Source organism: Eschrichtius robustus, chromosome 6 (assembly GCF_028021215.1).
Source record: "Eschrichtius robustus isolate mEscRob2 chromosome 6, mEscRob2.pri, whole genome shotgun sequence".
In the NCBI taxonomy this organism is placed as follows: Eukaryota; Metazoa; Chordata; class Mammalia; order Artiodactyla; family Eschrichtiidae; genus Eschrichtius; species Eschrichtius robustus.
In genome coordinates this window covers 80,439,136-80,583,314 of record NC_090829.1, presented here as the reverse complement: position 1 = coordinate 80,583,314, position 144,179 = coordinate 80,439,136, and the positions used below count along the sequence as shown (strand labels likewise).

General features: G+C 41.2%; 1 protein-coding gene and 1 non-coding gene across 6 annotated transcripts; both read right to left on the bottom strand.

The window, feature by feature from the left end:
- Nucleotides 1-40,800: 40,800 nt before the first annotated feature.
- GPR156 (G protein-coupled receptor 156) lies at nucleotides 40,801-129,725 on the bottom strand. 5 transcript variants are annotated; one of them, XM_068546669.1, is made up of 11 exons: nucleotides 129,533-129,725; nucleotides 100,837-101,319; nucleotides 100,484-100,620; nucleotides 81,870-81,971; nucleotides 65,225-65,360; nucleotides 64,895-65,005; nucleotides 59,928-60,053; nucleotides 58,830-58,925; nucleotides 55,242-55,478; nucleotides 48,188-48,346; nucleotides 40,801-43,911 (listed from the first exon to the last, which is right to left on the bottom strand). In XM_068546669.1, the coding sequence occupies exons 2-11, from the start codon at nucleotides 100,930-100,932 to the stop codon at nucleotides 42,562-42,564; spliced, it is 2,550 nt and encodes an 849-aa protein (XP_068402770.1). In that variant the 5' UTR covers nucleotides 100,933-101,319; nucleotides 129,533-129,725; the 3' UTR covers nucleotides 40,801-42,561. The 5 variants fall into 5 exon arrangements, with proteins under 5 accessions (XP_068402770.1, XP_068402771.1, XP_068402772.1 ...); XM_068546670.1 differs by having other exon boundaries at nucleotides 59,940-60,053; XM_068546671.1 differs by lacking the exon at nucleotides 81,870-81,971.
- Nucleotides 78,086-78,158, bottom strand: TRNAG-CCC (transfer RNA glycine (anticodon CCC)). Its single transcript has one exon. It is a non-coding gene; the product is annotated as a tRNA-Gly (tRNA).
- Nucleotides 129,726-144,179: the final 14,454 nt, after the last annotated feature.

The following is a 144,179-nucleotide window of genomic DNA, read 5'->3' as shown; positions in this document are numbered from 1 at the left end:
CAGAGGTGAAGTCAAGATGGCAGTGTGGGAAGACGTGGAGTTAGTGTCTCCCCACAACTAGTGTGCCTGCTGGGTGCTGGTGGGGGACTCTAATGCCCAAGGAGACAGGAGGAACCCCAAAGTGAACCGGTAGGATGTTAGGGAACTGAGGGGGGAGGTGAAGTGGAGGCCAGACAGGATCGGTGCCCCTGAGTTGGGGGAGATCAGGAGAGGCATGCGGGAAGGCCTCTCTGGGAATAGGGGGAAGGGAGCGGAGGGTGATTGCCCTGCCCACTCAGGCCCGGGGAGGCTACTGAGCTCCCAGGTTGATCCCCTGCCCTCCAAAGCCCCCTCCAGGTCTTGTGGGTCTTTGGGGGCATAGGAAGGAGGCCAGGGAGATCAGAAGAGGCAGGCGGGAGGGGCCCTCCCAGACCAGAAGTGCAGTAGAGGAGAGGAGGGTGTTTCCCCTGCCCATTTGAGCCCAGGAAGCCTGCTGGGCGCCCAGGTGAGGTCCCCTGCCCTCTGAGACCAGGAGTGGGGGGCACACCTTGGCCCCTTCTGTTCCTTGAGCCTAAGCCCCACCCCCCACAGCCCCCAGGGCCTTTTCCAGCCCTGTGGGTCCTGAGCATTGGCCCTGCCCACCGCCCAAACCTCGCCCTTCCTTAGGCCCCGCCCTCCACAGCCAAGCCCCCCCCCTTTTTTCCCTCCTCTTTTTTACTATTGTGGTACTGTTGTACCTTCCAGTTGTTGATTCATCTATATTTTTATTTTTATATTCTTCCTAATATATCTGTTAGTTTCCTAGTCTAATTTTATCTTTTACTTTGTTATTTTTTTATTTTTTTTGCCACCCCAGGCAGCTTGTGGGATCTTGGTTCATGAGCCCGGGGTCCGGCCAAAGCTCCTATGGTGGGAGCTTCAAGTCTGAACAACTGGACTAACAGAGAACCTCAGACCCCAGGGAATATTCATGAGAGTGAGATCTCACAGAGTTCCTCATTTCAGCACCAAGACCCAGCTCTACTCAATAGCCTACAAACCCCAGTGTTGGAAGCCTCAGGCCAAACAACCAGTAAGACAGGAGCACAATCCCACTTATTAAAAAAAAAAAAAAAAAAAAAAAAAGAGACAGCAAAAATCTATATCAAACATGAAGGAGCAAGGTAAAAACCTACAAGACCAAATAAATGAAGAGGAAATAGGCAATCTACCTGAAAAGAATTCAGAGTAATGATAGTAAAGATGATCCAGAATCTCAGAAATAGAATGGAGGCACAGATTGAGAAAATACAAGATATGTTGAACAAAGATCTAGAAGAACTAAAGAACAAACAAACAGAGTTGAACAACACAATAACTGAAATGAAAAATACACTGGAAGGAATCAATAACAGAATAACTGAGGCAGAAGAACGAATAAGTGAGCTGGAAGACAAATTGGTGGAAATAGCTACCGAGGAGCAGACTAAAGAAATAAGAATGAAAAGAATTGAACACAATCTCAGAGACCTCTGGGACAACACTAAATGCACAAACATTCAAATTATAAGGGTCCCAGAAGAAGAAGAGAAAAAGAAAGCGTCAGAAAATATTTGAAGACATTATACTTGAACACTCCCCTAACATGGGAAAGGAAATAGTCACCCAAGTCCAGGAAGCACAGAGAGTCCCGTACAGGATAAACCCTAGGAAAAACACACCAAGACACATATTAATCAAACTAACAACAATTAAATTCAAAGAAAAAATATTAAAAGCAGCAAGGGAAAAACAAAAAATAACATACAAAGAAATCCCCATAATGTTAACAGTTGATTTTTCAGCAGAAACTCTGCAGGCCAGAAGGGACTGGCAGGATATATTTAAAGTGAGGAAAAAGAAAAACCTACAACCAAGATTACTCTACCCAGCAAGGATCTCACTGAGATTCAGTGGAGAAGTCAAAAGCTTTTCAGACAAGCAAAAGCTAAGAGAATTCAGCACCACCTAACCAGCTCTACAACAAATGCTAAAGAAACTTCTCTAAGCAGGAAACACAAGAGAAGAAAAAGACTCACAAAAGAAAACCCAAAACAATTAAGAAAATGGGAGTAGGAACATACATATCAATAATAACCTTGAATGTAAATGCCCCAACCAAAAGACACAGACTGGCTGAATGGATACAAAAACAAGACCCATATATATGCTGTCTACAAGAGACCCACTTCACACCTAGGGACACATACAGACTGAAAGTGAAGGGATGGAAAAAGACATTCCATGCAAATGGAAATCAAAGAAAGCTGGAGTAGCAATACTCGTTTCAGATAAAATAGACTTTAAAATAAAGACTGTTACAAGAGATAAGGAGGGACACTACATAATGATCAAAGGATCAAGCCAAGAAGAAGATATAACAATTATGAATGTTTATGCACCCAACATAGGAGCACCTCAATACATAAGGCAAATGCTAACAACCATGAAAGGAGAAATCAACAGTAACACAATAATAGTAGGGGACTTTAATACCCCACTTACACCCATGAACAGATCATCCAAACAGAAAATAAATAAGGAAACACAAGCTTTAAATGACACAATAGACCAGATAGATCTAATTGATATATATAGAACATTCCACCCAAAAGTGGCAGAATACACTTTCTTCTCAACTGCACATGGAACATTCTCCAGGATAGATCCCATCTTGAGTCACAAATCAAGCCTCAGAAAATTTAAGAAAATTGAAATCGTATCAAGCATCTTTTCTGACCACAGCGCTATGAGAATGGAAATCAACTGCAGGATAAAAACTGTAAAAAACACAAATACATGGAACTTAAACAGCGCACTACTAAATAACCAAGAGATCAGTGACAAAGTCAAAGAAGAAATAAAAAAATACATAGAAGCAAATGATAGTGAAAACACGATGACCCAAAACCTACAGGACACGGCAAAAGCAGTTCTAAGAGGGAAGTTTATAGCAATACAATCTCACCTCAAGGAACAAGAAATATTTCAAATAAACAATCTAACCCTACACTTAAAACAACTAGAGAAAGAAGAACAAAGAAAACCCAAAGTCAGTAGAAGGAAAGAAATCATAAAGATCAGAGCAGAAATAAATGAAATAGAAACGAAGAAAACAATAGCAAAGATCAATAAAACTAAAAGCTGGTTCTTTAAGAAGATAAACAAAATTGATAAACCCTTAGCCAGACTCATCAAGAAAAAAAGGGAAAGGACGCAAATCAATAAAATTAGAAATGAAAAAGGAGAAATCACACTGACACTGCAGAAATATAAAGGATTATAAGAGACTACTACAAACAACTATATGCCAATAAAATGGACAACCATGAAGAAATGGATGAATTCTTGGAAAGGAACAATTTTCCAAGACTGAACCAGGGAGAATTAGAAAATATAAACAGACCTATCACAAGTAATGAAATTGAAACTGTTATTAAAAATCTTCCAACAAACAAAAGTTCAGGACCAGATGACCTCACAGGCGAATTCTATCAAACATTTAGAGAAGAGCTAACGCCTATCCTTCTCAAACTCTTCCAAAAAATTGCAGAGCGAGGAACACTCCCAAATTCATTCTACGAAGCCACCATCACCCTGATACCAAAACCAGAAAAATATATCACACAAAAAGAAAATTATAGACCAATATCACTGATGAACATAGATGCAAAAATCCTGAACAAAATACTAGCAAACAGAATCCAACAGCACATTAAAAGGATCATACACCATGATCAAGTGGGATTTATCCCAGGGATGCAAGGATTCTTCAATATACACAAATCAATCAATGTGATACACCACATTAACAAATTAAGGAATAAAAACCATATGATCATCTCAATAGATGCAGAGAAAGCTTTTGACAAAATTCAACACCAATTTATGATAAAAACTCTCCAGAAAATGGGCATAGAGGGAACCTACCTCAACATAATAAAGGTCATATATGACAAACCCACAGCAAGCATCATACTCAATGATGAAAAACTGAAAGCATTTCCACTAAGATCAGGAGCAAGACAAGGATGTCCACTCTCTCCACTCTTGTTCAACGTAGTTTTGGAAGTCCTAGCCACGGCAATCAGAGAAGAAAAAGACATAAAAGCAATAGAAATTGGAAAAGAAGAAGTAAAACTGTCACTCTTTGCTGATGAAATATACTATACATAGAAAATCCTAAAGATGCCACCAGAAAACCAGTAGAGCTAATCAGTGAATTTGGTAAGGTTGCAGGATACAAAATTAATGCACAGAAATCTCTGGCATTCCTATACACCAACAACGAAAAATCAGAAAGAGAAATTAAGGATACACTCCCATTTACCATTGCAACAAAAAGGATAAAATACCTAGGAATAAACCTGCCTAAGGAGGTGAAAGACTTGTACTCAGAAAACTATAAAACACTGATGAAAGAAATCAAAGATGACATAAGCAGATGGAGAAATATACCATGTTCTTGGATTGGAAGAATCAATATTGTGAAAATGACTGTACTACCCAAAGCAATCTACAGATTCAATGCAATCCCTATCAAACTACCAATGGCATTCTTCACAGAATTAGAAGAAAAAATTTTATAATTCGTATGGAAACACAAAAGATCCCAAATAGTCAAACAATCTTGAGAAAGAAAACCGGAGTTGGAGGAATCAGGCTCCCTGACTTCAAACTATACCACACAGCTACAGTAATCAAGAGAGTATGGTACTGGCACAAAAACAGAAATATAGATCAATGGTACAAGATAGAATGCCCATAGATAAACCCACGCACATATGGGTACCTAATTTATGACAAGGGAGGCAAAAACATACAATGGAGAAAAGACAGCCTCTTAATAAGTGTTGTTGGGAAAACTGGACAGCTACATGTAAAAGAATGAAATTAGAACACTCCCTAACACCACACACAAAAATAAACTCCAAATGGATTAAAGACTTAAATGTAAGACCAGACACTATAAAACTCTTAGAGGAAAACACAGGAAAAACACTCTTTGACATAAACCACAGCAAGATCTTTTTTGACCCACCTCCTAGAGTAATGGATATTAAAACAAAAATAAACAAATGGGACTTAATTAAACTTAAAAGCTTTTGCACATCAAAGGAAACCATAAACGAGACAAAAAGACAACTCTCAGAATGGGAGAAAATATTTGCAAATGAAACAACAGACAAAGGATTAATCTACAAAATATACAAACAGCTCATGGAGCTCAATATCTAAAAAACAAACAATTCAGTTAAAAAATGGGCAGAAGACCTAAACAGACATTTCACCAAGGAAGACATACAGATGGCCAAGAGGCACATGAAAAGATGCTCAACATCACTAATTATTAGAGAAATGCAAATCAAAACTACAATGAGGTATCACCTCATGCCAGTCAGAATGGCCATTATCAAAAAATCTAGAAACAATAAATGCTGGAAAGGGTTTGGTGAAAAGGGAACCCTCCTGCACTGTTACTGGGAATGTAAACTGATACAACCACTATGGAAAACAGTATGGAGGTTCCTTAAAAAACTAAACATAGAACTACCATGTGACCCAGTGACCCAGCAATCTCACTAGTGGGCATATATCCTGAGAAAACCAAAATTCAAAAAGAGACATGGGGGCTTCCCTGGTGGTGCAGTGGTTAAGAATCTGCCTGCCAATGCAGAGGACACGGGTTCAAGCCCTGGTCCGGGAAGATCCCATATGCCGCGGAGCAACTAAGCCCGTGTTCCAAAGCTACTGAGCCTGCGCTCTAGAGCCTGCGAGCCACTACTACTGAGCCCATGTGCCACAACTACTGAAGCCCACGTGCCTAGGGCCTGTGCTTTGCAACAAAAGAAGCCACTGCAATGAGAAGCCTGCGCACCACAATGAAGAGTGGCCCCCACTTGCTGCAACTAGAGAAAGCTGGTGCACAGCAACAAAGACCCAATGCAGCCAAAAATAAATAAATAAATTTATTTTTTTAAAAAAAGAGAGAGATGTACGACAATGTTCATTGCAGCACTATTTACAATAGCCAGGACATGGAACCATCCTAAATGTCCAACAACAGATGAATGGATAAAGATGTGGCACATATGTACAATGGAATATTACTCAGCCACAAAAGAAAAGAAATTGAGTTATTTATAGTGAGGTGGATGGACCTAGAGTCTGTCATACAGAGTGAAGTAAATCAGAAAGAGAAAAACAAATACCGTATGCTAACACATATATATGGAATGTAAAAAAAAAAAACAACAAAACTGGTACTGATGAACCTAGTTGCAGGGCAGGAATAAAGAGATAGACATAGAAAATGGACTTGAGGACATGGGGTGGGAGGGCGAAGCTGGGGCAAAGTGAGAGTAGCATCGACATACATACACTACTGTATGTAAAATAGCTGGCTGGTGGGAAGCAGCAGCATAGCACAGGGAGATTGGCTCGGTGCTTTGCGATACCTAGAGGGGTGGGATAGGGAGGAGGGGAGGGAGGCTCAAGAGGGAGGGAATATGGGGACACGTGTATGCATATGGCTGATTTGCTTTGTTGTGCAACAGAAACTAACACGGTATTGTGAAGCAATTATACTCCAATACGGATCTATTAAATAAATAAATAAATAAACATATAAAATGGAAAAAAAAAAAGAAAGGTTAAATCTATTGAAAATTGTTCTTTAAAGTATACTAATTCCAGGCGACCATACAGAAGGATGAAAAAAGTCATCAATTTGTCAACTTCCTACTACAAGCAAGTAAATACTTCAAGAAAATCCCAGGAAATCATTTAAAGAATCAATAAAATGAACCGGCAGTTTTCACTAATGGATAAACAGTTGATGCCATTCATCAACAGAAAAGAGAAGAGAATCTGGAATCTCATTCCACCCACTACTCTTTATTGATTTTTTTTAAAAAATTTTATTTATTTATTTATTTATTTTTGGCTGTGTTGGGTCTTCGTTGCTGCGCGCGGGCTTTCTCTAGCTGCGGCGAGCGGGGGCTACTTTTCATTGTGGTGCGCGGGCTTCTCATTGCAGTGGCTTCTCTCATTGTGGAGCACAGGCTCTAGGCGCGTGGGCTTCAGTAGTTGTGGCACGCAGGCTCAGTAGTTGTGGCTCACGGGCTCTAGAGCACAGGCTCAGTAGTTGTGGCACACGAGATTAGTTGCTCCGCGGCATGTGCGATCTTCCCAGACCAGGGCTCGAACCCGTGTCCCCTGCATTGGCAGGCGGATTCTCAACCACTGCGCCACCGGGGAAGCCCTCTTTATTGATTTTTAAAAAAGGCACTTGATTCCATCAACCATAAGTCAGTTCTTTCAGCATTACTCAAAAAAAGAACTGCTAATAGTAATGTATGACTTAGAAACTCAACATGTAAACCACAAAAGAACCCTAAATTACAGAATATTCTAGTATCCCAGAGAATGAGCTGATGAACAGTAATAATTAAGAAATATTTCCCATTGTATGCAGAAATTACATAGGGGTGTGTGTGTGTGTGTGTGTGTGTGTAGTGTGTTTTCACATCATTATTATTCTCAATGTCTGGAATCCAATAAAAATTACCAGGCATGAAAAAAAGCAGGCTATTTTCACCTATTGTGAAAAAATGTATCAATCAATCAAAACCAACCCAGGATTGACATATATTTTAGAATTATTGGATAAAGATATTAAAATGGTATTCAGTAGGTTCAAGACTTAAATTGAGACATGAAAGTTATTTTAAAAAGATTAAGTCAAACTTTTAAATATCAGAAGTACAATGTCTGAGATGAAAACTACCATGGATGTGACTAACAACTGATTAGACATTGCAAAAGAAAAGATAAGTAAACTTGAAGACAGCAATTGATGCTACCCAAAATAAAAAGCGAGAAGTGAATTGAAAAATAAATATGATGGAGCATCAGTGAGCTGTAAGACAACTTAAGCAGTAATTGGACTTCCTGAAGGAGAGAAGGAGGGTGGACAGAAAAGTATTTGAAAAAACTATGGCCAATATTTTGATGAAAACCATAAACCACTGCTCCAAAAAGTGTGGCAAACCCTAAGCACAAGACACATGAAGAAAATGACATGAAGACACATAATAAGTTGTTCAAAACTAGTGGTAAGGATAAAAGCTTAAAAGAAGTCAGACATGTTTTAAAGAGAGAAACAAAGATAAGAATGACAGGAAATTTCTGTTGGAAACAATATAAGTGAAAGGACAGTATAACAATATCTTTAAGATACTGAAAGGGAATAAATAACTGTCAACCTAGAATTCTATATCAGGGAAAACATCTTTCAAAAAACAAAGATGGAATAAAGAATTTTTCAAACATATAAAAGCTGAGAGTTGAAAGAATTCATCATCAGCACACATTCATTATAAGAAATAAGGAAATTTTTATTTCTACCTTTCCAATCCAAATGCTTTTATTTCTTTTTCTTGTCTTATTGCACTGGCTAGAAGTGCTAATATAATGTTGAATACAGAATGGACATCCTTGTCTCATTCCTGATCCTAAAGGGAAAAAGCATCTTTGTAAATGGTCCTTTAATCAAACTCTCTTTAGTTATCGATTTTGAACATACCATCTATTTCCTATCAAGATCATATCAATTTTTTTTTTCTCTAGGTAGAAGGTAAGTAAGAATCACAGGGTAGAAATTACAGAAGACAGAAAGTGACTTGATGTTAAAAAAACAAAGCAAAACAAAAAACAAAACCCACTTTCTAATAGTGAGAACAATTAAGAAATGGAAATGGTTGCCTTGGGAGAGAAAGTATCTGTCTAGAAGTTCCAGAGGACCCCATGCTATGAATAGTGTGGCAGTGATTTTAATCCTTCACTGAAGAAGAAACTAGTTGACCTCTTCAGTTTTCTTATGGCTGTGATGATTCTGTGATAATCTGAGGCTGTGAGATGTTTCTTCAAAAAAGGGAAATTATAAGCGAACTACATATTTAAATGCTTATGGATAGTGTTACATACAGGCAATCCAATATATCACTATTTTTCCAAGCTTTTTTATAGTTTATTAAACCCAAAATTTTCTGTAGTTTTGTTTCTTAACTTGTTAACTAGATTCTGTCTTTTTTTTTTTTAAGAGTAGTTTTAGGTTCACAGCAAAATTGAGAGGAAGGTACAGAGATTTCCCATGTACTCCCTACTCCCCACAGGCATTGCCTCCACATTATCAACATCCCCTACAAGAGTAGTACACTTGTTACAATTGATGAACCTACACTGACACAGCATAATAACCAAGGTCCATAGGTTACATTAGGGTTTACTCTTGACGTTTGCTGTACCTTCCATGAGCTTGGATATACCATTTTTCACAGATATGTGTTATGTTCAAATTATGTTTTAAATGCCCTCTTGAAATCTTTTGCAGGGAATCTTTTGAAGTCAGTTCATTGTAAACCCCCAACACTTCATGGCTCAATAAAGAAGTTCCATTGTTCCATTGCACAGAAGTATTTGTACCTGGTAGGATTCACGAAGCTTGCTAGAAGAAATTCTGGTTGTCAAAAGAAATTCCTGATTGGATGAGACCATAAGAAAAGATGGTGCTGAGTGTTCTGATGGTACTGGACTCTGGGGTGTGTTTGTTTGTTTGCTTTGATGGGTGTCTCTCTGACCTCATTAGGTCAGTGGAAAGAGAACAAAGGCCTCTTATCTTGCTGATTACACCACCAGGAAGCCCCAGGTAGTTGAAATGAGAATGCTTCAAAATACAGGAATAGATATAGTCCCAGAGAGAAAATAGGACAAACAACTAATTAAGAGCTGAACACGGGAAGAAAGACCAACAGAACAGCCCTAGAAACCAAAGCGGTGACGTGAAAGAGGCCTGCAAAAGATCTGTAGTTGAGTGCCAAACTTAGATCTGGGTTGACATCCTAGAAAATTTGGCAACAATTAACAATACATGAAGTTTAGGTAGATTGGGACTCCATTTGAACCTAATTAGTCCTATTTTATTATTTAAGAATTAATAAATGCAAGAGTGTATAAAGCAAAGTCAATCTACTCTTTTACCTAATCACTGTAACCTCAATCAACCGAGTCTGGTACCCAGAGGCAACTTCTGTTACCAGTTCGTGGTGTCTCCTTCCACAGATAATCTATGAACATACAAACTGGGGAAGTGGGGGAGGCATAACCCTAACACAATGGACACACTGTTCTGTATCTCACATTTATCTTTTAACAATATATCTTTGAAACATTTTCTATATGTACATAGAGTTCTGCTTCATATTTTTTAAACAGCAGCATAGTTTTCCATTGTGTGAAAGTACAATTATTTATTTGACCAGTCTGAAAATGATGAATATTTAGATTGCTTCTAGGCTTTTGCTAGCATTTTCTGCTGCTTTTTAAAAAGTATGCACCTTAATGGTGTCTTTTAATGAATATGCTCAGTAAACACATCAGCTAGGAAATAACACTTCATACTTAACAAATTAGCTAAAATAAAAGATTTTATTTTAGGGGTTATGGAAAACAGGCACACTGATTATATATATATATATATATATATATCAAGTATCATTGCAATTATTCTCAAACATAGCTGTTTATCAGAATTTCGTTAGAGTTTTTTCTCAAAATACAGATGAGGCTTGGGTCACTTTCGTGGCGATTCTGATTTAGAAAGACTGAATTAAGTTTTCTACACCTAGGAGCAGGGTTGAAAGAGCCTCTCTACAATCCTAACCCCAAGCTTGGATGCGTAAATACATATTGGCAGGTACCAACACTCTAGAATTGGTTCTTAGGGGAAATGACCTTTATAGACCTTGCTTCATGAATTCAGCCCTTATTAAGGGATGATACACATCACTGTCCCTGTTACTACACATTTTAAAAAATTTTATGGAAATAAAGCACAAAGATTTTATTGTGCTAACAGAGCTATTTATATAAATCTCTTGGTTCTTATTTGTCATCGCAAAAGTATAATATATAGTTTTAATGTCTGTGTACATATTAGTTTGGTTCTTTTTCCACTTAGGTTTATTTCATATGCACATTTAGATACACACATATAGATCACCAAGTTATCATTTTAATAGTTATATGCTTACATTATTTTACTTTATATTTTGCAAAACCAGTCGTCAAATCAGGGTATTTGCGTTGTGCCATTTTTTCCTGTTGTTAATGGTGCAGATATAAATAGCATTATTCAAACAACTTTTTGTTTTAAATTATTTCCTCAAGCATTACTAAAAGAAGTTGTACATCAAAAGACAAACAGTTTTAATACTTTTACCTGTATAGGCTGCTCTACAGAAAGATTCTAAGTCACTGTGTTCTGAGGAATGGACAGTGTGTCTGTTTCCCCGTTGCCTCTCCAGCAAGGGGTTTTATTGCTTTTATTTTAATCTGATAAATATTATTTTATCTCATTCTTGATGAATTCCGTAAACATATTTATTAAAAGGCATTATAATGGTTTAAGTTGACTCTGGCAACAGACTGCCAGGGTTCAAATTCTTGCTCTGATATAGGACTTTCATTAAGTTACGTACTTTCTTTCTGCCTCGGTACCCTATGTTTAAAATGGCAACAATAATGGTACTTACCTCAAAAGTATATTGTGAGGATAAAATGAGTTAAGCCCTTAGAACTCTTCTTGGCATTTGGTAAACACCATGTAACAGAGGCCATTATGAGTGCCCATGAGTGCCAGGAACAGTGCTAGACTCCAGAGATAAAACTGTAAATACAACAAACACAGAAACAGTTTCTGCACTCACAAAGCTCACAGACTGGTTGAAGATACAGGCAATTCCAATCTGTATGGCAGGCATATGGCAACGGAACATGTTGGGAAGAATGTCTCATTCGAATATTTGATTTTTGTATTAGAGAAGCTACAGAAATGTTCTAAATGTTGGTTTGAGGTTCTATTTCTTCTCACATGAGTTCGTCATAGCCATTGTCTACTTGCCCATGGAGTCTAAGTATTTATTACATATGTGTATATCAGTATTTTTTGATATATGAAAGCAATGCTTATTCTGTTACAGCCACACTGGCCTTTGCTGTTCCTTTAACAACCCATTCTCCTTCCTCAGAGCAATTGATTCGCTGTTCCCTCTGCCTGGAAAGCTCTTCTCCCAGTATTCACATGGCCTATTCCCTCTCCTCTTTCAGTCTCTCTCCTATTTAAAATTGCAAACTTCATCGCCCAAGACTCTCTACTCTCCTTCCCTGATTTATTTTTCTCCATTGTACATTTCACTTCTATACTAGGAAACATTTATTTTGCTTCAGTTTCTACCATTAGAACTTAAGACCCATAGAATCAGGAGTTTTGTCAGTTTCATTCTTCACTAGATCGCCAACAGTTAAAATAGTGTTCAGCACTTAGTAGCCGCTCAATAAATATTTGTTGAATAAATAGTCACTCATACAAAATTGATATAACGTACATATTCTGGAACTTACTTTTTCATTGAAGGATACATCTTAGATATATTTTCATACTGGTACATATAGATCTCCCTCATTCTTTTTAACTATTATATAATTCTCCAAAGAGGTATGAACCCTAGTTTATTTAGTTTTTTGTTAACAGACATTTGAATCATTTCCAATTTGTTGCTGTCAGCAACAATAACATGTGACAGCATATCTATCTTCATGTAATTGTGGTTTTCTTATAGGACTTAAAATTTATTTTGAGTATTGAGATTTGTCCATTATATTTATTGCAAATATTTATTGCTTATACTTTCACTTTCTGAATGTGTTAAAACTTCAAACTGAAAATGAAAATACATCTCTCTCTCCATCTCCCACTGCCCCTTTACTTACATATCTCAGAGACAGTGCATATAAAGGTTATGTAACGGAAGCAAAAGTTTCATAAAACATACCCTTTACTACATTCCATATACTTTGATACCTTCTGTTCTATTCTATTCTACGCATTTCATTTCATTAAAAAATGCTTGTAGAGACCCTCTAAATTGATATCAAATCACTAGTTCATTGAAACCCACAGTATGAAAAGCTCTGCCCTCTTCTCCACCACCGTGGGATGAACTAATCTATAGAAGCAGGCAAGCATTTGAGTTTCCCTGTCTGGCATGCTGGTAGCCTGTTAAAACTGGAGACCTACCATGTACCTCAGCCCAATTAAGTAAGGTCTAGCTCTTATCCATCTTTTTCCAAGAGTTGAGACCCAGCTGCTATACCTGCCAAGAATGAACAGATGGTATCAAACTAAACCACTGCTACAGATGGCAACCACCTGACTTGGAATGTCATTGTTTGCTGCCATACCTTACCTACCAGATTGGTATTAGCCCCACTCACACCCCATCTGCCTAGATAAACAGGGATATAATTTTAAGACTGTTTGCTCACTTCCATGTTGATACTTAAGGGAGGTCACTCTGTCAGATGGGAATTCTTTCCAGGCAATGCTAGCACTTAAAGTCAGGAAGGGACAGGATCATAACTTTCCAAGTTCAATTTATTCAAATCCCTGCCCAGCCTGAGTCTGGGAGTACAGGGGTGGGTATGGGAATGTGCTGCTGGGATCCAGGTAAAGAGTTGGGACTCTAGCCAAAGGGACCAGAATCCAGGGCAGAACTCTGGGCAAACAGGAGGAGGTCAAGTACAGACGACTAAGCATGGCATGTTGGGGTAGGCAGTAGCATAGTGACACTTGGGTTGCTAAGGCCCGCTTGAAACTTACAACAAATGACAAGATTGTGTCTAGGTCCCACCAGCTGATGGAGCTAGGCTCCTGCCTTGATCAAGATCAGCTGAGGAACAGGGTGACCCTCAGCATGTATATTAGGGCCATCCAGGCCTTGAACTGAGAGTGACAGGGCAGGCAGGGACTCATAGGAAATAATAAGAAAGATTCCTTGACTTCTACATTAAAGCTGGGAAAATAACTCCTCTCTTGGGCATTTGACTCAGGACCTGTGAGGTGATCATACTGGGTAAACAATTTAAATGCAAATTGATATGATCAGGATTGGAAGAGCAGATCAGATCAGCAGATTTTTCTCAATTAGGAAAAGAAGGAAAGAAACATGTTCTGTTCTTGGAAAGAATTTTCTGACGGGTAAGTTTACTCATTCACTCACTCACCCACCCATTCATTCATTTATAATGTAGGACACACTTTGCTTTCATTCACTTTTGCACTGTCAGATGTGCACACTTACATATTTTCTCAGTCTCTCTGGACTTTACGGGCAGATGGGCAGGTATAAGGTACTTGCCCAACTTAGATATGCAGATTTCTCAGGCAGCATTATTTGACTTTAGTGTCAGTGGGCCCCTGATGACAATTGAAAAGTGCTCAAGTCAGTTCTACATGAGAAGTAAATTTGTTTAATTGTGTTTTTCTCTGTTGGGTAGGTAAGTCCTTTTACGGCAGCAAAATACAGATAGCGATAAATGACAAGCTCCTGAAAGTAGATTGTAGGAGATGAAAATATTCAACACCTAAACCCAGATGTCAGCAGAGACGACTATGTCCTTCAATATTTAAGAAAGGGCCGGTCCCTTACTCCACTTCCTGCCTGCATTCTGAGGGGGCCGCACTGCACTCTGCCTTCCTCAGGTAGCAGGGGCAGGAAGCTCATATTGTCATGCTCATGGCTTCAGTTCTCGTTTTCAATGTGTTGTTTTCATCTCCCCTTTGGCAGCTCTTTCTTCCCTGTGTTGTTCTGTCCGACCCAATATGGAGCTCACTTCTCTTTCTCTCTCTCTCTCTCCTTCTCTTCCCCACCTCCCAAATCTCACATGGGACATTTGAGTATGCAGTAGAGTCCACTGCAGACTTATCCTACATCCCTTCTTCCTCTACCTTTTGGCTCCCCAACTAAAACTCATGGACCTTCAGTCTGTGGGTGGGGGACATGTTGGTGTTTGCTTGGTCTCATTAAAGCTCCCTGAAAGCTAAAAGAGAGGGGCCCTTTCTGCAATTAACAGCACCCAATAACTGCTTCTTTCTTTCTATTCTTATATCAATTAGAACAATTCATGCCACCCCATAAAAGGGGAAAAAATGGTCAGTTGGGTTTAAAATATACTTTAAAAATCATTATGCTAATAATATGGACAAACCCTATTTAGCTGTCAATGGATTAGATGTGGTCATAGTTATAATACTGTTTAAAAATACATAAAATTTTAGTATAGACAACTGCAAAGAGGAAAACAAAAATTGGCGCATAAATTTCCCAGATTGCCTCTGTTGATATAATACCCAGATTTTGATGATTTTTCTGCTACTTTCCTGTTCCAAGCTTGCTGGAATTATAGGGTACTCATTGGTACAAGGGGAAATGAGACTTTGACCAAGAACCCTGACCAGGATCTGTCAATGGGACCCAAAACACCAAATCACAAGTCAGGAGCTGGCTGAGGTAAGGCAACAGAATAATTGAAGGTAGAAAGTCTATGAGGAAAGAGTGAAATTAAAGATGGTCCAGGGCCAGAATTCAAGACAACCATAGAAGATGCCAGGCCCAAGAAAGGACATGCATGGGAATCAAGATCCACTTGAAACTCTTAGATCTGAGCAGGAAGAGTTGCAAAGAGACTAGGGAGGAGAACCAGAGTGCGTGTTATAGATCCAGATGATGAGGCAGGAAGCGGTTGTCACGGCAGAGCTCTACTAGAGGCCCTCAGGTTTCCCCTATGGGTGGGCCTCTGCTGGTCCACAAAGCCTGGGCCTTGGTAGGCAGCTTGCTGGTGCTATATTCAGCCAGGAGGCAGTCACTGTGGTTAGTGGAGTCCAGGATCTCCTGGCTCTATGAAATGATATTGGTAGATTTATAATAGGATCAGGCCAGCCTGGATCATTAAGGGTGGCTAGGAGGTCAGTCTGTATTCTTCAGTCTGTGAGGCCTAGGTGAGGTTGAAGGTCAGGAAGCCAAAAATAGCAGCTGTTACAGGCAATTTGAGTTGAAGTTTCTGTTACTTGCATCTAAAAGCACCTTAAATAATCGTGTGTGTGTGCGCACACGTGCATATGTGTATTTTAATGTATATAGATGTATGAAACAGATTCTGAATGGCTTTAGAAATAAAATGTTAAAGGATGTTATCATAAAGGAGATTATGAGTGATTTTATTTTTTGCCTTTTCTCTCTCTCTTTTCCTTTTCTTTTTACTCTTTTTAAACAATGAACTTATATATATCAGCCAGGGTTCCTACAAACAATAGAGGCTGACTGAGTCTGATGTAAGTGGAAAAGGAACTTATTTAAAGGATATTGAGAACTCACAGAACCACCTGGCAGTCTGTAAAACCAAGTTTAGGAGGAAGGCAATAACCAGGGACCCCAAACCGCACCTGGAACCATTCTGGTAAGGACACTGCTGTTGCTGCCACTAACTCCTGGCCACCAAAGCTCACAGTGCTGCCCAGCTTTAAGTGCTGGATACCACTGCTGCTGACTAGAAGCTCTTCCGCCTTCACCTGTCACCAAAATGGACACATGCCTCTTTGTGACAATAACCCCTGCTTCAAAGTCCAGGAGTTCACATTTGTTTGACTGATCTTAGGGCACTCTCCCATGCTCAAGGACAAAGAAGCTGGAAAGTGAGAATATGCACTTCCACTTTCTATAGTGGAAGGCAAGATTTGCTCCCATCAAGACTCATAGGTAGGGAAAATATAGAAAGGCAAAAAGTAATAAAGCAAAACAAAGCAAAAAACCCAACCCATACCAAACCAAATCAAACCAAACCAAAATAAAAGTCCAACATCAATGTAAGCACTTTAAGAAATACCACTATTTTTGTAAATAGGAAAAATAAATGCACAACATATTTTACACATTTGAGGAAAAAAATTTATGAAGTCATCTGAATTTATGTACCTTTCATATATGAAACACATTTGTCTCACATTTTCTGGTTTGCTAACCAAAAGTTCAATTCAGAATACCTGCCATTTTTACAATCTCTCTGATGAATTTATTGTTACTAGAAGCTATTTATTCTAATGTACCAATAGGTACATTATATATAGTCTGATGTTTTAAGCAGCTGAGCTTCCTATAAGCATGGTTAAGGGAATCACAAAGAGTGCTTCTCTACTCAGTATTTTTATTTTTAACATCTTTATTGGAGTATAATTGCTTTACAATGGTGTGTTAGTTTCTGCCTTATAACAAAGTGAATCAGCTATGCATATACATATATCCCCATATCTCCTCCCTCTTGCGTCTCCCTCCCACCCTCCCTATCCCACCCCTCTAGGTGGTCACAAAGCACTGAGCTGATCTCCCTGTGCTATGTGGATGCTTCCCACTAGCTATCTATTTTACATTTGGTAGTGTATATATGTCCATGCCACTCTCTCACTTCGTCCAGGCTTACCCTACCCCCTCCGCTTGTCCTCAAGTCCCTTCTCTACGTCTGCGCCTTTATTCCTGTCCTGCCCCTAGGCTCTTCAGAATTTTTTTTTTTTTTAGATTCCATATATATGTGTTAGCATATGGTATTTGTTTTTCTCTTTCTGACTTACTTCACTCTGTATGACAGAATCTAGGTCCATCACTCAGTATTTTTTTTTTGCCATCAAAAATAGAAATTTTTAAATTGTCAAGAAAATATGTACTTGGTACATTCACTAGAATTAGCAATAACTATATTTAAACAAGCAGTTTAAAACAAGATTCAAATAAATCAAGTTGGATTTATTCCAGGGATGCAAGGGTGGTTCAACATTCACAAATCAAGCAATGTGCAACACCACATTAACAAAAGGAAGGATAAAATTAACACGATCAATTCAATAGATGCAGAAAAAGCATTTGACAAAATTCAACATCCATTCATGATAAAAACTCTCATCAAAGTGTGTATAGAGGGAACATATCTCAACGTAATAAGGCCATTTATAACAAACCCACAGCCAACATCACACTCAATGGTGAAAAGCTGAAAGCCTTTCCTCTAAATTCAGGAACAAGACAAGGATGCCCACTCTTACCACTTCTATTTAACATAGTATTAGAAGTCCTAGCCACAGCAAGCAGACAAGAAAAAGAAATAAAAAGTGTACAAATTGGAAGCAAAGAACTAATTGTCACTATTTGCAGATGACCTGATACTTTATATAGAAAACCCTAAAGTCTCCACCCCAAAACTATTAGAACTAATAAACAAATTCAGTAAAGTTTCAGAATACAAGATTAATATAGAGAAATCTCTCACATTTCTATACACTAATAATGAACTATCAGAAAGAGAAAGTTAAGGGGAATTCCCTGGTGGTCCAGTGGTTAGGGCTCGGTGCTTTCACTGTCAGGGCCTGGGTTTAATCTCTGGTTGGGGAACTAAGATCCTGCAAGTTGCGTGGTGCAACCAAAAAAAAAGAAAAAGAAAAAGTTAAAAAAAACCGAAAAATTGAATTACCATATGATCCAGCAATTCCAATTCTGAGTAGATATCTAGAAAAAAATGAAAACACTATTTCAAAAAGATACATGCACCCCAATCTTCATAGCAGCACTATTTATAGTAGCCAAGATATGGAAGCAACCTAAATGCCCATTAACAGACTGAATGGATAAAGAAGATGTGTGTATACACAGGCACATACACACACTGGAATGTTAGCCATAAAAAAGAATGAAATTCTGCCATTTGCAGCAACATGGATGGACCTAGAGAATATTATGCTTAGTGAAATAAGACAAAGAAAGACAAATATCATACAATGTCACTTATATGTGGAATCTAGAACATAAAATAAACAAGCATAAATAACAAAACAGAAACAGCCTCACAGATATAGAAAACAAACCAGTGGTTACCAAAGGGGAGAGAGAAGGGGGAGGGGCAAATTAGGGGTATGGGATCAAGAGATACAGACTACTCTGTGTAAAATAGATAAGTAACCAGGATATATTGTATAGCACAGGGAACTATAGCCATTATCTTACAATAACTTTTAATGGCATATAATCTGTAAAAATACTGAATCACTATGCTGTACACTTGAAACTAATATAATATTGTAAATCAGCTATACTTTAATAAATAGCATTTTAAAATTTATCAAGAACATTATAGGGGACTTCGCTGGTGGTCCTATGGTTAAGACTTAGCCTTCCAATGCAGGGGGTACAGGTTCAATCCCTGGTCGGGGAGCTAAGATCCCACACACCTCACCGCCAAAAAACCAAAACGTAAAACAGAAGCAATATTGTAGCAAATAAAATAAAGATTTAAAAAATGGTCCACATCAAAAAAAATCTTAAAAAAAAATGTATTCAATATTCACTAAAATTAGCAATAACTATATTTAAACAAGCAATTTAAATCAAGATTCAAAGAAATCCAGACCTAGGTACAGTAAGTATATTTGTCTTTATCTCCTTCAGATTTTCTCTCCTATATTTTCTGAATACAAACACCAGAACAATTTTCTTTAAAATGCCAATTTCATCATGTCATTCATGTGCACAAAATCTTTCAATATCTCTCTGTGCCTTTAGGAAAAATCCAGACTCCTGAGTTGGCATTAAGACTTCTATTCAATGTGGCAGTCCCAATCTATCTTTCCAGCTGCATCTCCCACTCCCATAGTTAAAGCCAAACGAGACAATGAACAAGCCTTGGGCTTTCCTGCCTCCGGGCTCCGTTCATAGGGTCTTCTCCACACAATAAGCTTTCACCAGCTCTTCCTACCCATATCAATTTTACTTATCTCTAAAAACTGGGCTCATACCTCATGTTCTGTGCAGAGACTTCTCTGACTCTCAGCTTAGTAGAATCAATACTTTGAATTCCTATAGCAAAAACCATCCAACTTTCCAGTTTTTTAAAATAATCAATTAATTAATTTATGGCTGCATTGGGTCTTCGTTGCTGCACGCAGTCTTTCTCTAGTTGCAGCGAGTGGGGGCTACTCGTTGTTGAGGTGCACAGGCTTCTCATTGCAGTGGCTTCTCCTGTTGCGGAGCACAGGCTCTAGGTGTGCGGGCTTCAGTAGTTGTGGCTCATGGGCTCTAGAGCACAGGCTCAGTAGTTGTGGTGCACGGGCTTAGTTGCGCCGCGGCATGTGGGATCTTCCCAGACCAGGGCTCAAACCTGTGTCCCGTGCATTGGCAGGCAGATTCTTAACCACTGCGCCACCAGGGAAGTCCCAGCTTTCCAGTTCTTAATGGTGATGTCAGTTTGTGAGGTGTATTGCCATTTGTTACCACTAAGCATCAAAGCAGGAGATTGTAAATTTTAAAATAATTAATTAACTGAAGCAATTTTAAGATTATCTCCCACATTAACACCATCCTCCATCACTTGAGTCATGATAGGCTTTCTAGATGGGGAGCTACCTCTGCAGCACTGGTGATTACACATAACCATCTGCCCAGGAGTGTGTCTCACTGTATGATTCCAAGTGTGGCATCCCATCATTCACTCAGCCTGCCTTTTCACCTAGTACTCAGGGATCATGTTGGAGGCCCAGAGGCTTGTAAGACATTGAGAGCCCCATGCAGAGATAAAGGGATGGTGGGGGGGGCCTTTGAGATGACTCTAAATCTATAATGGGCATAGTTACCTATGGGGTGGAGATATTGGGGAAAGAGTTACAGTTTGGATGTAGAGACATGCAGGAGGTAACACCAAAACTTTCAGAACAGAGAGGGGTAGAAGGATGGATGGGAAAGATCACTCTGTAACAGGAAAAAACCTTGTTTGGGAAAACACAAGAGACCACCTCCACCCCCATCCTAGCTTAGGGACTCCCAGAAATACGTGGGTGGACTTTTGAGAGTGGTCAGATTTCTCAAAATTGAAGGTGACAGGGCTTCCCTGGTGGCGCAGTGGTTAAGAATCGGCCTGCCAATGCAGGGGACACGTGTTCGAGCCCTGGTCTGGGAAGACCCCACATGCCGCGGAGCAACTAGGCCCGTGAGCCACAACTACTGAGCCTGCGCGTCTGGAGCCTGTGCTCCGCAACAAGAGAGGCCGCGATAGTGAGAGGCCCGTGCACTGCGATGAAGAGTGGCCCCCACTTGCCGCAGCTAGAGAAAGCCCTCGCACAGAAAGGAAGACCCAACACAGCCAAAAAAAAAAAAAAAAAAAAAAAAAAAACTGAAGGTGACAGCAAAGCCTGAGAAATGCCACTTTTACCATTACTGTGACTCTATTTTATTTCAGACAGGTGTGGCCTGGGACAACATGGGTTATATTCAGATATGTTTATTTGTCATTTTAAGGCACACAGGAATGATAGAGAGATAAAAATACCTGTATTTAGGTGAAGGGGTTATGGGTAATTTTTGTGGTTTTACAACAAAGTTTAAATAAAGAATAAAAAGTTTAATAACAACTATATATAGTTATTATTAAGCTGTTACCACAAAATAAATATTAAAAATTAAAATGTTATTAAACTGTTACCATAAAATTTTACATATAAACATATATATATTCATATATATGTTTGTATGTAAAATGTATACACATTGTTCACATTGGTCTGGGAACAGTTTCTGACAGGACACTTCATGGGTCAGTGACGGCTTCCACACGAGGGGCTGTTGGCAGATTCTGTCAGGAAAGCCAATGGGGTTGGAGACAGAGGAAGAAAGGGTTCTATTAGGATCTGAGTGGGAGAAAAGGGGCAAGGAGTCACTTCCTGCATACCAAGAGAAAGATAAAAAGGAGAAAGGAAACAATACAAGCTCTCTACACTCAAGGTCAGCTCAGGGTAAAATTGGGTTGAAAACAGAATAGGTCTTCAGTTCCAATCCCATTCTATTTTTATCTCCTTGGATCTCATTTTCTTCCACTTCTACTTTGTATCTTTATTAAAACTTATGAAAGTATGCTTCCTTTCTTTGCCTCACTTAGTTCTGTTTCTTGGAACTTGCTTAGCACAACAGCTCATTCTCTGCCTGTCTCCTGAGGCCAGTTCTGGCTTTATTGTCAAGTCTGCACAATGCCTTGCAGGCCCTCAGGAGAGTCCTCACATTAAGCTGGCCATGAACACACTGGCTGCCTAACCCCCAGGCTGCCACCTTCTGTCTTGCCCTATAGATGTTCCTTTACCAGGGATGCACCCTGGCAATCTGTATACTTTCATGAATGGCATGGCCTCCTTTCCCAGGTGGACTCAATTCCTATCATCCCTGAGAACATGTTCTGCTCTGACCCCTTACTCATCTGACCTCCGGAAGGCCTGGGAACAGTGTGTTGCCCCAATTACAGAAAGCAGAGTGTGGCTGAGGTCAGCCCCAGGCCAACCTTGCTGGGACTACTGCCCTGTGGAGGATTCCTGGGGTTGATCACAGTTTAGTTAGGGGCCTCTTCAGACTTCGTGAATATCACTCAAGTAAGCCCAGGCTGTAACTCTCCACAGGTCCCATGACTCCCTCACTCCCACCCCCAAGTGGCCTGCTAATTCTCAGACTTGTCTGATGCAGTTACTAAGAAAACCTCACCTGGTCTGCAGTGGTTCTTCAATGCCTGTGAGAAAACCTTCATTTTGTCTTTACCTGGTCTATACGCTATGCCAGGTGATCACAGGTATCATGGCCTGGTTAATGTTGAAGAATATTCTGAAAGCCTGACAGAGACCATGGTCTGGGGTACAGGTTGCCACCAATTGGGGCTTTATAGTTAACTCCTAATAAACTAAAGAAGTGTCCCGGCTGTTTAATGTCCGAATATTGCCAAATAATGGGCTTTCTGTTAAACACCTACAGTGTGCAGAATTTGACTAATCCCACTGTGACCCTGACTTTTTGCAATGAGACAGAGCACCCCAGAGTTTACAGAGACACCACGCCCACTATGAAATACTGTGGCCTCAAGGTATGCTGTAGATCAGTCTTCTTACACTTTATTGTGCATGTAAATCACCTGGGGATTTTTGTAGAAATGTAGATTCTGATCCAGCAGAACTGGGTGGGGCCTGAGATTCTGCCTTTCTAGCAAGTTTCCAGGTGATATTAATACTGCTGCTCTGAGGACCATACTTTGAGTAACAAGACTCTGAAGGAAGCAGAGCAGGTGGAAAATATTCTAGGACATAATTCCAAATTGTGTCCTTCTATGGACAATTTTCTTGCAGCTAGAAAGGAAGTCAGCTTTGAGACAGACGGAAATGGCCTTCATCCACTTGGCCACTTCTCCCAGACAGATGACATTTCCTTGTGAGCAAGCAGAGATAAGGGAACTGATTAGCGTCCAAAAGGAACCCAGCCATATGTCAGCATTTCCACACCACAGCGCATATACCTCCTCAAATCCTCACCTAAACGCACCCCATTCCTCACCCACCCACCTAGTGATTCAGCTCTTTAGGCCCTAGGACAGGGCAGGAGAGATGATGTGAAATTGCCCAGTGACTGGATAATGCTTAGTTCTGACAGCTGGGATTTTCAGAGAAGGTAACAGGGCTCTCTTCTCTTCAGTCTCCACTTGCTGTCCAGGTGGTGATTGGCAGCTCGCTGGGCTGGGCACTATGAAAATCAGAAATGAATAAAACCTTGTCCCTGCTCTCTAGACACTTGCCATCGAGTAAGGAAGACACGTGGGCAAATAACGATGGAATGATGAGTGAACGCTTTATAAGTCTTATGACAAATAACTGTTTTGAACATATCTGGTGAAAGGGTGGGGCTAAGGTTTGGGAAAGGATGTAGAAAAGGCTTCACAGAAGAGGGGCATGGGAGCTAGGACTTTTCCAGGTGGAGAAGGAGGCACGGGAGGGTAGCCTAACCGGAGTACCCTGACAGGGCTCCTTGAGAGGAAGGCTGGGAAGAGAGGGCAGCTCCAAAGAGGAGTCCCTGGGACCAAGGTTTTCCAAAGCACACAACGTAAGGAAGGCTCTTGCTTACTTATCTCCTACTGAGGTATAAGGGTTTTCTCTTTTCATTTCTAATGTTTCTCTGATTTTAGAAGTATTTCTAGTAAAGTTAAAGATAGATAAGAAAGAGTTGATTGCTGTAATGAAAGGGTGTTTATGAGCTTCTCAAAGATCTTTGTCCCAGAAAGACACACAAGTCAGACTGCAGTGCTCCAGGGACAGACAGGCCTGTTGTCCAGGGCTAGCTGCAACAGTGGAGAGGGGTGTAATTGCCATCTAGTGGCCCAAACCCACAAGTGTGAGCTCCATTCGAGGCATCTGTAGTCTCTTCAGGTGTGGAATCATTATGGCCTCTACAAGTCATTTAGCATAACTTCCCCTATCCTCTTCCAGGGCCTAGCCCCTTAGTTTGGTTACTGGAGAATATTGATTCAACTGTGAAAATAGCAAATGGGCAGTATACGCAAGAAATTAATTCATACTAAAGTGTCAAGAATTACTGAAAAGATGTCAAGTGGCAGATGCTGCACCCATGCCTAATTTGATGGAGGAGAGGAATTGATGGCCAAACCGTGGAGGGTAGGAAAAGCAGGGGGGGTGGGGTGGGGGACGGGTCCTCCCTGAGAGAAGAAACAAATACAGGAAGAGGCTGCTGGAGCAGCAGCTGCCTTTGATTTTACTTGTTTACCTTCTCCTGGGAAGGGGCAAACAGAAGCTACTCGGTATTATTTTTAGAGCTATTTTCAAACAGTGTGGCTAGAAAGGGCTGCTGTGCTGTTTGGCTATGAAGAATGTTTAGCATGCCTAATTTTCTTCCAGAAGGAAGAAAATTTGTCCCCAGGTGCTTTGTCCCCAGGTGCACCAGCAATGTTAAACACTCTGAAGAAAGAATCCATACCAGTGCCCCCGAATGATGTGGGGTGTCTCCTCTGGCACCACGAGGGGCCCTGGCATGGCCTTTTTCTGGTGCCAGCAGGGGGTGGTCTGATTTACTGTTTCCCCCAGACTCCACTTCTCCAGGGTCCCTTACTATTTGCCGAATCCTTACATTACTCAGAGAGAGCCCAAGGGCTCCTTTTAGCCTCTGAAGAAGGTCATTTCGGATGAGGAGGCTATAGCGAGGTAGAGCCGTTACAGAGCAGGTGAAAGAGAGGCCAGGAAGGCTACGACAAGGAAGCAGAAGGGGCAGGGACCAGGGATTTGCCAGCCAGACATCCTGGCTTCTTAGGACCGGTGCGACCATTTAGGCAAGTTAGCTCATCTCTCCGTCCGGCCTTAGTTTCCTCTTCCACAAAATGGAGGTTAAAAACAACTAGTGTTATTGTGAAGATTTAAAGGAGAAGAAGACAGTAAAGCACAGAGTCTGGCACCTAGTAGGTGCTCCATCATTTCCTTTCAATGCCTACCTTCAAATCTCCCTTCTAATCCCCGCATTTCCTCCGCCGCTTCTCTCTACTTCTTGTTGGAAGGGTACCTCAGTCTCCAGTGTTGAGCCAAGACCCCAGCCTTCTAGGAGTTCTCATTTGGTGCGAAACGAAAGGATGCGCTACAGCTGAGACTTTGGCGCGCCGCCAGGGGGCGGGGCCTTCTCCTTTCAGAATGTCCGGCTCCGCTTTGGAATCACTTCCTCCCTCCCAGGCTCCGGGGCTGTCAGGGGTCCCTTACCAAAAGGGGTGGGTGGCTCAGTCTGAGCGAGAGATGCTCTTGCCTGGGGCACTGATTCTTTGGTGCCTTTTCCAAAGGGGCTCTTTTCACCTTCTGAGCGTTAAAACCTCGGAGGTCTAGGTTAAGCATCTAGGCTTGAGGGGAAGATCCCAGAGAGATACTCAGCTGCTTTTAGTTTGGGCTGGGATTTCTCATATTTAAGTAAGGTAGAGGCCTCTCTCTCTTTTTAATTTGGTAAAATAGAAATAACATAAAATCTACCATTTTAACCATTTTAAGTGTTAAATTCAGTGGCAGTAAGTGCATTCATATTGTTGGGTAACCATCATCACATCTCTCTCCAGAAATCTTTCATCATCTCAAACTGAAATTCCACACCCATTAAATAATAACTCCCCATTCCCCTTTCCCCACAACCCCTAGTAACACTATTCTACTTTCTGTCTCTATAAATTTGACTATTCTAGGTACCTCACATAAGTAGAATTATAAAATATTTGTCCTTTTGTATATGTACAGGCCTCTTTTAAAAGAAAAATTATACATTACAGATATACTCGGTCGCCTATTCTGATGTTGCACACACACACACACACACACACACACACACACACATATGTATGTGTAAAAGTAGGTATAGAAGCCTATGTGTACAGCTCTGTTTACAGGTTAGGCAATTAGAAAACCAAATCATCAAACTGAACCTAAAAATCCACAAAATTCTATATAATTAAATTTAATGTGAGAGATGATATTTTGTTTTAGCAAAACAAAAGTTTTAGACCCGAAGTTGTTTAAAAATAGAAAAAGTTTGGTCTGGGTCCATGTTTAATTTCTGTCTGCATTTTGACTTTATTTTAATGCAGAGAATAACTGTTTGCATAAGTATGTTATAGGGAATGTCATTAGTATCATCAAAGCTTGGTTTGATAGTTCAGAATAATCAGACTACACACTTAACCATAATGCCAGCAAGCAAGTCTTGAAGACCAATTTTAATGAAGTTTTACTGGATAATAATGTAAAATTATCTTTTCTTACAGATAAGATTAGCATTGTGATGTTATTGAAATCTGAATTAAAGGAGGCATCTAATCTAACTCTTATTATAGAGTTGGGAACGAAAAAAATCCTTTATTGTAATTACTTACTATACTTGCTGCTAATGAACTGCTGCAAGTTGGTACATACAAAGATAAACTCTGAGCAGTAGAATCTGAATATGAAATCATCTGCTATGGTAAGGTCTTCTTGAATCCAGCATGCTTATAAAACTGTTTGAATCATCCATTGCTATGAAATAAGCCATCCCAAAATTAGTGGCTTAAGACAGCAACATTTATTTTGCTCAGAAATCTTTGATTTGGGTTGAGGCTTGGTGGCGATCGCTTGTGTCTGCACCCTAGGACTTACCTGGGATGGCTTGAAGACCGGGGGCTGAAATCATCTAATGCAGAGGTTGGTAAACTTTTTCTGTAAAAGATGAGATAGTAAATTATTTTTGCCTTTGCAGACCATATAGTTTCTGTTGTAACTACTAAACTCTGCATTATAGCACAAAAGAAGCCATAGACAAATAAATGGGTGTGGTTGTACTCCAATAAAACTTATAAAAACAAGCAATAAGTCAGATTTGGCCTACAGGTAAAAATCTGCTAACCCCTGATCTAAAGGCTTGTTCACTCCCATGCCTGGCAGTTGACGCTGGCTTCTGACCCTTATCTGGGTCTTCCAGCCAGAATACCCACGTGTGGCCTCTCCATGGGGCCTGAGCTGTGTTCCAAGGGCAAGTGTTCAGAGAGAAAGAGCCAGGAGGAAGTTCTATCTTCTTCATGACCTAGCCTGAGAAGCTATGCAGCATCACTTCGACCACGTTCTATTTGTTGAAGCAGTCACAAAGGCCCACTGAGGTTAAAGGGGAGGAAATATAGACTCTACCTCTTAAGGGGATAGTGACAAGGTCCTGGAAGAGCGTTTAGACCAGGAATATCGCTGAGCCCATTTTTGGACAATACAATCGTCCACATTTACCATCTGCCATGTGATGATTCAATTCTCCCACTAGTTTTTTTACATTCAAACCATTTCAAAATCCTCGCTTATACAGCAAGCCCTGACGTCATTTGAGCTTCATTTATTATGAAAACGTTCACAAGCACAACCTTTGGTACTGAAGTTTCATGGAACATTCTAAAAGTCATCCAGACGATTCAGAGAAAGCTAAAATTTGCTTTTATATTATCACTAAAATAAAAAGCCAAATTTCAAAAAAATCTCAAAGAGAGCTTGAAAATATCTTCTCCATTTGAGAAACACTAATTCAAGCCTTAGGCCACAGGGGAAAACAAATTCCTTCCGGCCTTTACAGGATCCAGTCCAACTTCCCAGAGTGAAGGTCGAAAGTCCTGTAATTATAAGCTGTGTGCATTTGCTGCCAGAGTCCTCTCCCCAGAGCTCTCGGGGGAAGCTGTAGGCCAAGGATTTGGTCTCATTCACTCAGAGACACTACTAACAGCCCCTCATTGTTTTTAACCATTTGCACTTGCACTGTGGCTCTTCAGCAGCCTCTTCACAGCAGTGGAAATGTTCTCTCCTTTATTATTGGCTGGAATTTGGACTGATATGCCTTAGCTTTCTGGATCATCTTCCAAAAGTTTCTCTTAGGGTTTTGCTTGGTGTCCAACCTGGAGGACTGAACACCTGCTATAGGTGGAAGAGAAAGCATGGGAACTCTTTCCTGCATAACCATCTGACTTCTCTTTTTTGATTATCTGAACAAATAGATCTTAAGAATGCCGCCCCACTCCGACAAAGCCTTGCTAAGATCTTCATTCAACATTTTTAGTGGTGAAAGAAGACACGGGAAGCATGTCTTCAGGTCTGGAATACCCCCATTCAGAGAATCTGAGATGCCGTATCTGAAGTCTGTAGGAAACAATGTAAGCGCATAATAGACCTCAGTGAGCGTCAGGCAGGATGGAGGTAAGGGCTCACACCTCTCACACCCATGTGTCTTGTTTCTGGGTTATTGGATGTTGAGCTTTTCACAGTTGGTCCAGGGACTGAGGGCGGGGGGCTCAGTTGGTGTGGAGCTTTGGAGACCTTTACTGAGCAGCTGGAAGGGAAGTAGCAGCTTATCCTGAAGGTGGGAAGACACTTGGTTAAAGCTAATTGCTGTTTCTATTGCCTTTGGTAACTGAGAGGCTGAGCTGTGGGCCCTCCTTTTCTCCTGTACATCTTGGTAAGGGGTCTCTATCTTAAGATACTCTCCCTCTTTCCTGCTGTTCATTCCCCTACTGGGAGCCAGACCTTCTCTCTGTGACTCATGTAGTTGCTGTAGCGATAATTCTGATGTCAGAAGCAGAGGCCATTGATGTGAGAGGAAGAAAGTAACGACTATTCAGAAACAAGTCTCCTCTCATCATGCAAATACCCCTAATTAAGAAATCCAGACAGATTCTGTGTCATGGAAACATAATTTCCATTGACTCAGAGAATTCCAGGAATTGCTGTAGGCTATCAACCTTTCTTGATTTCCTGAGTTAAATGGCTTTGCCTTCACTCTGGGTTTTCTTGAATAAAAGTAAATTCAATCTGACATTTGTGAAATATCTTGCATGTGCCAGGAATGGTCCTAGTGACCTGAGAGATAGGTATGAACAACAGAGTTCCTGCCCTCAAGGAGCTTACAACTGAACAAAATAATCTTTAAGTGGTAAACTCTGTGGATCCTGATAGAAAGGTGAAAATTTTGTTTGGACACTGTAATGGGTTGAATTGTGTTCCTCCAAAATTTATATGTTGAAGTCCTAACCCCCATACCTCAAATGTGACCTTATCTGGAGATAGGGTCTTTACAGAGGGAATTAAGTTACAGGGAGGTCATTAGGGTACACACTAGGGAGAGAGGCCTGGAACAGAACCCTCACAGCTCTCAGAAGGAATCAATCTTGCTGACATCTTGATTTAGACTTCTAGTCTCTAGAACTGAGACAATAAATTTCTGTTGTTTAAGTCACCCAGTATGTGGTACTTTGTTACCACAGCCCTAGCAAAATAAACACTCAGCAACATAGACACTCAGTGGCCCCCTTCTGCTTTTGTACAAGCTGGTGAGGAAAACCCTGGGTGGAAGTAAATTAAATGTTTGTGGAGTTTGCATTTACTAGACATTTGATAAATTCACTCATTGATTTATTTATTCATCCATTTCCTATCTCTTTACCCTGGTTTAATTATTTTTTATTACACTTACCACTATCTGGGAAATTTTATCTTTTGTTTACTTGTTCACTGTTTCTCCACCTGCTTTATGATAGAGGTGCAATAAATATTTGTTGAATAAGAATTTATCCTCTCTCATTCCCTTCCCTCCCTCTCTCTATTAATATTTAATCACCTCTTATGTCTATTGTGTACACAGCGTTCCATGCTCATCCCTGTCAGAACATAAAGACATTCAAAGAATGGCTCTTGGACTTCCCTGGTGGCGCAGTGGTTAAGAATCTGCCTGCCAGTGCAGGGGACACAGTTTCGATCCCTGGTCCAGGAAGACCCACATGCCACGAAGCAACTAAGCCCGGTGCCACAGCTACTGAGCCTGAGTGCCACAACTACTGAAGCCCTCGCGCCCAAAGCCCATGCTCTGCAACAAGAGAAGCCACTGCAATGAGAAGCCCGTGCACTGCAATGAAGAGTAGCCCCCGCTCACCGCAACTAGAGAAAGCCCTCACACAGCAACGAAGACCCAACACAGCCAAAAATAAATAAATAAATTTAAAAAAAAATTGCCATCTCTCAAACCACTGAAAAAAAAAAAAGAATGGCTCTTGTCTCCGAGGAGTTTGTGATTTCGGGAGAGAGATGAATATCCATGCGAGGGGCTGCATGCCTCACATGGGTGAGTGTGTGCTGGGCAGCTGTTGGATCATGGCTGTTGCAGAGGGAGGGCGAAGTGGGCTGAGGTGTGCGGGAAAGGGTCACAGAGGAGGAGGGACCTACACTTGAGATGAAGGGAGAGAAGTGGAGAGAGTAAGGGGAGAATAGAATGTTTATAATCCATCTACCTTCCTAACCCCTGCAGTCTATGCTTAGGAAGGAGTAGGATTGCTCCAGGCCAGGAGTTGGGCAAAGCGTAGGGATGGAGATGGTGGCAGGACCCAGAAGCTTCATTCTGGTGTCCCAGGAGATCAGAGGAGCCAAATCCCAGGGGCTTTCAACTCTGGCTGCACATGAAAATCACTTTGGGAACTTAAAATACTAATGTCAAGACCCTACCTTGATCTGGGATGTCCTGGAAATTATAGGCAGGACTTCAGATGGAAGAAATTCTTTTAGCATGTGGCTTGAGAGCAGTGGCTTCTGTATGCAAGCCCCAGGCCACTCTGGGCCAGTCGTGAGACTCCTGTAGTTCCAGAGTGACAGGGATAACTGTTGGAAATAAGACATCTGGCTGCATTCCACTGGTACGGCCCGGCCCCCTTTTCCTGAGTGTAAAAGTGCCTGCTTGTGACGTCAGAAGAATGTGTTGACAGATCTGTATCCTGTTTCCGACTCTCCATTATATTTTATGGTGGGAGCAGTAGCAACAACAGCAGAAACAACCTGGTGTCCCTTTTTTTAAGGATCCTTCAGCTTTCTGTAGGTGTTCATAGATAGGAACAATCCAGAGGAGTGGCTTTCACCACTGCTGATTTTTATTTGTTTGTTTTGAGGATGTTGGGGAAATTGGGTCCAGAGTTTTAGGGATCTTACTACTTGAGTCCTGTTAGCCTGATTTCTTCCGGCATTATCTGCAAGGCTCTATCATAATGCTTGGCATGTAATGGACTCTCAACTAAGGAGACAGCAGAGATCCTCTGAAATGCTATACTTCAAGTACAGTCTGAGAGAAAAACACTGCAAACTCCTGTTTGTTTGCTCAAGACCCACTCGGTACAAACAGAAAGGTGGGAACAAAGAGAGAGTTGGTCAGTCTTCAAAATAAACCTAGAAATGTTGATTGAGATCTATGAGGCATCAGGCACTGTGCAAGATATTTTGGATGTGCAATGATAAATTGGACGTGGCTTTTGACCTCCAGTCCCTAATAATCTAGTAGGAGAGGCAAGAAATGAACATGTGAAAAGTTAACAATGAAGGACTTATATAACAGCTCAAGATAATAAATTCCGAGACCAGTTGGAACTAGTCAGAGGAACGCAAGGTCACTTTAGGCTGGGGTGGTTAGAAGGAGGGAGGGGCTGGTGTGAACAAAAGTGAGAGCCTGAGGTGGGTGCTGGCATGCTCTGCTTAACGTACTGTAAACCCATTTGGCAGGAGCCAGGAGGGGAGTTTTAGGCAAGTTGAGAACGGGGGAGGGTTGAGCTCCATAAGGGAGGGCCTCGAATCCCAAAACAAGGTGACAGCTCATCTTGCAGGAAGTGGGAACAATGAAAGTTTTTCAGCAGTGTAGAGACTTGGGTGGAAGAGATTCCATGGCCCTTCCCCAGTCTCTGCAGAAGCCCTGTGGTCTGCACCACTTCTAGTCATCATGGAGTCTTCTGGGACCCTTGCCCAGCATCATCTTTTTCTCCCACTTAAAGGGCATGACACTTGAGAAAACACTTTCAGCTTGGAGGACTGGGTTTGGTCTTTTTAAACAAGGGACTTGCTTGTTTTCAATATCCCGTGTGTTTGGCATTGAACTTCCTGAAGGGGGCGGGAGTGACTGGGTAGCTTTAGAAAGCTCCCTTCCAGTGAGTGGCAGGATGTATTTAAAGTGATGAAAGGGAAAAACCTACAACCAAGATTAATCTACCCAGCAAGGATCTCATTCAGATTTGACAGAGAAATTAAAACCTTTACAGACAAGCAAAAGCTAAGAGAATTCAGCACCACCAAACCAGCTTTACAACAAATGCTAAAGGAACTTCTCTAGGCAGGAAACACAAGAAAAGGAAAAGAACTACAGTAACAAACCCAAAACAATTAAGAAATGGTAATAGGAACATACATATCGATAACTAACTTAAATGTAAATGGATTAAATGCGCCAACCAAAAGACATAGACTGGCTGAATGGATACAAAAACAGACACATATATATGCTGTCTACAAGAGACCCAAATCAGACCTAGGGACACATACAGACTGAAAGTGAAGGGATGGAAAAAGACATTCCATGCAAATGGAAATCAAAAGAAAGCTGGAGTAGCAATACTCGTTTCAGATAAAATAGACTTTAAAATAAAGACTGTTACAAGAGATAAGGAGGGACACTACATAATGGTCAAAGGATCAAGCCAAGAAGAAGATATAACAATTATGAATGTTTATACACCCAACATAGGAGCACCTCAATACGTAAGGCAAATGCTAACAACCATGAAAGGAGAAATCGACAGCAACACAATAATAGTAGGGGACTTTAACACCCCACTTACACCCATGGACAGATCATCCAAACAGAAAATAAATAAGGAAACACAAGCTTTAAGTGACACAATAGATCAGATAGGTCTAATTGATATTTATAGAACATTCCACCCAAAAGTGGCAGAATACACTTTCTTCTCAACTGCGCATGGAACATTCTCCAGGATACATCACATCTTGGGTCAAAAATCAAGCCCTGGTAAGTTTAAGAAAATTGAAATCACATCAAGTATCTTTTCCGACCACAACGCTATGAGACTAGATATCAATTACAGGAAAAAAAATCTGTAAAAAATACAAATACATGGAGGCTAAATAATACAGTACTAAATAACCAAGAGACCACTGAAGAAATCAAAGAGGAAATCAAAATTACCTAGAAACAAATGACAGTGAGAACACGACCACCCAAAACCTAGGGGATGCAGCAAAAGCAGTTCTAAGAGGGAAGTTTATAGCAATACAATCCTACCTCAAGAAACAAGAAACATCTCAAATAAACAACCTAACCTTACACCTAAAGCAATGAGAGAAAGAAGAACAAAAAACCCGCAAAGTTAGCAGAAGGAAAGAAATCATAAAGATTAGATCAGAAATAAATGAAAAAGAAATGAAGGAAACAATAGCAAAAATCAATAAAACTAAAAGCTACTTCTTTGAGAAGATAAACAAATTGATAAACCACTAGCCAGACTCATCAAGAAAAAAAGGGAGAAGACTCAGATCAATAGAATTAGAAATGAAAAAGGAGAAGTAACAACTGACACTGCAGAAATACAAAGGATCATGAGAGATTACTACAAGCAACTCTATGCCAATAAAATGGACAACCTGGAAGAAATGGACAACTTCTTAAAAAAGCACAACCTTCCAAGACTGAACCAGGAAGAAATAGAAAATAGAAACAGACCAATCACAAGCACTGAAATTGAGACTGTGATTAAAACTAAATCTTCCAACAAACAAAAGCCCAGGACCAGATGGCTTCACAGGAGAATTCTATCAAAATTTAGAGAAGAGCTAACACCTATCCTTCTCAAACTCTTCCGAAACAGAGCAGAGGGAGGAACACTCCCCAACTCATTCTACGAGGCCACCATCACCCCGATACCAAAACCAGACGAAGATGTCACAAAGAAAGAAAACTGCAGGCCAGTATCACTGATGAACATAGATACAAAAATCATCAACAAAATACTAGCAAACAGAATCCAACAGCACATTAAAAGGATCATACACCATGATCAAGTGGGATTTATCCCAGGGATGCAAGGATTCTTCAATATACACAAATCAATCAATGTGATACACCACATTAACAAATTAAGGAATAAAAACCATATGATCATCTCAATAGATGCAGAAAAAGCTTTCAACAAAATTCAACACCCATTTATGATTAAAACTCTCCAGAAAGTAGGCATAGAGGGAACTTACCTCAACATAGTAAAGGCCATATATGACAAACCCACAGCCAGTATCGTTCTCAATGGTAAAAAACTGAAACCATTTCCTCTAAGATCAGGAACAAGACAAGGTTGTCCACTCTCACTACTATTATTCAACATAGTTTTAGCCACAGCAATCAGAGAAGAAAAGGAAATAAAAGGAATCCAAATTGAAAAAGAAGAAGTAAAGCTGTCACTGTTGGCAGATGACATGATACCATACATAGAGAATCCTAAAGATGCTACCAGAAAACTACTAGAGCTAATCAATGAATTTGGTAAAGTAGCAGGATACAAAATTAATGCACAGAAATCTCTGGCATTCTTATACACTGATGATGAAAAATCTGAAAGAGAAATTAAGGAAACACTCCCATTTACCACTGCAACAAAAAGAATAAAATACCTAGGAATAAACCTACCTAAGGAGACAAAAGACCTATATGCAGAAAACTATAAGACACTGATGAAAGAAATTAAAGATGATACAAATAGATGGAGATATATATCATGTTCTTGGATTGGAAGAATCAACATTGTGAAAATAACTATACTACCCAAAGCAATCTACAGATTCAGTGCAATCCCTATCAAACTACTGATGGCATTTTTCACAGAATTAGAACAAAAAATTTCACAATTTGTATGGAAACACAAAAGACACCGAATAGCCAAGCAATCTTGAGAAAGAAAAACGGAGCTGGAGGAATCAGGCTCCCGGACTTCAGATTATACTACAAAGCTACAATAATCAAGACAGTATGTTACTGGCACAAAAACAGAAATATAGATCAGTGGAACAGGATAGAAAGCCCAGAGATAAACCCACGCACCTATGGTCACTTCATTTTTGATAAAGGAGGCAAGAATATACAATGGAGAAAAGACAGTCTCTTCAATAAGTGGTGCTGGGAAAACTGGACAGCTACATGTAAAAGAATGAAATTAGAACACTCCCTAACACCATACACAAAAATAAACTCAAAATGGATTAAAGACCTAAATGTAAGGCCAGACACTATAAAACTCTTAGAGGAAAACATAAGCAGAACACTCTATGACATAAATCACAGCAAGATCCTTTTTGACCCACCTCCTAGAGAAATGGAAATAAAAACAAAAATAAACAAATGGGACCTAATGAAACTTAAAAGCTTCTGCACAGCAAAGGGAACCATAAACAAGACAAAAAGACAACCCTCAGAATGGGAGAAAATATTTGCAAATGAATCATTGGACAAAGGATTAATCTCCAAAATATACAAGCAGCTCATGCAGCTCAATATCAAAGAAACAAACAACCCAATCCAAAAATGGGCAGAAGACCTAAATAGACATTTCTCCAAAGAAGATATACAGATTGCCAACAAACACATGAAAGGATGCTCAACATCACTAATCATTAGAGAAATGCAAATCAAAACTACAATGAGGTATCACCTCACACCAGTCAGAATGGCCATCATCAAAAAACCTACAGACAAATGCTGGAGAGGGTGTAGAGAAAAGAGAGCTCTCTTGCACTGTTGGTGGGAATGTAAATTGATAGAGCCACTATGGAGAACAGTATGGAGGTTCCTTAAAAAACTAAAAATAGAACTACCATACGAGCCAGCAATCCCACTACTGGGCATATACCCTGAGAAAACCATAATTCAAAAAGAGTCATGTACCACAACGGTCATTGCAGCACTATTTACAATAGCCAGGACATAGAAGCAACCTAAGCGTCCATCGACAGATGAATGGATAAAGAAGATGTGGCACATATATACAATGGAATATTACTCAGCCATAAAAAGAAACGAAATTGAGTTATTTGTAGTGAGGTGGATGGACCTAGAGTCTGTCATACACAGTGAAGTAAATCAGAAAGAGAAAAACAAATACCGTATGCTAACACATATATATGGAATCTAAAAAAAAAAAAGGTCATGAAGAACCTAGGGGCAGGACGGGAATAAAGACGCAGACCTACTAGAGAATGGACTTGAGGACATGGGGAGGGAGAAGGGTAAGCTGGGATGAAGTGAGAGAGTGGCATGGACATATATACACTACCAAATGTAAAACAGATAGCTAGTGGAAAGCAGCCGCATAGCACAGGGAGATCAGCTCGGTGTTTTGTGACCACCTAGAGGGGTGGGATAGGGAAGGTGGGAGGGAGATGCAAGAGGAAGGAGATATGGGGATATATGTATACGTATAGCTGATTCGCTTTGTTATAAAGCAGAAACTAACACACCATTGTAAAGCAATTATACTCCAATAAAGATGTTAAAAAAAAAAAAAAAAGAAAGCTCCCTTCCAGCCGTGAATATGCTGTTCAATGACTCAGCAATGAAGGGTTTTGCAATAGGCTTACAGAACCAGACCAGCTTGCTTTTCCTAAGGAAACCTTGGTGTCCTGAGAAAACCTCAGTCTGGGTCCCTGCCCTGCCAGGTTGAAATTCCTTCTGTCTTCTGGTAGCACGCCTGTAGCACATGCTCTGGAACCAGCACTGGGGTGTCCTAAAAGGGCTTTGGAGTCAAGTCAGATTTCATTTAAACTTTGGCTCTGCCTCTAATGAGTTGTGTGACTTTGGGCAAGTTACCCAACCTCTCCCAGTTACAGTTTCCTCATCTGTAAAACAGAAATAACTACTTTGTGGGGTTGTTTTAAGTGTATTAAGTGGCACATAGTAGGTACCCTATATATCTTTGTCTATTATAAAGTGCATAATATTTCTGTAAAGGAAAATAGTCATCTTTGGCTCCACCCTAAAAAATCTGATTTCCTGACTTTCAACTGTACTTTTCCCTAGGCCTGCCCTAATATTTGAGTCCTGTAGGTGGATGTTCACCCCACAGTAAGTGAACCTGACCTAGAAGGGGTTCAGGGAGAAATTTCTGCTGTCCTAGAAGTGGGCTGAAGCAAAGGGCCATCCTCACGTTACCAGATCTGTTTAGAAGACCCTTCCATCAGGAACAAATTGAACACAGGAATGGGAATTTTGATATAAAGCAAGAAAACATAAAGAGGCTTTTAAAATATAAAGCTGTGTTTCCCAAACAACTTTCTAAGACAAACACTTAATATAATGTTTACTACGTGCCAGGCATAGTTCAAATCAATAATTAATATTAACTTATTTAGCCCTCATATCTGTATGAGGTAGGTGTTATTATCCCAGTTTACAGTTGGGGAAACTGAGCCACAAAGAGGTTATGCAACTTGCTGAAAGTCACACAGTCACATGGGTGACTCTAAGCCCTGGCAGTTCATGGGGAAAATTACTGTACAAAAATCAGTGGAGAAGAGAGCCCATCTAAAATGCCTTCTTTTTTTTTTTTTTTTAAATTAATTAATTTATTTATTTTTCGCTGTGTTGGGTCTTCGTTTCTGTGCAAGGGCTTCCTCTAGTTGCGGCAAGCGGGGGCCACTCTTCATCGCGGTGCGCGGGCCTCTCACTATCGCGGCCTCTCTTGTTGGGAGCCCAGGCTCCAGACGCGCAGGCTCAGTAGTTGTGGCTCACGGGCCCAGTTGCTCCGCGGCACGTGGGATCTTCCCAGACCAGGGCTCGAACCCACGTCCCCTGCATTGGCAGGCAGATTCTCAACCACTGCGCCACCAGGGAAGCCCTAAAATGCCTTCTTTTGAGTAAGGGTCCGGGCACTATCACAAAGCATTTAAACTTTAGTGAATCAACAGCACTGTAGTTCAGTCTGCGATGAGACATCTAAGCCCTGCTTCCCAGGTGACCTCAGCTCTTATGAGTGGCCTCCCTGGGGTCCCCCTTGAGACAGTTCCGGTGAGGCCACTCTTTTCTTGATTTCTTTTGATAAACATCTGCTGAGCATCAACCCAGTCACCAGGCACAGTGCTGGGTGCTGGGGACACCCAGATAATTATAACAAGTTGCAGGCTCAAGAAGCTCACAGTCTAGCGGCAAAGCAGAGAAATGAACCAGTGGTTACGTATACACTAAAGAAAGGGCTCTGCAAGGGTTTCCCTGCCCTTCTTCATAGAAGTGAGCCCCACTTTCTCTCAGCTCAGACCGGAGCCAGCACATTCATTTACGAGAGAGGTGATGTCCACGGACAAAGCTAAGCAGGGTGCCTTTGGTTCTCTGCCTTCCTCCTTCACCACATCTCTCTCATCTCTCTCTCTGTTTTCTGGACTTCTTGTCCTCCTTCCCTTCTTTTTCCCGGCCCCCTTGCTTTTCTCTTAGTCACCCACAGACCTTTCCAGGGCCCTTCCCAAGCACTTATTCTCTGAACCTACGTGTTTTGCTAGTATATTTAGACATCCAAAGGTAAGTTAAAGAATGAAAAGGGTTGGGAAGCATTGACCCAGATCTTGTCAAACTCGTAACAGGTTATTTTGCCTCGTGACACTGGCATTTCTTTTCTCTTTGTGACCTTGATAGTGAACTGAACATTCCAAGATGTTCCCTTATTCAAATGCAGCTTGGCTGGGGATGCTAACATCAGAAACAATTCACGGAGAAAGAGATCAGAGTGGGTACCAGAGGTGAGGAAGAGCGAAGTTTGAGGACAAGTAACCTCTCTCCTGCTTTCAGTCCCAAAGCTGCCATCTCTGCATTAGACCTCCCTTAACAAAGCCCAGAGGCTGTCACTGGGAGAAGTGCAGCAGCCAGAGGGAACAGAGACAACTGCTTTGTTTGGGGCTCTGAGAAAAGGGACTCAGGAAGATGATGGTGAGAAAGATGAACAGACTGTCCTCCTGCTAGTACTGCTTGCTACTTAGTTACAAGCCTGTGAGGAAAGCATCTTTAAGAGAACACCTTTAACACAGTAACTTTGTTTAGCTTCCATTAACTCTGTCACTCTACCTCACCTCCCTCCAAGAGACTTCAAGTACTGTCTTTTTCAGAATTCAGTTACTTCTGGGTCCTTCAGTGATGTGGTTTCTTGCTCTTACCTCATCGAGAGGCAGTGAAGCCAGATGGCTCTGCCTCCCTTTTTGCTGCATTACAGGTTCTCTGCCTTCCTGTTTTCCTCTGTTTCATCCACTTACCTGCCCAGAAATCCATCCATCAAACATTTACTGGGCTCATACTCTGTGCAAAGCTCTCTGACGGCTACTCTTGAGGATACAAAGATGCAGAAGACACACTCAGTGCTTTCAGGAACTTGCAATCTGTGAAGGAGACACATCTAAATATAATAAAATAAATATAGACACAGAAGAGATTTTTGTGGAACGTGCATTGACTTTTCTCTTTACCGTTTTCGAAGTGAAATGGTTTGTTAAAAACATGCCTCCTACATCTGATGCTCTTTTCTCCTCTCTGAGCTCTGGGGAGGCCAAGTTGATCCTCTAAGGAAAGAGAGTTTGACCCGGGCCAGAGACAGGGGCAGACTTTGGGATCAGGATGGACATCTCCAACCCTAAGATTTCAATCAGCAAAGCAACATATACTTGGGTAAGAAGCAGGCTGGGCTCCATGCCAGACCTTATGACCAACAGAGGCAGGCATAGCCCTGATGACAACAGCAGAGGCAATGTTTACTTCTCTAGGATTTCTTTGCACCACGTTTCTGCCCTTTCTTCAAGAACATAACAGTCAAGAGCGGGCCAGAAGCCATGGCATACTCATCCCTTCAAGAATTTCATCACTGGATTAGCTGGTATTGAGTAAAAGATCTAGGGAAAAAGCTGGTGAGGAGTGGGTGTGGAGGTAGTACACAGTAAGCAATCGATTTGGAGACAGTATTCTGGGGCAGGAAGTTGTGGTGCTTGGCATACAGTTTTCAAACCAAATGATAAATAAGGAAAATATAGGGTAGATTCTCCATCTTGTCAACGAAGTCTAGCAAGCGTTACAAAGTCATTCTAGGAAAAATGGATGCTAGAAGCTTCTTTACAACTAAGTGTGAAGCATGGTCCCCAAAACATCTTTCTTCATTTAACTAGGGGATGTCATTTTTTCCTGGGAATGCTCTACCTGAGCCTTGAGGGATGAGTCATTCACAAGATGCACAAAGAGAGGAAAGAAATTCTAGATGGAAGAGAGATGGAGGTGTGCAAGGGCTGGGATGAGGGAACTGAGGGTGTAGGAGCAGAGACAGTGAGAGAAGCCCTGCCAGGTTTAGAGCCTGCGTATTCCACACTACTGAACAGCAGGCTGCTAGCGGTGACATACTGGGAGGAAAGGAGCTGAAGGAGGTGAAGCCCAACCACAGGATCCCCAGTGGGTGGGAAGAACTGAGGGTCTCCAGAGTGTCCTCTACCCACTGGGGCAGGTGTTTCTGGGATAGGAAGCTGCACGGGGAGACCACAGAAGAATCTGTTACAAATGGAAGCGTGCTAGAAGATACACCTGGAACCCAGGGTAAGCCAGCAGCAACTCTCATGGCTGCTGCATTTCCACTCCTTTGGCTGGTTCGGTCTTGTCTGTGCCCCTCCTCCCCAGCCCCAAGCTACAATTTCTGAAGAGACTTGCCTTGAGAGCCATTTCTTTTATTAAGGTCTCACTTGGACAGCATACAAACAGCACAAGCAGAAACTACAAGCCCACGCACAGAATAAATTATGACATTTGTATTTAAAAGTAGGCGACAGAAGAAGCTGTGTTACCAGGAGGGCCTCCTGGTCCAGTGTCTGGAGATTCACAAGGTGTCAGCAGCCGCCGACAGTCTGTGATACATCTTCTGTGAGACATTTAAAGCCACGTGCTCCCCTCCAGACATACCTAATGAGGCCCAAACTCCTGCACACAAGCATAAGTACACACACAGATGCACACACAAGTGGGGGCAGGGAACAGCCTGTAAACAACAACTAGCTCAGCAACAAGTGAAGTGGACCCAGCTGTGTTCTCCGTGTGGCTCTGGCAGCAGATGAGATCCTGGCACTTATCTTTCACCAACTCCCCGGCTGCCTTGGGAGGTGTGAGTGGGCCCCTGAGGCAGTGAGGCAGTGGAGGGCTGCTTCCCGAGGTGAGGAGCCCAGTTTTGTCATCCTGGACTGCAGGGTGAGTGCACTGCAGCTTCCTACACTACCCCTGCTTTGCTGTCTGGCCTGCCACGCTCTGCCCGCCACTCCCAGAAGAACAAGTGAAGAGATGTGCCCCAGGGAAGTCCACCCACTTGGGAGTCCTGTGAGCTGTGGCCAAGTCTCACGTGGGCCCCTACACGGGCCCCTCTCCAGCAATGTGACGCTGGGGAAGCTACCTCAGTTCTCTAAGCCTCGTAATCTCCATCTGTAAAAATGGGAACGAGAGTATCTACTTCATGGGGTTATCATAAGGAATTACCGATATTGGATATTTCCAAGTACCATGCTAGTCTCAAGGTAAATGTTCAAAACCTGTTTTCTTTCCTACCTTCTCCCCCATTTCTTCCTTTCTATTTTCCCATTTTCTGCTTTTAGGTTTATGTAGCCATCGGTGGTCATGTAGCCCTAGTTGGCATCCTCTTGACCAAGAGGGCCTCCCCAACCTCAACAGAGATTGCCAGTGTGTGCTTCCTGCTATTGCAAAACTGCACCACTGGCAAAGTCAATGCGGTGGGCCTCCGGTGCCATCTGAGCCCAGGAGAGAGATCTGGGTCACCTGTGGCCCCATGGACACCTGACTGTCTCAGGGATGATGCTGAGGTGCCACAATGGTATAAAGACATGAACACCAAATACAGGTGCACAGTTGGCTCTGAGCTGAGTCTGCCTGGAAGCTGGGACCTAGGGGTGGTGCTATTGACAAAGTTGAGCAGAAGCAAAGCCACCCCCTGCCGAGCGTGGGCCACCCAAGGACGCAGGAGATGTCTTCCTAGCAGGTCTGCCACCAAAAAGCCAGTTTGATGGACCACAGTTCACAACTCTGGTTCTGCAGAAATTCTCCTTCCATTTCTCCATCTCTCTGTCCACCCAGCCATCCATCTGGTATATATGAAGAGTTCTGTACATTATAGGCTGACCAGGACAGAAGACCCTCTGTGCTCATTTAGCACCTTTTATCCAAGGGTATCCTTTATGCGCACTCGGCTGGAGTCTTTTACAGGAATGCGGTGAGGTAGGAACAAGACAGGCAATACCCCTCTTTGTATAGATCGAGAAGTGCTCCAGGTACCACAGTGCTCAAGTGAGCATAGCTGAAACATGGTAAGGGCTGGTCCAATGCAGGGCACTGGTCTATTCCCCGAAGGCCACAACAGGCCATGGTATGGCTTGTCCCGGACAGAGCTCTATGTCCAGACTTGCTCTGCTGTTCACACCAGTGTGGGTTTCAAGTCATCTTTGAAGTTCACGATAGGCTTCGAGCGGGCCCACAGCTTTTCCCAGGAAGCCAGCCTCCCAGTAGGCTCAGGGCCGCTGTCTGACGAGCCACTGTCACTGGAATCAGAGGAGCTCTGGAAGCAGATTTCACAGTAGGGCCTGTGGCAGCGGCAGAAGAACTCGTCCGAGCTGCTGGATTCTGTGTCGAGGTAGCTGTGTGGAGGAGACAGGGAAGGGCAGCCTGGGGGCGCCGGGGACCGCTGCAGCTGCTGCTCAGGCAGGTCTGGCGAGGCTCTGGCTCGGTGTGGGGCAGCGGGGCACAGCGCCCGGCCAGGACCAGAAGGCTGGTGAGAAAGGGCTGCGCGGCTCCCTTCGGCTCTCTGGGGCTCTGTCTGGCACTGTTTGCTGCCCTCCAGGGCGTCTGGCTTGCCTTGAGGAGCTGGGAGTAGTAAAGGCTTCCCGGAAGAGGGTCTTGCTACCCTGGAATCCGCAGTTTGGGGGTCCAGGCAGGGGCTGTCCCTGTCCTGCACATTTCGCCCAGTGCGTGCCCTAGAATCAGCCCTGTTTACCCGACGCCCCACAGAGGAGGGCACAGAACCTGGCAAGTGCGAGCGAGCCCGCTGTGCCGCGCCCCTTCTCCTCACCATGTACGGGCTGAAGCCCAGCTCCTTGGAGAGGGGTATCTTCTGGGGGCTGCGGCAGGCACTGCTCTTCCAGGGCTGCTGGGGACAGGACGGGGGAGAGGGGACGGGAGCCTCAGGGCCCAGGCCCAGATCTTGGAGGACTTCCTGAAGCTTCTCCCTGATCACTGAATTCACCCTTGACAGTCGCGCCTGGGGCCCTTCTGAGTTCTCCAGCTGCCCCTGTCTCTGGGGAACAGAGCCTTCTCCACCTGGCATGAGACCCTGCTGGAGGGCCATGGGTACCTGGTCTCTTCTCTCCGCACCCGGGCTTTGCTCAGCCCTCGGCTTCTGGCCGCAGCCTAAATTTAAATGATCAGAAAAGTCTTGAGAGGCAGGAATTTTCTCCTTCTGCCCCGGGGAGGGGCTGGTGTCCTTCACAGGCCCCTTGAGGCCTTGTACACTTGAGGCGGGTGCTGAGGTGCTCTGGGAGTCCTGGGTGGCCGGGCTGGTATCATTCAGAGAGTCAGAGAGACATTTCAAAGACCCCTGAGCTGCTAGGCTATGGGGAGGGGCTGCAGCCAGGATGTCCTTGCTGTGGGAAGAGGCAGGCGGGACAGCCCCCTCGGGGGGGTCATAGGTGCACTCAGCTGACATCAGCCTCACCAGCTTCTCTTTGGCGTTGTTTACTTGTTCTTGCAGGCTTTCAATCACAGCATTTTTCTGTAAAACAAAAGCAAAACCATCAACAAAAGATGCTGCTGAGGGCTTTCACACTGTCTCCCATGGTGGAGAAAGGGTGGCATCAGAAGACATTGGTTTAAATCCCAGTTTCTCCACGTATTAGCTGGTGGTCTTAGGCTCTGAGGAGGTCCCTCCTTGAGGGGAAATGAGATGATGCATACCAAGCACTTAAGCACAATAACTGCCACGTGTGCTCAACAACGGTTTACTATGATTTACTGTTGTATGATCTTAGTCTCCCCATACATCCCCAGACTGTGGCACTGTCTGCGAGAAGGGCGGTCAGGGGAGGCACAGTCTAGCTGCCTGCTGGCTGCTGCAGCACCCTCTCAACTTTGCTCAGAACACAGGGGGTCAGGTGACGCTGCAGGACACCAGTCAGAACAGTGTTTGGGATGGCCCAACTCTGGGTATATCATACTTCTGCAAAATACAGATGACCTTGAGGCATCTCTGAAGGGGATGAAGGAATAGGGAAACAAGAATTTTGCCACTTGCTAAACAGCCTAGAAAATGGGAAGAACAAGGAGGATGGAGATTCCTGGGCCAAAGTGACAAGACTGGAGCCAGGGGTGGGGGGGGCAGTTTAGGGGGGAATGAGAATCTCAGGTTGGTGTTATCACCTCCCTCGGCTGGAACGTGCGGGTAGGAGGCCAAAGCTACCATGTGGCACTATCAGCTGTCGGTATGTCCCAAAGGAGTGCAGGCATCAGAATTACTGGAGAAGCTCAAAAAAAAAAAAAAAAAAAAAGGATTATTGGGCCTAAGTCCCTGATAGCTTGATTCAGTAGAACTAGAAGGGAGCCCAGAAGATAAATGAAGTTGGGCAGTTCTGCTAGTGAGCTGCCTACCTGCAGCACGGCTGTTAGTTGATAAACGGGCTGTGCCCGGGATGCTGGCAGGTGACAGCCGCAGAGATGTGCCTGTTCTAACCGCAGGACCGTGGGGCATGAAGTGGGAGGAAGAGTAACAGCAGGGGGTGTGCCCTGAGCATCCTTCGGTGCTACAGCAGCTGATCGTCTGGTTTAGACCTGATGTCCACCTTCTGAAATTTCTGATGTTCAAAGGCAGTGGAGCAGGAAAGAGATCATCGTGGGGAACTGACGGGTCTTGGGGCAGATGACACGGGGTCGAGAGTTTGGAGAAGATAATAAGAAGTGCTTGTCCGAATACCAAAATGCTGCGTCTCTGCTGTCATCCTCTTTAGAAGCTGAGGATGAGCATTTGGACGTCCATTTATTATGCCCTAGAAGTAAAAGGATGTTTCCCTTCTTTAGGATTCCTGACACAGCTCGCCTATCAATTGAATTTGTGGTTTCTTCTCAAGTAGATATGGAAGAGTTGCCCAGAAGTGAATCTTTGAGGGAACAGTAAATTAAGTAAACTAGTCCAGCAAGAGTCTTCTGGCAGCAACTCCAAGGCAAATCTACTGCTCCCTACTTATAAGCAGGAAGGTGACTTTTCTGATTATTGGTACTCCCAGTTTCATCCTGGTTTAGACTTCTGTTATCCTCAGGAGAGAGTCCCGGTCCAGTGAGCAACTGGTGAATAAGCGGAAGGGCTTGCAGCTGAGCACCTGCCTGATCATTCTCCCTTTTCCCCAGCCACAGAGCGGTAAGGGCTGGGCGTTGTCGCGGAAGTGTAGGTGACTCAAGGACTCGCCAGGCGCGGAGCGGGTGAGTAACAAGAAGACAGTCACTCAGGCTCTTCGTGATATCTGGGTGGTGCCAGGTATCTGAGCATCTCACAGGGGTGACTGCGCTGGCTGCACTGCAGGGACCCCAGCTCTATTCCTCCTCACCAGCCCTTCCTCGTGAAGCCCACCCGGCACATTCTCATGCTGGCTTCAGGAGGCCCTACCGCCTCACAGAGTTGGGAGGGAGCCATCAGCTGATGACAGCTACGCCAGCAAATGAACTCTGAGTGCTGCCTTTTTGTGCCTTATCCACAAATTCCTTAGAGTATGGGGAAACAGTATAAACCTTGAGCTGGGAAGAATGCTCTTCTCTAGCAAACCAAACATCTGAAGCTGGCTGGGGACAGATTTAGAAACATCAGCCTAATCAGTAAATCTCCCTTCTTACAGAAAAGGAAGTGGGACTCTGTTTTCACCATGGCTGCACACTGATCAGAAGCGTGGTTTGCCACTGTGAGACCAAAATGTGACTGACCATGGCAGCTGCATTGAAACGAGCTTATTAACGATCACTTTTGGCACACCCAGGGAAGCAAAACATCCACAGGCATGTTTCGTAAGGTGCAGGCCACAGGGAGAAATGGAATCTCCCCTTCTTTCTGTGTTTCAAGGAAGAAAAGTAATAGGTGCATTTCCTCTCCTGCAGAGCGTAGAAGGGAGGTTCTTCAAGCTCTGGGAAGGTTCTACCTGCTGGCCTCCACACAGCCTGGGATGTCAGGGATGGATGTTGCCCCAAACAGCCTTTGGGGACCACTGCCATGGGGAAAGGGAGGCAAGAATGAGAAAATGGACTGCCCAGATGGTGCGAAAGTAGGAGGAGGACACCAGGGCGGCAGAGGGGCTGCAGAGGAGGGAAATGCAGCCGAGAAGCTGGGGTTACGGAGATTCTTGTGTTCATCCACTGGGCAGTGCTGGAGCTGGGGATTCAGATACCAGAAACTCTCTAGGCCTGCCGCAGGGCTCTGGGATGGGCTGCTGGTTCTCAGGCCTGCTCTGGGAAAGGTGTTCCAGGTGTGGGGTGTCAGGGACAGGAGTCCAGCATTTTACTACCTAAGCATCTGCTCCCTATTAGGGCCCTGCCTCTGCAGACTCAAGGCATCTTTTTGGTAGAGTGGATTCAGTCACTGCGTGGGAAACAGGGTAGCATGGCAGGAGTACAAAAAGAACGTCACAAATTACCATAAGGCTAAAGAGTCAGGCCACTTGGCTGTTCCAACATTAGCTGATTGTGAATGAAAACCATCCTGGGTGTTCTCGCCAAGTTTCTGGCCTTCTGTTTAGCTGAAAAAAAAATGTTTCTTTGAAGACTTCAGAGAGTATCAATGGCAATGCTACTCCCTTGCCAGGTGGGAAGAAATCTGGCTCTGAAAAAAGGTCCTGAATGCTTGATAAATAGTAAAGAAATGGACAAGTATTACTCTGATGGATAAAAAAAGGTCCAGAACCAAGGGAATGGTGCGAGGGACTGAGGGTGCCTGGGGAGCTGAATCCCTTCATTGGTTACGTTTCTTAGGTCCCCATGACACCATCCTTTCGCACAGGGACTATTGGTACCCAGTGTCAGTCCAATACGAAAAAGCATAATTTCCCATATAGCACCTACTCAGGTATGTTCTCTACTAAAAAAAAAAATATGGAATATAATTTAGTTAGTGTGAAAAAACTGGCTAATTCCTCTGGGCCCCATGCCTCCTCTCTGAGGCGGTGCAGCCTCAAGCTTTCCCATGTGCTTTCTTCAAGCCCACATCACTCTGCCCAGTTCTGGGAGAGGTGCCAAATCTGGCTGAAGAACAGAAGAAAGAGGACTGCGGGCTCCCTTGTCCCTGCCTTGGCGCTACTGTGATATTCAGAGGCTCTATTCATCCTTCCTCCCCGTCTTTAGACACCTCTTAATTTTCTGGGTTGGTAGGATGATGAGATTTCTAGTTAGCACCTGGAAAAGACAGTAAGGAGCCCCATAGGATCTTGGAAACAAGGGCACAACTCCATGTAAAGAAAGAATGTATCATACAGCAGAAGCTAGCATCCACTACTCCTCAGGGCCTTTACAATGCTGTTCCCCCACTTGGAATGCTTTTCCCTGCACTCTTTGCCTGGCTAATTTGTAGTTAACCTTCAGCGCTCAGCTCAGAGAGTCTTTTCCGACCACTCTAAATTAGGTTCCCTTGTCCTCACCACTCTTTCTTCCCACTCTGATTTCTCCCTTCATAATTCTTATCACCATTTATAACTATATGGCTACTTGATCAGTATCTATTTCCTCCACTACACTGTGAGCTCCATGAAGGTAGGGACTCTGTTTGTTTTGTTTGTCAGCACTTAGCACAATGCCTGGCACACATCTGTCCAATGAATGAATGAAGTGGGTGGGTGAGGGTCAGCAATGGGAGGGGCACTGGGGAAACGTTGAGGTTTTGCTTGCTGCTAAGGGAGACCAGAATGGCTAGGAATTGGGGAAATGGGAGAAGGAGAAAGAATGTTAGCAATGAGGCATATGGGGCCCACCAATGCATGACTGGAGTTCTTTATAGAGAATCCAGCAGGCAGGGTCTCGCTTACTTCTGTGAGGAGTCTCTCCATGGAGTTTTTCTCTCCTCTAACGTGGCAACTCTGTTCCTCACCATACTGGGTGTGCAAGCTTTTGCTAGGAGTGCTGAAATATTTGGCCATGCGTCTGATTGTTTGGTTTTCCTCTTCAAATGCCTTCCATTGCTTCAGCTGTTGGATAAAAGAACACATGTTATTTATTTAATTACACACCCAGAAACACATTCTCTCACTCTTTCTCAAAAACACCAAGGAATGACAGTGTCATAGATAAATGCACAAACTATTCTCTCCTCAAAATGTACTTTACTCTGGAAAGGTCAGACAGCAATGACAGAAGGTTTAGAGAATGTAAAGGTTATATCATTTAAAAAATGCCAAAGGAAGATGACAGGTTGATGAAACAGAACAATCGGCTGGACCCATCTACCAACCCACTGCTGGACTGGTCAAAGAAAACCAGAGCTGAGGTGGACTTCTAGAGCCACATTCTCAAGCCAGAGTTTAGGAGCTATAACAGGGTTGAGCAATCTAAACACTGTATGTTTCAAATGAAGCTGGTTTTAGTTGTATGCAGCAGTTCTTAATTATTCTCATGTGTTGAGCGACGGTGTGCTTACTGCTATTGAAAACCCAGTTCCTTCTAGAGGACTTTCTAAAAAAAATTTAATTTATTTTTTTTATACAGCAGGGTCCTATTAGTTATCTATTTTATACAAATTAGTGTACACATGTCAATCCCAATCTCCCAATTCATCCCCCCACCACCACCACCCCCCCCAACCCCTGCCTTCCCCACTTGGTGTCCATACGTTTGTTCCTTCTAGAGGACTTCTAACCCAAGTCAGTGATCAAGGCTCAGAGAAACAGAAAACCACAAATGTCAATAAAAATCAATAAAAATGATAGAACATCAGGTCTGCGATCTGTCTTTTTTCCTTGACAAATGAGGAAAGACTCAGAAGGAGGATGATTTGTCTAGGTCCACATGGCTACTGGGCAGCAGAGTCACAGCTGTAACGAGGGCACTGCGCCACGCTGCACGTCCTCAACACAGCTGAGGAAGAGAGACTGTCAACGGTGAGGGTCCGAGGGAACGTTTTTCAGGAGATACTGGTTTTGAGAACCAGTCCATGGATGCACGGGCTAGTTTAGTTTAACAGGGATGGGACTGAACAGAGAACATTCACAAACAGGGGCACGCTCCTGGGCCTGGGGGACACTGTCTCCTCCTGGCGAATGCCAGGGACGTGATGCCAGGGGAGGCCACCGTGCTGGAGGCGTCTCCTGTTCCCTTAGGGATTCTCATGATTAAGAGCCCTAGTGATGGACGCTGGGCACTCTGGGACCTTAGTTCTAGAAACCATGTTGAGATATCTGTGGGGAACCTCACAGGGATCCTGGGATGTCTTTGCTCGCTCATCAAACATTTACTGAGCTCTGACTATGGAAGGTAACCTGAATTTGGTAAATCTCAGATAGGATTCTAAATCCTGCCATCAATTTCAATACCACATTCTGCCCAAGTCCTCTTGGGTCCTCTGTTAACTCGGCATGAGTCCTTCATGGTACCAGGAGTCTGTGTGACCTGTGCTGGGTCGGGCCAGGAACCTGCCCTGTCAGATGCCCTTCTTGAAGGCCCCCTCCCCAGGGTGCTGTCCTCTCAACACCCTGCTCAGGAGCTACTGGAGCCCAGCACTACGGGGTCACTGTACGGCCATGGGTGGATGGCGCTGACCCCCAGCGCTGCTCTCCTAGCACTGGCCCTAGCAGTGCTGCACTATCTCTGTGCCTCCTCAGGGCCCCCTTATTTCCCTAGCAGCACAGCTTTTCCTTTCTCTCCCCCCAGCACCTCCAGACCAAGCCCTCCCTGCAGAGCTGCTGGAGGAACTGCTCAACATTGGTGTAAGGGCACTTCCAAGGCTTTTGGTCTGTCTCACCCTAAGCTGGCTGGGTGGAGCCAGGGTGGCCCTTGACTAAAGCCCCCTGCCCCTCCAACCCCCTCCCCCTTAATTCCCCATTTGTGAAGGTCCTGGTCCTTAAGACTTGACTCTTCAGGATTTCTGGAATATGGCTAGAAATGACCCTTAGGTCATAATTTCAGGACCTCCCCACGGCCCTTCCTTCAGAAGGACAGGGAGTCTTGTTTTCTCAGTATCTGGGTATGTGTGTGTAGCAGGCAGAAAATGGCCCCCCAAAGACGCTTCCCTCCCAATCCAAGAACTTGTAAATATGTTACCTTACATGGCAGAAGGAATTCTGCATATGTTATTGAGTTTAAAACTGTGAGATGGGGAGATTATTCTGGATCATCCAGGTGGGCCCAATGTAATCACAAGAGTCCCTATAAGAGGGACGCAGGACAGGAGATGTGACAATGGAAAGAGACGTCAGAAAGAGAGACTTGAAGATGCTGTGCTGCTGGCCATGAACATGGAAGAAGGAGCCGTGGATCGAAGAAAATGCAGGAAAATGCACGGAAACAGATTCTGCCCCAAAGCCTCCGGAAGCAAGGCAGACCTACTAACAACTTGATTTCAGCCAAATAAGACCCATGTTAGATCTCTGACCTCCAGAACTATAAGACATTAAATGTGTATTGTTTTAAGGCACTCTGTTTGTGGGAATTTGTTACAGCAGCAATAGGAAACCAAACAGTGGGATTAAATCTCGGGTCTTTAATGGGGTGCACCGGGGTCCTTCAGAAGTTCACCCCATGTGCCTCTCTCACCTCCAGCCACTCTCCCCTTGTTTCAATTTGTGCTTCGAAAAGAGCAAAGACTCGTGGTGTTCCAAACACCTTCTCTTCTCTCTCATACCTCTCTGCCTCTGTCAGAGGGCTTCCCCCGTCGGAAATGCCACCCATGCCCTTCCCCAGTCTGCGCTGTGAACATTTCTTACTCCTCATTCAAGGTGGGCCCAAGCACCTCATTTTCTGAGACGGTGTCACCGAGTTCCCAGACAGGCTGGGGTACCCCTTCCTTGACATCGTGTAACATCCTCAAACACTTAACACAAGGGTTATAAATCCTTTCACGTCAGCTCCCAACTAGACCTCGAGTGAGGCCGTGTGTTTAACTGCCTGTTCCCAACAGTTAATATTTGCATGGACAGATACACGGACAAATGAAGGAAGCTTTCCTTTAAAAAGCTCATCTGTCTGGTAAGGGTGCTGAGACATTTACAGAGGACTATAAGGCAGAGTAGAAAGTCGTGAGTACCTTCCTGGAGGAGCAGATGAAACACTGCGGGTTTAGAGGATAAAATAACGTCCTATCTCAGGACCCACCTGCCTCTCAGAGGTGGAGGGAGGGGAGGGGGTGTGTGGGAGGATGGGTCACATCTAAGTCACAAAAGCAGAGGCTGGCTCACTACGGGTGATGACCTCAGCGTCTGGCCTAAACACTTAGGCATTTCCTGAGGGCCTGTGGAGAATGCTACTTAGTCCACTTAGCTCTTCAGTCACATCGTCCATTTCACCCAGCTTTCTGGCACCGCCTACCTGCCCTTGAGGTGTCTGTGCCTTTGCTTTCATAAATCCCTCCCATCACCGTCCAGTCTGAAGGCTCAGTAGCAAGAAAGAAGCCTGCCTCCCTGCTCCCTTCCCTCTCCTTGTGGCTCTCCTCACACACTTCTCCAAATTTGCTCAGCTGTCCTACCAGTCTCTGGTCTCACAGGGAGAATCTTTCTTCAACCAAAGGCCACAGAGTCAGAGGGGAAAATCAATTCAGGGGCACACAAAAAACCTGAAAAACCTCAGTTACTTTTATATTTTGAAAAACAATTTACCTCCTACACCTAAAATACAATTGACTATAAAATATATTTTTTTGTTTCAGATCATGGTCAGTTCAAGAGGAGGAAAAGCATGAGAGAGAAAATAGAAAAGATACAGTATGAGAAAGGAAGCTCAAGACAGCTAGGAAGACTGAGATAGAGAGAAGGAAAGAGAAAGGCCAAAAGAGTCCATCTGCCCAGTTCCGGTACCCCAGCCCCAATAATTCCATTTCCACTCCCACTTCAACAAACCAAGTGCCTGTTCTTAGTTCAAACCCGGAAGACAGATTCCAAGATGAACTTCATCTTGCATTTTTATGTCTGTGTATAAGATGGAAGTGCACCTAAATATCACTATGGTCCCAGGTCCTGAGGATTTAAACACGGAGGAAAGTGGAAATCTTGTGTCTGAGGCTTAGGATACAAGAGGGACAGAGGCGAGTGTGGAGAGAGGAAACCTAAGTAGGGCCGCATCAGGGAGTTTACTGATTCACTCACTTTTCAGATGGAGGCCTTGTGTTAGATCAGGAAAGCTTTCTTCTAATAGTTCCTTGGTGATTACTTCTGCTCTAAATTATCCTGTTCTCTTTCAGAGACTCCTATTAGCTTTAAATCATATCCCTAGACCTGCTCTCCATATTTTCTAGTCTCTCATTTTTTTCCTGTGTCCTTGTTTTCTGTTTCCTTAAATTAACCCACTAATTCAGTATTTTGCCATGTCCAGCTGCCTATTCAATGCTTCTATTGGCGTTTTAAATTTAACACGATCTTTTTCATCCTTATTCAATACTTCATGATCTAAGGTTATGTCGTTTTCATAATGGTTTGCTTTAGTCAAAGAGGGGCAATAACCTTTGAATCTTATTGATAAGACTAATCAGATACCTTCTACAAACCTTCTATTTTACTTCAGAGGAAGGTAGCTTCTCTAAATCTTCAGAAATTTGTGGTCCTTTTATTGTGAACTGCAGAATCTCTTCATAGATCCTTTCCCCCTGAATTCATAGTCTTACGTGGGGAGAGCTATAGTTTCCTGGTACAGTAAATACATTCTCTTGGCTTTTCCCTCATCATCACAAGATGGCTGCCATAACTTCAAGCATCAAAAACATTCAAGGTAGGAAGAAAGTAGAAGAGGCGATGCCAGCCACCCCCATAGCTTTTTTTAGGAAAGCAAAAGCTTTCTCAGAAGCCTCCCAGAAAACCCTTGGTGTTCAAAACTGTGTTACATGGGTACACCTAGCTATAAGGGAGGCTGGCAAAGCAAGTGTTTAGCTCTTTCAGATCAAGGAACAAAGGGTTTGGCAATGGGTGGATGGGTTACCAATCAACAGTGTTGGTCCCAGGGCCTAAGGAGTGGGCTTCCCAAAAGTCTCCTCTCCACTCTCTTTTACCCATCTCCCAGGGAGGAACAGCCCTGGCATTTCATAGCCCTTTTCTGCTACATCCCAGACAAATAAGACTCAGCTCTCAAAGGCTTCCTTCAATCCAGTTCTTATAACATTAAGATTCAGCAAAAATTCCTCTAGTTTTTGGCTCAGAGGCAATGCCCATCCTTGATTTTTAGTGCTGCTGCTACAGGTTTTTCCATATTTGTTCATTCTCTTGAGTATTTTAATGAGAATTTATGAAAGGGAAAAAGAGTAAAGGGCCTCTGCCTGTGTCATACTATCGTGCTCCAAAGTGCACTCTTCACTTTTATAAATACACTGCCACCCTCCATCAGGCAACACTTTAATTACCGGTTAGCTCCCTCATGGAGAAGTCATACATGGTCAACTGGTAACTGCACTGGGAATAAGGATAGGGTAGTGAGTGTGTCGTGGGATGAGGGAAGCCTCGGGAGGAAGAAAAAGAGAACTAGAAGGGACACAAAACTAGTGCTTAATGCCAAACTCATTAACTTGGATGTATGTGGCTCAGTGGTACCCTGGGGCATAACGTGAATAATTTAACATCACTTTCCTTTCAGAGCTTATGGATTCCTTCACCTTTCTCTCTGACTCCCTTTCTTTCTGTTTGCTGTCTGGATATTTCTCCTTCTATCTTCCTCCCTTGTTTGATTTTTTCTTAATCCTCATAATAAGAAATACATTTTATTTTATTTTATTTTTTTAACATCTTTATTGGAGTATAATTGCTTTACATTGTTGTGTTAGTTTCTGCTTTATAACAAAGTGAATCAGCTATATGTATACATATATTCCCACATCCTCTCCTTCTTGAGTCTCCCTCCCACCCTTCCTATCCCACCCCTCTAGGTGGTCACAAAGCACGGAGCTGATCTCCCTGTGCTATGCGGCTGCTTCCCACTAGCTATCGATTTTACATTTGGTAGTGTATATATGTCCATGCCACTCTCTCACTTCGTCTCAGCTTACCCTTCCCCCTCCCCGTATCCTCAAGTCCATTCTCTACGTCGGCGTCTTTATTCTTGTCCTGCCCCTAGGTTCTTCAGAACCTTTTTTTTTTTTTAGATTCCATATATATGTGTTAGCATACGGTATTTGTTTTTCTCTTTCTGACTTACTTCACTCTGTATGACAGACTCTAGGTCCATCCACCTCACTACAAATAACTCAATTTCGTTTCTTTTTATGGTTGAGTACTATCCCATTGTATATATGTGCCATATCTTCTTTATCCATTCATCTGTCGATGGACACTTAGGTTGCTTCCATGTCCCGGCTACTGTAGATAGTGCTGCAATGAACATTGTGGTACATGACTCTTTTTGAATGATGGTTAAGAAATACATTTTAAATTTAGTTTTTACTTTTTCCTTATTGTAAAAAGAAAAGGAAGGTTCTACATTTTCCTCTTTTTATTCAAAAGAAAGAAAAGGCATTTTAAATTTCATAAAGACCCAAATGCACTTTTCTCTGAATGTGCAATTGCAAACAGGAAAGAAGGAAAGGTTCCTCACTGCCAGGCCAGTACAAGAAATGACGTTATCAGGATGCAGGGGGAACCGGGGATGCATGGAGCGGACTGGAGGGTGGGTAGAAAAGCAGGTCTGTGAGGCAGCCACCCAGGCAGAAGCGGTGCCACTACTTGGCTACTCTGGTCAGCCCTCCTTGCCGACCGGGAGCAGAGTGGCTCCTTCAGGACAGCGAGGCGGGAAGAACAGAGGGAGCCAGCTCACTAGGAACCCCCCCCTTCCTTCTGACTCTCTAATCAATGGCACCCAAAAGTCTCAGTAGGAAACAAAGTGAACAGTTTATCACACCCAGCAAAGTCTCCGGAATGACGGGGTGGACTGGTCCTCCAAGTTCTCCCTAGAGCATACCTGGGGAATGAAGATGAAGCAGTTGATTGTGGTTGTGCAAACAAAGATACCTCCAGACGTGAGTCCAAAGACCAGGTTGGGCCAGGAGTGCAAGTATCTGGTGACCACAAAAAGAAGCCCAGCAGCCAGCACCACGAGGTTGACCCCAACCATGATGGTTAAAGACTGATTCACGGGAGGAGAGCTGACATGGTCAGTCAAGCCAGCCAGGTAGGCCCCATAGAGCAGCAGCAGGCCCTGGAGACAAAGAGGAGAAGAACCGGAGGCTCAGAGAAGTGAAATAGCAGGCTTGGGGTCAAAGAGCAGTAGGGTTGGGACCAATTTCCTCACCTGTAAAATAGGGATAATAATACCTACCTTAAAGGGTTGCTATGAGGAGGATTTACTAAGATAGCACTTGGGACTACCCTTAGGGTGGTCCCCTTACACCTCATGTATGCGTAATAAATTTCATCTTCCTCTCCTCTGAGAATTAGTTTATCAGAGGTCAGCAAGTCAGCCATCAGAGAGGACTCTGCCAGGATGAGGCACAGGATGGGATGATACACGCAGGTAGGAGCCCGACAGAAAGGGCTGCCAGGCACTGGGAGGGCAAGGGGCGCACCACGCTGCTGGTGGTGAGGGCTTCCGCGTCCACTGTGTGCTTCTGCAATGCGTGGAGCTGAGGGGCATGCAGAAGCTGAAATAGCCCTGTGGTCCCCTTGTCAAGCCATGTGCCACGGCAGGGGAAGCACCGGAGGAAGGGGCTCTTTTTTCTAATGTTCCCAAAGGCACCATCTGCTTGCCAAGCCCTGCACCTGCAAGACTGCATCTGCCCACAAGGGATGCCTTTTTCTAATCCACACAAAGGATCTCTATAGGCTAGCAGCAGCTCTGTGCCAGTGGGTGTTTATGGGAGACGAAGAGTGAAAAAAGAAGAGAACAAAGGCAGGCCGGGACCTGGACAGGACCGTGGGACAGGCACAGGCAGCAAAGGCCTCATCTATACCCTTCACCCTCTTTGTGACATTCCCTGTCCCGCCCCCCAGAACCCAGGGCCCTATTCTTTCCTCTTTGTCATGAATGTAAACCCGCTCTCAGATTTCTCATTTGTACTACACAGAAAATGGCTCACAGCTTCTTAAAGTGCTGCCTCTCCTAGAAGGAGCTACATTTAAACAGAAATCAAAGCTTTAATCAATAATAAATAATATATAGATTCAACGTATGTTTGCTTGATTCAGGGCAAAGCTCTGTGCTGGGGTAGGTGTAGGGCAAGAAGCGGTGTTGCCAAGTGGAAGTCATGGTTCTGGCTTTTAGGAAGCTCAATCTGGTTGGGAGATTTAAGGCAAGCACATAAATATCAATGTTTTATGACACAGAATATGAAGCTGCCACGGGGGATGAGGTGGGGTGGGAACTACAGGGATTCAGAGGGAGAACTAATAATAAACGTAAGGTCAGGTATCAGCAGGGTACCTGCCAGTGACCCTGAAATCACACAATCTGACCAACTCCATCTGCAGAGATGGCCCTTAAGACAACTTTTTGGAGGACTGGCTGTGCCTACAGTGAAGGAGTAAGCCCAGCAGAGATGTTGTCTGGGTGCCCCGAATGCTCAGTGTCCCAAAGGGGGCCAAATGTGGCCGCCCTGAGATCTTCAATGACTAGAGGACATACAAGTCAGCAGGCCAGTGGGAGTGGGGCCTGACTTTTGGATAACTGACGCCATCAGGTGGCATTTGGCAGAGTTAGATCATTAGTAATTTAATCAAAAGCGAATAAAATTAATTCTATGATCCTGAAATGCTCAAATCTGATTCTATTAAAATGCTTTAACTCCATTAAAATTCTTTCCAAAAGGGAATCAGGTATGAATAAAGCATCTATACATGCATGATTCGTGTCTGAGTGAATCACATCTGATATTTGTGTGTCATTCGCCCTCACTGCTGAGAAGCGTGGGGTGGCGGTCCGGGGACTTAATGCGCAGATTTGGGGTCCTCCTCAGGAGCTGCCCGTCGAACAGGGAGCCCATGGGGGCCTGGCTCAGTCACCTTCCTGATGCTCAGCACTCTTTCCCCTTTTTCTTTCTTTGTCCTATAGAAAGATATTGCAGTGAAATAAAATGGAAATGGGATTATATAAAAGGCAATGGAGAAAATAAATCAAGTTGACTTGCAGAGGGAGTTGCTATGGGGGAAGTGCTGAGTTTCTGGGGAAGGACGTGCTCTTCTACAGGGGCTCGAAGAATGGGAAAGGCACTGTGCTTTCAGAACTGTCTGGGGGCAGGGGTGGGCAGTGGAAGATGAATAATAAAAGCATCTAACATGTATTTAGCTCTTACTATGGGCCAGGAGTGAATGAAAACTCAACATGCATTAATCCTTTCAAAACTCAGAACCCTTCTGAGAGGATGTTATCATCATCCCCATTTCACGTATGAGGGAATCGAAGCTCAGGGAGGTCAAATGAGGTTCAGGGTCAGCTAGGAAGTGGCTGAGTCATTATTCAAACCCTGTTCTGTCATATTTTGAAACTCATTTTCTTAACCACTAGTAAGAAACTAGAGATAAAAAGCTATTCACTTCCTACCATTTTCTCTTAAAAATATTTCTATCAAAGTAATACATGCACATGGTTAAAAAGCAACATTTCCCTGTCCCAGCCCTGCCCATCCTCAGGCCTATTTCTCAGAAGCAACCACTTGAACACTTTCCTAGTGGTGAAGTGAGTAAAGTTTACCTTTAGAGGCCATCTATTTCTACTAGACCTCCTTTTCCTCTGCCAGCAATCAATCAACCAGGCCCCTCTCTCCTAATACTCAACAGGCAGCCTCCTGCCATGCAGGGCTCGCCTGTTCATTGAAACAGACCTGCCCTATGCCACTCCCCCCCTCCCCTGCCCCAAGCCAGATTCTCTGTCCCTCCAAGCTGAAAACCAGCTAACAGGATAGTTGGTTCTCCTTTAGTGCCCTGTATAGTATCCTGTACCCTCTGGAAATAATATCCTCCTTTTGCCACCTAACAGAGATAAATGAGTCGAATGATGGGAGATTCCGGGCAGTATGGGAGACACTTTGAGGCAGCTGGAACCACTCAAAGGACACTATGGATGTTGCCATTTGTCTTAGGGCCAGCCAGGCTTCCAATCAGAGCAAGAAAGTTAGGCAAGTGGAAGGCAGCAGGTTACCTTGACACAAATCTTGAAGAAAGACCCAAGAGGAGTAATAAGGGCACTTAAGAGAATAGGTTAAGCTGGCTAGAATGTCTCCTTATAATTCCCCTTGAAGGTAGCTGGGGAGAAAACTGGTATTGCCAAATCAATGAAAAAACCAGACCAAGAAATGGGAGAAACAGTGGGTGAATTCCACATGATTTGGGGGAGGACTCAATGAGGGAGTCCAAAGATTTGGAAACGTGACCCTCAAAACAAATAAAGAGCACAGAAATAATAAGGGTCATGGCTTTGAGATGTATGCATCAATAGAGGTCTCTTCTGATTTCAATACTCTTTGCAGAAATCACCTCATTAATTCCTATAATTCCTCTTTATATCCATTTTGTTGGTAACAGAGAGATAGTATCCCCAGGAGATGAAGTTACCAACCTTGCATCCCAAAACGAGAGCAATCCAGACATCAGAGTACCGGGAAGCACAGAAGTGTGTGCTAGTCAGAGAGCAGGACACGTCTCTCCCTGTCACCTAGAAGGGACACAGAGTCAGGACTGAGGGCACCCACAGTTACCAGGAACACACATACACAGCAGATCTTTGTAAACATTCTAGATTGTGAAATCCTCTATAGCATATAATTTCTCCCTTAATATGTAAAAACTGTAACATTTAGGTGACTCCATTAGAATCTAAATGAGAGTAACCATGAGTTGGAGGAAAAAACGACAAAGTTGGGCTGACATGTGGATTCTTGGTGCCAGCAGGGCTTACCCCTGTTATGTGCTTTGCTACCACAGTGATTCAAATTAGTGCATCAGCAAAATTACAAATTATTTCACATCCTCTTTCTGCTATTTGTTAACAGTTGAAACCTTCAATATTGAATCTGCACTGTCAAGATTCCGCTGTATTCCTCAGCTCCTTTGTCAGGCTGGAGATATAATGCTTCCTATTAATTGAACACTATATACTGGGCACAGTTGAGTCCTTTACCTGCATTGTTTCCCTTAATCTTCACCACAGCCCTATGAAATAGGTAGTATTATTATCTCCATTTTACCTATGAGGAAATAGAGACTTAGATAGGTTAAATAACTTTCCCAAGGCTGGTAAGTGGTAGAGCTGGGATTTGAATTGGGGTTGACTGACTCCAAAGAAGACCTCAAAATACTACCTTTACCTTTCAACAATTAGGGTAAAGAAGCTCTCTGTAGCTGAAAACTCTCATTATTGATAAGGTGGAAGCAGAGATAACTGCCAGGCAGATCTCTGTTTGCTGACATCTCAGCGGTTGCTGCTGGAAAACACCTGGGGCGGGAGGAGCAGTGGGAGCGGAGCAGACCCTGCAGACAAGGGGCAGGTGTTCATGGTGCCCACAGCTCCTGACTCGCCATCCTCTTTGGGTCATTTATCTTCTCGTTGGGAGGATGTCCACACAGTGAATGCTACTGGGAGAATGATCCCCGTGTACCCACAGAAGCCAGTCCCTCCGGTTCAGGAACTAGATTCTCCAGGGATTGGGCCCCTCACCGTCATACTGACACTGAGAATCTGGAGGCACTGGATGGGATCAGTCAGCACCCACGTCACGAGCAGGATCACATCTGCTATCACCAGGGCTGCCACCAACCCCAGTAGCTGCAGGTCTTTGATTATCTGCAAAACAGTCAAGGTCATAACTTTCCTTTGCTCTCTGGCTATACAACACAGGGGCTAGAGTGTCCTATGTGCTCTGAGATAAAGGCTCCAGGGTTAACCTTCCAAAGGGGCTTCAAATCCAGCCATCAAAGATGAAACAGACACTAAACACAGGCAGTGATTTCTATGTCCATATCATCATGAGCACCATTCAACATTTTCATTTGTTTGTCCTTTCCATATCCTGCCTTTTCCCACAAAGGATTCAAGGGATATTATAAAATAAATACACTATTATTTCTATATGTTTATATAGCACATAGAGAGACGTGGAAATTTTTACATAAAACTATTAACAACCATTAACCTGGAGGGTCAGATTGAGAGATGATGGTGGTGGAGGAGAGATTACTAGCATTTTCTTTAAACATATGTGAAGCATTTGACTTAATACAAAGAGAATGTGTTATTTTTGTGGTTACAAAAATAAAATTTAAAAAATGTATGCAGCAACAGGATGAAAAATATTAAGGAAAGAGACAATAAGGAGAATTATGATGAATGCTCAGGTGAGGAGAGCACACACCATTCAAGAATTGGGGCAGAAACATGGGTCTGCATTTTTGACAACCAATGAAAAGAAGGAAGCACAACTAGTTACATGATTCATGGTGTTTGTAAGATAAAAACAAATCAATTGCTGAACCAAAATGCTCCAAACCAGTGATAAGGAGAAAATCTTCAAATCAACCAGCAAAAAATGACACAGCATGTATAGAGGAACAAAGATAAGGAAGACATCAGATTTCTCATGAGATATAAGGACAAGTGAGAAAACAGTAGAGGGAAATCTTCAACTAAAGAAAATAAAATATCAACCTAGAATCTTATATCCAGAAAAAATATCTTTCAAAAATAAAGGTGAAATAAGGACTTTTTCAGATGAACAAAAGCCAAAAGAATTCAGCATTAGCACACTTGCATGAGAATGTTAGATATCCTTGAAGTAAAAGGAAAATAATACCAGATGAATATAGGGATCTATACGAGAAAATTAAGAGCTCTGGAAATGTTAACTTCATAGAAAAATACATGATTGACATTTACTATTTAAATATCTTTAAAACATAACTGATTGTTTAAACAAAAATTAATAACAATTGTGTGGGGCTTGTAACATATGTAAAAGTAAAAACAACACAAAGATTGGAGAGTGGGGAACTGGAAGCACACTATTGTAAATGAAATACTTATGCCATAAGTAAATGCCAATTATATAATTATACACAAACTCTTCCAGAAATTGAATTGGAGGGAATACTTCCCAATTCATTCTACAAGGCTGCCATTACCCTGTTAGAAAACCAGAAAAAGATTTTATAAGAAAAGAAAGCTGCAGAGCAACATACCTTAAGAACATGAACACAAACATTATAAACAAAATTTTATGAAAATGAATCCAACAATGTAAGAGGGTAATACATAATGACCAAGTGGAGTTTGTTTCAGGAATGCAAGGTTGGTTTGAGATCCTAAAATCATTTAATGTAATTCACCATATGAGCAAGCTAAAAATGAAAAATCATACGATTAACAGATACAGAAAACACATTTGACAAAACCCAACATTAATTCTTTATAGAAACTCAGTAAAATAGGAATAGAAGGGAACTTCCCCAATTAGATAAAGGGCATCTATGATAAAACTACAGCTAACATCATTCTTAGTGTTGACTAAGATAGGATGTTTTCCCCATATGATCAAGAACAACTCAAGGATGTCTGCTCTCAGCATTTCTATTGAACACTGTACTGGTGTTTCTAGCCAGTGCCATCATACAAGATTGAAAAGAAAATTTCTTTTACAGAAGATATGAATCTATATAGAAAATCTGATGGAATCTGCACAAAAGCTACTAGAACTAATAAGTAGTTTTGCAAGATTGCAGCATGTAAGATCAGCTTACAAAAATCAATTGTATTTCTATATATTAGCAACAAAAAATTGGAAAGTGAAATAAAAAACAGTAACATGTATAATAGCATAAAAAATAAAATACTTAGGAATAAATTTGATAAAAGATATGAAAGACCTCCACCGAAAACTACAAAAAAATTGCTGAGAGAAATTAGAAAAGACCTAAATATATGAAGAATTATACTGTGTTCATGGGTTAAAAGACACAACATTGTTAAGAAATCAGTTCTCCACAATTTGATCTACAGATTCAACACAACCTCAATCAAAATCTCAGCAAAAAATTCGCAGAAATTGGTAAACTGATTAAAAAATTCATATGGAAATTCAAAGGACCTAGATTAGCCAAAACAACACTGAAAGAGAAGAACTAATACTCTTTGACTCAGGATTTAACATAGGACTTCCCTGGTGGCACAGTGGTTAAGAATCCGCCTGCCAATGCAGGGGACACGGGTTCGAGCCCTGGTCTGGGAGGATCCCACATGCCGCGGAGCAACTAAGCCCGTGCGCCACAACTACTGAGCCCACGTGCCACAACTACTGAAGCCCATGCACCTAGATCCTGTGCTCTGCAACAAGAGAACCCACTGCAATGAGAAGCCCACGCACCACAATGAAGAGATACCCCGCTTGCCACAACTACAGAAAGCCCGTGCGCAGCAATGAAGACCCAACACAGCCAAAAATAAATTAAAAAAAAAAAAGATTTAACATAAAGCTACAGTAATATGGTATTGGTGTCAAAATAAACAATGACATCAATGAAACAGATTCAACAAAGGTGCAAAGGTAATTCAGTGAAGAAAGGACACTCTTTTCAACAAATGGTGCCAGAACAATTGGATATCCATATATAAAAAAATGAACTTCAATCCACAGATCACATCATATTTCAAAATTAACTCAAAATAAATCATAGACCTAAATGTAAAAACAAAAACTCTTAAAACATCTAGAAGTAAACATAGGAGAAAAACTTTTGGGGCTTTGGGTTAGGCAAAAGTCTCTTAGATCTGATACCAAAAACATGATCCATTAAAGAACAAAGTAGTAAATTGGACTTCATCAGAATTAGAAACATCTTCCTTTTGAAAGACATTCTTAAGTGAATGAAAAGTCACAAACTGGAAGAAAATCTTTATTTGATAAAGGACTGTATCTGGAATATAAAAAGAACCCTCAAAATGCAATAATAAGAAAACAAACAACTAAATTAAAAAATAGGTGAGAGATTTGAGCAGATACTTCACCAAAGAAGGTATATGGATGGCAAATAAGCATATAAAAAGATGCTCAACACTGCATCAGGGAAATGCAAATTAAAACACAATGAGAATCTACCATACACACCTATTAGAATGACCAACGTGAAAACGACCAACCAAGTCTAATGTTGGGAAGGATGTGGAGGAAAGGGACTCAAACACTGTTGGTGGGAATGTAAAATGGTACAACCACTTTGGAAAACAGTCATGCAATTTCTTTAGAATTTAAACATATACCTACTATATGATCCAATCATTCTACGCTTAGGTTTTTAACCAAGAGAAATGAAAGCATATGTCTACACAAAGACTCATACACAAACATTCACAGCAGTTTTATTTTTAATAGCCCCAAACTGGAAACAAACCCAAACATCCATTAATAGGTGAATGTATAAACCAACTGTAGTTACATCTACACATTGGAAAATTACTTAGCAATAATAAGAAAAGAACCATTGATGCAAGTAACAACATAAATGAATCTCAAAATAATTATGCCAAGTAAAAGAAAGATAAAAAATACATACTATATAATTCCATTTATATAAAATTCTGGAAAATGCAAACTAATCTATAGTAACAGAAAGCAGGTCAATGGTTGCCTGGGGACAGGGACAGGGGATGTAAGAATTGGACAGGAGAGGGAGATGACAAGGGTGCATGAGGAAACTTGTAGATTATATCCCACATTTCACAGTGTATACATATGTCAAAACATATCAAACAGTAAATATGTGCAGTTCATTGGATGTCAATTATACCTCAATAAAGCTATTTTTTAAAAAAGGAATTAGTGTTCTAGAGGGAAGAATGAACTTACTGTCCTTTAGGCAAACTTTTTCATATGTTTAGTTACTCGCAGTGGAGCTTTTGATAAATATTCACCACAATTTAATAATGTTTGCTAAAAAAAAAAGTCTTGTCAGTCCAGAGAAGTAAACTCCAACTGAGTAATATGATGGGTCTGGGCAGGGCCTACATTGACAAAGGGTTTGATGATCAGGCTTTGAGGTGTGGGCAGCTCTATCAGGAAACCTGATAAAATGGGGGAATGTGGTTAGGATGACGCCTGATGTCAGGCACATGTAGGTGGTCTGGCTGCCACATAGCTTCTAGGGTTGATTCTGTCTGCTGAAATGGGTATGCTCTTCCTTGCTCACTGCTCCAGGCTCATCCTTCTTAGTGCAGAGAATGGCCTTCTTAAATGGAAAAGAATCGGGCTCCAAAGAGGGAAATAACTGCTTATCTGCTATAGCTTCTCTGTAATCACTCTCCCTCTGTCCACTTTCAGCTCACACCTGTGCCAAGCAACAGCCTCTCTGGGCATCTTGCTCTCCCTCAAACTGGTGCCCAGGTATGGGCCAGCTCACACACCCCCCAGAGCAGTACCAGGGCCTGGCATGCATATGAAGCAAAACCTTTGTTTAAAGACCTATATCCCAATAGCACTGACACAGGCCATGTGACTCCAAGGTTTAAAGTAAGGAGCAGGAACTTCAGATCATCATAAAAGGGCCAGACCCAGTAATCTGGCACAAGTTTCTCTAGCTTTCAATCAATAGTAGAGCTGCTGTCTGTGATCAAGCACTGTGTACTTGTTGCCTACTCACCACTCTCTTGTCTGGAACCCTCTGGGTAAACACCTTGTAGAGTCGCCAGCTCTTTCCCAGAATGGGGCCAAACACAAGGGAGATCCCAATGCACAACATGGACAGTCTTACCTACAGGTGGAAAGGGACAGAAGCAAGAGGCATGAGAGAAACCTTTGTGGTTCTCCACACATTCTGATCTGTAAAGCCTCAGTCCACAGAGGACCTGGGGCAGAAAGTGGACCTCACTGACTCAGTGTTCCAGGGATTGCCTCTGAAAGTGCCCACAGCAAGGATAAATGTAACCACCACCCGCATCATATTCAAAACAAAATTGAAGACTTCACCTACCTGAATGAGAGTTTCCATTGAGCTTCCTGCTAAAGCACCTTGATGGTGAATCCCAAAGAGGTAAGCGCTACTGTAAGTCATACAACTGCCCAATAAGGTCACAATGTTCAGATTGGGACTGGACATCTTCACAATCCTATAGGAAACCAGGAAGAAAGACACCTACAGTCATGACATTTGCCCTGGGAGTGGACCAGAATAATCTTCAATGCAGCCTCAGAGTAAAAGGCCATAGGGAAGAAACCACTTTACAAACCTGTGAAAAATTTAAATAAAATTTAAAAAAAATTAAATAAATATGACTTATTTAAATTTATTTTCACAAAGAACTAAATTCTGGTATTTCTTGCTTGTATAACTCCAAGTCTTTTAAAAGAAGGTCACTTCCTAAAAACAGGTGGTATCAGAGAAGAGTTAGGATTTTTCCATGAAGTTTATGGTTGCTAAGAGACTGCTCTATACAGCCTAGTGAATAAATAACTAGCAGGTAGATACCTAAAGAGATACAGTTTGGAGCCTTTAAAAATGAGCTGTAAGGTAAACTACTATTTGAAAAAACCAGACAAAGATACCACAAAAAAAGAAAATTACAGGTCAATATCACTAATAAACATAGATGCAAAAATCCTCAACAAAACACTAGCAAATTGAATCCATCAATACTTTAAAAGGATCATACATCATGATCAAGTGGGATTTATCCCAGGGATGCAAGGAGTTTTCAATATCCGCAAATCCATCAGTGTGATACACCACACCAACAAACTGGAGAATAAAAACCATAATATGATCATCTTAATAGATGCAGAAAAAGCTTTTGATAAAATTCAACAGCCATTTATGATAAAAACTCTCTGGAAAGTGGGCATAGAGGGAACCTACTTCAACATAATAAAGGCCATATATGACAAACCCACAGCTAACATCATACTCAAGGGTGAAAAGCTGAAAGCATTTCCTCTAAGATCAGACAAGGATGGCCACTCTCACCACTTTTATTCAACACACTTTTGGAAGTCCTAGCCACAGCAATCAGAGAAGAAAAAGAAATAAAAGGAATCCAAGTTGGAAAAGAAGAAATAAAACTGTCACTGTTTGCAGATGACATGTTACTCTACCTAGAAAATCCTAAAGATACTACCAGAAAACTACTAGAGTCCATCAATGATTTTGGTAAAGTTGCAGGATACAGAATTAATACACAGAAATCTATTACATTTCTATACACTAACAACGAAAGATAAGAAAGAAAAATTAAGGAAACAATCCCATTTACCATTGCATCAAAAAGAATAAAATATCTAGGAATAAACCTACCTAAGGAGGCAAAAAACATGTACTCCAAAAACTATAAGACACTGATGAAAGAAATCAAAGATGACACAAACAGATAGAAAGATATACCATGTTCTTGGACTGGCAGAATCAATACTGTCAAAATGACTATACTACCCAAGGCAATCTACAGATTTAATGCAATCCCTATCAAATTACCAATGGCATTTTTCACAGAACTAGAAAATTTTTTTTAAAATTTGTATGGAAACACAAAAGACCCTGAATAGCCAAAGCAATCTCGAGAAAGAAAAATGGAGCTGCAGGAATCAGGCTCCCTGACTTTAGACCATACTACAAAGCTATGGTCCTCAAGACAGTATGATACTGGCACAAAAACAGAAATATAGATCAATGAGACAGGAGAGAAAGCCCAGAAATAAACCCACACACATATGGTCAATTAATGACATGACAGAGGAGGCAAGAATATACAATGGAGAAAAGACAGTCTCTTCAATGGGTGATGCTAGGAAAACTGGACAGCTACATGTAAAAGAATGAAATTAGAACATTCTCTAACACCATACACAAAAATAAACTCAAAATGGATTAAAGACCTAAATGTAAAACTGAATACCATAAAACTCCTCAAGGAAAACACAGAACACTCTTTGACTTAAATCACAGCAATATCTTTTTGCATCCGTCTCCTAGAGTAATGGAAATAAAAAGAAAAATAAACAAATGGGATCTAATTAAACGTAAATGGTTTTTCACAACAAAGGAAACCATAAACAAAACAAAAAAGACAACCTACAGAATGGGAGGAAATATTTGCAAATGATGCAACCAACAAGGGATTAATCTCCAAACTATACAAATACCTCATACAGCTCAATAACAACAACAACAACAACAAAACAAACAACCCAATCAAAAAATGGGCAGAAGATCTAAATAGACATTTCTCCAGAGAAGACATACAGATGGCCAAAAGGCGCATGAAAAGATGCTCAACATCGCTAATTATTAGAGAAATGCAAATCAAAACTACAACGAGGTATCACCTCACACAAGTCAGAACGGCTATCATCAAAAAGTCTACAAATAATAAATGCTGGAGAGGGTATGGAGAAAAAGGAACCCTCCTACAGTTGGTGAGAATGTAAATTGATACAGCCACTATGGAGAACAGTATGGAGGTTCCTTAAAAAACTAAAAATAGAGCTACCATATGATCCTGCAATCCCACTCCTGGGCATATATCTGGAGAAAACCATAATTTGAAAAGACACATGCACCCCGGTGCTCACTGCAGCACTATTTACAATAGCCAGGACATGGAAGCAACCTAAATTTCCATTGGCAGGTGAATGGATAAAGAAGATGTGGTATGTATATATGATGGAATGTTAGTCAGCCATAAAAAAGAATGAAATAATGCCATTTGCAGCAACATGGCTGGACCTAGATTATCATACTAAGTGAAGTAAACCAGGCAGGGAAAGACAAATATCATATGATATCACTTATATGTGGAATCCAATTAAAAATGATGCAAACAAACTTATACACAAAACAGAAATAGACCCACAGACATAGAAAACCAACTTATGGTTACCAAAAGGGAAAGGTGGGGAGGGATGAATTAGGAGTTTGGGATTAGCATATACACACTATTATATATAAAACACATAACCAACAAGGACCTACTGTATAGCATAGAGATCTATACTCAATATTTTGTGATAACCTATAAGGGAAAAGAATCTGAAAAAGAATATACATAATACATATATTAATATATACATGTATGTATAACTGAATCACTTTGCTGTACACCTGAAACTAACACAACATTGTAAATCAACTATACTTCAATAAAAAAATAAAATAAAAAAATAAATTAAAATGAGCTGTAAGGTAAACTACTTTTTGACAAAAGTTTGGGGAATTTTTCATCCACTATTTACTTTATTTGACATGTAAATTGTTTTCCTCTCTCTGTTTGACCAAGAGAGGAAGAGAAAGCAGGGATTGAAAGCAGGAAATTTGGGAAGGGTTGTTTCTTGAGTGATTTTTAAATGAGGTTATAGAGCACTTTGAAGATTATAGGGAAATGTGGACAATCACGGTCTGACACAAATCCTGGATACCAGTGGAGGCTTGGAACAAGGTAGAAATGTGTGAATTGGTTAACCTAAGGGGAAAAGCAGGTTTACATTGGACTGTGATTGATAACAATTAAGAAATAAAAATAACTAGTAACAGTTAAGATGTAACTGTACTTAAGAGTTTTAGTCTAGTGTATTCTGCATAAATGCAATATTTATACAACTAGTCATTTGGTAATTATACTTATATGTTTATTTTTTTCTTAAACTCACGTAAATTTTCTTTTATTAATTAATTAATTAATTTATTAATTATGGCTGCATTGGGTCTTTGTTGCTACGCACGAGCTTTCTCTAGTTGCAGTGAGTGGGGGCTACTCTTCATTGCGGTGTGTGGGCTTTTCATCGCGGTGGCTTCTCTTGTTGCGGAGCATGGGCTCTAGGCGTGTGGGCTTCAGTAGTTGTGGCACACGAGCTCAGTAGTTGTGGCTCGTGGGCTCTAGAGCGCAGGCTCAGTAGTTGTGGTGCACGAGCTTAGTTGCTCCACGGGATCTAAGGGAAGATGTGGGATCTTCCTGGACCAGGGCTCGAACCCGTGTCCCCTGCACTGGCAGGCTGAATCTTAACCACTGCGCCACCAGGGAAGTTCCCTATATGTTTATTTTTAAATAGTAACAAAGGAGGAAAGCATTCTTATCTATGCACCTGGATTACCTGGCTGACCACCTTAAAGGCCAGAGCGAAGGCAAAACCGGCTACTTAGTACAGCCTACTTTAAAGACAGGCAACGTACCTAGGAGGCATTAAACAAACAGTTTGGCAGTGCTGGACTTAGAACCATCACAACCACCATCGGCCCAGCTTGATTACTTCATAACCAGCAACATAATTACGTCCACACATACAAGAACACCAAACCTCTGCCTGCGACTTAGGCCCCAAGTACGGTCACCATAGGCCAATGAGTCCAGTTGAGCCTTACATAGTCTTGGAGCAAAAATTTTGATTTTCTTCTCTTCCTCTAAAAGTGAGAACAACTTTCATGTATTCGCCTTGTAAAATGGGGATAATAATAATACACGCTCCCCTCCTCCCCAAACCAAAGAGTTGTGAGGATTCAAAGAGGCAATGTAGCCAAGTGTGTGGCACAGGGCCCAGCATGCAGTAAGCATGTTGCCAACATAGCTGATGATACTGTTAACCTCATCTTCCAGGCTTTAGAAACCTGGGAATCATCTTTTCCCTCTTCCTTTTCCTTCTCCACCTCTTTCTTTATCTCCTCTACCCAATCAATTGCCAATTTCTTTCACTTGTTATTTCAAAATCTCTCTGAGCTATCCCTCACTCTCCATTCCTCTTACCACATTTATCCAGGATACAGTCATGTTAGGAGAAATGGAACTGGAGTCGGGTATGAGATGGGAATCCTGGCTCAGCCAATCACAGCTGTGTGACTTTCATCGCCTCATTTAACTAGTCTAGGTTCCTGCTTCCTCATTTGTGAAATGAAGATAATATCTTCTTTTGTATCCACCCACAGGGTACTGTGAAGATCAAATGAGGTGTGTGCTAAAACTCTTTGAATACTCTAAGGCGATGCAAAAATGTTAATCTTTAGATTTTTTGGTGTAAGCTTCAGCTCTCTGTAACACCAGTTTTTCCCTGTCCTAATACATCTTGCGCATTACTTTCACATTTATTTTCTTAAAATACCACCTTCATCACTTAGCAAGAGAGCTATATGTATAAAGAACAATTTTCTGTGGTTTACCTTAAGTCTCCTGTATCCCCATTTAAGATTTCGCCCTATCCTACCTATCCACTTCCTCCTCCAGGCTTGCTTCCTCAGTCATCATGTCTTCAAACTGTGGGCTTAGAGTAATCCTTCCTAGTTTCTTTGCCTCTTCCCATAAGAAGGGGGAATATGTGCTGAATATTGACTACCAAAATAACAATGATTATCAGCAGCTTCGCAAAGCATTTGTTAAGAAAAGTATACATTAGAGAGACCAGTGCTGACACTGATTTAGAAAAGAGGGCACCGCTCACCGGGACTGGCCACTCAGTGCAGCCAGAAGCTTGGGTAAAACCACTGGGTGGGATCCTGCAGGACCAAGCACTGAGGCTGTTCTTCCCCATGGCCTCTCACAAGCTCCTAGGCATCAGCCATGAATATCTGATCATGAGGTTCTCACCAAGCAAATGCCCAGGTTTCACAGCCACACGTCTGTGTTGCCTAGATCACTGATGGGTAGGTTTCTTTCTCAGCTCCTCTCTGGACCATTTTATTTGAACACCACTGTACAATCAGGTCTCCTTTGTGTAATTCAGTACTGCATGAATCCTGATTGAGATTCCTCCCCCTCCTGATTTAGTTAGGAGGAACTCAATTTAGTTTTTTAAAAAAACAAAATATACATTACATAGTCTTCACATCTCAGAAGTTGATGCAAGTTAATTTTCAAATGGACATGTTATGGACTTATATATGTATGTTTTGATATTTTTCCTAAACAATGATACTGAAAACTTGTCTCAGAAAAAAAATGAATAGAAGATGATTTACCTATTGTGTTTGGCCAAGTTAACACCTGTGAAGTCACTGAAAGGTGAATCATCTCCAATTCAGCAGGTGAATTATGTAAGTCTGGAGAATGTCTCTGCTACTTTGATAGGAATTCAACCACTTATATCATTTATATTTTTCTATTGAACTAAAAGATGAAGCCTGCATATGCTGAATATTTTAATAACCACAAACATAATTTCTACAAGGGAAGAAGATTTAAATATTATCTACTTATAAACAGCCAGGCCCATCTAGATTACTTGTGTTTCATTTATGAAGAGACAAAAAGCCCAGACTGGGTTACTGACAGTCAGAAACAAGGTGGCATTTTTTTAAAAAAAGGATTTTATAGCTACCTCTTTATCTTTTTTTCTTCATTTACTGATTGGCAATATAAGGCAAGAGTTTTCTTGATTTCTCTCTTCTCAAGTAAGGTTTCAGTACATAGAGATAAATATCCATCTATATCTGCAGAACCTGTATAAACCTGGATTATCATTTCAAAGTCTTTAATGAATTCAGATGCATAAATGACACCTACCAGTACGATGTTTTAAAAATCTTTATCAAATATCAGTTTCTGAACTTGGTCTTTCATTATACTTGGAGTTATAGAGACACTGGTATCCTGTTGTTTCTTCTTAATGATGCTAAGGACAGAGTTTGGAAACATAGCCTGTGAATGGGGCCGACAGTACTTCTTAGCTTGCTGTTACTATCAGAAAACTTTCCTAAAATGTCACAGGGCCATGCTTTCTAAAATGCTACATAAGTCGATATAAATGGTATCACTGAGCTTTAAACATATCTAAAAACATATCCAAAAAGCTTTTTAATAAAACAATTAATATTAAATTGTGAAATTTATTGAATTTCTTTTTCAGTCCACTGTTTTTGATCCATGCTACAATGGTATTATAAATCTAACTCATCTGGATATGTTCCAAACAGCTTTATCATAATTTTGCCTGGTGTGTTTCAGCAAATGTGATCATTTTGCTTATTTCTAATGTATTAAGTTCAATTCAAATTCTGAACACCTCAAACTAATATTTGTGTGACCTGTAGCTATTTATATTCAAACTTTGTATTTTAAGGGTGAGAGCAGCCTGGCGCTGCTTCTTCCTCTCCTGCCTGGGGCACCATCCTAGGAGACCGTCCTAGGAGATTTCATTAACCTTTCGGCCTCCAGAGTTTAAATTCTTTAATCATAACAACTTCACTTTATTCCACTTTCAGACACCCTGGGTCACACCCTGGGTCTTATGATCATTCAGAATGGTTCCACTTCAGAAAATTTAAACACCAATATCTCTGATTTCAATGCACCCAAAATTTAACTCCTAGTCTTCCCCCTCAACCTGTTCTTACATTCTTCCTCAGTTCAGATAATGGCAACTTCATCTTTATATTTGCTTGGACCAAAAATCGTGGAGTCATACTTGACTCTAGCTCACCTCCCACATCCAATCTGTCATGAATCCTATTGGCTCTATCCTTAAAACACATCCAGAATCCAACTACTTCTCACCACCTCTGCTGCCATCACCCTGATCAAAGTCTGACTTTCAATTTCTCATTTGGATTATTACACTAGCCTCCTAACTGGTCTCCCTGCTTCTACTCTGGACCCTCCCGACTTCTATTTTCAACATAGCAGCCACAGTGATCATGTCACTTCTCTGCTCAGAACCCTGCAATGGCTTTCTATCTCACTCGAAGGAAAAGCCAAAGTCTTTACCAGGGTCTACAGTGCTTACACATTTGGTCCCCGTTATCTCTCTACCTCATTTCCTACTTCTTCCCCTTGCCCACTCCACTCCACACACCTCCTTGCTATTTCATGAAAACACCAGGTGCTCTCACACTTCAAGGCTTTCAAGTGGCTGTGCTCCCTGCCTGGAATATTTTAATTCACATATGTGCATGGTTCATTCCCTCTCTCCCTTCATATCTTTATTCAAATGTTACCCTCTCAACCAGGGCTATGATGACTGACAATCCCACTTAAAATCACACTCTTCCACTAGATACTAAATCCTTATTACCCCACACTATTCTCTCCATCCCCATCCCACCATAGTACTTATTACCTTCTAACATGTTACATAATTTACATATTTATTATTCTTGTTGTTTACTGTCTTCTCCTGCCAATTAGAATTGTTCATGATGTACTCCCAGCACTATAACACTACCTCACATATTAAAATCACTCAGTAAATTTTGCTGTACAGCAGAAACTAACACAACATTGTAAAGCAACTATACTCCAATAAAAATTAATTTTAAAAATCACCCAATAAATACTTGATGAATGAATGAATGAGTCTCCTATCCTCAGCCCTCTACTCTCATAGGCTTACATCTAATACACTTGCCCACTGACATCCTCCAGACCTCCAGTTCCTTGGTTCTTTAGCTTTCTCACAGTCTCTCTTCCTTCCTCTACTCAATTTCAAACCTCTGGTTGGTTATCTGAACTGTTCTCTCAACAACACCCAATTCCCTTTCCAAACAGGCCCTTTTGCTGCACTTGCTCGACAAAACTCGCACCAAAAGTTCAATCCATTGATGTTACTCAGCCATAAAAAGAATGAAATATTGCCATTTGCAGCAACGTGGGTGGACCTAGAGATTATCATACTAAGTGAAGTAACTCAGACAGAGAAAGACAAATATCATATGATATCACTTATATGTGGAATCTGAAAAATAATACAAATCAACATATTTACAAAACAGAAACAGACTCACAGACATAGAAAACTTATGGTTACTAAAGGGGAAGCGGGGGAGGGATAAATTAGGAGTATGGGATTAACAGATACACACCACTATATACAAAACAGATAAACAAGGATTTACTGTACAGCATAGGGAACTGTATTCAGTATCTTGTAATAACTTGTAATGCAGAAGAATCTGAAGCTGTACACCAGAAACGAACACAAACTGTAAATCAACTATAGTTAAATAAAAAAAAAAATTACAGTTCACTGTCTGCTTTTACATCCAGGCCGCTGACTGCTGGGGGGGAAAACTGTAAAACCTTGTAGACTGTTGCCACCAAAATCAATCAGCCAAGCTTACTGTACTAACAGTCAATCTTTTTATTTGTTCTATGAGTTATTTCTTCATATTTCCTTTGTGAGTGACTCACTTCACTGGATTCAAAGAAATAAGAGCACGTGTCTGTCTGGACGATGCCCTCAGTCTAGGCTTGGTGCCCTCCTCCGCGTCCTTATACTACCCCAGGGTATATGTGCATCAATACAATTGTTGTGTTATATTACACGACAATTGTATTGATTTTGTTGTCCCACTAGACAATTTCTACTCCTCAAAAGCCAAGCTGTTTCTTATTTGTCTGTATTTCAGCCCCTAGCACAGGCTTTGGAAAATGGCAAGTGTTCCATAACCATTTGTTAGATGGATGAATGAATGAATGAATTCATTAATGGACATGGAAGGCCCATTGTTTCTTCCTTTCTTTGTTGTCTTCCCTAATCTCATTTTTCCCCGGCAATGCTCTCCTCTGTTAGGTGGAGGAAGGAGGCTCTCATCCTTCCCAAAGTGTGCCAAATGGCCATAAAGTGGCAGAGATCCTTGACAGTCAGAGGGAGAGTCAAGAGCCGGTTCAATGTGTGCTAAGACAAGAGGGGTACATTCTGGGTAATGGTAGGAGCTTTAGGAGGATCCCCTTGGTCCCTCCTAGAATGGCTGGAAAGTCCCTGGCATTACTGAACACAAAAGGGCCAAGATATTTTAGGTGCCGTGGACTTCCACAGACACAGGGTTTTAACCACTTGGCAAATCCCCAGCCCCCAAACCCTCACTGAAAAGCTGTGTCATCTGGGTGAGCCCCTCCTCTGCTTCCTCTCTCAGCATGGTGCCAAGGGAGTCTAAAAATAAATGAGAGAAAGGATCCTAATGGGATGCTTGTGAAGCTTTTTGCTCTCCCATTCTTTGTTTCTAGGAAAGTGCAGCATCTTGGGGATGTGTATACTCACACAGGCACACATGCATATGTGTTCACTTGTCTCCAGTGAAATCAGGCCACTTGAAAGATTCCTTTCCATTGGCTGAATTCATCTTGGAGAATCCCCCCAGGAAATGCCTTTGTCGAATATGTCTCTTACATCATGTGTCGAGGGCCATGTAGGCCCAGTGATATGATTGTTGTTGAGCAATTGATGGATGAAACCTCATCCTCACGACCACATAGGCTACAGGGTCTCAGGTGACATCTGCTCAGAGGTTAACACGCATCCCATTCTGACTTCAGAAAATCTGCTGATCTTGATTTGCTGCTTGCAGCTAGGCTGCAATGCATGCCTTCTCTTTACATCCTTGCAGGCAGTAAATGATGTTTTGTCATGAACTAAAACACTCAGCCCTGCTTCTTGTCCTGAGTGAGGCTGGCCTCTCTAAATCTGCCTGCTTTTCTGTAGCCGTAAGTGCTTGCAGAGCCTTGTTTTACACGGAGAGACCGAGGTCCCTACCAACTATTCTGTCAATTCAGGCCTATAGCACTGAAGCTGGGGAGGAACTAGATGAATAGGGACATTCTGCCTGCAGAAGAGCCAAATGGTTAGCAGTGGTTTGACTTGATGAAATCTAGGGCCCCTTCCAGCTCTTCCCTTCTCAACTTATTCCAGAAGCAAATTTCTTTTCCCTGCTCTGGCTTATTAATAAGCCAGTCACACTTTGCATTTCTTTTTTTTGTTTTTTCAAAAGATTTTTTTTTGGGGGGGCGTATAGTTGTTTTACAATGTTGTGTTAGTTTCTACTGTGCAGTGGCGTTCCCTGTGCTATAGAGCAGGTTCTTATTAGTTGTCTATTTTATACATATTAGTGTATATATGTCAATCCCAGTCTCCCAATTCATCCCACCACCACCCCCCGCTTACCCCCTTGGACCCTTTGCATTTCTGCTTCTCTAACTTCAGCAGGAACAATAGGCTGACCTGGTTACCAGAAATGCATTAGAATTTATGTCTCAATCAATCAATCAAAATATTTAGCTATTAAGTGCAAAAGAAAACTTGGTATACATCCTGCCCCTAAATTTCCCTTTAACAGATGATCTTCGTGTCTCCATGTTTTATTCATTATTATCTTTTTAATAAGCTTTCTGCATCAGACATTAATTCAACAATTCTTAAATATCTACTTGTCAAGGTATTAAGAAGAACTGGAGACAGGAAAGCAAATGAGATATAATTTCTGTCCTCAGCTCATTAGGACTCCACCTCTCTGGTTTCTAATGTTTTCATGGCAAAGACAATTTTCTTATTCTGTCATCTTTTAAAATAGAATAAAAATTTAATTTAATATTACCAGTTATATTCTCAGTATACACTGAGCAATTTAACAAAATCTATGTATATGAATGTATGTTTAATATGGATATTTTTATGTGACTATGAATATCAATTTCCAGTATACAAATTTCAGAATGCATAGCTCTCATGGACTATAAACAGGCCTAAGGATCAATTTAAAAATGCAGCCTTGCAAATATTTTTAAAGCTGAAATGTGAATATTTAGATATAAGACCCAATGCCCATTAATTACTTCATTATACCAGCTCAAGTTTAGGACAGTGGTGAAAAAGCATACTGATAGATTCAAGATAAGCTGGTGGTGAGAAGGAAAAAAGGGTACCAAAGGGTACCCTTACTAGAAAGGAGCTTGTATGGTTTTAATTAGGAGTATTATGGTCACATTCCACATAGATTTTTTAAAAATTAGTTTCTATGTCTCGCGCACTTGTAATATATTCTAAATGTGTTTTTAAATGCTGGTGAGGGGGAAACACTAGAAACACAAAAAGTCCTCTTCTGTCATATAACCTCAGACCCTAGGGGGTAGGCATGTGCTGTAATTTATGAAGCAGTGATTTCAACTTCCTTTCTCCCTTCAGCTGTGGGAAAGGCCTTGAGCAATTCCTAGCAGGAGACTTGTAGCACTTCCCAAAGGACAGAGCAGATGCCCTGATTTTAAGTAGAGCATAAAGCACGAGCACAACTGGCCACATGAAACACCCAATCACAGGGCGTCTGCTGTGAACCAGAATATTACCATTTACCAGGTGACATGTAAATTGATCTCTCTGAGGCACGAAAGACTGGCCTGCCATCTTGGGGAGGTTTCTTTCCCTCTTCCCCTTCTTTCTCATCCTCAGGTTGGTGGTATTAGAACTTTGGGCCTTAGGGAATCTGAGTGGAATCCCAAACAGCTACAACTGCTGGAATCATTCCCTACTGGGCCAGAATCTGGGAATTCATGATGTTGGGACTGGGTTTTACTCAGCTTTGTCTCTATCAGCACCATCTACAGGGCCCTGAAGCTGGTGGAAACCTATTAAATGTCTCTTATCCTGGATAAATCATGAGTCTTGGAAGGGTACTCCAAAGAGAAAAAGGGAGACTTCTAGAAAGGCAGGACCTGCTTGCTCCCCACCACTCTGCCCCCTACAAATGCCTAGGACAGGCTTTGAGTCTTAGGGTTCTAAGGAACATGGCTTTAACCACTGAGTGAACCTGATTCCCTTATTTTAAGATGAAGGGACCTGTATGCAGTTTTGCAGCCAGATAGGGATCACGTGGGGACAGCTAATCTAGATGTCCTGACTCCTGGTTCCTTCTGGTGTTCTCTCACTTCCCCCCAGTCTACCCCAGCCACCTGGGACCTGTGTCCATCCTACTGATCAACGAACTTCTGCTAGGGCCTTCCTGACCCTGGTTTCTAACATCCTGCAGTAGCTCTGGCAGGCCCAGGGTTTTCTTTTCTTTCTTTCTTTCTTTTTTAAAATATTTATTTGTTTATTTATTTGGCTGCGCTGGGTCTTAGTTGCAGCATGTGGGCTCTTCATTGCCGCATGCAGGATCTAGTTCCCTGACCAGGGATCGAACCCGGGCCCCCTGCATTGGGAGTGCAGAGCCTTAACCACTGGACCACCAGGGAAATCCCAGGCTCAGGGTTTTCACCTCTGCCTTCTCACCTTTAGCTGGAATTTACCATCAAGAGGAGACAGAGAGGAAGTCTGAGTCCCCTGGAGTGTCTTCTGCTGGGCACTGCCTGCCTCTTCCAATTCTGATTGCTGGCCTGGACCTCAGACCTTGGCAGGGTTCCCTACGACTCCTGGCTCAACCTACTGGCTGAAACCCTAGACTGAATTCTTGCTACAGCTGGCTTTGGGCTCTTGGTTTCCATCATTGTCTAGTGTCCAAGTCTTGGCCCCAGCAATGGCCTGGAAGTGTCTGCCCTAGGCTGTGACAGGAGTTGCATATTCTGACCTGTAATCTGATGTGAAAGGAACAACTGTTAGTCTGTGTGTATGTTTAAGCAGCTTTCATGGATTAACACTGAGGTTAATACTGAGGTAACATAAATTTGTGGAAAAGGCGTGGCTTTGAAATCGGACAGACTAGATTGACCAACTGTGTGTGATGGGTGGTCTGTCTAACCATGCTGAGGTGGTTTCTTCATCTCAGTTGGGGAAAATAATGTTTATCCTCCTGAGTGCTATATGGGTTAGAGATAATGTACCTGAAGTAAAAAGCAGATAAGAAGCCTGTGACAGAAAGTAACAGCTAGTACCTTTAAGTTAAATTGTCTGTGTGTACACATACAGTGACTAAGTGCTGATTTCATGATGTCTGAAGTAGTGAAGGACCCTGAAGTACCCCTGGATCATCAAAAATTACATTATAGTCAGAATCATATGAATCCATATTTTCTCTACTACTTAGAATATTGATAATTATACAGAATAATATTAAAAAGAGTAGGCAACATCAATTATATATTTAATATGTGCTAGGCTGTGCTCTACATATACTACGTAATGCAATCTTCACAGCATTCTGAGATACACAGTATCATTACTCCTATTCAAAAAAAAATTGTTTTTTACTTATTTTTATTTTTTGGCTGTGTCACCTGGCACGCGGGATCTTAGTTCCCCAACGAGGGATCGAACCCGTGTCCCCTGCAGTGGAAGTGCAAAGTCTTAACCACTGGACTGCCAGCGAAGTCCCATTACTCCTATTTTTAAATAGAGAAGTGGGATTTAGCAAAGTTCATTAAAGTGATCAAGTCACATGCCTAATAAGTGATGGAGCTGGGATCTGAGGTGGAGTTTGATTCCAGAGCCTGAGTTCTTATGCCATTTAATCTTTCACCGGGCACACCTTTAACCTTGTTAAGGGATGTTAACTTTTTTTTTTTTTTGGCCACACCGCGCGGCATGCCGAACTTCCCCGACCAGGGTTGGAACCCATGTCCCCTGCAATGGAAGCAGAATGTCTTAACCACTGGACCACCAGGGAAGTCCAGGATGTCAACATTTCTTAACCCCTCTTTCCATTTTCCCACCTAGGCCTACTGAGGAAAGGTTTTCCTCCCACTCTCCCCATGTGGGAAACTGCTGAGGAGGAAGCTTTCACCTCCCTCTCCACCCCAGTACTCACTCTTCCCCGAGCGAGCAGGAGTCCGCAGTCAGACTGAAGAGAGGTAACAGGCCTGGGCCACGTTCTACCAAACAGTCTCCAAGGCAGGAATTTCCACTCCACTTCCCTCCTTTCCCATCTCCACTGGGCAACGAACTCGTCTCCCTTCCTGGGGCCCATTTTAGAGTTGTGTCAAGCAGCGCTTTCTAATTTAGCTTTCACCAGAAATCCCTGTGCTTTCTTTTTCTCAAAAGACTTTTTCTTTTGAAATTATTTGACTCACAGGGAATTGCAAAACAGAACAGAGAGTTTCTGTGTACCCTTCACCCAGCTTTCTCCAAAGATAACATATTACATAACCAGAGTACATTATCAAAACCAGGAAATTGACACTGGTGCAATACTATCAACTAAACTATAGACCCTATTGGAGTTTCACCAGTTTTTATGTGCACTCTTTGTGTGTGTGTGTAGATCTATGAAATTTACCACATGTATAGATTAATGCATTGATAACTACCACCATAATCAGGATACTAAACTCTTCCATTACGCAAACAAACAAAACCTCCCTCCAACTACCCGCTCCAAGTCACACCCTTCCCTCCAACCATAAGCCCTGGCAACCTCTGATCTGTTCTTCATCACTATAAATTCATCTCTTGAGAATGCCATATAAATAGAATCGTACAGTATGTAACCTCTTGAGACTGGCTTTTTTCCCTCGGCATAATGCCCTTGAGGTTCATCCACGTTGTTGCATGTGTTAACAGCTTGTTCCCTTTTATTGCTGGGTAGTGTTCCACTATATGGAGGTACCACAGTTTGTTTATCCATTCACCTGTTGAAGGATGTTTGGGTTGTTTCTAGGTTTTGATTATTACAAAGAAAGCTTCTATAAACATCTGTGTACAGTTTTTTTTTTTTGGTGAAGATAAGTTTTGATTTCTCTAGGGTAAATACCCAGGAGTGTGATTGCTGAATTACACAGTAAGTGTATGTTTGACTTTGTACAAATCTGCCAAACTGTTTTCCAGAGTAGTGGTACAATTTTACCCACCAGCAATGTATGAGAGATCCAGTTTCTTTGCATCCTTGCTGACACTTGGTCTTGTCAGTATGTGTGCTTTTGGCTAGTGTGGCACATGTCAGCCTTTAAGAGTAGAAACCTTGGACACCTTCTGATTATCAGCGCTGTGTGTTTGTATGCCCTCTGACTGGACTGAATCCTGGAGGGGAGTAGAGTGTGCTTAAGGTTCCGAATTCTTATCAAGCGTCTCCTGTATGCCAGACACTGTGGCAGGTGCTAGGAAGTAAACAAAAATATTGTATTTGAATTTGAGGACTCAGTATGAGGCAGAGGAAATAGATAAGTGGATGGGTAAATATGAAACAATGTAGCAAGTACTATGGGTATATGCAAAGTGCTGTGGACACTGATAAAGGAATTGTGCCTTAGAACAGTGGTTCTTAAATTTTAGAATTGGTAAGAATCACCTGAAGAGCTTGTTAAAGTACAAATCTGGCCATCATCCTCCAAAGTGTCAGATTCAGTAGGGTCTACCGTAGGGCGCCAAGAATTTGTATTTCTAACAAGTTCCCAGATGCTACTGATGCTGGTGGTCCAGGGCCCACATTTTGATGGACAAGAGTTTGTCTTAAAGGATGAACAGGAGTTTATCAGGTGAAAAATGAGAAGAGTCATGAAACAAGGAAGAGCATAAGGAAAGGCTGGGTGATGAAAGTGCATGGTATGCTCTAGGAATGGCCATTATCTTGTATGATGAAAGTACAACTTAAGGGCTTCCCTGGTGGCGCAGTGGTTGAGAATCTGCCTGCCAATGCAGGGGACACGGGTTCGAGCCCTGGTCTGGGAAGATCCCACATGCCGCGGAGCAACTAGGCCCGTGAGCCACAACTACTGAGCCTGTGCGTCTGGAGCTTGTGCTCCGCAACAAGAGAGGCCGCGATAGTGAGAGGCCCGTGCACTGCAATGAAGAGTGGCCCCCGCTCGCCGCAACTAGAGAAAGCCCTCGCACAGAAACGAAGACCCAACACAGCCATAAATAAATAAATAAATAATTCCCATTTAAAAAAAAAAAAAAAAAAAAGTCATGTTCCTTGCTTTAAAAAAAAAAAAAAAAAAGAAAGTACAACTTAATTTAAAGGGAATAAACAGAAATTGTAGATTAAGGCCAGACTACAAAAGACCTTAAGTGCTTACCTTAGGAGTTGGGTAGGCAACAGAAGTCTATGTTTGAAGAAAAAAATGCTGGCAAGAGGGCAGAAGCTGAACCGGAAATGGACAAGAGCAGTTAGGGGGCTCCTGTAAGAATTCAGATGAAAAGTAGATCAGGACTACACTTGGGCAACAGAGGTGGATAATAGGAGAACAATTTTAGAGACATTTCAGAGATTAAATGTCTAAGACTTGGTGACTAACTGGATGTATAGGGAGACAAGGAAATCCAGAATGAGAAATGTGGATGGTAGTGCTATTAATGGAGACAGGAAATACACGGAGGTAGAGAGAGATTAGTGGTAAGGTATGAGTCTGGTTTTTGGTCACCAAATCTGAACTGACTGAGGAACATCCATCTGACAATATCAACTATGAAGTTAGAATGTGGGATTTGAAAAAGGCAGTGCTTAGGGATATGTCACAGGAGGGATTAAGACCAGGTGATGGGTATAGTCTAAGAAGTGAATTAAGACTGGAACGAAAGATGATATCAACATTAAATGGGTAGGTGGAATACAGGAGCCAGTGAAAGCAGCTGGTAAGAAGCAAACAGCTAAAACCAGGACAATCATGTATGGTAAAGTTAAGAACAGAGAAGTTTTCAGAAAGGAGGAACAGAGGAGATGGTTAAGTGTTAACATGGCTTGAGGCTAAACAGGATGGCATCTAAAAAGAGATGAGTTGATTTAACGACATTGTCAAAGGCCATTTCACGGGAATCAGGGCATGGGTTGAAGAATGAGCTGGACGTGAGGAAGTGGAGGTGGCTGGTGAATACCACTCTTCTAAGAAGCTTGGTGGTAATAGGAAGGAGAGGGCTAGGGCAAGAGCTTCGGAGAAAGGCATGGCCAAGAAAAAAATTTCTTCTGGAGGCCTTCAAAAGTCTCAAGATGAATGTCAACAGTTTCCAGTGGCTAATCAATATTTATTTGTCTACCTGACTTGAAATATGCAAAACAGAGAAAACTATTTGATCAACTACTACTGATTCATTCATAGGAGGCAATTTGAATGTGGTAATCACTCTGGTATCTTTCTCAATAAATTCAGAGGCACATAATTAGTTTAGACTTATTGTCTTTTGGTCTCTGAGCACTCCCTGTGCCCCATTATTAACAGCAAAAGATCCCACTGTTATTCTAAGCTTCTTCTTTTTAATAGATTTAAATAATCCCTTTATGTGTTTTGGACTCTCTTCAAAGGTGCTTCTCAAAGTCTTTTTTCCTATTTTGTACCTAACCTGACATACTCTGTGGGCTCCCTGATCTCTTCTGGGTAGCTTTTTACAGTCTTTGAGAGATGTCTTTTTCCCTCCACAATAACCATTGTGACTATCACATTTTTAAGTGCTTGGATTTTTTTCTTTTTTTTAATTCTCAGTTACTCTTTCCCTACACTTCCAATAAAATCTCTTAAAACAGTCTCCAATCTTCTTATGACTTTCAAAGCCTACGTTTCAATTTTCCCTTAGCTAATACTCATATTTTGTCATAGTTTCCCTTTGAACACTGAATGATTGAGATAAATTTTCTGGGCTTATGGATTGAACGTGTCATGATAACTCACCTTAATTGGCTCACCCATGGTTACCTCCTAAGACCAATGCCTAGTCACAAGGCAAGAACCACAGCCAGGACATTTTTCTAACTGTAGGTGGTTTGAAACCTCCTGTTACAGCAAAGTTGATTCTATCAAAAATCTCTGTTAAAAAGCTCGCTTCTACCTCTTGACCTGCTTAGACTTTTTACAATTCACATTTAGTTCAATTTTTAATACCTGGCATAATTTCTAAGTTTCTAAATCTTTAACATTTCTATATTGGTATCATCAGCTTGGTCATCTAGTCTAAGGCACTGGTTCTCAAACACTGGAATCATCTGGAAAGTTGGAAAAAACTGCTGCTACTGTCCCACTCCCAGACATTCTGATTTAACTGGTCTAGGGTGAAGCCTGGATATCAGGATTTTTAAAAGCTCCCTAGGAGATTCTAATATAAACCAAGTTTGAGATATCACTGGTTTATATTCCTAAGATAAACAATCTAATTTTAAAAATTGTGAAAGGATTTGAATAGACATTTCTCCAAAGAAGATGCACAAATGATCCATAAGTACGTGAAAAAATGCTCAACATTATTAGCCATCAGAGAAGTGCAAATCAAAACCACAAAACCACTTTATATACACTAGGATGGCTAGAATAAAGAAGACAGATAATAACAAGTGTCGGCAATGATGTGGAGGGAACTGGAACCCTCAAACATTGCTAGTGAGACTGTAAAATGCTAGAGCTACTTTGGAAAAGAGCTCAGCATTTATGTAAACACAGAGCCACCACATGACGCAGAAATTTCACTCCTAGACATACACCCAAGATAAAGGAAAACATAATGTCCACACAAAAACTTATACATGAATCTTCATAGCAGCATATTATTCATAATAGACAAAAAAGGGGAAATAACCAAATATCTATCAGCTGATAATTGGATAAACAAAATGTGGAATATTCATGCAACAGAATGTTATTCAGCCATAAAAAGGAATGAAGTGTTGCTTCATACTACAACATGGATGAACCTTGCAATCATTATGCTAAGATTACGCTAAGTGAAAGAAGCCAGATACAAAGGGCCACATGTTGTATGACTCCATTTATATGTATTGTCCAGATTAGGCAAATTTATAGAGATAGAAGGTAGATTAGTAGTTGCTAGAGGCTGGGGGAGGGAAGAAATAGGGAGGGACTGATAACAGGTATGAGGTTTCTTTTCAGAGTAATGAAATTATTCTGGAATTAGATAGTGATGATAATTGTCCAACCTTCTGAATTGTACACTTTAAAAAGATGAATTTCCGGCTTCCCTGGTGGCGCAGTGGTTAAGAATCCACCTGCCAATGCAGGAGACACGGGTTCAAGCCCTGCTCTGGGAAGATCCAACATGCCTCAGAGCAACTAAGCCCATGAGCCACAACTACTGAGCCTGCACTCTAGAGTCCGTGAGCCACAACTACTGAGCCCGTGTGCCACAACTACTGAAGTCTGCAGGCCTAGAGCCCGTGCTCCACAGCAAAAGAAGCCACCACAACGAGAAGCCCGCGCACCACAACGAATAGTCCCCGCTTGCCGCAACTAGAGAAAGCCCGCATGCAGCAACGACGACCCAATGCAGCCAAAAATTAATTAATTAATTATTTTTAAAAAAGATGAATTTCATGGTGTGTGAATTATATCTCAAAAGAATAAGTATATTCTTATTGTTATCTTATGTGTCTGAGGAATTCTTACCCATGGAGATTTGAGAAAGACTCTCCTTACCAATAACATTTCTATTTTACTACTGTTTGCTGTATATCTCTCACAAAACTAGGCCACCTCCTTCCCTTTCTGGTAAGAATCTAAAGCCCAGGGTAAAGTCTCACAATGTGCCAGAATGAAACATCTGGCTTTCGTCACCTTTACTAAAGAAGGATATGAGGAAAATAAATAAATTCTGGAGAAGAAAAGCTGAGTGGCAGAGTCTCTAAAGAATGGGGACAGACCACTCTGCAGCCTGGAAAGGAGAAGACCAATGGGGATGTCATAGAAACCTATTAAATCACAAAGAGATCTTGTGTATACTAGAAGGAAATCCTGGAATACTTGAAAGAGATGATACCATTTAAAGGTTCAGAAATGCAAAGTTAGGACATGAAAAATAAAGTAACAACTTCACAAAACAGGTAATGATCTAAGGATGATCATTATCATTATTCCCCTGAAAGATAGTACAGGCAATAAAATACAGTTTTAAGGAAATGGCCCTATAGTAGATTATTTTATCAAAATAAGTTACTACTAATAGGAGTTTTAATTTTTTTCTTTAAAATTTCAAAAGATTTTAATTGTGGTAAAATAAAAATAAAATTACATACAATAAAACAACATAAAATTTACCATCTTAACCCTGTTTAAGTGTACAGTTCAGTAGTATTAATTATATTGACATTGTTGTGTAACCAATCTCCAGAACTTTTTCAACTTGCAAAACTGAAACTCTATACCCATTAAACAATAATTTCCCATTTCTCCCTCCCTCCCCTCAGCCCCTAGCAACAACCATTTTATTTTCTATTTCTATGAGTTTGACTACCCTTGATATCTCATATAAGTAGATGCATACAGTATTTGTCTTTTTGTGAGTGGCTTATTTCACTTAATGTCCTCAAGATACATCCGTGTTGTAACATATGTCAATTTCCTTCCCTTTTAAGGCTGAATAATATTCTATTGCATGTATATCTCACATTTTGTTTATCCATTCATCTGTCAGTGGACACTTGGATAGCTTGTTTTTTGGGGGCAGGGGGGTAGATGGGACCAAATACTAAAGTTGATATCCAGAGGATTAACCTGTCTTCTCCTAATAAGGTGCTTGGTATCACTATCAGAGACAGAAAGATGGTCAGAATTGGGGCTCAAATGGTGGCCAAAGAGGTTAGACCAGAATTCAGGCGTCTAGGCAGACTCATAGGATTAACACACACAAACCAGATACTGGGAGCATGAAAGGAAGAAGAAGCAGTGGTAATTTAGGGATTGAACATGCAAGGATATCTAAAACCAGGAGATCTTGGTACAACATTGTGAATCAACTATATTTCAATTAAAAAAATTAAAAAAAAAAGTAAAACCAGGACATCACTTTGAGGAAGAGAAATACAGAAGAAAGAGTCAACAAGGGACTTCCCTGGCAGTCCAGTGGTTAAGACTTCGCCTTCCAATGCAGGAGGTGTGGGTTCAATCCCTGGTCGGGGAGCTGAGATCCCACATGCCTCACGGACAAAAAACCAAAATATAAAACAGAAGCAATATTGTAACAAATTCAATAAAGACTTCAAAAAAAATTAAAAAAAAAAAAAGAAAGAGTCAACAAAATAGTGAACTATGAGTGAGAATCAAAGTCTGCCAAGCAGGGTCAGGAAGTACAGAAAATTAGCAGAGGACCCAGTGAGTGAGGGGTTGTACCAGAAAGGGAGGGTATACTACAGGCTAGTGTAGGTATCTAAGGGAGAGGTCTAGGATTCTAGCAGGCAGTATGCCACCAGGAAAGGAATGAACAGACTCTAAATAGACACTGGCTGCTCCCCTCTGGCCTCTGCCCTAGGGCATGTTGATTTGATAAGAGAGAGGGGGAAAATGAAAATAGATAGGCCATCCAGAGAAAACCGTAATTCAAAAAGATACATGCACCCCAGTGTTCATTGCAGTGCTATTCACAATAGCCAGGACATGGACGCAACCTAAATGTCCATCAACAGAGGAATGGATAAAGAAGATGTGGTACATATACACAGTGGAATATTACTCAGCCATAAAAAAGAACAAAATAATGCCATTTGCAGCAACATGGATGCACCCAGAGATTCTCATACTGAGTGAAGTAAGTCGACAGAGAAAGACAAATATATGATAGCGCTTATATGTGGAATCTAAAAAAAGACTACAAATGAACTTATCTACAAAACCAAAATAGAAGTCATGGCTGGCAGGAGGCTATTGAAGTGATAGTTACAGATACAGTTGCACAGAGGCTTCATAGCATGGTGTTTACGAGCATGTGCTTTGAGATCTCACTGCTTGAGTTATACCTACCCTTTAGCATTATGATTCTGGGTAAGAAATTCAACTTCTCACTTTACTTCTTTAAAATTGGGATGCTGGTATACCAACCATTATCATACATCTACTTGATGGTACACTACAAGGATGTTATGAGAATTAAGGGAATTTTATGTGTAAAATATTTAGAAAATGGCCTGGCATATATTGTACTAACTTCATAATAAAAAAAAAAAAACAAAATAGATTTACAGATATAGAAAATAAACTTATGGGGGCTTCCCTGGTGGCACAGTGGTTAAGAATCCGCCTGCCAGTGCAGGGGACACGGGTTCAAGCCCTGGTCCGGGAAGATCCCACATGCTGTGGAGCAACTAAGCCCATGCGCCACGACTACTGAGCCATGCTCTAGAGCCCGCGAGCCACAACTACTGAGCCCGTGTGCCACAACTACTGAAGCCCGCGTGCCTAGAGCCCATGCTCTGCAACAAGAGAAGTCACTGCCATGAGAAGCCTGTGCACCGCAACAAAGAGTAGCCCCTGCTCGCTGCAACTAGAGAAAGCCCGCGAGCAACAATGAAGACCCAACGCAGCCAAAAATAAAATAAATAAATTTATAAAAAAAAAAAAAAAAAAGAAAAGAAACTTAGGGTTACCAGGGAGTGGGAAGGGGAGGGATAAATTGGAAGACTGGGATTGACGCATACACACTACCATATATAAAATACATAACTAATAAGGACCTATTGTATAGCACAAGGAATTCTACTCAATACTCTGTAATGGCCTATATGGGAAAAGAATCTAAAAAAGAGTGTATATATGTATTTGTATAACAGATTCACTTTGCTGTAACCTGAAACTAATACAACATTGTAAATCAATTATACCCCAATAAAATTTTTTTTTTAAAAACAGTAAATAGATAGGCCAGATCTAGGAAATTTATACTGCATTCTGGAGCTGACTCCCAACATCCAAAACGGTGCGGCTACTTTGATTTCCATCCAGACTGGTGTCAATATTGGCATGGGTTGGATTTGGTAAGGCTGCAGGGATATCTACACAGCGGGGATGCCTGGGGTCCAGAGAGTGTTAGTTATAGCCTGAAAGTTGTTAGTGGGGCCTGCTGTAATATGAATTTAGTACTAATTTAGACCACTTATTTTCTTGTGCCTACAGCCAAACTATGCCCAGATTCCAGGGGTGGGACCAAACTGATAGTTGAAAGTTAATGGGTGGGGGGGCAGATACAAAAAGAAGAAGGGTATAGAGGTTAGAAGACAATCAGTTCTTTGCAATCCTAGGCTATACAGTAATGTTACTGGTCCACTGTGAAATTTCTCAGGATGAGACATAACTGTTCAGATATTACATACACAATATTACCAGCTTGTTTTTCTTTTCTCTCTTTCTTCTTCTTTTGAAGAGTTTAGAGTATATAAGTACGATGTGCAGGAAAAACATGTTCCTAGAAAATTATATTCACAGATAAGCTTCTCTAATTTGCCATTTCTTCTCTGCTGAGGCATGTTTTCCAGCAAACAAAATGCACTAATAAATCTATCAGGGACAGGAAGGCAGTGGGGGACAGCTGCAGCCACAGTATCCAGGAGTGACAATGATTAATTCCTACATCTGCTCAGTCAGATAGAAACAAAGGTCACTGTGCATAGATTAGCATCCTGATCACCACCTCCTCCTAACACACACACACACACACACACACACACACACACGCACACGGGAATAGCATCTTCCTCCACTGATCATGGCAAAGCTCAAAATGCCTGAAATATGTCTACTGTCTGAAAACTTCCCTCCCCCCAGAAACCAAGCTCTTTAGTGGGACAGAGATGGAAGAAGGAATAGAATAGGATCAGCAACTGATTAATGTCAGATTACTGTCTAACCTTGTTAACATCCAAATTAAGTGAAAATTTGATGCTCAGCTACATTTACGAAAGCAAAGGGAACAGGAAATTTAAGAACAAATCCTGATGCAGGAATTTGATCAAAGTAAGAAAGGCTATTATGGTGAAGCAGGTGAACACGTGGACATCTGGCATTATGTAAGGAAGGTATTTAGAAGCTGACTCTTTGTCCTCATGTTCAGCAGTCTCCTGAAGACATCGCCACTTCCTATTCATGACTTCTACACTTACAGATCCCTGACAGGTTGACTTTTTAAAAAAAATAATCTTGGACCAGGAAAGGTATTTTTTAAGTGCACAAATTATAAATGTTTAGCTCAGTGAATTATTACAAAGAAAACATCTATGTAACTATCATCCAAGTCAAGAAAAAGAACATTTCAATACCTCAAAACCTCCACTCATAATTATTACCCTTTCCTTCCTCCCTAAAGGTGCACCACTATCTTGACTTCTTTTTTTTCACCAGCTTGACTTTTAACACTATACTTTAGTTATGCCTGCTTTTAAACTGTATTTAAGGGGAAGCATATAGTACATGTTCTTTTGTGGCTAGCTTTTAAAATTTGTTTGTGAGATTTGGCCATGTTTCTGGGTGTTAACTATAACTTGTTCATTTTCATTGTTGAATAGTATTTCATTGCAAGAATGTACCATAACTTATTTATTCCTTTTACTATTAAAGGACAGTTGGGATGACTACAAATAATGCTAGTGTGAATATTCTTTATACAACTTTTGGTATAAATGTGCATACATTTCTCATGGGAATAATTCAGAAGTGGATTTGCTGGATCACAAGGTATATGAATTGTTAATTTTAGAAAATATGCCATATAAGAAAAATAAGTACTAGGGATGTAATGTACAACATGGTAAATATAATTAACACTGCTGTATGTTACATATGAAAGTTGTTAATAGAGTGACTCCTAAGAGTTCTCATCACAAGGAAAAAGTTTTTTTCTATTTCTTTAATTTTGTATCTCTACAAGATGATGGATGGTCACTAAACTTACTGTGATAATCATTTCATGATGTACGTAACAAGTCATAATGCTGTACACCTTAAACTTATATAGTGTTATATGTCAATTATATCTCAATCAACCTGGGAGAAAAAAAATTTTCACAGGAAAAAAAAAGAAGATATATCAAATCACTTTCCAAAGTGGTTGTACCAATTTGCACTCTCACCATGAGCAGATAAGAACTTCACAGCTTCGCATCTTTATCTTATCTTTAAAAATTTAAGTCATTTGGTGTATATCTCATAGTATTAATTTGCTTTTCCCCAGCCATAGGTAACCACCAATATACTTTGTCTATATAGATTTGTCTATTCTAAGCATTTTAATAAATGGAATCATAATATATATGCTCTTCTCAAAAAGGGAAAGAAATCCAAACATAACACTAAAGATAGTCTTCAAATCAAAAGGGAAGAGAACAAAAGAAAAAAGGAACAAAAAAGAACTAAAAAAAAAACCCAAAACAGTTAACAAAATGGCAATAAGTACATACCTATCAATACTTTAAAGGAAAATGAACTAAATGATCCAATCAAGCCGCACAGCACAGGGAGATCAGCTTGGTGCTTTGCGTCCACCTAGAGGGGTGGGATAGGGAGGGTGGGAGGGAGATGCAAGAGGGAGGAGATATGGGGATATATGTATATGTGTAGCTGATTCACTTTGTTATAAAGCAGAAACTAACACAATATTGTAGAGCAATTATACTCCAATAAAGATGTTAAAAAAAAAAGATCCAATCAAAAGACACAGACTGGCTGAACAGATACAAAAACACCACCCATATATATGCTGCCTACAAGAGACTCACTTCAGATCTAAAGACACACAAAACTAAAAGCAAGGGGATGGAAAAAAGAATATTCCATGCAAATGGAAATCAAACAAAAGCTGGGGCAGCAATACTCATGAGACAAAATAGACTTTAAAACAAAAACTGGGGCTTCCCTGGTGGCACAGTGGTTGAGAGTCTGCCTGCCAATGCAGGGGACACGGGTTCGAGCCCTGGTCTGGGAGGATCCCACGTGCCGTGGAGCAGCTAGGCCCGTGAGCCACAGCTACTGAGCCTGAGCGTCTGGAGCCTGTGCTCCGCAACAAGAGAGGCTGCGACAGTGAGAGACCCGTGCACCGCGATGAAGAGTGGCCCCCACTCGCCGCAACTGGAGAAAGCCCTCACACAGAAACGAAGACCCAACACAGCCAAAAATAAAAATAATAAATAAATAATAAATTAAAAAATTAAAAAAAAGAATGACTGGGTCTTGAGGGGCCCAGAATACATCTGGGAAGGGGATAATTTAAAAAAAAAAACAAAAAACAAAAAACAAAAACTGTAGCAAGAACAAAGGAGGTCATTACATAATAATTAAGGGATTGATCCAAGAAGATATAGCAATTATAAATACGTATGTGCTCAACATAGGAGCACATATAAAAACTTTATATTTATATATATAATAAAACATTCCATCCCAAAGCAGCAGAATACACATTCTTTTCAAGTGCACATGGAATATTTTCCAGGATAGATCATTTGTTAGGCCACAAAACAAGTCTCAGGAAATTTAAGAAAACTGAAATCATATCAAGCATCTTTTCTGACCACAATACTATGAGACTAGAAATCAATTACAAGAAAATAACTGCAAAAAACATAAACATGTGGAGTCTAAACAATATGCTACTAAACAACCAAAGGATCACTGAAGAAATCAAAGAAGAAATTTTTTAAAAACCTGAAGACAAAAGAAAATAAAAGCACAACAATCCAAAAACTATGGGATGCAGAAAAAGCAGTTCTAAGAGGGAAGTTTATAGTGATGCAAGCTACTTTAGGAAACAACAAAAAATCTCCAAAAAACAACCTAACCTCATACTTAAAGAAGAACAAACAAAACCCAAAGTTAGTAGAAGGAAAAATAATCATAAAGATCATAGCAGAAATAAATGAAATACAGACTGAAAAACAATAGAAAAGATCAATGAAACTAACAGCTCGTTCTTTGAAAAGACAAACAAAATTGATAAACCTTCAGTCAGACTCATCAAGAAAAAAGGAGAGAGGGCCCAAATCAATAAAATCAGAAATGAAAAATGAGAAGTTACAACTGGCACCACAGAAATACATTCTTGCTGGGTATGGCCACAGGCAAGGCCCTGACTGCTCCTTAACTAGACCATTTCTCAGGGCTATGTTTGCAGTGAGCAACCTTGAGGGATGAGGTAACATACCCCACGCCCCAGACAAAGAATAGGCTTGTTACGACTCACTATAAAAGTGATGAATTCCCCAGGCTTAGGTTCCTTTCCTTTAATGGTAACCCCCTGTGTGTGCAAGTATCATCCGTCATGGGCCCTGCATCATCCCCATGGGACTGATGGCATGGGAACCAGCACAAACCCAACATGAAGCTCTGACTACTGCTTTCTACCATGAGTAATGAAGTACTTTGTTTTTGACCCAAGAGTCTTGTGTCTTTTGCCAGCATAAAACAGTAACAGGCTAAGTTGTTAACTTATAAGTAGGGCAAAATCTCATACCCTACACAATTCTTTTTTTTTTAAATTAATTAATTAATTAATTTATTTATTTTTGGCTGCATTGGGTCTTCGTTGCTGCATGCAGGTTTTCTCTGTGGTGGTGAGTGGGGGCTACTCTTTGTCGAGGTGCGTGGGCTTCTCATTGTGGTGGCTTCTCTTGCTGTGAAGCACAGGCTCTAGGCGTGCGGGCTTCAGTAGTTGCGGCACGCGGGCTTGGTAGTTGTGGTTCACAGGCTCTAGAGCACAGGCTCAGTAGTTGTGGCACACGGGCTTAGTTGCTCCGCGGCATGTGGGATCTTCCTGGACCAGGGCTCGAACCCGTGCCCCCTGCATTGGCAGGCAGATTCTTAACCACTGCGCCACCAGGGAAGCCCCCCTACACAATTCTCATTACTCAAACTTTTTGATTTCCCAGGTAGTAAAACCCCAGATACTGGGGATTATTGTGGGAATGCTACTTTCAATTCTGAGAAGTAACAATATGTAAATAACTACCATCTAAATCATTATCACAAATGACAGTGAGATAAGGTCTTAGAATAAAAGATAGTCCTTTAATTGAACAAGTTTAGCTTCATGCAAAACTTATGACATTGCCCTTGTTTTGTGCATTTCAGAGGAGGCACCAGGAGAGCCTCCCTTTTGACATGAAAGGTCTACTTTGCTCCAAGAGTTAATTTGGTTCTTATTAAATTGCATGAGGAATCTAGGAAAAAAGAGTGCATTCCCCCGTATCAGTCAATAATACCTAGCACACTTAACAGATGGGTTTTAGGTCACCTAGCAGGGCCCTTTGGAAAAGGACACCAAATATGGTATACTTTTTCACTCATGAGAACCTTCTCAGAAAAATAAGAATGTTTATGGACTACATTTTCAATAGCTTTATTGAGTGTAACTGACATACAATAAACTGTATGATTTTTGAAGATTATATGATTTATTAAGTTTTGATATATGTATATACCTGTGAAATATTCGCCACAATCAAGGTAATGAACCATCACCCCCAAAAGTTTCCACATGCCCCTTGGTCATCCCTCCTTCCTGCTCTTCTGTGTTACCCCCCACCTGCAGGCAACCATTCATCTGATCTCTATCACTACAGATTAGTTAACAATAGATTAATTTTCTAGAATTTGTATAATTGGTATTATATAGTATACAATCTTTTTTGCCTGTCTTCCTTCACTCAGCATAATTATTTTGATATCCATCCATGTTGTTCCAAATATTAATAATTATTTTAATACTGAGTAGTATTTCATTGTATGGATATACCAAAATTCGTTCATCCATTCACTTGTTGATGGATATTTGTTATTTCCAGTTTTTGGCTATTACAAATAAAGTTGTTACGAACATGGTATACAAGTATGGTATACATATAGTTTAATTTCTCTGGGTAAAAACCTAAGAGCAGAATGACTGGATCATATTGTAGCCATATGTTGAACTTTTAAAGAAATGTTCAGACTGTTTTCCAAAGTGGTTGTACTATATTACATTCCCACCAGCAGTATATGCCAATTTAGCCAGTCTTTTAAAATTTCAACCATTCTAATAGGTGTGTAGTGGTATTTCATTGTGGTTTTAATATGCATTTCCCTGTGACGAATGGTGTTGACTATCTTTTCACATGTTTATTTGCCATCCATATATCTTCTCTGGTGAAGTGTCTGTTCAAACCTTTCACTCATTTTTTTGTTGTTGTTGGATTGCTTCTTTCATTATCAATTTTTAGTATTATTTATATATTCTGTATACAAGTTGTTTATCAGATACATGACTTGCAGATATTTTCTTCCAGTATGTGGCTTTCTTTTCATTTTCTTAAGTTTCTCTTTAGAAGAGAAGATGCTTCTAATTTTGATGAAGTTCAACTCATCAATGCTTTGTTTTATGGATTTTACTTTTATTGTTGCACCTAATAAATCTTTGCTTATTATAAGGTCAAAAAATTGTTATCCTATGTTTTCTTTGAGAAATTTTACAGTTTCAGATTTTTTTAGATTTGATAGATAGGTCTATGATCCATTTTCAGTTAATTTCTAAATATGGTGCAAGATGTAGATCAAAGTTCATTTCTGCATATGGGTATCCAATTGTTCCAGCACCATTTGTTGAAAAGACTGACTGTCCCTTCTCCACTGAATTGCCTTTGCACCTTTGTTGAAAAGCAGTTTCCCATACATGCATAGGTTTATTTCTGGATTCTATCTGTTCTGTTGATGTATATGTCTATCTTTACCCAATACCAAACTGTCTTCATTACTGTAGCTTTGTAACATCTTGAAATCAGGTGGTCCTAGTCCTCCAACTTTATTCTTCTTTAAAGTTGTTTTGGCTCTTCTAGGTGCTTCATATTTCCATGTGAATCGTAGAACCAGCTTGTCAATTTATACAAAAAAAGGCCAGGGCTTCCCTGGTGGCGCAGTGGCTGAGAATCTGCCTGCCAATGCAGGGGACACGGGTTCGAGCCCTGGTCTGGGAAGATCCCACATGCCGCGGAGCAACTGGGCCCATGAGCCACAATTACTGAGCCTGCGCGTCTGGAGCCTGTGCTCCGCAACGAGAGAGGCTGCGATAGTGAGAGGCCCGCGCACCGCGATGAAGAGTGGCCCCCGCTTGCCACAGCTGGAGAAAGCCCTGGCACAGAAACGAAGACCCAACACAGCCATAAATAAAATAAATAAATAAAATTAAAAAAAAAAAAAAAAAAAAAAAAAGGCCAGCTGAATTGTGATTGTGATTGGGTTTAGTCTATAGATCAATAAGGGGAGAATTAACAATATTGAGTCTTCTAACCCATGAACACAATATGTCTCCATTTATTTAGAATTTCTTTAATATCTCTCAGCAATGTTTTGTAGTTTTCAGTGCACAACTATTTCACATTGTTAGATTTATCCCTAAATATTTCATATTTTTTATGCTACTGTAAATGGCATTACTTTTAATTTCACTTTTCAGTTGTTTTTACTATATAGAAATACAGTTGAGTTTTGTACATTGATCTTGTACCCTGCAATCTTGTTAAACTAATTTATTAGTTCTAATTGTTTTAAAAAAAAATAGATTCCATTGAATTTTCTATATAGATGATCAGGTAACCTGAAGGTAAGCCATTTTAGTTCTTCCTTTCTAAGTTAGGTGACTTTTATTTCTCTTTGCATTGGCTAAAACCTTCACTGTTGAATAGAACTGGTGAGAGCAGACATCTTGCTTCTGGTCACAATGGGAAAGCATTTAGTCTTCTACCATTAAAAATGGTAGGGAGTTAAGTTGAGGGAGTTCTTTTCTATTTTACTTTGTTGAGATTTTATCAGAAATGGATGTTGAACCTTGATGTTGTCAAATGCTCTTTCTATGCCTATTAAGATGATCATATGGTTTTCTTTTTTAGTTGGTAAACATGGTGTATTATATTGATTGATATATGGATGTTAAAACAACTTTGCATTCCTGGAATAAACTTCACTTTGTCATGATGAATTATCCTTTTGATATTGGTTGGACTCAATTTGTTAAAATTTTGTTTAGAATTTCGGATCTATGTTCATGAGCCTATAGTTTTTTTCTCTTCTAAATTCTTTGTTTCCTAACTCATTAGAATAAGTTAGGAAATGCTTCCTTATTTTCAGTTTCTTAGAAGAGTCTGTGTAGAACTAGTAATATTTCTACAATACAGGCACAGTTTAGCAGGGTGCCTCTGGCTCAGGGTCTCTCACAAGTATACCCCTTGGTGAGCCATGGCTGCAGTCCTCCAAGGCTCGACTGGGGGAAAATCTGCTTCCAAGTGTATTCACACTGCTCTTAGCAGGACTCAAGATCTATTTTGAAGCTCACTGACATGGCTGTTAATAAGCCTCAGGTCCTTGATGGCCACAGACTGGAAACATCAGCTCCTGGCCATGTGGGCCTCTCCGCAGGGCAGCTCACAAAATGGAAGGTGGCATCCCTCACAGTGAGTGAGTGAAAGAGTGAGAGGGATCCAAGTTGGAAGCCATAGTCTTTTTGTAACCTTATCCCAAGTGACTAATAAGCAAATCAGTCAGTCCAGCCCATACTCAAGGAGAAGAGATTTCACAATATTGTGACTACCAGGAGGTAGGACTTATTGGAGAACATTTTAGAGACTGCCTACCAAAGTTGCTCATGATATTAACTTATTTTCCTTCTAATATCTATAGAATCTTTAGTGATGACAGCTCTTTCTTCCTTACTTGGGTAGTTATATATTCTCTTTTATTTTCCTGGTCACTTGGTCTAGAAGTTGGTCAATCTTATTGATCTTCATAAAGTTTTTGGTTTTACTGTTTTTTTCTGTTGCTTTTCTGTTTTTCATTTTACCAGTTTCCACTCTGATTTTTATTATTCCTTTCTTCTGCTTATTTGGGGACTCAGCTGCTCTTGTTTTCTGTTTTGTAAGGTGGACCTTTCTTCTTTATAATATGGAGTGTAGTGCTCTAATTTCCCCTGAAGTACTGCTTTAATGGCATCCAAAAATTTTTGATATATTGTGTTTTCACCCTCATTCAGTTGAAAATACTTTCTAGTTTCCCTTCTGATTTCTTCTTTGACCATGGGTTATTTTAAAGTGTTCTATTTAGTTTCCAAATATTTCAGAATTTTCCAGAGATCTCTCTGTTACGGATTTCTAATTTAATTCCATTCTGGTCAGAGAACATACTTTGTATAATTTGAATCCTTTTAAATTTAATAAGATCTTCTCTATGGCCCAGAAGATGATCTATCTTGGTAAATGTTCTGTGTGTACTTGAAAAGAATGTGTATTCTGCTGTTGTTGGGTGTAGGATTATGCAAAGGTCAATTAGGTCAAGTTGGTTGATGGAGTTGTTCAAGTCTTCTGTATCTTTACTGATTTTCTCTTGTAGACTACATTTTAAAATGTTATCAAAAATGCAGTATTGGTGACTGAACTTGAACATTGCTACATTATTTTTATTTTATTAAAATGTTTTTCTTACTCTGGCACACACATGCATGTGTGTGCACACACAGAGTCACAGTCACAAATTTAGAGACCACAAAACTGGAGTGAAATGAGGGATCTAACTCTGATGCTGCACCTTTGAACAAATTTTACTATTTAAGAAAGCACTTTTGAAACTGGGTTATTTTATGTTTCCTTGTCTGACCTTGTAAGCTACTTAACTGCAAAATGTGTTTTTATTCACAGTGCCTCTTAATATGTTATTTTTTATGCCAAGTCATGCTCCCGCTGAAAGCAAGACAGGCAACAAAATCTTTAGTAGAATGAAACAAATATAGGTGCTTCTACTATAACACTGTTTACAAGTGTTCAGACATATAAATGCTTTTAAAAAAACCTCGCATTCTACAAAATTGTGGATAAAAATAATGGGTTATGGGAAAAATAATGTGGGGCCATAACATATGAAACACATTTAACTTTGTAACCAGAATACTAATAAAAAATAATAAGTATCTCAATTAAAATACTAGTACTCAGTAAATATCCACTACCACTTGTACCCAGGATCACAGCTGATTTTTACAGCCTTAAATCTGCAAGACATAGGTCCTTAAGGGCATTCACCTCCAATAGATAACATTGTCATCAAAATCTAATTTGGATCTGTGTTTTCTTCAGCAATCAATTGTTTTTAAATACGAGGGAAATGTCTTCTTCATGTCTTCATCTACTCCTGCAACTTCATCAGATAGTGTCACATTGTAGGTAGACTACCAGTTCTTGAAGCCATTAAACCAGCTACTGCTTGCGCTGCTATCATATTATTCTTAGCTTAAGGCTTCCTTCTTTAACTGTAAGAAAGCTTGCCCCTGGATGCTTTAAACTATTGACTAGTTGGGGAAAAAATTACATATGAACCAATGATGTTATTTTCTTATTTGCCAATTGGGTACTAACTTGCATTACAGAAATGTGTTGTAACTGAAAACAGTATATACTCCATAGTTTTCTAACCTTGAAATATGTGATTTTCCTAGTCATTTTCTTGGCAGCAGCTACTGTTGGGATTTAAATCTCCTTACTCCCAGGATCACTGAAAACATATTTACTGAGCACTTATTATGTTCCAGTCTGTTCTAAATGCTGGAGACAGTGGTGAGCATGAGAGACAAGGTCCTTGTGTTCACAGACTTTACATTCTGGTGGGGGATGCAGACAATAAACAGGTAAATCAATAAATATGGTACTATCAGAGAGTGATATTTGCTATGAAGAAAATAAAACAGGGTGATGGGATATGGCATGAGACGTAGGGGGTTGGGTGGCCATTCTGTAGAGAGGCTACCTTAGATAGGATGATCAGGGAAATCCTCCCTAAAGAGATGACATTTGAGCCAAGACCTATCAGATGAGAAGGAACTAGTCATGGGATGATCTGGAGAAGACTGTCAGGCAGTGGGAACAGTAAAGTGACAGTAAATCAAAGGCCTTAAGATGGGAGTGGGCTTAGTGTATTTGAGGAACAGAATGAAAAGTGGCTGGGGAAGCTTCAGGGGTGCACCCAGGGCCAGGTGCCACGCCTCAATGCCATGCTGAGGTTGACCCAGCAGATCAAGCCACTGCTGCCTAACAGTTCCATGTCCTCCAAGCCTCAGATGGCCAGTGGCACCCCAAAATGCCTGCAGACAAATCCAACTGACTGACCCTCATCTGAGTGCCAAACCCAGGCAATGGAGCATAATGCACTTGATCACCACAAAGTGTCAGGCTGCTGTGGGGACAGGCGAGTTTGGCATCTCTGAGGGGGTTGTTGAAATCTGACATGGGCTCTGTCCAGAAATCACCTGCAGACCAGGGAGAGAAGGCTGGAGCAGGGCTTCTCAGGAGGGAGCCTGGGATAGCTGGGGCAGGAGGATGGCACAGAGTGGGAGAGATGGGGTGGGCCTTGAGGGAAGGACTGGATACCAGTGAAGGAAAGATTCTGCAAGTCCCTTCAGAAAAAAGCCATCACTTTGTTTCTTTTGTCAGTCCTGGGTGCCATACGCCCTTACCTGGATGAGCCAGTGACTTTCCAACCAGTCACAACTGTCTAGCAGAATAGCCAGGTAGTGGGGCTTCACTATTTTTACAGAAACCTTAGCTTACCCAGACTGGTTCCAATCGTGCTGCCATAAACTTTAATGTTGCTTTGGAATATTTCTCTACGTGCTCTCTATTTTTAATACAAATACCTCATCTTCTCGGAAAGATCTCACCATCCTTTATGAGGAGAGACTCTTCATTCTCTTCTTTGGATATCCTTATAGTAGTTAGCGCAAGAGTGGGCCAGACCTTTCTCCTTCTCAAGAGGGAATTGTACTGCGAGGCCAGGCCTCCTTCAGGGACAGCTTCTCACATAGTTTAATGCCACAGTAGGACACAAGCTTTGCTGATACCAGCCAGCAGCTCGTGGTGCCAAAATGACACTAATACTCTGGGTTTCATGTTTCAGGCAACGAGATACGAGAAACTAGGCATGGGGCTGCTTACCTGTTCTTCCTGCAGCGAATTGTGAAGCCAAGAAAGAAGGCTATCAGCAGAAGTCCACAGCTGAGGAAAGTCCAAACAACACCCAAGAGGGCAGGAGATAATGAAGAAATGGTCTTACTGCTGTGGCGGGAAGAGGTCTGAGAACAGAATGAAGAGAAGCTGTTAGGAACGAAGGCTCTTCTATAGATCAAACATGAACTGCCCCCATCACCTCCAGAGCTGGGACATATATGTCCTGCATAAGCATTTCCTCCTCGTACTTCTCCCCCCTCCACCACCACTACCATCATCAACAATAATAACAACAACGTGTACATCTAAGCAGCCCTGACACCCCATGGCTGCTCACTTACAATTGTTGTCCTGCAGAGATCATGAAGGGGTCTCCGCTCCAGCTCCTGGCCAGGAAAACCGTCACACAATTCAGAGCAGTTTATTTCAGGCTCCATGTCATCATATGCCTCTCTTGGTATGTGCTTATTCACAGTCTTGCTTGGTCACCCACCAGTAGATAACCAGAAGATCTTTGAGTAAAACAGAAGAGCAACTCCAATCTTTTCTTCAGAGGTGCCATTTTGAAGCTGGCTCCTGGGGCAGAATCTGGGACGAACAATCCATTCAGGTGGAAGCGGAGAGTTATTTCACTAAAGCTCCTTCATCAGACACCCTCCAGGCTCTCCGGGTCCCCTGCTGCCAGTGAAGACCATGTAACTCAAGAGTGGGCATCTTAGTAACCATTAAGTCACACACTGCGATGATTCTGGCTTGCCACCAGATGGCAGTTGCTGCTCCAAGTACTCCCACACAGGTCTCAAAGGAGAAGAAAGCAATTAAACCTGTTAACAAAAAAATGTTATTTATATATAACACACACAAATAAACACAAACACACACATATATGTAAATGGCTTATTACAGAAGTTTTAAAATATTTTACACATTTTAACTATATATTTTTATTGTATGTAGTTATATACATTATTATATATAACCAAGGTTTAAAATATAGTATATATCTAAATAAATATATTTCAAAACCTCTTTAATAAACAACACTTTAAAAACAAAGACAAAGCACACCTAACAATTTATAGATATACAGCTCTACAGTCCCTCTTCTGATCCCCTTTATGGTCCAGCACTACAAAAATTTCAGTTTCGGGCTTCCCTGGTGGCGCAGTGGCTGAGAATCTGCCTGCCAATGCAGGGGACACGGGTTCGAGCCCTGGTCTGGGAAGATCCCACATGCCGCGGAGCAACTAGGCCCGTGAGCCACAACTACTGAGCCTGCGCGTCTGGAGCCTGTGCTCTGCAACAAGAGAGGCCGCGACAGTGAAAGGCCCGCGCACCGCGATGAAGAGTGGCTCCCACTCGCCACAACTAGAGAAAGCCCTCGCACAGAAACGAAGACCCAACACAGCCAAAAATAAATAAATAAATTTATTTTTAAAAAATTTTAGTTTCAATATGTGAACACTCTTCCTTTTTTCCCTAGTGGAAACCCCCCTGCCCTTCCAAGATCTTTCTATGCAACCTAGGGAGTAAGCTCTGTCTGATCCTGGGTGGTGGTAGGCTCAGGTGCCCCATGCTGTCTGCATATACATTGTCTGTTGGTTGGTCCTGTTCCTCCTGTTAGCTCAGTGAGGGGAGGAACATTCTATGCCCAGTCAGCTGGGATCTCAAAAGGATATGCAAGCCCTTTGCCAAGAGTTTTCTGTTTGTTTATTTTTAAACTGTTAGACTACTAGAAGTGGGATAGGCTACTCAGGTAATAGGGAGAGAAACTGAGGGTTCTAAGAATTCCCACAGAGTGAGCGAGTGGCCAGAGCATGGTGTTATTTCTCTCAGAAGATGATTGCAATATGAATACTGTGATCTAAAAAAAGCTCTACCTTGCAGAACAAAAGTACAAATGCTCAAAAGTAGAGAGGCTTAAATTAACTCCAGCAGAAAAGGCAGACATGTCCCCAATACTTTAAAGCAATCTATCCTGTAACAGAGAAACAGATTTGAAATTTTACCAGTGGGAATTTAAAAAAGGATGCCACTTCTGCTTCGTGTTTCTGAAACAGCTTAGCACAGTTTTCTTTTATTGTGGAGTAAACTTGGAAGAGGAAAAAAATCAATTATTATTATTCCAATAGCCACTGAATACAGGACTTGTGTTCAAGCCAGAACAATAGTGACTGGTGTAGAATGCCATCTTTGGATTCTGCGTGCTTAGACATGAACAATATAGCACCAGGTGCTGCCCATATATTGGCCTCTCATATCTTCCTGAATTATTTACCAGGCTCATTACAATGAAATCCCAAGAGAACTAAAAGCCACTACCTCCTGTCAAGACATTTAAATTCTTGTGAAGTCTGATCAGATTACTGAATGCAAAATTAAGAAGTAAATATAAAAATCTGACTATTTGCATCTTAATTTAGTTGAAAATTTAATTGCTAAAAAGATAATTTTTTTCTTTTTCTTAAAAGTTAGACATCCCCTATTGTGCTTTCTAGCACAGAGCAATATTGGAAGCCACAGGGAGGACTATACTCTATGATGGATTGAAAAATATATTTTTCCTATATTGCCCTTTTAATCATACTCGCAAATAAGTACAGTTACATTTAAACCATTATTAAGTCCCTGTTTGTGTATCCTTACATCATATAGGTGTGTGTGTATATACATAAAACCTCATTTTGTTCTCACAACTGTGTCATGTGAGGTAAACAAGACATCTCCTCGTTTTCACATAAGAAAACTGAAGAGCAGAAAAGCGGAGAATCTTGCTCCAAATATGCAGAGGCGGGACTCAAATTCAGGAGTTTAACTGCAAGGTCAATGTCCTCCCAGTTAATACCCTGCATGGGGCAGACACCCTGGACTGACCTCACCCCAAGAAGACACCAATGGCCTGTTAGGTTTCTTCATGTTTAGTTCTCAGAGCTTCACATCTATGGGTTCTCTGGAGTGTGGCCCACAACAGTATGTCTATATCAGTTACTCTCAACTGGGGCAATTTTGCACCTCCAGAGGACATTTGGCAGTGTCTGGAGACATTGTGGTTGTCAAAACTGAGAGGAAGGTGCTACTGACATGTGGTAGGTAGAGGCCAGGGATGCTGTTAAACATCCTACAATTCACAGAATGGTCCAAATAACAAAGACTTATCCAGCCCCAAATGTCAGTAATGCTAAGGTAGGGAAACCCTGGTCAACACTGTGGATCTCAGAAGGGCTAACAACCTTAAGCCCAAATCATCTTTGGGAGAGTCTGTGAACATGATAGAACTGTCCAGCTGAACATAAATTTCTGAGTACATTCTAAAGGTCATCTTGGACAGACTGAACTCACTGGCATGGAACTTTGAATGCTAGGCACCCCTCCAGTCCATGGATATCCAGTGTAGGAACTTTATAAACCATGATACTAGGCTCCTCCACGGGGCAGGCATTCAATTCCAACATTAGCACACACTTACAGAGATTCACCCATGAAGAAGTGGTGAAACAATGAATGGCTTAGTTATTGAGAGGACAGAGTTGAATGATTTCAAAAAGTATTGAGTGATTGGGAAAGTGGATGGGAAGTAGTGTGTCAGAGGGGATAATAGTGAGGCATTTGACCATAAGATACATACAGAATCCAAGACACAAAGAGAAAGGTCTGCCAGGCTCCTCCAAGAGCAATTCCCGCCCCCACCAAAGTCTATAGAGGTAAACTGTCTAGTCCACAGACAGCAGCAGGCCCAAGAAGATGAAATGGTAGGGCTTACAATTTATTTGACAGAATCCTGCCCGGTGATTAGGATCAGCAAAACAGACACTGCATCAACTACACTGTTCCAAAGAGCAAGATGGTCATTTACAGGTTCACAACTCTCAACAGCCCCCATATCTTTCCACAAAAATCTACCCTATTCTTCTACACATTATTTCTGGCTATTGGAAAACTAGTCCTACAATTACTGTCTTTTAAAAATTTGTTTTGTAGTTGGTACAACTTCTGCTTCTGTTCATGAAGAATTAACTGCTATTGGAATTGCCCTCCTGCTGTAAACACCTCGAAAACCAGACAAAATATACAAAACAACTCTTACCAGATATTGGATAACAGATTTCACAGGACTTTGGAAAACAAATGAGGTGAACCTACAATTGACTGACAGATATAAAGTGAAATATAAATAAATAAATATATCCTTTCAGTGACAATAATTGATCCCAAGTTACTGCTTTAAGGCAGTTCCCAGGCCACAGCACAAGGAGGGAAATCCAAAGAGAGCCTAGAAGTCTTGCTAAGGTAAGGAGAATAGATTGGAGTTTAGGGACATCAGGCAAACAAATTTGTGAGGCAGAGTAATGAAGAAGACGGAGATACCAAGAAAGAGAGTGCTTTGGAAATCTGCAGGGGATCCTCTCAGTCTTTGTCTGAGTATTGATCTAGGCATGTGAGAGGAAACTATTTGAAGTGAAAGAAATAACCACTGGTAGGCAGTAGCTGAACATTTCCTGGAGTTCACACAGGGTTGGGAATACTTTGTGTTCCCACCAGCCAGAGTGGAGAGACCTCATAATATACAGGACATTGGATACAATTCTCATAAAAAAATGGGACTAAATACACCCTAGACTAGAAACTACTCTGGACTTTCCCTAATAATGCTTAAAAGTAAGCCTTAAAAGGATCAGATTGATCCACAAAAAACTTAACTGCATTCCAGAACAAAACACAATGTTCGTTAAAGGAATACAACAAGAGCCAGCACTCAACAACATAAAATTCAAAATGTCCATCATCAATAAAAAATTACCAGGCATACAAAGAAGCAAGAAATAAGATCTATAACAATACACTTTAAAAATTCAATAAAAACATACAGTGGGACTTCCCTGGCGGTCCAGAGGTTAGGACACCACACATCCACTGCAGGGGGCACAGGTTTGATCCCTGGTCAGGGAATTGGGATCCTGCATCCTGTGCAGCGCAGCCAAAAAATAGAAAAAAAATACAGAAATAACAGAAATAATATAATTGGCACATGAGGACTTTAAAACAACTATTATAAATATGCTCAAAGATATAAAACAGAACATAAACAAAATGAAAGGAGAAATGGAGAATACATTTTAAAAACCCAAATAGAATTCTAGAGATTAAAATGCAATTATAAAATTAAAAATATAGTAGATTAGACACTCCAAAAAAAAAAATATTGGTGATCCACCAGAGGGCAGACAGCAGAAGCAAGAAGAACTACAATCCTGCAGCCTGTGGAACAAAAACCACATTCACAGAAAGACAGACAAGATGAAAAGGCAGAGGGCTATATGCCAGATGACGGAACAAGATAAAACCCCAGAAAAGTACCTAAATGAAGTGGAGATAGGCAACCTTCCAGAAAAAGAATTCAGAATAACGATAGTGAAGATGATCCAGGACCTCGGAAAAAGAATGGAGGCAAAGATGGAGAAGATGAAAGAAATGTTTAACAAAGACCTAGAAGAATTAAAAAACAAACAAACAAACACCTAGAAGAGTTAAAGAACAAACAGAGATGAACAATACAATAACTGAAATCAAAAATACACTAGAAGGAATCAATAGCAGAATAACTGAGGCAGAAGAACAGATAAAAAAAAAATTAAAAAAAAAAAAAAGAAGAACAGATAAGTGACCTGGAAGACAGAATGGTGGAATTCACAGCTGCGGAACAGAATAAAGAAAAAAAGAATGAAAAGAAATGAAGGCAGCCTAAGAGACCTCTGGGACAACATTAAATGCACCAACATTCACATTATAGGGGTCCCAGAAAGAGAAGAGAGAGAGAAAGGACCCGAGAAAATATCTGAAGAGATTATAGTCAAAAACTTCCCTGACATGGGAAAGGAAATAGCCAGCCAAATCCAGGAAGTGCAGAGAGTCCCAGGCAGGATAAACCCAAGGAGAAACACGCCAAGACGCATAGTAATCAAATTGGCAAAAATTAAAGACAAAGAAAAAATACTGAAAGCAGCAAGGGAAAATCGACAAATAACATATAAGGGAACTCCCATAAGGTTAACAACTGATTTCTCACCAGAAACTCTACAAGCCAGAAGGGAGTGGCATGATATATTTAAAGTGAAGAAAGGGAAGAATCTACAACCAAGATTACTCTACCCAGCAAGGATCTCATTCAGATTCGACGGAGAAATCAAAAGCTTTACAGACAAGCAAAAGCTAAGAGAATTCAGTACCACCAAACCAGCTCTACAACAAATGCTAAAGGAACTTCTCTAGGCAGGAAACACAGAGAAGAAAAGAACCTACGAAAACAAACCCATAACAATTAAGAAAATGGTAATAGGAACATACATACTGATAATTACCTTAAACGTGAATGGATTTAATGCTCCAACCAAGACACAGGCTTGTTGAATGGATACAAAAACAAGACCCATATATATGCTGTCTACAAGAGACCCACTTCAGACCTAGGGACACATACAGAAAGTGAGGGGAAGGAAAAAGATATTCTATGCAAATGGAAATCAGAAGAAAGCTGCAGTAGCAATACTCATATCAGATAAAATAGACTTTAAAATAAAGAATGTTACAAGAGACAGGGAAGGACACTACATAATGATCAAGGGATCAATCCAAGAAGAAGATATAACAAATATAAATATATATGCACCCAATATAGGAGCACCTCAATACATAAGGCAACTGCTAACAGCTATAAAAGAGGAAATCGACAGCAACACAATAATAGTGGGGGACTTTAACACCTCACTTACACCAATGGACAGATCATCCAAACAGAAAATTAATAAGGAAACACAAGCTTTAAATGACACAATAGACCACACAGATTTAATTGATATTTATAGGACATTCCATCCAAAAACAGATTACAATTTCTTCTCAAGTGCACACAGAACATTCTCCAGGATAGATCACATCTTGGGTCACAAATCAAGCCTCAGTAAATTTAAAAAAAATGAAATCATATCAAGCATCTTTCTGACCACAATGCTATGAGATTAGAAATCAATTACAGGGGAAAAAACGTAAAGAACACAAACACATGGAGGCTAAACAATACATTAGTAAATAACCAAGAGATCACTGAGGAAATCAAAGAGGAAATCAAAAAATACCTAGAGACAAATTACCACGAAAACACGACAATCCAAAACCTATGGGATGCAGCAAAAGCAGTTCTAAGAGGGAAGTTTATAGCAATACAAGCCTCAACAAACACGAAAAATCTCAAATAAACTATCTAACTTTACAACTAAAGGAACTAGAGAAAGAACAAACAAAACCCAAAGTTAGTAGAAGGAAAGAAATCATAAAGATCAGAGCAGAAATAAATGAAATAGAAACAAAGAAAATAGCAAAGATCAATAAAACCAAAAGGTGGTTCTTTGAGAAGATAAACAAAATTGATAAACCATTAGCCAGACTCATCAAGAAAAAGAGGAGAGGACTCAAATCAATAAAATTAGAAATGAAAAACGAGAAGTTACAACAGACACCGCAGAAATACAAAGCATCCTAAGAGACTACTACAAGCAAACCTATGCAAATAAAATGGACAACCTGGAAGAAGTGGACAAATTCTCAGAAAGGTATAACCTTCCAAGACTGAACCAGGAAGAAATAGAAAATATGAACAGACAAATCACAAGTAATGAAATTGAAAGTGTGATTAAAAATCTTCCAACAAACAAAAGTCCAGGACCAGATAGCTTCACAGGTGAATTCTATCAAACAAATAGAGAAGAGCTAACACCCATCCTTCTCAAACTCTTCCAAAAATTGCAGAGGAAGGAACCCCCAAACTCATTCTATGAGGCCACCATCACCCTGACACCAAAACCAGACAAAGATACTACAAAAAAGAAAATTACAGACCAATATCACTGATGAATATAGATGCAAAAATCCTCAACAAAATACTAGCAAACAGGGCTTCCCTGGTGGCGCAGTGGTTAAGAATCCGCCTGCCAATGCAGGGGACACGGGTTCGAGCCCTGGTCCCAGAAGATCCCACATGCCGCGGAGCAGCTGGGCCCGTGAGCCACAATTACTGAGCCTGTGCGTCTGGAGCCTGTGCTCCGCAACAAGAGAGGCCGCGATAATGAGAGGCCCGCGCACTGTGATGAAGAGTGGCCCCCACTTGCCACAACTGGAGAAAGCCCTCGCACAGAAACGAAGACCGAACACAGCCATAAATAAATAAATAAATAAAATTTAAAAGAGATAAGCAAAACATTCTCTCTATAAATTTGATCTTTAAAAAAAAATGTTTAAAAAAAAAAATACCAGCAAACAGAATCCCACAACACATTAAAAGGATCATACACCATTATCAAGTGGGATTTATCCCAGCGATACAAGGATTATTTAATATATGCAAATCAATCAATGTGATATACCAAACTAACAAATTGAAGAATAAAAACCATATGATCATATCAATAAATGCAGAAAAAGCTTTTGACAAAATTCAACACCCATTTATGATAAAAACTCTCCAGAAAGTGGGCATAGAAGGAACCTACCTCAACATAATAAAGGCCATATACGACAAATCCACAGCAAACATCATTCTCAATGGTGAAAAACTGAAAGCATTTCCTCTAAGATCAGGAACAAGACAAGGATGTCCACTCTCGCCACTATTATTCAACGTAGTTCTGGAAGTCCTAGCCATGGCAATCAGAGAAGAAAAGGAAATAAAAGGAATACACATTGGAAAAGAAGAAGTAAAACTGTCACTGTTTGCAGATGACATGATACTATACATAGAGAATCCTAAAGGTGCCACCAGAAAACTATTAGAACTAATCAATGAATTTGGTAAAGCTGCAGGATACAAAATTGATACACAGAAATCTCTTGCATTCCTATACACTAATGATGAAAAATCTGAAAGAGAAATTAAGGAAACACTCCCATTTACCACTGCAACAAAAATAATAAAATACCTAGGAATAAACCTACCTAGGGAGACAAAAGACCTGTATGCAGAAAACTATAAGACACTGACGAAAGAAATTAAAGATGATACTAACAGATGGAGAGATATACCATGTTCTTGGATTGGCAGAATCAATATTGTGAAAATGACTATACTACCCAAAGCAATCTACAGATTCAATGCAATCCCTATCAAATTACCAATGGCATTTTTTACAGAACTAGAACAAATCATCTTAAAATTTGTATGGAGACACAAAAGACCCCGAATAGCCAAAGCAGTCTTGAGGGAAAAAAATGGAGCTGGAGGAATCAGGCTCCCAGACTTCAGACTATACTACAAAGCTACAGTAATCAAGACAGTATGCTACTGGCACAGAAACAGGAATATAGATCAATGGAACAGGATAGAAAGCCCAGAGATAAACCCACGCACCTATGGTCAACTAATCTATGACAAAGGAGGCAAGGATATACAATGGAGAAAAGACAGTCTCTTCAATAAGTGATGCTGGGAAAACTGGACAGCTACATGTAAAAGAATGAAATTAGAACACTCCCTAACACCATACAGAAAAATAAACTCAAAATGGATTAAAGACCTAAATGTAAGACCGGACACAGTAAAACTCTTAGAGGAAAACATAGGAAGAACACTCTTTGACATAAATCACAGCAAGATCTTTTTTGATCCACCTCCTAGAGTAATGGAAATAAAAACAAAAATAAACAAATGGGACCTAATGAAACTTAAAAGCTTTTGCAAAGCAAAGGAAACTACAAACAAGACGAAAAGACAACCCTCAGAATGGGAGAAAATATTTGCAAACGAATCAATGGACAAAGGATTAATCTCCAAAATATATAAACAGCTCATGCAGCTCAATATTAAAAAAACAAACAACCCAATCAAAAAATGGGCAGAAGACCTAAATAGACATTTCTCCAAAGAAGACATACAGATGGCCAAGAGGCACATGAAAAGCTGCTCAACATCACTAATTATTAGAGAAATGCAAATCAAAACTACAATGAGGTATTACCTCACACCAGTAAGAATGGGCATCATCAGAAAGTCTACAATCAACAAATGCTGGAGAGGGTGTGGAGAAAAGGGGACCCTCTTGCACTGTTGGTGGGAATGTAAATTGATACAGCCACTATGGAGAACAGTACGGAAGTTCCTTAAAAAACTTAAAATAGAATTACCATATGACCCAGCAATCCCACTACTGGGCATACAACCAGAGAAAACCATAATTCAAAAAGACACATGCACCCCAATGTTCATTGCAGCACTGTTTACAATAGCCAGGTCATGGAAGTAACCTAAATGTCCATTGACAGACAAATGGATAAAGAATATGTAGTACATATATACAATGGAATGTTACTCAGCCATAAAAAGGAACGAAATTGGGTCATTTGTAGAGACGTGGATGGATCTAGAGACTGTCATACAGAGTGAAGTAAGTCAGAAAGAGAAAAACAAATATCGTATATTAACGCCCCTAGAAAAATGGTACAGATGAACCGGTTTGCAGGGCAGAAATAGAGACACAGATGTAGAGAACAAAGTATGGACAAGGGGGGAAATGGCAGGGGGTTGGTGGTGGTGTGATGAATTGGGAGATTGGGATTGACATGTATACACTAATATGTATAAAATGGATAACTAATAAGAACCTGCTGTATAAAAAATAAATAAAATAAAATTCAAAAATTCAAAAAAAATAAAAATAAAAACAAAATTAAATCAAAAAGAAAATAAGTATCTAAAAATTAGAAAGCAAGCTGAAACAAATTACTATCATCAAGTTGATGATATAACCACATAGAGAAGAATTATTTTAAGTAAAAGTAATTTGATTATACACCTGAAAGACAAAAAATAACCACAAAGAAATCTTAAATGGCATTAAGTGGGTATTGTTCCTATTTTATATAGATGGATATACATACATATACACATACATACAACTACTTATTAGATAAAGCAAATAAGTAATTATGTTCATGTCAATGGGAACTAAGAATTTCAAAGTAAGAGAAAAATATATGCATATAAAATAAAATAAGTTAAAAAATCTCTCAATCATTTATTTAAATGGGAAATATCAGTATGGACTCAAAATTTTTCTTTTTCTAAAATATTCATATTTCCTAGTCTGTTAACTGAAGTTTGGAAGTTAAGTACAACATAGCAACAATAAGCACTCCAAGTGCCCAGATTGTAGTCTCTAAAACCATTTTTCACTAAAAGGAATCAGGTTTCCTTAGTGAAATAGTCAATTTAAGTTATGGAGCTGGAAATATATGAGATGAAACTGGGACATTTTGTCATACTAGAGCATGAAAAATTATCAGACTACAGAGAGTACAGAATCATGTCAAAGGGATGCAGGAGTCAACAGGCTTCCACTGGTCAATGACAGGATAATTTGAGCATCAAAAAGAACAATAACTGTAATGCACTGAAACATATATGGCACATAGTAGGCATGCAATAAATGATTATTGAATAAATGAACAAAATTAGCATTGTAGGTATTAGTAAAATATTGTCGAAGGTGTGGTCTACAACACTGACTTAGTGGCTCCTCCATGAGGACAGATGGTGGAAATTTTTCTTCCTTTCAAATACCAGGAAAAGTTGTCTTTTTCTCGAACATTTTCATGTCATGAGTAGTACGTTTCTTTCTGTTTTGGCTGCTGGGAAGCTTGGAATCAAATATGTGGTGCACTTATAGCAACTGTGCAGTGTTAGGTATTTCTGGCTCGTTTTATTATCCTATGACTGTTTTCCTTTTGTCTGGATTTCCTTATTCCTTCATTTTTTCAACCCAATACATGCTTTATATTAAAAGCAGAAGGGACAACTGAAGTAATATGGATGTTTCTACCCAATGTGAGCAAATAGATACATTGTTTGAAGTATCTCAGCCTCAGGTTATCCACGAAGAGGTAAGTCAGACCCACATGCAAATTAATAAAAAATGTATCTATTCAAACCACCACCAATAGCACTGACTAGATACTTACTAACGTTCCTTCTGGCACTAATATTGTCTCAAGTATTACCTCCACATTAACTATGTTAATATAGGCAGCAGATACATGGATAATTATAAACAGCAGGGAATGTAAAATGCATTTTAATTGTTTTTGAATGCACTGTGTTATGTCCTAGTAGCAGATTTACAAACATGCTGCATATGGGTCACTCATACTAACAGTAAAATTCATGTCTATTGCCTAAGCATACACTGCTCTTTGTGGAGGCAGCAGACAAGTACACACAGGGCGGAGGGGATTAAACCTCCCCTAACCACCACCCACCACAGAGATTCTCAACACAGAAGATGGCTTACAGTTGTAAATTCTTTCTAAGAGAGGATGAGCATGAGATTAGGGTGGAAAAGTACTGCGTGTCTATGAACAAGACAGTTCAGTCAGGGAAAGTAAGTGAAGTCACAGAATATTGGAGATGGAAGCAACCTCAGATATAATCAAGTCCAGTCTCCATTTTATGGGTCAAAAAACTGTCCCACAGAGGTTGGGAGGTTCAGGAATCACATGGTGAGCGTAGGAAGAGAATCTTGGTGTCCCAAGTTCAGTGCTCTTTCTATACTACTTTAAAGGTCCTTTAAAGGAAGTTATGATTGGCCTTTCACGCACTTGAAACATCTGGGGCAAAGGCCTGGGCTTGGGGAAGGGAAGATGGAGACTGTGTGTGTGTACAGGGGAGTGCCGGATGGGAATGGTGACCAGCAGGAAGGCAAGTTTGATGTGAATACACAGAATGTGTGCAGGGCCAGTGGAGGCAACTGGAGAGAGCAGGGCCATAGGGGTAACAGCTCTAAGGCTGTAGTTAGAAGTTTGTGGAGGAGGTCCGAGAGAAAAAAGGAACACTGTGGAAGGGGGAAAGAGTATTCTCTTGGGAGAGTATAAGTTTTGGAACTTGTACATTTTCTCCACAACAATGTAAAGTGTACTGAATTAATCTGCTTCTCAGAACCTCAGATTTGCCTTATAAAAGAGGGAGAAATGATAAAAGTTCTCTTTTAAAGCCTCTGAAGTGCCTCCAGTTAAGTTTTCCACATACTTTCATGGTTTCTGAATAATCATCCCCAGGACCCTAGAGCAGGGCTCGTGCAGGGAATCTTGATTCACTGGAGGGAAGATCAAGGGGAGGAGAGACAGCTGCTCCAAATACATCCCTCTTAGGGGAGTTTAGAAGCAGAAGGGAATCACTGGGTGTCCCTTGGCAGGGGTGGGAAGAGGACAGGGTGGGGTGAAGGAGAGTGGCCTTGATTCACCACTTTAATGTGACTTTTAGAGAAAATGAACCTTTTGGATCCTTGGGCTCTGTATGAATTCTTGGATTATCCCACCATTCTCTCCTAATCCCTGTGTTCTAAAGCCTCTCCTCTCCAGAGCTTCCCAGCGCACAGTCAGTGATTTTTTCTGCAATCTGTAGGACATTTTTGTTCAACATTACAGAAGGCCATACTCAACCTTTTAATCTGATATTACTTGTAACTTTTCTTCTACGAAACCTGACTTCTCCCTTTGCTTACAGTGTTTAAATATTTCTGGCTGCTTGGTAGAATTAAAGTGAATCAGACTGTCTATTGGAGTGGGTCCCCCACAGGATCTGAAAAACAGTGCTGTAAGCAGTAGGTTTATTGTAAACAGTAGATCAACTGAATGCAGGGCACACTTCAGGGTCCCTGGGTCAATTCAGCCTCCATCCCAGTACATGGAGTTTGGCTTCATTTCACACATCCTAGGACCATTGGGTATAATGAGTCATACTGCAATGGACAAAGCCCAGGCTGAATTTAACTCTCAGCTCCATCATTTTATATCTGTGGTGTCTTAGGTTAGTCACTTAACTTCTCCAATTCTTAGCTGCCTCCTCAGTGAAATGAGGATAATACTATCTACACCTCATAGGTTTTGTTGATGATTAAATCATATGATGTCCAGGATGCATGCACATGGAACTGATATACCAGATCGTCAATAAATATTGGCTTCTTACATTTCCACAATAGAGAAGGGCCATCTATACAAAAGATTTGGATCATATAGCCAAGGTTATCTATCTTGTTTCTCTAAAGTTTCTAACAGAATCCCAAGTTCTAAATCATTGTTTCTTCTAACATGAAGAGTAACGGTCTTTATATTGTATTTAAAATCAGATTTTGTAAGGATAATGAATTATAGATCACTGATGGTAGAAACCATGATCATTAATTCAATAAATGTTGACTGACCAACTATTATGGGCTGGTCACTAAGACCTAGGGATGCAGCAGGGAACAAGACAACGTGGTCTTGCTCTACCACCTAGCACAGGGCCTGGTGGTCAGTACATATATGTTGAAGTGAACCCAGAGATGTTTAGAAAACATTATATAGGATAGGAGTCCTATACTCCTGGGAACAATCCTCAGGACCGTGAGATACTCCTATAACTCAACAGAAACAGGAGATCTGATTTATAAAGGAGGGCTGGAAAATCCCCCTGACTACTGTGGGAGCATCTCCTACTTTCAGAGACCTGCCCTGATGTGTTTTGTGACCCTCTGTACTCTCAGGTATAAACTGGCACAACCACACGAACTGGGCTGTGAGCCACTACTGCCTTATAGACGGATCCTAGAGACATGTGAATATTCCACACTACTGCCAGGGACTGGAGTTGGGAGTTAAACACAAAAAAACAAAAAAACCCAGCAACATACAAAAACCCTCACCAACTTCCCAGAGTTGCACTTAGGTACTATCATGCAAATTATATATGCATGATTTCCATAAAACCCAGTCACAAATGTCAATTAGTGTTCATTAATATGCAGTAAAATTCTCACTTGAAAATTATTAAGAGCCAAGAATGAATTCCACTTGGCTGCCCTCCTTTAATGAGAACTGCTGTGAAGTGCTCTGTGCTATTTCTCATCAGCGAAACAGTAAGGTGTCACGACAAAGCAAGCTTCAGGCAACAGAAGGACCAGAGACAATGATCATTTGAAGGTTTCAGAGGCTGGTTTTGGACAGCTCAAGTTTTATGCTGCTATAGCTGAGACCTCAGTCCTGTTGGATACCCAGAACATACGCTGGGTGAATTCATTAATCTACCTTGCCAACGGAGCCATGGTGGTACTGAGTACTTCTTTAAAGGATGTTTGTGAGGGTGCCGTACAGCTAGAAAAAGGTAAATAGCACTTTGTTCCTGAGGTTCAGTCTGTTCAGGAAACAATGTTCTACTCCTCAAAAGCAGCAGAGATCCAAGGCCCTTGGAATTAATGGGACTCATTCCTGAAAAGCCTTCTGGTTAGAATTTTTATGAGTGAACTCACATGCTGTGTCTGTAAATTCCAGTTTCATCTGGACATTGGATTCCTCTGAACGGTTGTTCAGTGTTGTTGTGCAACCCAAGACACTGTGTGACAGTGATTCAGGCTCTTTGAGGATAAAGAGATGGAAAATATACGCTACTGACACTGGACTGTTCATTCTACAGCCACTTCCTTATCAAAATGTCCTAAACTTGGCCTGAAAGGAGGGGGTACGGAAGAGACTTGTCTAGAATAGTTTAACCCAGTGGTTACCAAACTTTAGTGCACATCAAAATCACCTGGAGAATGCCTTAAAAAATACTGATTGCAGGCCCTTTACTGCCAGAGTTGCTGATTCAGTAGGGCCTGAGAATGTGCATTTCTAGTAAGTTCCCAGCTGATGCTGCACCTGTTGATCTGAGAATCATTCCATGAGAACCTGAGTCTAGCTTAAGGAAACGTAAGGCTTTCATCAGATTGTGTGGAACCACACAATCCTTGGAATAACTTTTAACTTGTTACTCCAAGCTACTGTGATGAGGCTCATGTACACACATATAGATCAAATCACTTGAATCGTTCACTAGAAATTAATTTCAGAGAAGTACTAAGAAATTAGACACCTAGAATATACAATGGAGGAAAGACATTCTCTTCAATATGTGGTGCTGGGAAAACTGGACAGCTACATGTAAAAGAATGAAATTAGAACACTCCCTAACACCATACACAAAAATAAACTCAAAGTGGATTAAAGACCTAAATGTAAGACCAGACACAATAAAATTCTTAGAGGAAAACATGGGAAGAACACTCTTTGACATAAATCACAGCAAGATCTTTTTCGACCCACCCACCTCCTAGAGTAATGGAAATAAAAACAAAAATAAACAAATGGGACCAAATGAAACTTAAAAGCTTTTGCACAGCAAAGGAAACTATAAACAACACATTAAGACAACCCTCACAATGGGAGAAAATATTTGCAAACGAATCAATGGACAAAGGATTAATCTCCAAAATATATAAACAGCTCATGCAGTTCAATATCAGAAAAACAAACAACCCAATTAAAAAATGGGCAGAAGACCTAAATAAACATTTCTCCAAAGAAGACATACAGATGGCCAAGAGGTACATGAAAAGCTGCTCAACATCACTAATTATTAGAGAAATGTAAATCAAAACTACAATGAGGTATCACCTCACACCGGTTAGAATGGGCATCATCAGAAAATCTACAAACCACAAATGCTGGAGAGGGTGTGGAGAAAAGGGAATCCTCTTGCACTGTTGGTGGGAATGTGAATTGATACAGCCACTATGGAGAACAGTATGGAGGGTATTCTGGAAAGAATATTTTGGTATGCCTCCTTTTGTTTTGTTTTGTTTTATTTCACTGAATATCAGAGACCATATGTTAAGAATACAGAAGTTCTGGATCATTTTCTCTTTTCCAAAGGATATGTTTTTTAGCTTCTGTTAGAGTGTTAGAATAAAACTGATTATCTTTTTTTTTTTTTTAGTTGGAAGAAAATGTTTATTTCATAAAAAGGTATGAAGGTAGAAAACCAGTAAGAATAGGGAAAGGAGAACTTAACAAGTGGGGGATTTTGAGGCAACTAGGAAGTGATCTGGACAAAACTTTCATAGGCAAGAGAGTTTCATATACCATAACCACTACACTGAAAGGCATCTAATAACCAGCCAATTTTATTTGTATCAGTAGTACTAAGAATAATTCTCTACACTTCCACCTTTACTAAGGAAAATGTAATCAGTGAAGACCTAGCTGGCTTTAATGTTTTCAGTGTGTCTCGAGTTATCAAAGATTAACTGTAAGAGAGTAGGATGAAGTAGAGACCTGCATTTTTGTGTTGAGAAAGTATTAACCTTTAATTGTGCAACTTAATTATTGGGTATGCCTTTGCTGTTTGATTTTTGTTTATTCTTCCCTACAACATTAGCATGATGGAAGTATAATTACTTGGTCACCACTTAACAGTTCAGTTCTGTTTTTCAACATGTAACCAAGGGTACAATTAATTTAAACACTTTTAACAGTAAACAATTGTGTATATGGTAAAATAAGTTGGCTTTTTTCAAATTTAAAAGGTATAGTATCAACTGAAACTAACTCCACTCAAGAAATAATTGAGTGTCTTCTATTAAGCAGGCACAGTGCTGGTATTACATGAATATTACCTCCTACTAATCATTCTAAGAACTTCAGAAAAGACTAGTGAAACCAGAGCACTACCAGAGGACTAACTGTAACCCTTCACACCCTGTGGTCTATTTTTCTTGCTGTTACAACAAGTAACATGAAGTATGGCCACTTTGTAGAACCAGAGAGATAAAATCACTGTCATATGGCTAGAAAGCAGCAGATGCTATAACACGAACCCAAGGCCTTGATTCCAAGATCAACTCTTTTATACTGCCATTATGATGCCTTTATACAATTCATTAGCAGACAGTTTTCTCCACCTGGCAGTCATTTTCTTACTTTAATTTTTTATAAGGAAAACACTGTGAAGAAGCAAAGTAAAAAACTGATTTAATCCTTGGCAGTACAGTGGCAATTAAATAGCTGTTAAAAAAAAAAGTGTTTTGAGAACATGCCCAGGATTTTTGAGAACATTTCTACTGGACACCTTTGCTCCAAGCTTATCTTCCATTCAGAGAGGGAAGGGACCGTATTTAAAAACAAGAATAGGGTGGTCCAGCGGTTAAGACTCCATGCTCCCAATTCAGGGGGCCCGGGTTCAATCCCTGGTCCAGGAACTAGATCCTGCATGCTGCAACAAAGGGCAAGGTCATTAAATGAGTGCAGTGCAAGGACACACGGTTTGATAGGGTTAGCCTTCCACAATGTGGGTGGGCCACATCTAATCAGTTGAAGGCTTTCAGAGCAAAAAACAGAGGTTTCCTGGCGGGTTCTGGCCGAGGGGCCGGGCGAGGGGGTCGGGAGTTGTGCGAGAAGGCCACCGGGCCGCCCACCGCGGCCGCCACCCTCCCGCGTCCGCTCCCGCTCCCTCTCCCTCTCCCCTCTGGCCTGAGCCAAAACTGATCATCTTAATCCAGTCAGTGGCTAATCTGATTGGGGACTGGATTTCAACTGTTTATAAGGTCAGGTCTATTTCTGGGCTAACTCCTCAGGCATAGTCCCTCAGGAGTCCCAACCAAAAGCCTAGGGTATTCGTACTAGTCAGGGTCCTCCAGAGAAACAGAAGTAATATTTTAGACATAAATTAAAAAGAGTTATTACAAGGTTCTGGCCCACACAATTAATTATGAAGGCTGAGAAGTCCCATGATCTGTCATCCACAAGCTGGAGACACAGGAAAGCCAGTGGTGTAGTTCAAAGGCCTGAGAGCCAGAGAGCTGATAGTGTAGGTGCCAGTCTGTGTCCGAAAGCCTGAAAACCAGGAGTGCCAAGGGCAAGAGAAGATCAATGTCCCAGCTCAGTAGTCAGGCAGAGGAATTTCAACCTTCCTCTGCCTTTTTTGTTCTATGCAGGCCTTCAACAGACTGGGTGATGTCCACCCACATTGAGGAAGGCCAACTGCTTTACTTAGTTCCCTAACTCAAATGCTAATCTCTTCTAGAAACACCCCACAGATACACCCCAAAATAATGTTTAACCAGATATCTGGGCATCCTGTGGCCGACACAAATAGACACATAAAATTAACCGCTGCAGTGTTTTTCAGGCCCTTCCACTTTGGCGGGCCTAACACCCCCATTTTAATCTCCCCAGCACAGTGAGATTGTAATAGCTCTGGTTACCTTAGCTTTTTAGCACCTGCTTTCTGTTTGGCTTTCTTACCTCTTGGTCTGTGCTACCTATACATTGGTGAATGACTTATAAGGAAAATGGTTCAAACTTGTTGAGCTGATTCCTCTGTGCCTCTTTTCTTTCCATGAGCATGGCCTCTTTTGTCCCGGCTCACTTAGTATCCTTGAATTCGCCCTTTTTTCCCTCCCCAGCCCTATCAGGCTGCAGAATGTTCTGCCCAGCTTCTCTGAGTCTTAGCAGCTGCTTTTTGCTTGGGTTCTTAGCTTCTCCTCACATGCTACTTAATAAATGGTAAATGTCTCAAGGAAAAATGCAACCTAGGATGTAGGGCACTCAATGAATTTCTCTTCTTTCTAAGGTCTTAGTTCTCAAGCACTGGCTGCCTTGGTAGGTCTTTTACACCTTCAAATAGATTTTTGAAATCCAGCTTTTCTAGATGTCCCCTCTGGGAGCAATGGTCTACTACCAGGTAGACCATTACGGCCAGAAGCAGATGCTTAATGTCTTGTAATATGTTTAAGCTTAAATTATTTTTACTGTCAAGACCAAACCGTTTAAAGATAATCTTTACAGATGCAAATCACAGTGCAAACAGTATAAGACATAACTATCCTTACTATTAACTGTGAGACCAATTAAGATACATTATAGAATCCCTAAGTTGTAAGAGACAAACCTATTATAGGGATTGGTTTAACTATCATTATTACTCCATCAGTGCATTCTTGAAAATAAATGTTGATGTAAAAGTATTAACACAAAGGATGATGCTTATGCTTCAGGTTTATATACGTCCAAACTAAAGTTAAAATTTCTCCTTAGAAATTAATCACAATAACTTCTATTCTGGTTTTCATTTCTTTCTTTAGTTTTCAATCTAGGACATAAAAATCCATTTCAAAGCTACTGAGCAAAAATTGCAGCATGTGTTATAGAAGCCAACAGCAAAATGTCTGCCATAGGACTTCATGATTTTGTTCCCTCCACTTAGCTTATGTTTGCATTCTGAACACAGAATCACAACTGGGTTTGTAATATAGATTAGAGATCACAGATTTCCATAGCGTGTCCATGAACTCACAGGCCCACACAGCAGCCTTCAGCTGAGGATTTAAAAATCTCATATACTTCTTGCTACTTTGTCAGTTCACCATTTATATTTCACTTGTTCATACTCACCAGCTTCCCTTAATGCTTCTCTGATATTTTCTCTAGCCCTAGCGTGGTGAGGAATCCCACTCCTCTCCAGCCTTATGGGCTAGACTGAATTTTTACATGCAAACAAGAGCAAAACTAAAAATGAAAGCCAAGTAGTCTTGGGAAGCTCACTACCAATACCAGGTTGAGTAAAATCATTTGTTTAAAAATGTTCGCATCTGTTGCTTGGCACCGATCCTTAAGCTCCAAGACCCCTACCTTCTCAACTAATTATCCTCATGTCAAGTAATCAATTGTAGTTGATTGACTATATACTCATAAAAACCCCCAAATCCCAAATCCCTCAAAATAGAGGGAGAAGACCAGGATGGAATCAAAGGACTTTTCTCAATCCAACTATTAAGGAAAGGACATTAACAAAAACATTAGCAGATACGGCGTTGTGAGAAAGCATTGTAACAGCCTATTCTCTCTGAAAGCAGCCCCCTCCCCACTGATCATGCTGCCCCTGCCACAGATGAAGACCATGTATAATTCCTCAGCATGGAATAAATGAGCAAGGGGAATTGTAAACAGTCTGGCCAACCAGAAGCAATGGAGACACAATGCAACCAAGACACTGCAGACCCTGCTCCCCACTGAGCTGATATAATCCACACTTGGCAAGGATGAGTTCTCACTGCAGGGCTCTCCTGCCTAAATACACAGGCTCCCCTGGAGAAAGGCGGTGGGAGAGGGGAGAGCAAGACAAAAGGAGGGAGGGAAACAACTGCTGTAGGGGAAACCCACAGTAAGCAGTAAAATTGTGTGTGTTCCCTTTGACCCAGAAATGCCAATTTGGGGGATTTTCCTATGGAAATAAAAACCAAAGTGTAAGGATAAATGTAGAACGTTTACTGTGGCATAGTTTGTCGTGTAAAAAAACAAAACAAAAAAAACACTGGAGGAAAATGCAGAATATCTATCAATACAAAAATAATGGGAAAAATTACGGAACTTTCTGCAAAGGAATATTATAAATAAATAAATAAATAATAAAGGAATATGATAAATAAAATGAAACAGAACAACTTGTATTATATGATCCCATTTACATATGAAATAGAAAATAGCTCTACCTATGTTTGTTTGAAAGTAGAAAAGGGGTGAAGAAGTGGTTTTGTCAGGAAGGTGGAAAGGAAAGTAGGTGGAGATGAGTAACGTTTTCTTTCTATACTGCTATTTACTAGACTTGTTATAATGAGTGTGTATTACTTCTATAATTTAAAAAAGTAATAAATTAAAAATATAAAAAGGACTTATTGAGACTGTATTATTACAAGTAATGCCAGACCCCAGAGTTCAGTGGGGTGTATAGTTCTCTGGCATTTGCTTTAAATTGATCCTGGTGGGTAAAGGTAGACAGCAATTTCTGCTCCCGGAGACAGGCCTCACCACGTGTCCCTCAGTAGAAGCCAATTAAAGCACAGACTCGACAGTGCCTCTGGAAAAGGCCAGTGGTTGTGAAATGAAAACTACATCTACCTCTCCAAAGGCTCAGCCGCAGAGCTTCCCAAGGGGTTGCCTGAGCCAGTGAGCAGCAGGCAGAGGCGTGGATGAGAATAGAACAGGCTTTTGTCTGGGAAAATCCCACTACTCCAACTACACACAGCTTTTGTTGGTCCCTGTTCCATATTCCAGAGATGAGATGCACAAGGCTGGCCCGGCCGCTGCAGGAATAAATATTAAACTCTGTGGGAAAGATGCTGCCGCCCAGGTTTGAAGTGTTCTGTGTTAGCACCTTGGTGGACATCTGTAAGCCAGTTGTGGGACTTCCAATTGTCACCCACAGGATTGCATTAAGGCCTTGGAGGTGTGACACTTGGCTTAGTATTTGCAATTTGGTTTCATGCTAATAGAAGCTTCCAGATCCTTGGGGCTGGGGGGCAGGAGATATATGATATTCAGTAATGAACAAAAAAATATGCAGAAGCTAGCAGCCTGAAAAGAATTAACTTTTTTGTTCATTCATCTTCCAACATTTTTTTTTTCTATTCTTGTACAATTCTACTGTCCTCCATCTATGCCTCTTCTTCTTTCTCCCTACTTAGCCCCTTAAAAGATTTTTTTACTTAATGTTTTGCTGATTATCATAGAAATCCATACTTATAATAGCAATCACGGAAAACAGGGATAAGTTTAAAAAAAAGAAAAGTAATCATTTATAATCCCACTGCTGGTAATATTTTAGAATAGTTTCTTCTTATCTTTATACTTACGTTATAAAGTCAGTCTGCATTTGTGTATCTTTGCAAGTACAGCTGAAATGTCTCACATACATAACTAATATTATGCATGAATATGAGAGAATGTGATGGAAGTGCGAAGGGGGTTTGGACAGTGTATTACTGCTGGGATCTGCAGGGTGGTGGTGTGGCTATGTGTTCTGGTGTGTCAAGCCTGTATTAATATTCCTCAAACTGACTGACAGCAGCCTCATGTCTCCGCCCTTCTTTTCTCCTCACAGCTGCCTTGGAAGTCAGCAATATTTGCACATAAAGATTCCCATGGGTGGTTATTTGATGTTCTTTCATCCAGTCTTTCATTTTCAGATAACTGGGTACCTAGGACCCCAGCAGGTCACTACTCTCTTCCCTTTCCTGTCTCCTGCCATCATCTTTTCTGCTTCCTCTTCACTCCAATCTCCTGGGTTTATCTAAACAGCATCCAAAAGCAGGCAACCATCACCAGCCAGGGCACAACACAGAATCACTGAAATGTCCATTTGGAAAAGGCACTCAATTAAGGATGCACCCTTTTCACCTGTTCAGAGGAAATACTACAGCTAATGTGGCCCTTGCAAGATTCCACTTCATGCAAAAATCAGGAATTTCTTAAATTAGAACCAAGAAGGACGTTGTTGGCCTGGAGTCTTGCCATTTCCCTAGTTAAGACTTTCGCTTCTGCCTCCCCTCCCAAGGTCTCCCCAATTACCCTTGGAAAATCAGGATGGTGAGGTGACAGTGCTGATTGATAGTCTGACATTGCAGCATAGGCAGACAGCAATGGGAAGGCCCAGAGAATTCTTTCTTGGGTGTTCCCAATGTCACTCTAGAACAGGTACCCACAGCAGCAAGAGAGCAGTTCCAAATAGCAAGGCCCTGGGCAGAATCATGAAGTTTCTCTAAGAGGTCCTCCCATGCCTTTTTCTGTCCTCACACCAAGAAATCGCTTCTCCCCATCAGAACTCCAGAGCTCTCCGGCTAATCTACACATATGCAAAGTTCCTCACCACAGCGCTGAAGACTGACTATCCCCAGACCATCACGTCTACAATTATCTCTTCCTTATCACAAACACCATAAAGTGGAGATGACCGAGAGGTTTCACACCCCTCCTAACCTCCTTATTTTTATTATGGATTAAAAATAAACATCCTGAGGCACTTTTGAATAGGAATCTGTGATCTGACGGGAGAACACATGTGGAAGGTGACCGAGCAGTCCTGTCTATAGCTTGTCAATCTGCATGGCCTCAACCCTCTATTGCCAGTTGCCTCTCTAGTCACAGCCCAGGAACCGGGTTGAAGCAGGCCTGAATCTTGCAGAGATGGTCTGCCGGCCTCATCGCTTGGTCCTCTGTTGCTTGGCAACCCAGCCTGAAGTATACTCACCCAGATTTAGGTTCAGGTGATAAAGGGGTACTTAGACCCTCTCAATTCCCTCCCACTGAGGCAAAGTGGCCATGAAAGAGATCAGAGGATGCAGCATACAGCCTATGAATTCAGTTTGACTTGGAGCATTCTGAGTATTTGTGTGATGGGTGAGATCTGTTTCTGGTTAATCCCAGAAGTATATTGAATGAATCTGACCTCCTCTTGTTTACAACCCTTAGAGTAGATTGTACAAAGTCTCTAGACTGGATTGGACACAGGAGAATATTCTGGAAGTGCCTTGGACATAAACAGACCTCAAAGCCTTGCTTGGGCTGGAGGCACTGCCCAAGAATTGCTCAAAATCTGACCCAATCAAGAGTTACATGGCTCCCTACAACAAACAGACTAAAGTCCAGGCTCCTGTGTCCTTTACAATTGGCCTTTAGCTCTCCTGCTTTACCTCTTACTGCAAACCTGCCCTGACCCTCCCTGACCCCCGTCTTCACCTCACTCAAAGCCACACCAGCACTTTGGCCCTGACTCAAATGTCTGCTTAAGTTACTCTGTCTGTCTGGAAATGCCCTTCCACACCACAGCTGCCAGTCAGAGAGCCACACCTCCTTCAAAACTTGACTCAAAAGGCACTTCTTCCTTGGATGAAAATAACAATTCCTCCTGAAATAGCTAGTTCTCTCCCCCGGCCCCCCCACCCCTGGAAACGCTGGCTAGCCTCCACTCCTTCTCCCATATTTTCATAGCAGGTGTGATAATTATAGCACTCAGCACAGCTGTCTTATACAGGCCTTGTCTACATTGCTGTCAAAGGAACTGTGTCCTTTAAAGGCTGATTTCTTTATTCTTCTATTTGGAACGAATGCATTCCATCTTAATTAATCCCTCCTCACGCTGACAAGCTCTTTTCCACCATCCCCTCTGGACTCACACCCTCAGGGGCACTCCATTAACAGGCCCTGCTTTTCCCAAGTCATTGTTGTCAGTCTTTCTCCCGATCCAGATACTATTAATGCTCATTCTTCTGAAGGCTCATTCTCCCCCATCCCTAGAAAGCAAGGTGGGTTCAGTATTACCAATGTTCTCTGGCCGTATCATCTATCTCTGTCGGAGTAGCTCATGATTATGACAAGTGTCTCCAAAAGAACACCTTGAGAAGTCTAGATGGAAACCAGTGCCCCATGGACACACATAAATATTTTATCAGGCTCTGAACAAGACTCTTACTCATAAATATTTAAACCCCTCGAGAACAGAATGCTCGATGGCTAATTAGAGTCAACTTGTACTGGGATGGGGAGCTGAGAGGAGGAGGTGAATACAACAGCAATGGCGGCAGGCATTCTACAGTCTCTTTTAAGGATCTAGAAACACTGAAAGTGCACCCGAGGGCTCCCCAGTTTGCCTGCGCACTCTTTTTCCAAGTGCTTTCCCTCTGCAGTGGAAGTCAGCGCCCAGTGGGGCTGTCTAGGAAGGGCACGGTTGGGCTGCAGGAGGGCTGCCACATCGGTCATAGCCACCATAACCTTGCCATACTTCTCTCAGCACTAGAGGCACAAAGGTTTTCAAAGAAGTACACAGAAGCCAAAATGAGGCAGACTCTATAAGAATGTTCATGGGGCTTCCCTGGTGGCGCAGTGGTTGAGAATCTGCCTGCCAGTTCAGGGGACACGGGTTCGAGCCCTGGTCTGGGAAGATCCCACATGCCGCGGAGCAACTAGGCCCATGAGCCACAACTACTGAGCCTGCGCGTCTGGAGCTTGTGCTCCGCAACAAGAGAAGTCCGTGACAGTGAGAGGCCCACGCACCGCGATGAAGAGTGGCCCCGGCTCGCCGCAACTAGGGAAAGCCCTCGCACAGAAACGAAGACCCAACAATAAATAAATAAATAAATAAATTTATTTTAAAAAAAAGAATGTTCATGGCACCTTTATTCAAAATAGCTCCAAACTGGAAACAACCCAAGTGTCCATCAATAAGAGAATGGATAAATAGAAGGTAGATATTCATATTGTGGAATACTATCTTGAAATAAAAATAAATAAACAACTTTTACACTCAACCACATGGCTGAATCTCACAGACATTGTGCCAAGCAAAAAGAAGCCAGACACAAAAGTACATACTGTGTGAATGCATTTATATGTTCAGGAACCAGCAAGACTAATCTATGGTAACAGAAATCATAACAACAGTTGCTTCTGGGGGGTGGGAGTAACTAGAAAGGGGCAAGGGGGAAATTTCTAGGATTGAAATTTTTTATATCTTGTTTGGGATAAGGGTTTGTCAAAACTAGCCCAGCTTCTAACACAGGATTCAGCTTCAAAGCACTGTGGAGATAAGAGTGGCCACTGAGCTCCAGGATCACCATTTACCTATAAAATATTGATTAACCTGAATTACTTACAAGGACTTCTAGTATTTTACCAAGGGTTCTGTAACCCTTATGGGAGGCAATGTCTTGTTTGTGTCATTTAATTATCTAATTAATTCAACAATTATTTATTAATTGCCTACAATATGCCAAACAGGAACATAGCCATGAATAAAACAAAAAATTTCTTGTCCTTACTGAAGCTTACATTTGAGTGGGGGATATACGGATGATTAATAAAGAAACAGATATACTATTTAATGCTGGGTAATGGTAAGTACAGTGAAGAAAGCTAAAGCAGGGTCAGAGGACAGGGAGTGACAAAGTGCGGTTTTGGATCAGGTGGTCAAGGAAGACCTGATGGAGGAGGTCACATTTGAAAAGAGCCCTGAATGAACTGAGGAAAGAAGCACTGCAAGTATTTGAGGGAAGAGTGTTCAGGCAAAGAAAAGCAAGGAAGACAGTAAAGTGAGGGGAGAGCGACAGAATATAAGGGCAAAGAGGCCAGATCACATAGGGCTTTGTTAAGTCCTGGTAGAGAGCTGGATTTTATTCCAAGTGTGAGGGATTTTATTCCATTGGAGGGTATTAAGCAGGGGAGTGAGATCATCCAACTGATGTTTTAAGAATGGGAAAAAGGAAGCAATGAAGAGATGTGCCTAGGATTCTTAGGGAAGAGTCAGAAGAATAAGATCCTCCCCCAACCCCGAAATGTCAATATCTTTCACTCATCTATTTCTTAACCACCTTCTGATTCGAGTTCTGTAATTTTTCACAATAAAATGCTGAAATTTTTCACAATAAAATGCTGGAGAAAAAAAAGAGAGGTAGGAACTTGGATCCTTTATCAGGCAAAACTCATCAGTAACTAAAGGTAAGTGTTATGGTTCTCAATGCCCTTCTGCAAAATAAAGGCTCTGATTTTTAACTAAATGTGGAACATTCTTTTCAACTTTCAACTTTCCACCTTCTGGGCCCAAGTCAGTCCACGTTCCATTGTCTCTGTGGAAAGGCAGAGCCTCAGTGCTTCTTTCTTCTCTCGCCCCCTGCCCTCACTTACTCTCTGAAAACCTACAAGGGAGTTGAAAGAAATACAAATTTGGGAAAAGGAGAGACTTTTCAGAGAAGTTCTATACTCCCCCAACTCCATCTGGAAATGCCCTTATGGTCAAACAACAAAAAAAGAAATAGTAAAACCCTCAGCAGGAAACAAACTGTTAAGCACCTATTGTCCTCCCCAGAGAATCTCTTTCCCTCCATCATTACCCTCCCACTCTTTTGAGAGCCTTCTAGGCTGGAAGTCTAGGCTGGAAGTTGCTTCACCCCACCCACCCTGAGTCTCCCCTAGGCCACAACTCTGCTTTCACTAGACTTGGAAGTTCTCTATCCCCAGGGCACCATAACTCTGCCTCTGCCAAGCTCAATGCTAGCCTTTACTGGGGAACAGGGAAAAGCTAAAAGCTGGAGGCGGAAGAGAAAGCGAAATACAGGGAGCACTCCAGAGACAGTGGTGGCCCTGAAGTGGAATTAGGTTGGCAAAATGGGGACCAGAGAGCCACCAGTCCCCTCCCAAGAGATCCCTAACTCAAGCAAAGCCTGCCAAGGCATTTTCTTCTCCAGACTCAAACTGCCTTACACTATGTACAACCACTTCCTCAGCCATTTATCTCCATTTATTTAGCCATTTACGCATTTGCTCCAACTGCAGCAGGGGAAGAAGCTACTGTTTTGCAAGCCTGGCTGCTACCCAGCCTGCAGGGAGGCCTTCTATGCTGCATTTAGCCATTGGTGGAGAAAAATTAGTTTTCCTTTGCAGGCTTTGCTGCCTCATACAATTATATCAACAAATTTTCCAGCTTTTAATCCCCACCTGAAAATCTTTCACTTAGGGGTGCAATAATTTAATGTTGCCCTCCATATCCTGGTTAAAGGACTACACCAGCAAAGACATTTCATTATAGGCTAGGACATAATTTGCCTATTATTCATGCACGCATGTACCTAGGAAACCAACAAAGGGAAGAGTAAGAGAGCAAGCAATGACGTCTCTCCCCCACAGATTCCTATTCGAAAATGTTAACAACTCAATTCTAAAGAAAAACCTCACGGTTCATATTCCGCAGCGTAGCACGTATAACTAGACATACACCACTCAAGTTCTAACAAGTGGCCTCTAGTTTCGGAGAGAGCTACAAGGATGCTGCAGCTCCCGGGCGACTCTCCTCTGCCCAGAACAAGGCAGTTCGACTAACCGCAGTGCAATAAAACTTTCTCTGTTCAGGACCTCACAGTGCCCGTGAGGGAGTCCACCCTATCCGCCACCCGGCACCCTGGGGTGCACGTGCCTCCCACCCCCTCCGCCACCAGGCAGGTTTGGGGACAAGCTCGGTGAGGAGGCTCTGGGAGGTCTACACGCTGTTCCCGGATCCCTCCGTTTCAGCAGACCGTCGCTCGTTTAACAAAACGGAACAGCCGCAGCCCCTCTTCCAGACAAATACCAGCAACCCTCCTCTTCGCAGGAAGCTGCCACGGGCATCCCTGGTCAGTGACCCCGGCTCGCCTCCAATTTCTAAGATAGTTTCTTTACCGTTTCCAAAGAAGCTGCCCAGATTCTGGAGAGGAGAGAACGCCCTTCCCCCCTTTCCCCTTTTTACTTTAGAATTTAAGTGTTTGATGTTTTGTGGATATATCGTGTCCACAGAGAGGTCCTGCAAACTCCCGAATTTGGGATCCTCCAGGGCGCGCTGCTCACCTCACCAGGTCCCGGACCGCCAAGGAGCGCCAAGACCAGGCCGGCTGCGGACGCCCGCGGTGCCCGGGTCTCTCTCGGGTTCGCGGGGCCGGAAGGGACGGGGAGGGGCGGGGGCAGCACTGCAGGGCGCCGCGCCCATCTCCGAACCAGGAGCCGGGAGGCGGGCGCGGAGGCGGCGCGACGGCGGCGCGACGGCGGCGCGACGGCGGCGCGAGGATCTGAGATCTGCACAGGGCGCGATGTGCCTTCGGGACAGCCCCTGGCCGGCTGGGGCGGGGTCGGGCCTCCTGCCCCTCCCCTGGCACCGCCCCGCGCGCCGCGCCGGACCCGGCGCTCTGCCCGGGAGGGGGGGTCGGCCCCGTACGGCCCCGTACGGCCCCGTACGGCCCCGTACGACTCGGGGCCACGCGGATCCGTGCGCCGCGCCCCGCTCCGCGTGAGCTGGGCTTCCCCCGGGGACTCCGCGGCGGAGCGGGGAGGAAGACGCTCAGGCTCTGTTTCCCAGGAGCAGGAATTATGTCCGAGATTTTATCCAGGACTCTTCCCAGATCTCTCATTCGATACAGCCAGGCCCTTTCATTTGGAACATGCGGACAGTGAGCGGAACCAACTTGATCCTCCTCCTTGGGGGCTGCTTTGGTTAAGAAGGCACATGGGTTTATCTTCTCCTTAGGACAGCTGACTTAAGAGACCAGAACCAGGGCTTCACTTCTGTGGTTCAGATTGAGGATTTGTCCTTCCCATCTCTGTGGGGCTTTTATTTTTCCTCAGAATTTCTTCTTGCTTTTAGCCCATTATTCTCACCATATTCTGCAAGATATTGGAATTTTTCTCCCAACGTGGTTCCCACCTTCAATCCCAGTGTTCTTTTTCTCAAATTGAAGTATCCCCAAGCCCTCAGTTGGCCAGGCGCAGAAGGTTTTCCATCTTCCACCAAGGCCTGCCCTATTTACCTCAGAAAAGTTTCTGGAACCTTTCCCCTCCTCTGCTTTCCCATATTGCTGCTCTTGTTAGATTTTGATTACCTTGGCCCGAATCATTTTAAGTTTCCTTGCCTCCTGCCTCTCCCCACTCCCAAAACAGAACTAAGAATGTTGCTCTCCTGACAAAATAAGCAAAACATACCTCCCCTCCCCTGCCACAGACCTGCAGTAAACCCCCTCTGCAATTGGAATACAGTCCAAACTACTTTCACAATTGGAAACCAGCTTACCTTTCCAACCTTCGGTCCACTCAGCACCTGTGTTCCAGTTATACTGAGTTGCACCAATTGCCATTCTTTGAATATACCCTGGTTGTTTAATGCCCCTGTGTGTTTTGGCCACTCTGTTCCCTTATCCTGGATTTCTCTGTATCCCCTTCTTTACCTGTTGAATTGCTCCCAAGCCTTCAAGATCCAACTGCCTTCTCCTTTAACGAAGTTCTTCCAGATCTTCCCAGTCAGATCTGGGAGATCAAATAGTGTCCCTTTCCCAGCACTCTGTGCTTCTGTTACAGCACTCACTAAGTTGGTCTGTATGTTACAGCTGGCTGTGTCTTCTTTTCTCCCCACTGTCAGAGCTTGCAAGGCAGAAGGTGTTTCTGACTCAACTTCATCCCCCATGGCGACTGGCCACACACGTTTTAAAATAAATAACCATTCTTTGGTTGTATATAAACTGTGCTTATTGTAAAAATTCAAATACTTAAATGTATAAGGAAGGAAATTAACCCCCAACACACTGAAGTAACCACTGTTAATGTTTTGATGATCCTATTTTCATGAATATCTTTATGCACATGTCCCTCCACCACATATGCACAAATGGAATGATTTCATGTATGCTATGTTTAGGACACCCTCTGTTTTAGTTTTCTCCTTTCTTACCTGACTCTCCCCTCACTACTCTCCCTCATTCTCAACTATTTAAAATGTTAAGCATGCTGGGCTTCCCTGGTGGTGCAGTGGTTGAGAATCTGCCTGCTAATGCAGGGGACACGGGTTCGAGGCCTGGTGTGGGAAGATCCCACATGCCGCGGAGCAACTAGGCCCGTGAGCCACAACTACTGAGCCTGCGCGTCTGGAGCCTGTGCTCGGCAACAAGAGAGGCCACGATAGTGAGAGGCCCGCGCACCGCGATGAAGAGTGGCCCCCGCTTGCCGCAACTAGAGAAAGCCCTTACAGAAACGAAGACCCAACACAGCCAAAAATAAATAAATAAATAAATTAATTAATTAAAAAAAAGTTAAGCTTGCTAATATAACCATATATATTGATATCTATCTATATATATATTTTACAAAGTGAGTAATTATAGTGTAAACATTTCTCTGCTTCTTGCTTTTCTCATTAAACAATGTTATAAAAATCCTTCCAGTTCAACTGGTATAGCTCTGATTCGTTCTTTTATTTTAGAGGCTGCATAATGTTCCACAGTATGGATGTACCAAAATTTATTCAAGTTTCCCTATTCATGACATTCAAATTCTTTTAAAAAAAATTGTCACTGCCACCAACATTTCAATAAACATCCTTATGTGTATATCCAAATGCCCTGGTACTTTAATTTCTGAGGGACTGATTCCCAGGTATGAGATTGGTCTATTTAAAATGTTAATAGATTGCCTCCTTAAAGACTGTAACAATGTACTTTGCATAATTTAGCCATTCTGGTAAGTGAATAGTGATAATTTGTTGTTCCTTTCATTTTTATTTCACTGACTACTAGTGAAGCTGTTTATGTTTTCTCTTTCTTTCCCCTTTTGGATTTTCTGTTCTGTAAATTGCTTAATCATATACTTAGTTCATTTTTCGAGTTACTGGTCTTTTTCTTTTCAGAGTGTAAGAATTTCTTGTATATTATAGATAGTAATCCTATATATGTTGTATGTTAATATGTTGTATGTTTTGCAAGTATTGTACTTTCCCCAATCTCTCATTTATCTTTTAACTTTGTTTGGAATTTAAAAACCAACTACAACTAATTCCAGTTGGTGTCAAGTTAATATCACATGCCTTATAATGAGTCAACATAGCACTTAGGAAACTAAAATAGATTTTGCAGTTTCAAACTTCCTTGGGAAACCAATCTTCTATTTCAGTATTTTAAAAATTTGACATACCATCCTACTCTGTAATCCCATACTCAGTCACTATTAATCACATTGCCCCATTCACAAATATACTTCTGTTTATAGTATAATATAAATTTGCTATATATTATTATCTGGCAGAGTCACATTAAATAGACCATTTTGATTCATTAAAATTCTGGTCAACAAAATGTTAACTCATTTAGTGGTCATCACTTATTTATTTATTTTTGTCCAAACCTACTTATTTGGGAAAATGCCTCCCATGTAATTCTAGAGGTCTGCCAATCTTGCAACCCCACTCTTTTGAACATAATAGTGGGCATGACCCACACTAGAACAGATAGACTCTATGTCCCAGGAATCTGAATCTTGAATTTTAGATTGACACTCTCTTAAAATGACTGTCCTTAATCCCAGCCACTAAAATCCTCAGATCTGCCTTGTTTCTTTCGATTGTATGCATTCAGTTATTTTCTTAGTGGGTGCCCTGGCATTGTAGTTAACATCTGTACTTAAAATAATCTAATTTGGAGTAAGACCAACTTAATTTCAATAGCATACAAAGTTTTGCTCCAGTATAGCTCCATTCCCACTTTTGTGATATTATTTTCCCACAAATATTTGTATCCTTTTTGTACTATAAGCTCATCAACACAGTTTTAAAATTAATTACTTTTTCATGCAGTTTATTTAAAACTCAAATAGGAAAAGAGAGTTACAAACAAAAATATATTTATACCATCTTTTGTATTTATTTGTGTAGTATGTTTACCAGTGCTCTTTATTTCTCCATGTGGATTTGAGCTACTGTCTAGTGTCCTTTTATTATAGCTTGAAGGACTTCCTTTAGCATTTGTTGAGGGCAGGTCTGCTAACCACAAACTCTTTCAGTTTTTGTTTTCTTGGAATGATTGAATTTCTCCTTCACTTTTAAGGACAGTTTTGCTGGATATAGAATTTTTTGTTGACAGTTTTTTCCTTTTATTACTTTGAATATGTTATCCCACTTCCTTCTGGTCTCCATAGTTTCTGATGAAAAGTCAGCTCTTAATTTTATTGAGGATCCCTTGGATGTGAAGAGCCATTTTTCTCTTTCTGCTTTAAAGATTCTATCTTTGGTTTTCTAAAGTTTGACTATGATGTGTCCAGGTATGGATCTCTTTGTGTTTATCGTACTTACAGTGTGTTGATCCTCTTGGATGTGTAGGTTAATTCTTTTCATCAAATTTGGGAAGTTTTAAGCCATCATTTCTTCAAATATTGTTTTTGCCCTTTTTCTCCCTCTCCTCTCCTTCTGGGACTCCCACCATGCTTATGTTGGTACACTTGATGGTGTCGCACAGTCTTTGAGGCTTTCTTCATTTTTCTCTTTTCTTCTTTCTGTTCTTCAGATTGCATTATCTCAAGTGACTTATCTTCAAGTGTGCTGACTCTTTCTTCTACCTATTAAATCTGCTGTTAAGCCTCTCTAATTTGTTATTTCAGTGGTAATTTTCAACTTCAGAATTTCAACTTGGTTCTTTTATTTTAATAACTTCTGTCTCCTTATTGATATTCTAGATTTTGTGAGACATCATCCTCATTCTTTTTTTTAAATCTTTATGTGTGATTTCTTTTAATTCTTTGAACATATTTATAATAGCTGACTTAAAAACTTTGTCTAGTAAATCCAAAATGGATTAAAGTTAGCACTGGAACTCTGACCAAGTTAAGCCCCTAAAGGTCCCCCTTCCTGTCATTCATGCTAATCCTTCTTAAGAAAAAGATACCCTCCATACTTCACCCTCTTGGCTCCTCATCTTGACTCCCTTTTTATTTTGTTCCACAAGGAATTTAAAATAAGGTCCCAGAATTTTTACCTTGAAATTGATTTGAAAGCCACCAGAATTTCCAGGCTTCCCACACTTTAACCAGCTAGTAGCATCAAGAATTAAGACTCAGCATCCAGCTCAGTTCCCTAAGATGCTCCCTGCCTGACCTCAAATTGACCTCCAAGGGTTGGCTCCAATTTGCACTACCATGTAGAGGGCTGTGGCTGGTTTGTGAATGGTACATTCTAAAAATGGACTATTATCAGAATGGCATGCATACTTTTGTTATTATTTTTTCAATAACTACCTATCAAGTGTAGGAGATAACAGCCTCTCCCTTTCCATAATTTCTTGCCTTGGTCCAAAACATAGTTCCGCTTTCTCAGAAGTGTTAAGGAGAAAGTGTCAATCCTTTGTTCTTTCACCTCCCACTTGTTTCTTACGGGACATGCAATGATTTGTGTGATTGTTATTTTAGAAAAAGGATCATTGCATTTACATAGCCAAGTCCTTCCTTGACTTTCTGTGGAATGATCCTGCTCACAGGAGGTATACGTTCTTCTTCATATGGTAGACTAGCTAGAACAGACCCTGCTTCTTTAGATGGCCTGTGTTTGTACAAGTTCTGCCTGTGCTTGGGTGGTTCAGTTCAGTTTGGGAGGAAGGAGTGTGAAACGCATTTTGACATCTAATCCAGGCTGTGTTCTCCAATTTAACATTACCATAAAAAGCTGATATTTGGGGAATTTCCTGGCGGTCCAGTGGTTAGGGCTCCACACGTTCACTGCCAAGGGCCTGGGTTTGATCTCTGGGAAACTAAGATCCCACAAGCTGCACAGCACAGCCAAAAAAAAAAGAGAAAAAGCTGATATTTGGATTATAGTCTGATTCCTGGATTTATATTTCTATTTTTCAGAACTCAGAGGCAAAAGGGATATGATTATCCTTCTAGCACTCCAATTATTGGTGTTCATTTTGTACAATATATTGCTAGGAGCTATGAGGAATTCAAAGGATTATGTACATGGTCCCTGCCCTTTAAGAAATTTGTAGTTTTGTAGTACTGTAGATCTAAGACATAAACAAATAATAACAATTCAAATGAGAATATCATCATAAAATATTTTGGAATCATTTTCTGGTTTAAGGTTTTGTGATAGGTACTAAGGATACAGATATGTTACGGTTTCTGCTTTCAAAGACCAAACAGAGCAATCTTCACAGAGAAAAGGGAACTTGACCTCATTTAAGAAGGATAAGATTTCAAAGGGCAGAGATGGGAGAAGATATTCCAGGTAGAGGAAATAACATGAGCACGAACTCAGAGGCAGGAATCAAGGCAAGCAGTCCATTTTTGTTAGAACTGGAGGGATCTTTGAGGAAAGCAATGGAAGATAACTAGACAGGTAATTGGAACTAGATTGTGTGGTTTCTTGATTTCTGGCCTAATCAGAGGCATTAGAGCCTAATGGTTAAGTGTCAGTGGCTCCAGGTAGAAAAAAAGGCTCCCAATAGAGGCTAAATGTCTCAAGAGGAGGAAGATGTCCCCCAAATAAATACTTTCCTCTACAATTTACTCGGTACACAGTTATAGAATATCAAAACTGGCAATGACTTTAGAAATATGCTAGTTCAACATTCTCATTTTTAAAATGAATAAAGAAGCTCAGAGAGATGAAGTAAATATTCATACCTAAAAAACTTAAAGATGATGCTGTGAGAAATCTATCCCAAGAAATAAAAGCAGCAACAGCATCATTATTGAAAAAGAAGGGCAGATGCTCTCCAGAATGCCAATAACACAACAGGTAAGAACTGTTTCAGGAACACAACTTGAATAATTTCCTATAAAACAAGTGGGAAGATTTCTGGTCCTTTCATTTGTGGATACTGGTCTTGTGTGAACCAGAGGGACTGAGTCACAGTAATTAGTAGATTATTTTTAGTTGTTTTTTTTTTCATGTTATAGTCATGCCCCTAAATGACTCTTAGGTTAACTTTTCAATCTCCAGTAAGCCTTTAAAAGGTAATAGACATCTTTTGTTGGTGCTTGCTGGGATGATGGGAGGCCATTGGAAAGGGTTGCCATTATGAGTCTTAGCAGGGAGCCTGTCTCCTAGGCCTTACTTGTCAGACAGTCAGTTCTGTGGAACAGGCAGGAACAAGATACAGAGAGGAACACCTGTGGGAAACAGAAGTAAACACTATATTAAGAATAATTAAATTAATAAAATGGACATTCTGCAAACTACTTTTGTCACCAAATGTTTACTGCACTGTGGCCCCACATAGCCAGAGGGAGAGTTTTAATGAGCATGAGACTCCTTGAAACTAGATGTCCAGAAACCAACACAGTTGACGCAAGCTGCCAGTCCTTTGAGGTTGAGGAGCTTTCTGGTTGTCCAGCACTTCTTGGGGATAGAAGTTGAGAAGGGCTCATCTTTAGTGCTCTTAGGCAAATGCCTTTTTTGCTTTTTTAAAAAACAAATTTATTAATTCACATAACATACAATTTACCCATTTAAACTTTACAGTTCAGTAGTTTTTAGTATATCCACAAATACGTACAACCATCATCACAGTCAATTTTAGAATGATTTTATTACCTCAGAAAGAAACCCTAGATGATGAGAATGAAATGTAGAATTACTATATGATCCAGCAATTGCAATTCTGTGTATTTGCCCAAATGAATTGAAAGCAGGAACTCGAACAGATATTTGTATATTCATGTTCATAGTAGCATTATTCACATGAGGCAAAATGTGGAAGCAACCTAAATGTCCATCAGCAGATGAATGGATAAACAAAATATTGTATATACATACAACAGAATATTATTCAGCCTCATAAAAGAATAAAAGTCTGATACATGCTACAACATGTATGAAAATATTATGCTAAGTGAAATAAGCCAGTTACAAAATGACAAATATTGTATGATTTTACTTATATGCAGGATCTAGAATAGTCAAATTCATAGAGACGGAAGTAGAATGATGATAGATGCTTGTGGTAAGGTTACTGAAACAGGATGGAAACATAAAATTTAGAATGTATTTCATAATTCCTCCATACAGATATATCTTCACTTAAGAATATATCATGACATTTTTCATGTTAGCTCCCAAGAATTTATTTCATTGTTTTTAACAGTTGCTTAGTACTGTAGTCCATTATATGAATGTGCCATTATTTGTTTTAGCATTCTCCATTGATAAAATTTGTGTAGCTTCTACTTTTTCACTGAAATGACACAATCAAGATATTTACACTGTTTCTTTGTGCTAGTGTTTCCTGGAAGTGGGATTTCTGAGTCAAAGGTTATGGAAATACAGTGTTGTGTAACCTGCTTTTTTAAAAAAAACCTATTAATATATTATGATCCCCTTTTCAGGTCATTAAATATTTAATTTAGCTGCCTAATATAATTTACGGATATATTAAATTTTATTTTTCCAATCTCCTAACATTAGAAATTGAGTTATTTCTAGATCTTCACTAGATTGTTTGATTAAAAAAACTTTGCTTTAAACATTACTTTAGCTAAATCTTGGCATGCAGCTTAAAATTATACTCTTAAGATGAATTCCTAGATATAGAATTGCTCATTCCAGGAGTATGTACATTACAGAAATAATACATAGTCATTCTAGATTAGAAAAATATAGATAGGCAAGAAAATCAAACATGCATAACCTCATCACCCAGAGGTAACCATTGGTAACGATGTGGAGGTAACCATTGGTAACTATTTTGTCTGCATACGTTTTCTTTACACAAATGCAAATAGAGAGTATATGCTGCTTTGAACTACCTATGATAAGCATGCTTTCATTTATCTCCATTATCACTTTTAACATCTGCACAGTGTTCTAGCTTATAAATGTGCCAAAATGTATTTGAACAGTCCTTATTGCTGGGCATTTAGGTTCTTAATGTGCATATTTTGAAAACTTTTCAGGTGAATGCAGTACATACAGGGGCAGTCATCTCACTGTCAAGAAGCCCCGAACAAAAGGTTCCTGCCTTTTTGTGGATCTGTGGGCCAGGGGGAAGGAGAGAGAGAGAAGGGCTAGTAGTGCAAAGGTACTGACTCGAAGTAGAGAAGAGTGCTTCAGCCAAGGCCCTCAACAAGGAGGACTCTGAATGGAGACATCTGGGTTAGGAATGTAGATATGTGTATGAGCATGGCTGGTTGGATTAGGGAGAAGGAAGGCTGAGTCCTTGACTGCAACCCCTCCAGAAAATTGCAATGGATTGGCAGTGCATCAAGTCTGGTGTGGGGAGGGCAGCTTCTCCCCATGCGGCCTGCCAGGCAAAGCCCTGTAATTTTCAATGATCAGTTCTAAAATATCACACATACGATTTTGGCCTGGAGCTGGACTCTTCAATAAATAATGACAAACTGCCGAAACTTGTCCAGTATCCCTTCCCACCAGAGTATGCGAGAGTGCCAGTAGAAATGGTAGTTTGTCAGGGACCCAGTAGAGAAGACTGAAATGATTTCTTTTGGGGTGTATAAACTGACATCTGAGGGCAGGACAAAGAGTTCCAGCACGACTGGGCAATGGAATGAGCCCAAGAATCCTAAGCAGGCTGAACCAGGATCTGATGTAATGGGTCCCCTCCTTTTGGGAGATGAGACTGAGTCATCTCCATTGTCCACTCAGCCGAGGGCTCTACTTTTGGAGTAAATTCTAAGCACATGTTGTGTGAATGCTTGGCTCTGCTCCGTGACCTCAGAAAGTTATGATAAATCTCCTAAATTTTAATTTTTTCTTAAGAAGAACGTAGGGACAGGAATAAAGACGCAGATGTAGAGAATGGACTTCAGGACACGGGGAGGGGGTAGGGTAAGCTGGGACGAAGTGAGAGAGTGGCACGGACATATATACACTACCAAATGTAAAACAGATAGCTAGTGGGAAGCAGCCGCATAGCACAGGGAGATCAGCTCGATGCTTTGTGACCACCTAGAGGGGTGGGATAGGGAGGGTTGGAGGGAGATGCAAGAGGGAGGAGATATGGGGATATATGTATATGTATAGCTGATTCACTTTGTTATAAAGCAGAAACTAACACACCATAGTAAAACAATTATACTCCAATAAAGATGTTTTAAAAAAATTTAAAAAATAAAATAGATAATGAACAAGGATCTACTGTATAGCATAGGGAGGAACTCTACTCAGTATTCTGTAATAACCTATATGGGAAAAGAATCTGAAAAAGAATGGATATATGTATATGTATAACTGAATCACTTTGCTGTACACCTGAAACTAACACAGCATTGTAAATCAACTATACCCCAATATAAAATAAAAATTAAGTTAAAAAATAAAAAATAAAAGAAATAATCTATTTTGGTTTTTCCCTCTTGCGTTTTCTCTAAACCTTATAGATATTTTTAGCTTGCACTATTTCACTGAGTAATGGATTCTCTCATTCCATTTCCCACTGTGTATACTGCATGTTTTCAATTTTTCTGCTTCAAGATTTAAATACTTTGAAATGTAATGGAGAGTAAGCATTGTCTGGTTATCTCATCCACACCATTCATGATTTCATAAACATTTTATCACATCTCCTTTCAGTCTTCATTGTTTTGGACTGGTCTATTTCTTTTTTTTTTTTTTTAATTTATTTTTTTTATTTTGGCCAAGCTGTGTGGCATGTGGGATCTTAGTTCCCCGACCAGGGATCGAACCCGTGCCACCTGCAGTGCAAGTGTGGAGTCTAGCCAGTGGACCACCAGGGAAGTCCCTGGTCTATTTCTTTTTAACCCATTAGATGGATGATTCTCAAGCCTTTTGGCTACCAGAGGTGGCCCTTCCTGTTTCACTAAATTATTATTGTGATTACTACCAACACTATTATTATTTTAAGCATCTATCATAGGGAAGCACCACTGTAGGTTCTCAGAGAGGGACACATAGTTGAATAACTTATGATCCCTGATGAACCTACTATTCTCTTTGCTTGGCCTGTAGAAGTAGCCCCCTGGGCCAAGTGTTTAGAGTAGAGATAAAAGAAGACATTCTAGGTGGATAATCTCTTTGCTAGGCCACAGGGCTGTTTGACTCTTTAGTAATGAACATAAATAGAAATTAATTTTCTTAACTCTTTTTGTCATGGAAGTAGATTCTCCACAAGGGTGACTGTTATTAGACCTCACAGTTCTAGTTTTGCCTAGAGATTCTCCCTCGGTGTAAGGAGTTCTGACACCAACTACCTAGAGTTAGCGCAAACTTCACGGGTTAAGGGCACAGTCCTCCATAAGACTGTCTTTACTACAAACACCAGCTGCAAGTTGGTGTTCATTAGCATAAACTATCAGGTATGATCTGGGGGGCCAACCACAAATAACAAAGACACTTTTATCACTCTGAAAATTTCAAGGATTTGGAGGTAGATTCCCAGGACCTGGGGAAAAAGGCCAGTTAAGTTTTTTATAATACAACCCCCTTGGGGTCTCTCCCTAGGCACCTAAACATTAGCCTCAAAGGGTGCTAGCTTCTCCTCTACCCTCCAGGCTCAGTATTCACAACAGATCCACTGCCTTCTGGTAGTACCTGTTCTCAAGGCTGACAGAGGCAAGACATTACTCTGTAGCTAATTATTAGAGGTCAAGTATATCCACATAAAATAGTCCAACATCTACACAGCAAATACTCATATGATAGCAGGGGAATTGGGGATCTGTATTCCCACTCTGATTCTTTTTCTTCCTGCTCCTGTAGAAGACAAAGTAAACTGAGAAGTTTGGTTCTACCAGGAGCATTGGTCTTCAAAGATGTTGAAAGGAGTATTAGGGAGGGTTTGGTAAACAGGCATTCCCATTTGCTGTTGATGGTAGTGTACATCAATATAACCTTTTTGGAGAGTAATTTGTAAGTAGCTAAATGCATGTAACAAGAAATTGAGAGGGACTTTTTCTCTTCCTAAATTGCATTTAAAACCGAAAGCTTACACTATTAGACACTAGGTAAGAAAAACTAGATATATATACATTTTCAAGACAGCCATCAACTGATCACCTTAAGATGGGGTCAAATACCTCCCTAGGTCTTCTGGAAGGAAGCAAAACTGGAAATACTATCATCAACACACCTCAACAACCATGCTGAATCAAGAAGACTGGAAAAGAGTGGGATGAATGATGAGTGGTGGTCTTGTGATAAAAGACTACCATAATCACCTTGAGAGTCTTTTCCCTTCTTTGCGAGAGGAAAGGAGGGATGTTCTCCCCTCCCTCAATCCAAATGAATGTGGACCCCAAGGGTCGCAAGGGGACTTTATTGTTCTATGGATTGAGAGGAGAGGACCCTACAGAAGGTTTCTGGGCTTGAATTATCTTACCATCCAAGAAGGTTACCCATTCAGGGAGCAACAGCTGTGAAGTGGACCCTAGTGGTCCAGTGATGAGAGCTCAGGAAGAAGCTGAGCTAGAGCCATGTCGCCCACACTGGGGACTGTGCAACAGAGAAGGAGGTCTCACAAGACACCTCCAAAGATCAAAAATCTTGATGCCTGCCATACAAATAACATCAACTATCTGCCTGGTGAGCCAGAGAAACAGCACAGCCAACAAGATACAATTAAAGTCAAGAAGTGTTTGCTTTTTTCCCACCACCATTCCTCCTCTGTTCCTATCATTGAAGGAGCCCTTCCAAGTATCTCAAGGGAAACGGAGAGCTTTGAATCAGCTTTGAAGTTTTAAATGGACTGGAAAGTTATGGAATCTGCTCAAGATGCCCTTAAAAGTCTGAAGGGTATTCAAAATAACACAGTTGAAAATGATGGTTTGAGAAACAAAACCATTTCACATTTAGACTCTACAAAGAAGAGAGTCTTTTAAATAAGCCAGTTACATGCATATATGTTCTTTGATCCTGGAATTCCACAGTTAGGAATTGAGACTAAAGATATAGTAGCTAATGTATGACACATTATATATACAAGGATGGTTACTGCAGCATTATTTGTAAGAGCAAAGACAACAGTAACAAAAAGAAAAAAAACAATAGCAACAAAAAACTAGAAAAAATATGATGCTATCAATTGGATACTGGTGAGAGAAGAAAATGTGACGATGAAAGGAGAGGTCAGAGTGATGTGGCATCACTAGGCAAGGAATGCAGGCAGCCTCTAGAAGTGGAAAAAGGCAAGGGAATGGACTGTCCCCTGGAGACTCCAGCCCTGCCAACCTGGTCCGGTGTTCTGACATCCAGATATTAAAATAACAAATTTGTGAAAAAAACCCTACCAAGATTGGTTCAAGATGGCGAAGTAGAAGGACATGCTCTCACTCCCTCTTGCAAGAACACCAGAATCACAACTAGCTGCTGAACAATCATCGACAGGAAGACATTGGAACTCACCAAAAAAAATACCCCACATCCAAAGACAAAGGAGAAGCCACAATGAGATGGTAGGAGGGGTGCAATCACAATAAAATCAAATCCCGTAACTGCTGGGTTGGTGACTCACAAACTGGAGAACATTTATACCACAGAAGTCCACCCACTGGAGTGAATGTTCTGAGTCACACGTCAGGCTTCCCAATCTGGGGGTCCGGTAGTGGGAGGAGGAATTCCTAGAGAATCAGAATTTGAAGGCTAGTGGGATTTGACTGCAGGACTTCGACAGGACTGGGGGAAACAGAGACTCCAATCTTGGAGGGGACACACAAAGTAGAGTATGCATCAGGACCCAGGGGAAGGAGCAGTGACCCCATAGGAGATGGAACCAGACCTACCTGCTGGTGTTGGAGGGTCTCCTGCGGAGGTGGGGGGTGGCTGTGTCTCACTGTGGGGACGAGGACACTGGCAGCAGAGGTTCTGGGAGGTACTCCTTGGTGTGGGCCCTCCCAGAGTCTGCCATTGGCCCCACCAGGGAGCCTGGGTAGACTCCAGTGTTGGGTCGCCTCAGGCCAAACAACCAACAGAGAGGGAACCCAGCCCCACCCATCAGCAGACAAGCAGATTAAAGTTTTACTGAGCTCTGCCCACCAAAGCAACAGCCAGCTCTACCCACCAACAGTCCCTCCCATCAGGAAACTTGCACAAACCTCTTAGATAGCCTCATTCACCAGAGGACAGACAGCAGAAGCAAGAAGAACTACAGTCCTGCAGCCTGTGGAACAAAAACCACATTCAGAGAAAGATAGACGAGATGAAAAGGCAGAGGGCTATGTACCAGATGAAGGAACAAGATAAAACCCCAGAAAAACAACTGAATGAAGTGGAGATAGGCAACCTTCAGGAAAAATAATTCAGAATAATGATAGTGAAGATGATCCAGGACCTTGGAAAAAAATGGAGGCAAAGGTCGACAAGTTGCAAGAAATGTTTAACAAAGATCTAGAAGAATTAAAGAACAAACAAACAGAGATGAACAACACAATAACTGAAATGAAAACTACACTAGAAGGAATCAATAGCAGAATAACTGAGGCAGAAGAACGGATAAGTGACCTGGAAGACAGAATGGTGGAATTCACTGCTGCAGAATGGAATAAAGAAAAAAGAATGAAAAGAAATGAAGACAGCCTAAGAGACCTCTGGGACAACATTAAATGCAACAACATTCGCATTATAGGGGTCCCAGAAGGAGAAGAGAGAGAGAAAGGACCAGAGAAAATATTTGAGGAGATTATAGTCGAAAACTTCCCTAACATGGGAAAGGAAATAGCCACCCAAGTCCAGGAAGTGCAGAGAGTCCCAGGCAGGATAAACCCAAGGAGAAACACGCCA

Coding starts and splice junctions, on each gene's coding strand:
- GPR156 (XM_068546669.1), bottom strand. CDS start 100,932: ATGGAGCCTGAAATAAACTGCTCTGAATTGTGTGACGGTTTTCCTGGC. Junction 65,361..81,869: donor TTGCCTACCCAACTCCTAAG/GTAAGCACTTAA, acceptor GGTTTCCTATAG/GATTGTGAAGATGTCCAGTC. Junction 60,054..64,894: donor GGGTTCCAGACAAGAGAGTG/GTGAGTAGGCAA, acceptor ACTGTTTTGCAG/ATAATCAAAGACCTGCAGCT.